The sequence below is a fragment of the Amblyomma maculatum genome, chromosome 1, assembly GCF_055883805.1.
Source record: "Amblyomma maculatum isolate TAMU_Amacu chromosome 1, ASM5588380v1, whole genome shotgun sequence".
Taxonomy (NCBI): Eukaryota; Metazoa; Arthropoda; class Arachnida; order Ixodida; family Ixodidae; genus Amblyomma; species Amblyomma maculatum.
Genome location: NC_139344.1, coordinates 311078495 through 311222673, shown reverse-complemented (window position 1 = coordinate 311222673; position 144179 = coordinate 311078495). Strand labels below are relative to the sequence as shown.

Sequence of the window (144179 nt, the reverse complement as noted above, 5' to 3'; positions counted from 1 at the left end):
GACCTTCTTTCAGAGTCATCGTTCATATCACCTCGCGCAGATCATCGTCATAAGGTACGCATTCCATACTTCTGGACAAATGCATATATTAGCTCATTTGTACTGAAGACAGCCAGCGACTGGAACCACCTGCCCACCTTGGTTGCCGATATTTTTGACACGTGCTTATTTAAAACTGAAAACTGTGTGTTTGGGTAATAAGACCTTGTTATTAAATCTGACATTGTATTTTGTGTACGTTAAACTTTTTTGGTCGTTTGCTATTGTTGTATTACATTTTTGTTTATTTTGCTGCGTTATAATCTTGTTTTTATTCCACTCTCTTCTGTAACGTCCCCCGGGGCCTTATTGTAATAAGTAAATAAATAAACATGTCCGCCCGTCAAGTCGGAGCCTTGTTTCCCAATACACTTGTTTCCAAACAGCTTGTCACTGTACAAGCAGCTAAGAAACGTCAGGTTGCCGGTGTGTTACATCTGTATGATAGACTTGGGCAACGAAAACTGAATGCAAACAGCGGCCGTCAGTGCCCGTTCGTTGGCCCGTTTGTTGGCCGAGCGATTTTCCCGGCGACAATACACCGTCCCAGCATCTACTAACCGAGGTTGATCGTTTTTAATTGGTTTTCGTGCTTGCAAACATCCCTTGAAAAATTTGAATAGTTAATGAAATACGAAGTAGGTGCGTAGCACCGCTTATCCCTGTTGTACCTTTCATGCATTACCACACACGTCTGCGATTTACACTCTCTCCAATATCTTCCCTCAGCTCGCTCAAGAGGTGGCCAGCAGTCACAAAGACAAACCGCGCCGACAGTTGAGCTTCCAAAGCACACAACGCACAAACCTAAGGCCCAAACATTCCGATCGCTGCCCCTGGTCGGTTGCGCGCGGGCGGCGGTTTCAAAGGGGAGTACCCTGAGAAGGCACCGACAGCAGCTTCCTCTCCCGCGCATTCTCCCCAGCCCGTGTTTCGCCGCGATTTATGGCCTCCGCGCCCTTTCCCCTCAAACCGAGATACAGAGCAGTTAGCGCCGAACCAAAACCACTGCGCTTACGCTGTGCTTTTTAACTGCTCTGGTTTGCTTCCTTCGCGGCACGGTCGAAGCGCGACTTTTCCGAGAATCGGCCTGAACCGAACAGACGTCCGAAGAGCGGCCGCCTAAGCAACCGTCATAAATAAACTCGCGTCAAGCTACCCTTTACCTTGGCCGCCCCTTGAGAATCTCCCCCGCGACAGTGGACCCGCGGTGAACACTTCGTTTCTGGGAGAAGCCCGCAAACTTAACTCCCCCTTGAAATGGGAATTCTTCGGCGACGAAGGTGATCTATGCTAGCCCGCTGTCAGCTCGCTGCTAGCCTTGCGTGAACTTGAGCGTCCCAGCGGTCGTGTCTCCGCCGACTGTCGATTTATGGACTTCCGGCTTTCCTGTGCCTTCGTAACCGTTGTACTTGAGCACGTAGAGCACAGCGAACCTGCGTCGAAGTGTCAGATGTCCCGGCTTCATCCATTGCGACGCGAAGCAAACACACACACGCTTGGGCAACGCTGCCCAGCGACGGCCGCCACGTCCGCAACTGACACACCCCTCTCTCTCTATCTTATTCTCTAACTGGGTGCATCATGCGGTCGCTCCGCGTGATGCGGTCGTCACCACTTGCCCTTCCTCCTCTTCAAGTTCACGGAGAGATGAATGGACAGAGAGGGAGAGAGCGGCTTCTACTACAGCTCTGCGGCCGCTGCACTTCCTCAATGTTGAGCCGCGAGACGCGCGCGTAGCCACCTTCTCTTTCTCCACTTCAAGTTCACGAAGAGAGAGAGAGAGAGTGAGCGGCTTCGGACAGACATCGGCGAAATCCGTGATTGCGGCTTGCTACGCACTAAAAAAGCTCCCCTTTATCGCTTCGTCTCTCGCGGTATGGCGTCTAGCAAGCAGTCCGGCTAGGCGCCGTAATTGGTACCAGCTGTGGTGGGGCCGCTGTGGCTCCCCTCTTTTGTGTGCCGGAGTCGCCCGTGGCTGCAAAGGAGCGCCGCCGAAGATGTTTTTTCGTTGTGACAAGGAGGATTCTTGCAAAAGTTTCCGTTTCGTGGGCGACAAATACGTACTTCCGGACAGTTCGTGTTGAAGCAGAACACGCTTCGCCAGACAGAGTCAACCAAATGTGTGAACCGGGCTTAATGCACACGCTTGGAGCTTTCTGTTCATGCATTCCGAGTGCATGGACGAACTTTTGCAAAGGGAAATGAACATCGAACCATTAGGGACACGGCTTGACTTTATTCTTACCCGTAAGCTCAATGTTTTCATCTACAATTACTCCCTCTCGGCGTGCGTACATGGCAAGCACGAAATCAGGCGCAATAGATTATACTTGCACGCAGCATAAATGTTTGTCTTCCCGGTATTTCTTGGCTTCGGCTGAAAAGTAGTATGGAGTGAAAAAAAACAACACAATGTAGTTGATTTCCGTATCGGAAAGCATCCACCATGCGCTGCTCACCAGCCAGAGTGAGGCGAGAACAAATCCAGAGTGAAAGAAGGGCAACTTGGTACATTTGCTTGCGTCTCTTCTGCCGACGCAAGTGGCCTGCGATGGACGCGTGCCAGACAACTGAACCTCCTGCCAGAGAGGCAGGGGGGGATCGTGCCGCTGCACAGCGGGCGTCCGGTAAACCGGTCTACGCGAAGGCGTACGGTCCCCCTACGGGGCGGCGGCTAAACAGGCGGCAAACAACGTCCTGCGGTCGACGGCCGCCGAGGTGCTGCGCTCGACCCTGGCGGGGAAGTGTGCCTTGGCGGATCGAGGCCAGCAACGAGCGGAGACGAGCCTCTCCTTGATCTCAAAAGGGGTTGTGCACCTGGCGAACTGCTTTCCGCATCGGGGGCCGCGACAACATAGCGCTGTCAATAATCGACCAAAACGACTTTCGAGATGAGCCGAAATAAAGCGCCGATGAGGTCTCATACGCAAGTACTATGCTCGTTAAAAATAATTCCAACACAAATAATTACATGCATGAGCGTCTACGACATTTCCTCCGCACTGCACCCAAATGCAGGACTATGGCTGCAAATACCGAATGTTCCGCGCACCTGTCACTCAGGGCAGGGCCGCCGAACACAATGGCCGCCCAAACTCTGTGAGGAGAAACTCGCCGATTTTCGCGGTCCAGCACGCTTTCCATTAGTGAAGCCCATAAGGCAGCATCGATACGCGCATGCGCGTCACTACGAGACCGTGTGGTATCTCGTAAGACCACAGGAAATTTATTTCATGTTCTGTATAGCGTTGAATTCTATGGCTGCTGAGGTCTTGCGACAAACACGCGGTTTGTAATGGAGCCACTTTGCGCGGAGAAAGTGTTTACATTATTTAGGAGGCAATTTTTCCAAGTTCCGTACTTTTTTCAATGAACCTGATTAAGCACTCAGATCAGCAGTGTCCGAAAAAAACGAAGTGATGCTCTTTTGAGTGTACTGCTGCAAAACTCTCTGCACGAAGTGTCGAATAAGAGTGCACGATAACGGCCACAACTTTCCAACAAGCTAGTCCTGCACAGCATCTTCTGCACTGTAATGAATCTCCACTCAGTGTCGCTATCTATTCTCTTTCTCGCTGTGTGGACGCTCGTAGAAGATTAATAACTCACGGCTGAATTCAAAAGTTACGTCGATTTTCTACACTGAAAATAACCGTTGCTGTGCAGTCCACCGCGAGCTCTGACAGAATCGGTATCGACCCTGGCACTTTGCCAGCGAAATCGGCCGCTCGTGGCCGCACTATGTTTCTTTTCTATAGTTCAAGAATTGAACAGAAGACGGCATTACACCTTCTTGACGCGGGTAACTTCCGTTTGTCATCAGTGTACATTTAGGGTGATAACTGAAACTGCCCTTTGAGAACGATGTAGTCCGAGCGGATTGAAGAAAAAAAAAAGTGCGAAAGAAGGTGTAGGATTGATTGATTGATTGATTGAAACACGTGTTTATTCAAGGCCCTGAGTCACTGTGCAATTTTGTTTATCCTGAAAAACGCATAAAAACACACGGACAACAGCAAAAGATGGACACACGAGCGCTTGCTTCCAACTGATTTTATTTCATGCGAGAAGCAGAATATTTGTACTCTTGAGATCACATGCGCATGCAAAGCTAAAAACTCAGAGTGTTACGACCAAGCATCCGCATTTGCGCGCTCTATTGTTCGCCTGTGGGCAGGGAAAAGTATTGTGAATATGTGGTGATGGTCCAATGGCTCTAAGTGAGCCTGTTTCCAGGAATCCTGTTTTGTAAGCCTGTTTTGCTTTGTGGACACTCTGCAAATGCCAAATTGACCCTGTCAAGAGAACGTCTGGAAAAACACAAAGAAACGTCCCCCTGCGGGAAATAGCAGGAAGTGCTTTCTTTTGTTCACCCTTCCAGTCGAGAAGGGCTATCGTCCAGTGAGGAATGTCTACTTTTCAAAGGAGACGACAGAGTGACATGTCCGCTGACGTGCAGGACAAGAAAGGAGCATGACGCATACAGCCATTAAGTGATTTCCCAGGAATGCAGGAAAGATTTGCAATTGTCGAAAACGGACAATGCTGGGAGCGGATGCGGTGCCACGTGCACTCGGGTTTCTGAGAAGTAAAACCCCTTGTCAGAACCAGCCTGTGGTTTCTTTGCTGAAGAATAGAAATGTACCTCCTCTCCTCGCCGTTCCCAAGCTTTTCCCGCCAACAAGTGATCACGCCCAACGAATGAATGCCGGACCAGTCAGTGCTTCAGACCATCAGTGCAGTGATGTGTTCGATTGGATGCCGATACCTGAGGGGCGTGCCCTGGATTTGGTTGGTCAGCATCTTCAGAGAGGGGCTGGACATAGGGGGTTTTAAGGACGCTGCAGAGCACGAAATGTCGCTCTGAGCCCTGGGTAAACGGCTCATCCAGTCGCTTCTCGCTATGAACTCTTAACGCTTGCCATTTTGCTGATGTACCCTTCTTTTTCGTGTAAATATTGTAAATAAGTTTTCTCAAAGTGCCATTAAACCTGCTTGTACATATTTCACCAACTTCGAAGATTCAATCCTACTTCAACCCCGAGTCTCTGCACGCTACCAAGTGAAGGCCGGGTCGACATAGCCCCAGCGTCGCGACAACTGGTGGCAGCGGCGGGATAAAGCCCCAACACTGGTGATCAGCGGTAGGATCTGAATCTACAAGCCCCAACACTGGTGTCCAGCGTTGGGATCTGAATCTACAAGCCACAACATCTGATGACTGGAGGTGGGATCTGGATCTACAAGATACAACATCTGGTGATTCGAGGTGGATCAGAATCTACAAGCCACATCTTGTGATCGGAGGTGGCATCTCAAGCAACAAGCAGGCGCAACAATCGGCCAACAAGAGGGCAGCTCGGAACATCGATCGCATGTGTGGGTGAGTGCTTGGCTTTCTTCTGATGTGGACCAGGTTCTAGAACAGGGTTAGAATTTAGAACTGGTAAAAAGTGTTGAAACGCCTTTAGGTTTGGTAGTTTGCACTGTTGTTTTGGAAGTAGCCGACACTCGGAGCGATCATGGACCTACAAAAGCTGCAGAAACCGGAACTGTTGCAATTGTGTGAGGAATTGGGAATTGATACAAGTGGTTTGGCACGAAAACCCTTGATTATAAAGGCAATCACTGATCTGGGAACCGATGATGAGGAGCTCAGTGAAGCATGGAACCTCATCGGTCAAAAAAAGGAGCAGCTCAGACAGCAGAAAGAGCGGGAAAAAGAGGAAAAGAGGCGTGAGCGTGAACTTGAGAGGGAAAAAGAGGAAAGGGAGCGCGAACGTGAGTGGGAAAAAGAGGAAAAGAAGCGTGAAAGAGAAGAAAAAAAGCTGGACCAAGAAATTGAGCTCCGGAAATTAGAACTAGAGTTGAGCAAGAGGTCGGGCAATTGTCCCCAGCTAGCGGTACCTCTTCTCAACAAGGAGGCAGATTTCAAGATGTCAAAGTACATGCAGCCATATGTGATATCAGGGGATATCGGTCTGTATCTGGCTAACTTTGAGCGAACCTGCGAAAAACTGTCCTTCCAGCGAGACACTTGGTCTCAGAGATTATTGACGGTTCTGCCCTGCGAGGCAGCGGAGGTTGTCGCGCGGCTGAGCAAGGAGGACGCGGACAACTACGAGAAGGTCAAGGCTTGCCTTCTGAGAAAGTATAGGCTTAGCGCCGAGGCGTTCAGACAACGTTTTCGGAACGCTACTAAGTCCAGGGACGAGAGTTACCCTGAATTCCTGTACAATCTAAGAGTTAATTTGGGCGAGTGGCTAAAGAGCACTGATTCCTACAGTGATAGGGACGCTGTAGTCGAGCGAATTCTTTTGGAGCAGTTTTATAACTGCCTCCCAGAAAAGGAAAGAAATTGGTTACAGGACCGAGGCGAAATTAAGTCGGCAACTGAAGCTGCCGAACTCATTGAGGAGTACGCTTCGCGTCGACAATTCAGCAACCCAGCAGTGGATAGGCCCCGCAATCCCAAGTTCAGTGTGAATAACCGTCAGAAAAGGCACTTTGCTAGATTTGCAAACGAAGAAAGGAAGGCTTCTTCAGGCAAACGCCCTAGAAAGGACGGCAGTGAGAAAAGTGGGGAAGTGACCAACGCGCAGAACACAAAGAAAAAGCTTGAGGCTAGGAAGCCGCTCACATGCTTTAGGTGTAATGAGCAGGGTCACATTGCCGTCAACTGCCGGAAAGAAAAGATTGCTTTCTCGTATGTCAGTGACTGCGATGAAAATATGCAGCTTTTAGAACCCTACCTGCATGACCTAGTAGTCAACGGGAAGCCTTGCAAGGTACTGCGCGATTCGGCCGCAACGATGGATGTTGTCCATCCGGCGTATGTGTCGCCTTCCGACTATACAGGACAGTGTGCATGGATCCGCCAGGTAGCGGAGGAACAGAGTGTGTGCTTGCCAATCGCGAACGTGGTCATCGAGGGCCCTTTCGGCAAGTTGACAACCGAGGCTGCCGTTTTAGGAAAGCTTCCTAAGTGCTATCCGTATTTGTTTTCCAACAAATCGGACATGATACTGCGAAAGAGGGGCATCCTGTTCGGAGACAGAGTTGTGCGAGCCTTAACACGTTCAAAGGCGCGAGAACTAGCTACACTGCTCATACCAGAAAATTCCACAGCGGAGGAAACGGCAGTTAAAACAGTGGTCGATGTGGAAGATAACGGGTCAGAAAACTTTGAGAGCGAGGCATCTCGGATAAGTCAACTTGAAAGTGAGCTTGGTGAGACGCGGAATGAGGAAGTTCTTGAGATTAACCTCTTGCCGCCAGTGTCTAGTAATCTCACGAGACTTCTAAGTGGAACCCGAGAGGACTTAGCTATGGAGCAAGCCAATGATCCCAAGAATAAGCTCGAAGTACAGTGGGAAGGACCTGCTAAAGTCGTTGCAGAGCTTTCTAACACTAACTACGCAGTGAAAATTCCCGGTAGGCGTAAAGAAGTGCGCATTTATCATTGCAATCTTATGAAGCCTTATGTGCAGAGGGAAGCCGTGGTAAATCTAACGTTAAACCTTCCCGAGGAGATGGGGGACAACTTGATTTGCCTCAGCGGAAAAGGAAGCAACGCTCAGGAGCTTCTCAAAAAGACGGAGCAGAGAGGAGAACTAAAGAAATCCCAGCTGTCCGATCTGGGCGAAATAATAACAGAGTTTGAGTCCTGCTTCGTGGACAGGCCAGGCAGGACTGATTTGACTGAGCACGATATTGAGCTGACTTCAGACGTGCCAGTGCGATCAAGGTGCTACCGATTCTCTCCAAGGCAAAGAGAAATTCTGGATAGGGAAGTAACTCGCATGCTGGAATTGGGAGTAATAAAACCCTCGGAAAGCGATTATGCTTCGCCTATGATCTTAGTAGAAGCTCCAGGTAAAGACCCTAGGCCTGTGGTAGACTACCGAAAGCTAAATTCTCTCACCAGGGATCAAGTGTATCCTATTCCGAATATTGAGGAGAGAGTAGAACAGGTCAGTAGAGCGGCATATGTGACTACGCTGGACCTTACTCGAGGATACTGGCAAGTACCGCTCACTGAACGCGCCAGCAGATACGCGGCTTTCGTCACTCCGACGGGCAGCTACCAGCCAACAATGATGAGTTTCGGGCTCAAAAATGCTCCATTTTGTTTTTCCCGACTCATGGATAGGGTTTTAAATGGGTGTGAAACATTCGCGGTGCCTTATTTAGATGACATTGCGGTTTTTTCCGACTCATGGGCGGACCATATGGTACATCTAAGAGCTGTACTGAGCCTTTTGCGTCAAGCTGGACTAACCGTAAAGGCCGAGAAATGTTGCCTGGCAAGGGCGACCGTGGACTACTTGGGTCACAATGTAGGTCAAGGTTTCAGGAAACCCAGCGAGATTAAGATTTCTGCGGTAGCAGACTACCCGCGGCCGAGCACGAAGACGGAAATTCGAGCATTCCTGGGTCTGACTGGGTACTACAATCACTACATCCCTAACTATTCAGCTTTGGCTAGCCCTCTGACCGACGCTCTCCGCAAGACAGAACCGACAAATGTAGTCTGGGACGAACAAAAGGAAGCCTCCTTCGTAAACCTGAAGGCTGTGCTGATTAGCCGTCCGGTATTGCGAGCTCCAGACTATGGCCGAGAATTCACGGTCCAGTGTGATGCCAGTGATCGAGGGTTAGGTGCTGTTCTCTGCCAGAGAGATGACGACGGTAATGAGCACCCCGTGCTCTACCTGAGCAGAAAACTGAGTTCTAGAGAGAGGGCTTATTGCGCGTCAGAGAAAGAGTGCGCTTGCATTGTATGGGCCATTCAAAAATTGCAGTGCTATCTTGGAGGGGCCAAATTCACCGTAGAGACGGACCATTGTCCCCTGGCTTGGCTGCAAACTGCGACATCGAAGAACAGTCGCCTTCTTAGGTGGAGCTTGATTTTACAGCAGTACAATTTTGAAATAAGATACAAAAAGGGGGAAGTTAAATGGGAATGCGGACGCGCTTAGCCGCTCTTTCTAAGCGGTCCGAGATGTTCCTCACCATGTATCCAAATTGATAATCAGGTTTTTTTTTTTTTTTTTTCGTGCGCTTGTATATGTGTGGCTATGTAAAGCAGCACGTTTGGTTTTCTAGGAATACGTGGGTCCTGAACGTCTTGAGAGTGGGCTTTTCTCGAACAACAATGGCAGTTTTCTTTTAACCTGGTCTCTTCAGACGGGAGCCGAGTGCTTGCTTCGACATGTGGTTGAGTTTCAGACAGCTCGAGCAATTTGGCCTACAACAATCAAGACAACGCGACAAGCAACAGCGAGCTTCAAGCGTTCACGTGCAGGCCATTAAGTCGTCTCTTCATGCACCAGCTGGGACTGCTGCCCTCCGAGACTCTTCTGGCGGGGGAGGAGGCTGTTACGACCAAGCATCCGCATTTGCGCGCTCTATTGTTCGCCTGTGGGCAGGGAAAAGTATTGTGAATATGTGGTGATGGTCCAATGGCTCTAAGTGAGCCTGTTTCCAGGAATCCTGTTTTGTAAGCCTGTTTTGCTTTGTGGACACTCTGCAAATGCCAAATTGACCCTGTCAAGAGAACGTCTGGAAAAACACAAAGAAACGTCCCCCTGCGGGAAATAGCAGGAAGTGCTTTCTTTTGTTCACCCTTCCAGTCGAGAAGGGCTATCGTCCAGTGAGGAATGTCTACTTTTCAAAGGAGACGACAGAGTGACATGTCCGCTGACGTGCAGGACAAGAAAGGAGCATGACGCATACAGCCATTAAGTGATTTCCCAGGAATGCAGGAAAGATTTGCAATTGTCGAAAACGGACAATGCTGGGAGCGGATGCGGCGCCACGTGCACTCGGGTTTCTGAGAAGTAAAACCCCTTGTCAGAACCAGCCTGTGGTTTCTTTGCTGAAGAATAGAAATGTACCTCCTCTCCTCGCCGTTCCCAAGCTTTTCCCGCCAACAAGTGATCACGCCCAACGAATGAATGCCGGACCAGTCAGTGCTTCAGACCATCAGTGCAGTGATGTGTTCGATTGGATGCCGATACCTGAGGGGCGTGCCCTGGATTTGGTTGGTCAGCATCTTCAGAGAGGGGCTGGACATAGGGGGTTTTAAGGACGCTGCAGAGCACGAAATGTCGCTCTGAGCCCTGGGTAAACGGCTCATCCAGTCGCTTCTCGCTATGAACTCTTAACGCTTGCCATTTTGCTGATGTACCCTTCTTTTTCGTGTAAATATTGTAAATAAGTTTTCTCAAAGTGCCATTAAACCTGCTTGTACATATTTCACCAACTTCGAAGATTCAATCCTACTTCAACCCCGAGTCTCTGCACGCTACCAAGTGAAGGCCGGGTCGACATAGCCCCAGCGTCGCGACAAGAGTGAAAAGGAAAAATATCAAACTGCACATGTAAAATATGAAAGATATGCAATCTCTTTCTCAGACAACATAATCTGGACCACTTATACAATCATCGCCAGTTCGCGCTATCTCTAACGTCTCAGCAATTTGGCACGTTATTTTACATTTGCTTCTATAAAGAACTTCACATTGAGGAAAGGACGACAATCCTTCTTGGTTTTGCACTTGAGACCATGAATGCTCATGTGCCCCCTTTTTTTGTTGCCCACAACGTAATTATGCTCCCATAATCTCTCATTTAGGCAGCTACCAGTTTGGCCTATATAATATTTACCACAAGTCAATGGCACCTTGCACACAACCCCTTCTATGCATTTTACAAACGGTTTTTGATGCTTAATTATTCGTGCAACCAGACTTCATCCGGTTTTCTGAAGTGCTCTGCTTACTTAGCGCACTCAGCTTACATGGGGCAGAGAACAAAACATTGACATTCACTCGGTTACCAATTTTTCTAAGGTTGTGCGGTAACCTGTGCTTATAGGGAATGACTGCATATTTTCTTTTATCTTGTGTCTCTTCCGGCTCTAGCTGTGACTTAGTTTTCCCTTTGTTCATTTTGACGAGTCCTTCTGCTACTGACACCAGCATGTGCAGTGGGTAACCAGCATCTTGCAACTGTTTTGACTGTAACAACATGTGGGCATGACTTTTTCAAGCAATTTACAAAACCTAAACGAGCTATGTTACGTTTAATGAGCTTAGAGTGCGCAGAGCTGAAAGGTACAAGCACTTTTCCATCCCTGGGATGATAAATCCAGCAAGTATTATCTTCTAAAAAAGTTAACACGATATCGAGAAAACGTATGCTATTGTTATCAGGGAGCTGATGTGTGACAACAACGGAGATAAGCAGTCCGAAAAACAATCTAAAACACTTCCAACGGCGTCATCGAGGGTGATTACAGATGTGTCTAAAAATAAAAAATGTGTGTGTGTGTGTGTGTGTGTGTGTGTGTGTGTGTGTGTGTGTGTGTGTGTGTGTGTGTGTGTGTGTGTGTGTGTGTGTGTGTGTGTGTGTGTGTGTGTGTGTGTGTGTGTGTGTGTGTGTGTGTGTGTGTGTGTGTGTGTGTGTGTGTGCGTGCGTGCGTGCGTGCGTGCGTGCGTGTGCGTGTGTGAAGGCTTCTCCGGGTTCTCGAAAAGTGTCTGGTTGTGCCTGTGAGTCCAGTGAGTGCATTGTTCGGCTGATTGGTATTTTGCTGGGATTCACTCAACGTATACCACGCCGCGGCATGTGACGCCGAGTGCAATTAGTTGCGCTCAGCCTTGCTGCGCTTCAAAATGGGCAAGAAGTGCTTTGTACCGAATTGCAAGTCGGGGTATCGGACTTGTACGGAGCGTGTGTCGCTTTTCAAGGCTCCGCGTGAACCCAAACGTTTAGAAAAGTGGCGATGGGCGATTCCGAGAGCAGATAGAGTTTTGCAGCCTACCGAACACGTGTGCGCAAAGCCCTTCCCGAATGAAATGATCTCTGCAACATATCACGCGGAATACAAGGGGAACGTCCTTCTCCACGCACAAAAAAAAAAAAAAAAAAAAAAAAAAAAAAAAGCGGTGCTCTCACCCGACGCTGTGCCTAGCATTTTCCCGAACTGCCCAGGATACTTGACTGTGCAGCAAAAAAAAACGAGAAAACCTCCGCGGAAACGGCAGGCTCTGCCGCCGACTTCTCACAAGCCTAAGAAGCAAGGACAGCCAGAAGCGTCGAATGCTTCTGAAGAGCTATACCTGGCCGTTGAAAATACACCAAGTTTATTGCTGGTTGACACAACGAGTTCAAAACATTCTGATGCCGAATCGCGCCTTGTAAGAGGCCACGCTTGGATTTCAACAGCGTCGCGCCCCCTCCACGTGAAGAGGAGGATACCTTTCAATCGATACTGACACATTGAGTGGCACATGCACTGCCGACGCACCTAGTCATACAGCTGAAAAGGTAATTTCCTGTTTTAAATTCAGGTGGCATTCCTCCAGCCGCCTCATCTAAGCTCACTAGGCGCAACAAATCATGATATTGTTCTACAATAACTACTGAGCGGAAATTATCGTAAATACGATGAGATCCTTCCCTTCAGTATATTTATTTGATTATAATTATTTAGACAGGATTTCATCGGACATCTAATAGCACAGTGTGCTAGTAATCGCATAAGCTTTGCTCACTATTAGGTGGCATCCAGAAATTGAACATTTATTTATTTAATTTCAGCTCCGTTCAGGCTTTAAAGAAGAGGTTGGTAACAGGAAAATTTTAGATTAATAAGAAATAATAGAATAGCAAGAAACATATAACACCGACTTGTTTAAGAGAAGTAATGACATAATATAGGTGACGTAAACGAAACTTTGGCTTAGTTGGGACGGCAGAAACATTCCTGATTCTATCATATCTTTTCATTCAGCAACAAGTTTCTTCCTCATCTGAAAAAACTACGCAGCAAGAGAGAACTCATGGACCAACGCAAGAGCAGCGACCCACCGAGTCCCTGTTCCTCCAGGACGGAGGACAGCAAATGACAATTTCCGCTCTGTCATGCTGTGCATCCAGCCTTAAACTCCCAAGTGAAGCCTGGGCAGTCCAAGTTTCTGACAGATTTGGAGTGAAATCTGTTGTTTTCAGTGAGCTAGAATTGCCGAAAGAGAGTAACCAGGCACCTTTTCATAGAAAAGTACTAGAAGTAACCACATCATATAATGACTCCTTGTCAGTGAAATGTTTTGTTTATGACCGTATTGTTAACGTACAGACCATAAGTTCTGGTTTGCCCATGAATTCCCTAGCTGATATAGAGTGTGCAGTGCGGGTCTTTCATGAAATGCATGTGTGTGCAGGTGGCCCAGTGGTGAAATGTACAATAATATACGCCCCGAGTGCGCATATATTGACAAATGTGGAACCTGGCGGCACAACAGTTGCCTACTAGTGACATTGAGTACAAGTTGCAATGCATGTGCTAAGTTAAAAGATGTACTTCGTATTCATGCTGCACGAAAGAAAAAGAATTCTCAACTGAAACACATTCGCATTCCGGCCAGTCCATCGAAAAAAACACGCATTGAAATGTTGCGGCGCGCCAGGATTGCCTGCTACAAGTCAAAAGTGCGGCTTCAAAAACAAAAACATAATCTTGAACAAGAATTGGCTAACTGCAAATCAAAACTACTAGAAATCAGTAATGAAACACTCGAACGCCTTTCCAGAGAAGCAAACCTTCCTGAAGCTCAAAAGCTGGTGTTGAAAGATTGTGTAGCTGCAGGCAAAGCTCGCTCAAAAAACGGTAGAAGATACTCAGATGACTGGATCTTGCTCTGCCTTCTCCTCCATATTAGGTCACCTGCAGGATACAGATTCTTGATGGGGAGTGAAATTCTCGCTTTGCCTTCAGTACGAACAATACACCGCTACATCTCATTGGTGGGCTTTAAAACAGGCTTTGATAGTAAGTTCTTCATAGCCTTAAAAAGGAAACTTGAAAAGAAAGATGACTTCAAGCGGCACGGTATTATCATCTTTGATGAGATGCAAGTCCGTAAAAGCAAGGCTGTCAACTCAAAGACAATGACCTACGTCGGTCTGGCATCAGAGCCGGAAAACAGTAGCGAGCTTGAGCTTGCAGACCATGCTCTTGTTTTTATGTTCTGCCCTTTTGGTGAAAGTTATGCTCAGCCAATAGGTGTTTTTGCAGCAAAAGGTGCCACGAGCGGTACTATTCTTGCACAGTTGCTCCTTCAGGCAATTTTACTTATGGAGGAAGCTGGAGCGAAAATTCATGGGTTAGTTTGTGATGGAGCTTCGACAAACAGGACTATGTGGCGAACACTGGGTATAAGTGGGTCACTAGAAGCCTGCCAGAACTCCTTCACACATCCAAGCGACCCCACACGAAAAGTTTTTGCATTTTCTGATGCTCCACACTTCTTTAAATGCATCAGAAACCGTCTTTTGCAACAAAGGTACCTGAAAAAGGAGGGACGTTGGATTAGGTGGGAGGACTATGCAGCAGTTTATAAAGAAGACCAAGCGAAAGTTGGAGCTCTGAAGGTGTGTCCAAAAATAACACATTCCCACATTTATCTAAGCAACTGTGAAAAGATGCGGGTAAAGCTTGCCACGCAAGTGTTCAGTCACTCGATGGCAGCAGGTATTGAATTTTACAGAAACCGTGGTGTGCGCAGTCTGGGAGACACTGAAGCCACGCAAGAATTCACATTGTTTCTTAATCTTTTCGATGCCTTGAACCGGCGGTTTCCTCATGAAGGTGTCACAAAGCAGGACTCTGACCTAGGCATTCTGTCACGTGGGGTAGAATGGTTGGATAACTGGGAAAAAGAGCTGCAGAGTGGAAATATCGCGAAAGATATGTTCCTGACAAAAAGCACCTCTGAAGGGCTCCGAGTTACCTTGAGATCAACTAAAGAGCTTTGTGAGGTTCTTTTGCATCAGTACGAGTTCAGATACGTTCTTACAAATAAAATGAACCAAGATCCGATCGAAAGATTCTTTGGCAAGATATGGAAGCCAGAATGACCATCCTTCAATGCCAACATTTTTGCAACTGTACAATACAATGTCCATTTACAGCCTTCTGAGGCCTCCCGGGAATTGCTGCGTGGTCGATGAGAAGCCATTACTAGACGCATCAGACTTCAGAGCCCTGATCGAACTAGGCAAGCAACTCTTCGCCTGGCTTCATTGATTAGCTAAAAGAAAAGCTTGATAAACTGATTCTTGTTGAGGACTGGGAATGTGAGGATGTTATCACAGTAAACGGAAAGGATACAGCGCAAGTCGTTGACTGCATTCTTTACTATGTGGTTGGATTCTTGAGCCGAAAGTTGATGAAAGCCACAACGTGCGATTGTTGCCGGTCTGCTTTTACCATTCCGGAAAACAGCTCTGCTGAAGCATCCCTGACCAACACAAAGAGCAGGGGTGGACTGTTGCACCCCAACGTGAATCTCTTTGAGCTGTTGAGAGCAGCTGAGGAGCACTTTGCAAAAAATGCCGACAGTCAGTCTGTATACTGGGAAACAGTGGAGCATGTGCTTGACACAAAGACCTTGACTTTTCCATGTGCTCAGCACAAAGAAGAGGTCATCGCACAAATTCTGCACTATTTCTTAACAATGAGAATGAGGCAGCACTGCAAAGCTGCAACCATGAACTTGAAAAAACAAGCTCAAGAGAAAAAAAAGCTTGCAAAACTTTGTTCATCCTGAATCCTGTTGCCAAGTTTACAGAATGTACTAGTTTTTGTTAGATTTTTTGTGAATGTATGTTTTAAACAGTTGTTGCCATGTAATGTATAGTTTTGTGACAGAATAAAGTATATGTTCAGCCCCCCTTTCAGCATACCATTCCTAATATTCTACACAAATGTAAGAGCACTGTACACACCACCAGACCTACTTCAGGTCGGACATTTTTTTTTTTCTGATATAAGAGCGCGCATTGTTCTCTTGAAATGACAGAGTAGGATAGAAAAATTATGCCCATTCATGAGCAACTAGCACAAGATATATTGCTTTGAGAGTTGCGATGGATTTAACCGTGTGACATGCCCTTCATCAAGCTGTACTGCACACGGCTTGCTGTACTGGCGCAAAGTATAACCGCCATCGCCTTAACACTGAGCAGAAGTCTGCGTAGGGGTCGCGTGTCGAGAGAAATTTGTAACCAAGTACATGTGTAAGCTAGAGGTGCAATGGTTCAAAGTGCTTTGAGGACGTTTATTTTGTAAAGAGGAAGATGAGCAGCGGCGGCAGCCGCACCGCCAGCGCACAGCGCGAGATCACTGGGTTGACGACCGAAGCTCGGAACGGCATTTTGGCTAGCTGTCCTTAGGCTATTTCCCGAAAATCCTGCTACAATTTATTTATTTTTGCTTTAATTAGCTAACATTGGCGGGCGCAACTAGAAAATACGATTGATATACTGGCTTCAAGGTATGCTAGCTATCAGAGCCATTACAAAAACTCCGTCGAGAAATCAGTTGCCCATTCATTTAAATAATCAGTCTTGTTACTGCAGAATTCGGTGTATTCATGCCTGTGCATACTTTTCTATATATACCCCGATATCGAGAGCGACAAACGAGCAACGCTTAGCATCGATAACCTACGCAGCGCGAATCCGAGAGCCTCTAAAACCCCTTGATACTTTGAAAGTTACGCCAACGATTGAACTTTGCCGCCGCCGCGCTACCTCCTCGCCTCCTCCTCGCCCCTTGCGCGCCCCTTCGCTGAAGGCCGGCTCTCCACCCGATTTCCTGAGCGACGATTGGTCTCCCTGCCGTTGCCCTTAAAAACCGAGGCGCGTCTGGCGTTTTCCTTGTGTTTTCTTTTTCCTTCGCGCCATTTTTCTCCTAGTCTCGGCGAGCGAATATTGCGCGCTGTGCTTTTATTGCAGCGTGCAAGCTCTATGCCGTGCTGTTGCGCGTACAACTGCAGCAAGCGGCCTGAAGATGGTTATGTGGCATTCATGATATCTCAAGGCAAGCGTGACGGCTTGCGCACGAGTCAATGGATTCACAAGATTAGGCGAAAGAAGTTTATTCCTAGAAAGAACAGAGTTGTTTGCGACGTAAGGTGCCTTTCTCACTCCCCGTAATAACACGTCACCTGAAGCTGCGTTTTTTACTCCTGCTTGCTCCTCAATATTTTTGCGGCGGCAACATGTTCACTGTATAAAAATAAGGTTGTCCTCTGCAGCATGCTGAATATTCTGCGAGGCTCCAAGGCTGCATCATTTGACACGCTGTCGACTTCTGTACAGTTAGAAATAGGGCACTATAATCTGCTTTTTGCTGTCAGAGATAACTGGAAAATTACAGTCTCTCGATTGCATTTGTCGCGATTATGCTAGGATCCCTGGCCTCCTTCAATAAAAATAAAAATTCTGGCTTGTAGAGGAGCTAGCCTTTCCAGCTGGTACTTGTAGTGTGCGTCGGTTACTCGGGAGCAATGAATGCTGGCCCTGAAAAACTTTTTGGCAAGTAAACCCGGTAATCTGCACTAGTTAGGTCGTACGGCATTTTTTTTTCAATTCTTGAATGTGTTTTGCCATGCTTCGACGCACGCATGGGTTAAAAACTATGCGTTCGTTTTATCAGGGATACGGCCAATGTGCAGGAGGCGTTCACACGATCACACATGCTTCACTTTAATCATGACTACTAAGCGTTGGCAGGTTACCTTCGCTTTGAAAGCTCGAGCTCTAAAACCGCGATTCCGCGTATTCATTTACTGCGAGAAAGGTTTTCCCATCGATGTCTAATCAGCCGGAAACATTGCATCAATTTTCTGTATTTACGAAACTTAAACAATCAATAATGATTATAGTTATGATGTAAAAATAGGGGAACATTTTACGAGCAACAATTCTTAGCACTGTAACATATTACTCATTTCAATTGTATGCAAGAAGATTTTTTTTCACCTAGCCTGAGTGATTAATTCATCGCTCTATGTTCTAGCTACATTTCACTGAAGACCAGTTTGCGCCGCCAATATTACACGAACTCGAAAAAAAAAGGCACAATGCAGTTCCATCAATTTTTTCTCACCGACCTGTCTTGAAGTAAAGGAAGCTTCCTCGACAGAGACATGAACCTTGCGTTGATAGTAGTCAGTTATTTCTGTGGCTTGCTCTTTTCCCACCTCCATTAATGAGAAAACAAGAAAGCATAAGAATTAAAAGTCAATGTATAGTTGTCTCGTCAGATATTATGAGATAATAGAGATATGACTGACAACGTAAGTCAATGAAAATTGAAGTATATCAATGGGTCATGCGACGGCATCAGATTAAATAGTGATGGTTATGAATAGTGATAGGTAATGATGGTGACTGTTACGAATAATAATAGTAAATGATAGTAATAGGCCCGGATAGTGAGGTGATAGTGTTCGTTGCGGGTAGTGACAGTTACGATAGGCCACTGGCATTAGTAGATATAGCGATAGATAGGATAGCGATAGTTAATGAATTGGCAGTTATATGCTTTCTCATTTCCGCACGTTGAAGACCTATGTGCACCCTGTAATTTTTTTATTTGATTGCTGCGTTCAATGAAATCACGCGCTTTTACATAGCGCATGAGGCCACAGCATGCTTGCCCCAGAACTTTAGTGTGTCGGCAATAAGGCCCACCACTTCTCCCAGTGTACCCTGCTGTCTTTTAACCACACGCGAAGTCAGTGAGTGGCCGCGTACTCAAAAAAATTATTTAATTCCTCCATCAGCATCATATCAAGACTGCCGTGGCAAACCTGTTCCTTGCCTCGAAGCGGCAACGAACAGCTCAAAATTTAGTTTTATACAAAATTAACTAATTAACGCAGATTATCGCGGATCGCTAACTAGCACAGTGCCATTACATTTGGCCTAAGCTTTCCAACGGTATACGGTTCGCTGTTGCAGCTAAAATTTAGATTTTAATTGCAATTTACTAAATATCAATCAATTTGACCCAGTAATTGATCAAAATACATGTACAATTAACCAATAATCCAATCTAATGGTTGATCACGTGACATATACTATGCTTAAAGAGATAGCTTGACAGTAGCGAAATAGACTAAGTCCTGCTTTGACCTTCTCTGATCTTGATGTTCAAAGCACCAGCCTGGATCGTTTTCCGAAGTTTTACCAAGGTGACAGATTTCACGCTCTAAAAAAACAAACACAAAGTCAGAGGCAGTACTAGATTAGGTGCACAAAGTAAAACCTTATCATGTGACTTAAAAAGTGTCTGCAGCACAGAACTCGCCTGAAAGCTTTGTATATCAGTATTCCCCATTCAAACAGTTCTAAGAAGAAACCAATGAATTCATGAACTTTACTTTCGGCATTCTCAATGCTTTTCTAGCAATTTTTCAAAAATTCTGTGCACTCCTGGAGAGCAGACCTGGCCCAAAAGCTCCCGCTTCACTCACTGCTGCGGCCGGCCGGCGGGCGCCAAGGAGAAAAAGCGTGTCGTGCGCAGCGCTCGCCGCCGCCGCGCGAGGAGAATCGAGGAGGAAAGCGCGGCGCGGAGGAGAGCGCCAACATGTGAAGTTTGCCGCCCGCCTCCTCTCCTGCGCTCTCCTTCGTCGTTCGACCCTCTCATTGGCCGAGCGCCGTCACGTGCGCGCGCGCGCTTTTTTTTTTTTTTTGCTGGGCGTGCAGCTTCCTCCTTTCCAGCGGGGCGGGCGGCGCGCGCGCGGCACATATCGCCGTGTGTTTTGCTGACACGCGGACTGCTACTAAATCATTCCCGCTGGCTATTTAATTTTTTTTTTCAAGCATGTTGCGCTCTTTGGCCGGCGGCTGATAGAAGCACGGTGGTGAAGGCGAGTTCAACCAACGCAGACGTCGCGTACAAATGGTGTCACGCACTGACAGTTGAAAACGGAACCGCTTCAGCGCAAAATATAAAAAAAAAACTGCTACCACGCTTCTCAAGTTTCACGGTAGCTTACAATTCAGTCCAACCTGCAAAGAAACCACGCAGACTGCAGCTTCCGCAGCCTAGTTAATTTTTTTTCAAGCATGTTGAGCACTTTTGTCAACGGCTGACGGACTCAAGGAGGTGAAGGCGAGTTAAATGACGCCAAAATCGTGTACGTATGGTGACACACCATGGCAGCTGAACACGGCACCGTCTCAACGCCAAATATAAAAAAAAATAACTGCTACCTCCCTCCCCATGTTTACCGGTAGCTCACAAGTCAATCAAAGCGGCAAATACTCCACACAGACTGCAGCTTCCGCCGCCTATAGTTAATTTGATCTGCAGCTGAAGTTGAAAATACATGGAAGACAGCTGCTGCCACACTTCTCAAGTTTACCGGCAGCTCGCAATCCAGTCAACGCTGCAAAGAAACCATACACAGACTGTTCCAAAATTGTTCCTGTCCGCCGCCTAGTTACAAATTTTATCAAGCATGCCGCTGAGTGGCCAAATGTGACGAACTACGGACACACGGAGATGACGGCGAGTTGAACCAACGCCGAAATCGCGTATATGTGGTGTATGACACTCACAGCTGAAACTATTCTGGCGGGAAATCCCTGTCAACATTCGGTAATTATGTTTCAGCAGTGAGTAATATTTTAACCTGAACACATTGCGACAAAATGCAAGGCTCTGGTGAGACCCGGCGCACGGCCGCCTCGATCGGCGCGCGCGCGGCGCTGATCGAGACGGCTGTGAAGGGCGCCTGCTCCGGAGAGCGCGCGCTAGTCGCGCACCCCGTAGGTGGAGCCACGGTCGAAATGCGAGAGGAGGAGCTGCGCCGCCGGAGGAGGAGAGAGGAGATGGCGCTACTTTTAGTTTATTGAGGGGTTTTAAGAGCCTCCACCTACTAGCGCCACCTGTCGCCGGGAAACGGAAACAGCATGACGGCACGTCGGCTGCAGTGTCATCACCTAAATTATACATCGTCCCGAGTAAACTGAGTGCGCTAAGTAAGCAGAGCACTTCAGAAAACAGGATCAAGTCTGGTTGCACGATCAAGCATCAAAAACCGTTTGTAAAATGCATAGAAGGGGTTGTGTAGAAAGCTAGGTGCCATTGACTTGAGGTAAATATTGATACATGGCAGAAGGCTAGTTCAGGAAACCACAACAGATGATGACAGACGTAAGTGTTCTGGCAAGCACCAACCGTCGCTTCAGCTTCGTCGTCTCTCACTCTGTTGTCCATCGTCGTCTTCTTCAGTATCATATACGTAACAATATTATATAGGCCAATCTGAGAGGCCTAAATGAGAGATTAGGTGAGCATAATTACGTGGCGGACTGGCGATGATTGTGCAAGTGGTCCGTCGATTATTTTGTCTGTGAAAGAGATGGCATACCGTTCATCTTTTACATGTGCAGCCCGATAATATTTTTCCTTTTAATTCTGAGTTTTTAACTTTGGATGCGCATGTGACCTTAAGAGTACGAATATTATTCTTCTCGCATGAAATAAAATAAGTTGGAAGTAAGCACTCGTGGGTCCGTCTTTTGCTGTTGTCCGTGTTTTTATGCGCTTTTCAGGATCAACATGTCTAACCAACTCGCCCAAACGCAGCCTATAACGCACTTTTGCTTCAGGCATCTGGCCTTACCACAGTCACGGAGGCCGAGGCGGGTGCTGGTTCGTTTCTCTTCGACAGCTGCCGTAAAGCTTGGCTCTGGGGCCTGAGTCAACAAACTCTCCGAGCTTTGCCCAGAGCATAGCGACGGCCGCGTTGTTGAGAGTCAACGTAAGGACACAGTCATGTTGAGATGGGCAAAGCGGCTCACTTTTGTGAGCTGCTCAGAACGGCTCAGCTCACTGAAATGAGCCGGCTTATTTGAACGGCTCACCGGCTCACTAAAATCTGGGCTACTCAGGAGCGAGCAGGTGTCTATTGGAGAGTGAGAGAGAGATAAAGCCTTCTCCCTCTCTCTCGTTCACTGACCCGCGGCCGTTCGACCTCCCGAACCATTCCATTGCAGCCGGGTGGCAAGGTGCGACTTCCGCGCTTCTCCTAGCGGTGCGACGAAGAAACTGCTCTCCCGCCCTTCCTAGTAAGAGTCACAACCACTCTTTCGCTAGAGCACTACACCCTCCTCTCCTTCAGATGTAACCGCTCTTATTAAAGAACGGATGAGACGTAGTTTAGTAAAAGTGAGAGGTAGCTCTTTTGAACCTTTGAAGAACCGGTTCTCCTCGTTCAGTGAGCAGTGCCGAACCTTTCTTCAGAGCCAGATCTTGCAAAGCATGGTACCTTATGTTATGCATAACGACTCTCACTGATTGTGCATCGTGTGCTGGTGCAACCGTTCAAAGGTATCAGTGAAAATACATATAACACCGCTATTAATCAATGCATTTATGTTTCTTCAAACTGTGCTATGCATAAGTAAAAGGGGGGAGGGGCGTAAAATATTGGCGGAAGGGAGGAGGGGGCGTCGCGCCCTCCAGCCTACCCGAGGTCGGCGCCTCTGCTTACGAGAGTATACTATTAGCAGGTCATTACGCGTGTTCGGGCGTTCCACGTGCATGCCGCCTCTTCTGTCATGAACATGACTACTCCATTCAAGCTGAAAAGAATCCCCGTCCTCAATGAAACTGTTGAAATAATTGTGTCGCTATTTTATCTCCCTTCGGGTGACTACAAAATCCCAGTAAACAGCAATATCTGTTTTTTGTTTTTAGATGCGATTCTTTTCAAGTCCACTACACTTACCAGAGGTGCACCCATTACCCAAGAAAAGATTTCGTTCATTTCTTTTCCTATCGTTTCACGCTGAGAATTATCCCTAATAAATACTTGGTTCCATTAATCTCTAAAAATAGCCCAAAATAGTATGTGGACAAACTATTAACAAATATGATGGTAATACTATAGACAGATATAGATATCGAATTTTAAATATAAAGAAAGCAGATTAACTGATTCGAGGTCCCTCCTATATTTCCAGAAACAGTGAACTCAGGGGGACGCTGAAGTCTAATGTATATGAATCGTTTCTTTTAAATGCAGTGTGCAGTTTGTATCGTAGCTCGAGTCCGCGTTAGTCCTTTTTCTTTTTCCTAAATTGCGCTTTTTGGCCCTGCCCTTCCCCCCCCCCCCTTTTTTTTTTGCCTTCTCTGATTCGTTTTTCGTATATTCTGATAACTTTTTTATTCAACGCCGCGGCAGTTTTTCTCAAGACTCACGGCTCTTAGCACCCCCCCCCCCCCCCAGCTTCTATTGTTTCATTTCTACCTGGCCAAAACGAAGGTACTGACCACTATATGATTACGGCACTGCAAAAGATCAAGCAGGCGGCAGCAGGACGTGAGAAAAACCTCAAGGTACTGGAGATCAGACGACTGGAACAGAGGAAGACCATCAAGCATACATCCACCACCAACGAGGTACCGAGGAAAATCAAATGCCTGGGTGCCATCATGAACTGTTACATGTACCAGAAAAAGTATAACGTATGCTACAAGTGCGGAGAACTGGGACACCGCTCCAACGTATGCGAGAGCAAGGAGGAGAAGTGCAGGGGCTGCGGCATCCCCAACCCAACCAAGGGACACGATTGCAACCCCACCTGCAAGCTGTGCGGTAAGCCGCTCCCCACCAGCGACAAAACCTGCAAGGAGATCCTCAGAACCCCATACATCGTTAAGAAACGAAAATGGGAAAAGCTTCAAGCAACAGGAGGAGGAGGAGAAGAAACTACTAGAACATCGCAGCAGGCGGGTTGAGAGTAAGACGGCAACGAGCAGGGAGCGACTCCGGTCCACATCCTTCTTGAAGCTACCGCTGCAGGCCACCATCACCCCGCCCAAGAAGCAAGGGGCACCACCCACCAAAAATATAGGCTTGGAAGCGGGGAATTCCCATGACTTAGACATAGTGAGGGAGCTCAAAGAGCAAATGAAACAACAACACGAAATGACGAAACAGCAACAGGCACAATGGAAGCTTTATCAGGAGCAAACACAAGCTCAGATGCAGAAGCTCTGTAATCACGTTATCGAGCTGCAAAGGGAGAACAATGAGCTTAAAGCTCAACTCAGACAACCGGAAGAGCATCAGGAGGCCATGGACGATAAGTCGTCCGAAACCGAGCCAGAGGTGCCTGCACCGCAAAGAAAAAGCGAGTTAAAAATACCGATTCGGGTTTTGAGAAGGCCGAGGGCAGGGTAGACAAACTTGAGGAAGACATGCAGCAACTCAAAAAAGTAATACAATGGGCGGCCATTGCTACCTAGCGTAACGCGGTGAGGATATAGGCCAACTCTCAGCTTAGCTCAGCCAACTAGTCATTCCAATGGGAACTAGAATGGCCTAACTGGCAGATCAGCAAAAACAAATCCTTCTGCGGTTGAATCATGGCCAGAATCAACGCTAGGACAAGCCCAATATGGCATTGGAACTGTAGAGGCTTCACACAAACAAAAAAAGAAAGGTTCTCCAAGCCTATCTTGCGAGATGCGATGGTCCCGATATCATTGCGCTGCAAGAGTATGGGAAAAACGCTAAACTGAGCGAATACAAAACCTACCCAGGCAAATCGCCAAACACTCAGACTGCTACCCTGGTAAAGAGAAATATCACCGTCATGCAGCATGAGCTATGGTGCACGTAGATTGACTACGTGTTAACGTAGATTATACCGCAGAGGCGGAAAGAATGTAGCCTGCTCGTCCTGAACGTCCTCTCCTAAACTAAGGAAAGGCTTACAAGGGCAGCAGTGTTTCGTAATAGTAGTGGATTTTAATGCGCCACACCAAGCATGGGGATACACTCACTCCCAGATAAAGGGGGGGGGGGGTAATTATGGGATGCCATGATACAGTGCTATTTAACACTCCTTAATGATCCACTCGTACCAACCAGGGAGGGGAACAGCGTGTCACATGATACCTCATCCGACCTGGCCATGATCGAAGCGGATGTTGAGGCTACATTGCTGTCACTTCCTAGGCTTGAACGTGAGTCGAGAAACCCAGAGAGGTGCACATCTCAAAAACCAACATTTAATCCAATCATAAACAATAAAAGAATCAAAAGTAAGGGCGTTACAATTCAACAATACTCATGCACATGCGTAGTAATTCCACACGCAGGTGGGCTTTAGCAAATGAAAAACAATTCTAAACAGTGTCACTCGAAGTTGTTTCGCTGGGGCCTCCGATGCATAGTCGAAAGGGCGACTCGACGATCCGAAGCGCAGGTCGCGATACGTCGGCCCAGGAGGACAACCTCTTGCGTCTTTCCCGCATCAGTTCCAAAGCTCGAGTCCCTTTGTCTATCCCCGCAGCCGCGCGGCACAAGCGTCGTCGCCCATAACGTCCTCTTCGCCTCGAGGTGCATTACGCCCATCTATCTTCAAGGCCGCGGGCCCCTTGACTTGCGTGAACACGTGGTCCCCGAAACCGCGGAGACACGGCGTCTGGTTCTCGTGTGTTTCCGCCGTCTCAATGGTTATTGCTTCCGAGCAGACGCGCGCACCTTTATGCCGTCTGCCCCGCTCCGTTCCCACGGACGGTTGCGTCTGCTTCGCTGCTTCGAACGCTGCGTGCCGACAGTTTTTTGGTTCAGTTCGGGATGGTTCCTGATTTGTCTGCCTTCAGCGGCGCTTTTTACTCACACGTGACAAAACACCCACACACTTAAACAGTTTTCCCTCGCGGAAACCTGCTCACTGGCGTAACAAGCACGAACACGCATGTACACAACTCACACAAAACTGCACTGTGCACACAAAACAAATAACCGAAAAGGGCATGCATGCTGTTAAGTTTGGGTCGCGTGCGCCTGGGTAGCGTACCGCTGCCAGCAGTTATTACGTGCGGCCCGCTCTTGCGCGCCCCTCGGTAGCGTTGGCCTGGCGGCTCCGTGGACGGCGGACGGCATCAAAGGTGCCAGCAAAGACGAGCCGTCTTCCAACGAAACAACAACCTTTACTACAACATCGTGAAAGAACGGGCAGAGAAGCTGACCCGGAGAGATTACAGACACTCTCACACAGCTGGTGTCTAGCGTCGTGCCAACGGCGCGTCAAAGTAGTTTCTTAACTCAGCGGAGTCGGCCGCTGCTTTTTATAGGTTTTCCCGTTCACAGGGAAAGGGTAAACCCTCACAGGAAATGGAGCGCCCAACGTGTCTGGGCAAGATGGGATGACTCAATCGCAAGTGGTCCGAACGCATCTCCTCCACCTCCTGCAGACGGGCGAGGGCGGCGCACTCTCCCACGAGCTCCAGGCTTGGCCGGCGTTTGCACACACACGCACGCACACACATTTGGCGCGTGGCAGGATCACGTTGAGACTCGCCCGCGGGAGGAAGCGTTGCGCAGCCGATGAACGGCGCCGAAATGGCCGATCCGCTCGCGGTTCTGCCTGTTGCTATGCGGTGGCCGCGGCAGCTGTCCCACTTCTCGGTGGAGAAACGTAACAGACTGCCCCGCCTGGGAAGGGAGATCCCGAAGGGCAGGGGACTGCATCCGCTGTCCGGAGGGATCGGGATGTTGCTGCTAGCCGGGGTCATCCGACTCTGTTTCTCTTGAGCCAAACAGCCTGAAGAAGTCCTTGGCAAGTCCGGTTTCCAAGGCACTCTGCAACTTGTCTTCAGGAGAGATTTCTGACAACCCACAACGTCACAACCACGCTAAAAACTCAACCGTTCAGCCAGCAAGCACGGCACAAACTTCACCAAGTTTTGCCAGACTATTTCCCTCTTATGCCCCCATCTATATTAAAGGGCAGCTCAGCAGCACTTGGAACGCGTCCACAAATTTGAAAATTGCGCTTTCAAAAAAGTCACTTCAAACAAAGATAATACAATGCAATCTGTTCAAAATCCTATGTCAGGAAGAAAAACACCAAGAAGTGAAAACTGGGGCTTCTTCTCACGTTATGGGCTCCGACTTAAGCCATCGGCGTTACCGTTGAGATCACCCTTTTCACTAAAGCTTCGGCTGTCCGTTTCACGGAACAACCGTACCTTCCTGTTTCTGTGCAAAGAAACACATGAGCATAAGTCGCTCACTTCCCTAAACAACCTATCCCTCTCCTTACGTGTGGCGCACCAATCACGCATTTTCTTTGCACGGGCGCATTTGTGCCTTTGGGATCGTCGCTTTCTCTTTCGCGATAGCTTCAACTTTCTCGCTTCTTTCTCGCGCCTGCCTTTCCGTTTTTTTTCTACGGCAGCACTGAAACACATGCTTTGTGCTTTCTTTTCGCAATCTTTGGAGTTTGCTCTCCTTACGATGGCAGCATTCTTTCTCGCGCCTGCCCTTTCGCGTTTTTCGTCGGCAGCGCTGGAATACTAGCCTTCTGCTTTCTTTTTGCAACCGTTTGAGCTTGCTCTCCTTACGACGGCAGCAATCTTTCTCGTGCCTGCCCTTCCGTGTTTTTCGGTGGCAGCACTTGAATACTCCAGTCCTACTTTCTTTCGGCGCGAGCTCTGGCAAGCTAGCGGTAACCGGAGCTAGTAGGACACCGGTGTCATCGAATTGGTCAAAACAGTCAAAGCGCGGTGCCGCGTCTGCATCGAGGCCAGCAGCGCATGAATCACCTTCAGACAAGTCCGAACAACAACTGCTCACGCCAGTCGCGTCAATCCCCCTTCTAGGCATTTGCTCTGGCGGCTCGCCACTCAGTGCGTCGCCTCGCTCAGAGCTAACCGGGGCACGATCAAGCTCCTTCGACAGCTGGGGCGCTTCGGATTGCGCGAGGGTCATATGTGTCACGTACGCGTTCTCACTGGGGTTGCTTTCGCGAATACAACCTATCATGGTATTGGGGCTCGAACGATTCTGACTCTGCTCTGGTCGCTCGCTGTCGCCTTCGCAAGTCTCGCTCTCTACAGCGGACGCCCACTCCTCGTCGGTCTGCCCTGGCTGATCACAACTCGCGGGCTGCGCAGCTTCCCTGATTGGCAATTCGCTTTTCTGCGCGCCCTGCTCTACAACACAGTCGATTTCGGAGACTGAAAGTTTCTCCTCTCCTAGCTCGTTTCCAGCTCCGTCGCGCTCTACACAAGCTTCTGCTTTCGACTCGAGAGACGGTTCAGTTATTGCCAGTTCCCCACTCTCATTTGATGGAACTGTATCTCCTGCAGCTACTTGGGTCGGCATGCAGTTCACCTCGCTTAACGGCGTCACTTCGGACTTCTCGCCGATTAAGCCTGTGCTAACCGTCTCAGCTAGTGGCTCCATAGAGTTTCTTACTCTTACCTAGAGGGAAAGCTGTGCTGCCGTCTATGGGAGTTTACATGGAGTTTCCAGATGGCCAGTTCAGCCACCATGGGCGCTCAAAGCATCATGGGCCGGAGAGCTACCGAGTGCAGAACTAAAACTTTTGGCTAAAAGTAATGCAAAGATAAACGTTGTTCTACCGTAAATAATGTCCTAAGATTGAATATTGTGACTATAAATTGCAAAAAGAGAAACTAAATGCCAGTGTGAGATTTATCCAATATAAGCGCGGGCCCTTTCTCCTATTGGCTTAGTTTTGAGCAGCACAAATACCAATATTCCGCAGTTAATAGGCACACTTTGAAACAAAAAAAAATGTTATGAAAATATTTATCGTTGTGCAATCACTTAAGGAAGTTTTTAGTGGCATTTCGGGAAACAAAAACCATTTATTGGCGACGTCTGCTTTTGCGCCTTCGCTACTATGGCTTTCGCGGTCTATGTACGCACCTTCAGATGATGATGATAACAAAAAAGAAACATTGCAGTAACGCCACTCCACGTACCCGAGAAAAACCGACTGTCCCGCAACAAGTAGCACACCGGCCCATGATTCTTAGCGCGCCCATGGTGGCTGAAGTGCAGCGCCCTCAACTTTCCCTCTAGTTAGTGTAAGGAACTCTATGAGTGGCTCGACCAAGGTAACAGGATACTCTTCTGTTCCAGGCTCGGTCGGCTCGCTACTGCGGTCACACTGCTCGGCCGCTTCCCCAAGCTGTTTCTCACACTCCGGAACTTCCGCACTGTCTAGCCATTCGCTTACAGCGGCTTTCAACTGATAGGCCAAATCAAAGTATGCCTCGTTACAATGTTTCTCGCTCTCATATCTCTTCCGAAGATCCTGAGGCGTTATCTGATATCGTATCAGCAATGACTCTTTTAGTTCATCATGATTTTTCAAGCGGTCGCCAACCAATCGCTTGATTTCTTCCGCCGCTTCAGCGGAGAGAAGAGCTACCAACTTCTGCGCCCAACTATCTCGCTCGAAGCGTTTACTTCTGCAGACATTCTCAAAGTCTGCCAAATAATCTGCCATATCCTCGGCGATGAGGAACGGTGGTAGGCCATCTCGCGGTATTGAACCGTTACACCGCATGGCATTGTTAATGGCATTGCAAAGCTTTTCCGCGCTCATTCCATGTGCTGACACCTCCAGCTGTATCAGTTTCATTACGCGGGCAGACTGCTTTTCTCTCTCCTCGCGACGTTCCCTACGTTCACGTTCCTCTTCCTCGTGACGTTCGTCAATGATCTCGAGGCATTCCGAAAGCTCGTCATCTTCAGCTTCCAACGCAAGAATAGCCTTTAACACTTCTGGTTTTTTGAGTCTGCCTGACAAATTCAGACCCAATTCCTCCGCAAGCTCCAGCAATTTCGGTTTGCGCAACGACTTCAAATCCAAATTCATGGCTGTTCCGAGTGCTGCCTTCTCTACTGCCCACTATTGCCTTGCTGCAATTAACCCAGCAACAACGACAACACAATTACCAGCTCTGTTCTCTACTTAACAAAAGCCTGGCAAAACTCAGTAGAAGAAAGTCCCGCACTCACCAAACCTCGCAGCCAAGAATCCAACGCAGTCGTTCCGCTGCAGGCTACCAGTCATCACACAGGGCTCGTTGCACTGCTCCCGACTTTCCGCTTAGCTGCTTGTTTCACGGGTCACGCCTCGGACATCTCCGCTCTTCCCACCAGATGTTGCACCTCGGTCAGGCCTGGCTCGATTCACCGACCACGGTCACTGCTTGGTCGTCCTCGTCTCTCCGCTGTTCACCAGTTGTTGGACGACGGTATCGTCTGCCTCGTCCCTCCAACCACGGTTACGGCTTGGTCGCCCCACCGATGCCTACCAGTTGTTAAGTTTGGGTCGCGTGCGCCTGGGTAGCGTACCGCTGCCAGCAGTTATTACGTGCGGCGCGCGGCCCCTCGGTAGCGTTGGCCTGGCGGCTCCGTGGACGGCGGACGGCATCAACGGTTCCAGCAGAGACGAGGCGTCTTCCAACGAAACAACCTCTACTACAACATCGTGAAAGAACGGGCAGAGAAGCTGACCCGGAGAGATTACAGACTCTCACACAGCTGGTGTCTAGCGTCGTGCCAACGGCGCGTCAAAGTAGTTTCTTAACTCAGCGAAGTCGGCCGCTGCTTTTTATAGGTTTTCCCGTTCACAGGGAAAGGGTAAACCCTCACAGGAAATGGAGCGCCCAACGTGTCTGGGCAAGATGGGATGACTCAATCGCAAGTGGTCCGAACGCATCTCCTCCACCTCCTGCAGACGGGCGAGGGCGGCGCACTCTCCCACGAGCTCCAGGCTTGGCCGGCGTTTGCACACACACGCACGCACACATTTGGCGCGTGGCAGGATCACGTTGAGACTCGCCCGCGGGAGGAAGCGTTGCGCGGCCGATGAACGGCGCCGAAATGGCCGATCCGCTCGCGGTTCTGCCTGTTGCTATGCGGTGGCCGCGTCAGCTGTCCCACTTCTCGGTGGAGAAACGTAACAATGCACACAAGGATATATGCTTTTCGCGAAAATATGATGTTGTAAGTATACAGAAATGAATTTCGCTTTAGTTCAACCTGCTAAGGAAGTCCGCTCCTACGTTTTCTTTCTCTTTTATGTATTCGATGTGGAACTCGTACTCCTGGAGAGTCAGACTCCACCTCATTAGTCTACCATTTGAGCATTTTTTTTTTTGTCAGACACTGCAGGGGCAGGTGGTCTGTCTGCACCTTAAAATGTGTTCCGTATAAATACAAATGAAACTTCTTTACTGCCCACAGGAGTGCTAAACACTCCTTCTCCACCGTAGAGTAATTGTTTTCGCATTGGCTAGGCTTCTTGCTCGCATACGCTACAGGGTGAAGAACGCGCGCGCCGCCTTCCTCATGCATTAGTACCGCGCCTAGAGCTGCGTCTGATGCATCTGTGCGTAGAACAAATTCCTTGTTCACGTTAGGAGCTGGCAAAACTGGCGGTTTAGCCAAGCTTTCTTTCAACTTACTGAACGCTTCCTCGTGTCGGTCAGTCCAGTTTAAAACATTTGGTGCCCCTTTCTTCGTCATCTCTACCAGTGGCAAAGCTTTGTCCGCGTACTGTGGGATGAAATTGCTGTAAAATCCTGTTAGTCCCAAAAAACGACTGCACTTGCTTTTTGGTACTGGGCCTCGGGGCTGCCTGTATCTTTTCCAGAATATCTGGTTTCATTGCTATCCGACCGATTCCTACCTTCCGTCCAAGAAAAGAAACCGATTCGAACCCGACCTCCCACTTCGCGGGCTTCACAGTCAGGTTTGCCTGATGCAGTCTTTCAAACAGGACTTCAAGCGCATTGAGGTGTTCTTCCCACGTATCCGTGGCGACCAGAATGTCATCTATGTAATGGTGCACGTGCTGAAGGCCTCCCAGAACCTCTCTCATTTGTTTTGTGAACGTGGCTGCAGCCGTCTTCAGACCGAACGGCATGAATCGAAACTGGAATAGCCCGTTCTTCTAATCTGCCAATAACCCTTCGCGAGGTTGACCTTCGAGAAAGATTGCTTTTGTGCGACAGTGCGACAGTGACATCGATTCTCGGAATTGGCTCGCTGTCAGAAATCAAAACGCCATTGAGCCTCCTGAAGTCGACACACAGTCGATTCGAGCCATCTGTTTTCTTGACGACCACGAGGGGCGAGTTGTAGGCAGAATCCGTGCGCTCAATTATGCCCAGTGCGAGCATTTCCTCCACTTCTCTCTCGACTGTCCTGTCTGCAACCAGTGGCAAAGGGTATTGCTTGACATGTATGGGTTATTCGGTAGTCAGGCACAGCTTGTACTTAAGAACCTTCGTCTTTCCGGGCAGGTCTGAGAAAACAACATCGTACCGCTCCAGAAGGCGCTGGACTTGTGCCCTCTTTTCCGCGTCCAGAGCTGGGCGTATCGTTGCGTCCTTTAGTCCCGATGTCTTTCTGGTATTATAGGTGGGCACTTCCCCCTCATCCGGCTCGTCATTGATGACCATGCAGGCGATCGTCTGGTCAGGATTTGCGCTTCTCTCCTCATACCGTTTTAGCATATTTATGTGGAAGATTTTTTTGTTTCCATTCACGAGCAGCTCGTAGTCTACTTCATTCTTCTTCCCTGTTACTGGAAACGGACCTTTCCACTTGTTCCTTTTGTCGGGGACAAAAACGGACAAAAACCAGATCCGAAGAAGACGGCTGTTTCGTTCCCCTGATCGCCGGCCAAGCGGCCACTCGCGGGTGTGTGTATTTGTGCGCGCTTGTGTGTATATGTGTATGTGTATGCGCCGCAGTGCTTTTTCGGAAATGGCACGGCTGCTCCTTGTCACTGCCGGCCAGTCGACCAGCGGCTCGTCGCCCCTCAAAGCGTCCCTCCCGCTTCACTGGCGCCGTCGAAGACACAATTCCGCCTTTTGCGAGAGTTTTCTGCGCATGCGCGAAGTCGTAGCGGCGACCGATGGAAACACATTGGACGGTGGCCGTCACAGGCTTGGCAAAGCGATGCCAACCACATCTGCCGCGTACGGTTGCCACTCTCTAAGCGTGCCAAGATGCAAGACGCGGTTTTTCAGGTTTCCTTCGCCGAGCCGCGGCCAACAACGACGTGGAGCTTCAATTAGGGCCACCAAGCGTCAAGGTGTGAATGGCCGACCTTAGCAACCGACTGCGTACTCTCGACTGTGCGGAAAACACTTCTTTACAGGTATCTATGCATCTAAAGGAAATGTGCATGATGAAAAGTACCTACAGGAGTTTGCACCAAGCCTGTAACCCACCAGTGATAGCCGCAATGAGCATATGTTCAACGCGTCTGATGGCGATGTATTTTGTCGTTTGTTTTCTTTATGTGCGAAGGGGCCGGGTAGCGCAGATATCACAGCTGGCTGTGTGCGCTAGACCGTAATATTTAGTATGTCTTATCACGACTGCTGCCTGACTAAAAAGAAAAAATTGGGCGTTTCTTGTGATGCACCGCCGTTCGCGAGCCGAGTGGTTGAGCTGGTCATGAGGCTCGCGAATGGCAGTGCATTAAAACGCCGTATTTTTTTTTTCTTGTTAGTGTGGTGGCAGTCACAATAAAACATGCTAAATATTACGGCCTAGCGCACACAGCCGCCTGTGATATCTAAGCTATCTAGCCCTTTCGCACATAAAGAAAAGAAAGGACAAAATGCCTCGCCTTCAGGCCCCGGCGCAACTAAAGCAATCACGCACCGAAGAAATCCTCATTGCAGCTATCACTGGTGCGCTACAGCCTGGGTAAAAACTCCAGTAGGTACTTTTCATCATGCATATTTCGTTTAGATACATACATACCTGTAGTATCTGTGTTTTTGCCGCTCGGAGCATATGACGCACTTGACACTCTTGCACGACGCACAGTATTTTTTTTAATTAAAGGCTCGCCTTCGTGCATGCCAAAGCATCCGGATTTTGTTCCTTTGGTGTACGCAATCAGATGCACTTCGTTAGGGAGCTTGATAATCGTCTTCGTCCAACCGTTTGCAACGGCAAGGAAACCACCCGGCACAAATGAGTCTCCTGGAGGGTTCATGCTTGTTCACTTGCAGAGTGGATCGCTCTGGACGTAGAACAGGGTTGGTTCCGGACCGAGATACGCATCCGATATGTAGGAGATGCACATGTGTCACCAAGTTGTTGATTCCGCAGAAATCGCGGTGGAGGCAGAAATGAACATTGTGGATCCTTTCACAACAGAGTGACCATTCTCTGCGCACCGAGAACCTTTTCATCACCGCGACCACATCCGTTCTGACTCCTGAGGGCAGAAACCGGCTACAGCGCTGAATCATCCGTTGCCAGAAAAATGCAGCGCGTTTTCTGCAGGTGTGCATTCCGCCCGGGACAATGCCCTTTTCAGGGGGTGTGTATATGTGCCTCTCTGCCGAGCTTCGTAGATGAAATCCTATAGGGAACCCAAGCTCAAGTTTCTCCGCGCGATGGCAGCGCCGCATTCCTGGCATGGTGGCGAAATGTGAAACGATGGGACGTCGCCGGAGCAGACGCTCCGCTAGCTTCCTAGGCACGTGCGGCGATCGAGTTGCGCCTGGCGGTTATTTGGCGATACAAAAACGCTTCCGCTGATGCGAAACGGAGGTACTATAAGTAGCATTGTGTCATGGGTAGCCACAATAGTAGGCGAAGCGCCAGAAGACGAGGCTCACGTGTGGAACTTTGCAGATTTCATTGGAAGCGTTTCCACAAGACCTGTTTTCCAACCGCATGACAGCATTCTGAGAAGTCTCGCGTTCTTTGTGGAAACGAAAAGGGTGAATTTTCCCCTTCTCCATAAACTCTGAAATGTTCGACAGTTGACAAAGACGTCTTAGAGAGGCATCAAAAGAGTACAATGGTTTAACACCATGCATACGAAGTGAAGGGGGTGGAGGATTATCCTGCTCTTCGCTCCGCGCGTCTTGCTTTGCCGATTTTCTGTGCTCTTTCCCTGCTTTGCGAGTGCTCTGAAAGCAACCAAATCAACAGATATCCAGCGTGCGACGTCCGCGATCGACAATGATGTGTGAATGTGGACCAAGAAAATATCTAGGAACGAGCCTTTTTTTTTGTGTGTGTGTGTGTGTGTGTGGGCATGCTTGGCTAAGCCGCTTTTACAGATTTCCGCAAATTGGCCAATAAATGAACCAACATTATTATTATTCATAACAAAAATATGTTGGAAGTGCAATACAAAAGCGATCCTAGTTATGGCTCGATTGACACTACTCGCACGGAGCACCCTATTCGCTTCACAGGTTTCGTAAATGCAAACAAAATATAAATGAAGCACAACCATTTAGTAAGAACCGAAATAAAGCACGATTGTAGTACAAGCTTGGATTTCACCTTCCTTTCGAGCCAGCGAGCCGGTTATGTCGCGTGCAGCGCGCAGAGCACGCATGTGCTTTTGAGACTGCTAGCGTTCGTGCCTTTGACGAAACATCTCCTTCTCTACTGCGAGATTTGCTTTAGTAACGTCGTAATAATAAAAACAAAACCGTATATAGATCTCATGCTACAGGCCAAAACGATGATCAACAATTATAAGCGAGCAGCTTTATTTCAGAGTACTGATAATACTTCCGCAGTTTTTAAACATATTATAACGTAGCGTGTGCAACAGCAGCCGCTAGGCAGTTGCTCATCGAGAGTCTCGTGCGCGGACTCGAAGAAGTGGCCCCGCGGCGTTCGATGAGGAGAAGCTGAAGTCGGCTGCTGTCACTCGGTGCTCTGGACCTGCTCTTCTGTGCCTGCTAGGTCAACCCCCTATTAAAACCAACCTTCTGGTTACGGGCCTAAACGGCTACTTGACAATATACGACAATATAGTTATATAGCTGACTTACCTCGAGATAAACTTCCTACGTTTTCGCTAACGTGGGAAACGAATTCACAATCAATATTTCCTCATCGCTGTCTGTCGTCTGCTCTACAGTGCAGACGTGAATAAAAATTTTCTCGCTTATAATTACGTTTGCTCCATGGAAATACGCGGCAGGTTGTCCAATCATCAAGAGGGAATGCAGGCGGCATGTCGCGATGCGCCTGCGGGGGCGCGTCAGGGCGCGTGCTCGTTCTAGAGAAAGCGCGCGGCGCACGTCGCGAAGGCAGGGAGCCGAGCCGGCGGCGTCCCAGTGTGTGTTTTTCTGCCACAGATGGCGTTGCCCATCAGGAGCCGCAGCGCCGCCCAACGATGCTTTGGGAGCCTTGTAGATGACGCGAGGAGGAAGCGACGACCATTGCACCATGCCGGCGCCGCGGTGACCGCATTGTGCTCGGTAACTCAAGACACATATGCGCCGCTCGAAGTCACAGGAGACGCTTTGCCCTTTGAGATCCCCCTCTCTCTCTCTGCCCCCGCGCTCTCCTGTCTGCCGAAAACCTGCACACTGAGAGCGTCTCATAGTATATGCGTACGTGCGGTATGAGTGGATTGTGTTACGTTTCTCCACCGGCAAGTGGGACAGCTGACGCGGCCACCGCATAGCAACAGGCAGAACCGCGAGCGGATCGGCCATTTCGACGCCGTTCATCGGCCGCGCAACGTTTCCTCCCGCCGACAAGTCTCAACGTGATCCTGCCACGCGCCAAATGTGTGTGCGTGCGTGTGTGTGCAAAAGCTGGCCAAGCCTGGAGCTCGAGGGAGAGTGCGTCGCCTTCTCCTGTCTGCAGGAGGTGGAGGAGATCAGGTCGGACCACCTGCGATTGAGTCATCGCCTTGTCTGAACTTGAAGGGCTCTCTCCCTTTCCCTGTGAACTGGCATGCCTATATAAAGCAGCGGCAGATCGACTCCGCTGCGATAGAGACTACTTTGACGCGCCGTTGGCACTCTCACACAGCTGGTGTCTATAGACACCAGCTGTGTGAGAGTGTCTGTAATCTCTCCGGGTCAGCTTCACTGCCCGTTTCTTCATGATGTTGCAGTAAAGGTTGTTTCGTTAGAAGACGCCTCGTCTTTGCTGGAACCGTTGATGCCGTCCGCCGTCCACGAAGCCGCCAGGCCAACGCTACCGAGGGGCCGCGCGCCGCACGTAATAACTGCTGGCAGTGGTACGCTACCCAGGCACCCGCGACCCCAAACGTAACAATTGTGAAAACGCTCTACATTCCCCCATACTGCGTGAACATGATATGCTGCAATCACTGTCACTACTTTCCGCACCGAGGCCAAAAAAAGGGGGAAAGCTTTCGCTTTCTACCTGCGTTGGCGGGGCCATTTCGTATGGTGCGCTTTCGCGTCGTCTGCTACACTGCCGTCTAATGTGTTTCTGGCCCGCTCCCGCATGATGGCGCCACATCGTCGCGCAAAAGGACCCCACGTGTCGTGTCGGCAGAAGAGGTTCCTGGAAGCCCGGCGGGCACAGCGATGGGCTGAGCCGCGTCCATGGCACCGATAGAAGCTTTCAGGCCTGGACATGTGTACGCGCTGGCGGACTAACAAGACGCGGACGCCCGCCTGCCCTGAAATTCGAGCTTACGAGGAGGCTGCGGGCCAGCACCGGGGACGCGAGGAGGATTCCTCTATTATCGACACTGCCGAACGAGCGCCGCGACTGCCAGGCTACGGGACCCCCGCAAGCGGGGGGGCCCTCTAAAGAAACAAGGGAAGGCTGAAGGGAAACGCGGCCAACCGTGCTCGCAGTAGCTTGCAAGACGCCGAAGGAAACGGTCGTCAGTTTGAATATCTGTACAGTTTCTTACATGTAGCCATTAAATCAGTTTGTTAAGTTTCACCGGAGTATTATTCTGTGACCAAATTATCTCAACACAGACGCGACGACCACAGCGATTAAGACAGACAAAAAGTTTGGTGCCGAAACCCGGGACTGGATCTGCCGTGGATTTGTGAGCTGAACGCTTTCTTTCACTGCTCACCTCAACGCATCCACGCCAGGGACGTCTCGGCAACGATTGGTCACAACTACCGATTCCATCGATCCGGTGAGCTTATTTATTGGCTAACTAATTCAGAAGAAAATGGAACGCCTTTTAAAGAAACGGAAGGTTTTGCGCTCGCAAGTTACAAGGGTTATCAACGAATTCAACGAGCAGCAAACGTCACTAACAACTACTGAAGCTACGTTGCTGCATGCTAGACTCAGCAAGCTGGAGCAACAACTTGATATACTGTCAATACGGAAATTGAACCATTGGTACCGGAAGATGACGCAGAAAACGCCAACGAGCAAGTATTTGAATACCAAGACCGGATCATAACCTGCCTCGCTGGACTAAAGCTCCAAGTGGATAGTGGTCCGTTATCAACGTAGGCTGCCGTGGAATCGGCGGGTAGTGGCATCATCAGTCAAACGGCCACGCCAGCCACTCAAACGACCACGCCAGCCACCCAAACGGCCACATCTGGGAAGACAAGAGTGAAGCTGCCGAAGATCGACCTAATGAAATTCACAGGACGAAGCTCTGACTGGCAACCCTTTTGGGAAGTGTTCGAGCAGGTAGTACATAAAAGCGAATATTTGTCTGACATAGACAGATTTCACTACCTGCGAGCATCAGTCACGGGCGACGCGGCCGCGGCACTCGCTGGTCTTCCATTAACCTCAAAGTGTTACAACGACACCATCCAGCTGCTCAAGAAACGGTTTCGCAACGAGGAGCTTCTGGTTCAGGAACATCTCAAGAGGTTGATCGACTTGAAGCCCGCGCGCTCATCAGAAGATAACCGTGGTCTTCGCCGTCTCTACGACGCCTTGGCGGCACACATCAAAGGCCTCGAGACGCTCGGACAAAAGATGGAGTCCTACAGCTCGATGCTACTTCTGATCGTGCAAAGAGCGATGCCACGTGACATCCTGTCGGACTTCAGCCGAAAGTGCGTTGCGGACACAGACAGCCTTGCCTGCTCCCTCTCCGATGCGTCGTCACACGCAACGAACGAAAGCGGCCAAGGTACGGTTTCTTCCCTTTTAAAGCTACTCTCCTTTCTGAGAGTAGAAGTCGAAAGTCGGGAGAATTTGAATGCACTACAAAGCATGGACCTTAAGCAAAAACCTAGAGAAGGCCTTAAAAAAAATTTGAAGCTGCATGGGAAAATGCATGACGGGCATGTCCGATCGGCTGCGATGCTACATCAAAACGCTACCCCGTTGACCTGCTTTTTCTGCGGTTCCAACGAGCACAAAACGCCGAGCTGTGACGCCGCAGAAACTTTGGAAGAAAAGAAACGACTTTTGCGGTCGTCCGGCCGATGTTTCAAGTGCACGAAATCTGGACATCAGGCACGAGCATGCCGCGTAAGCCTGCAGTGCAACAAATGTCGCAGGAAGCATGCCAGCACGATGTCCGACCCTTCGTACACCGGTAACAGGCCACCTGAACCGAACCGCACCGTAACGAAAGCGCAAGTAAGCCTCGAAGCTACAACAACGGGAAACGGCTCTACTCTCAAAAGAACCGTTTTTCTGCAGATCGCAACTGCATTATGTGGTGGAGAGACTTGCAAGGCTCAGGTACGAGTTCTGTTCGACGGAGGAAGTCAGCGCTCTTACATCACTGCTGACACCTCGCGGAAACTGGTATGCACGCTTCTCGGGCATGAGAGGTTGACCGTCGGTGTGTTCGGAGGCCAGCAAGACGAACGCGAGTTCCGAAGTGTAAAGGTTACACTAAAGACTAATCGCGGAGACAAGCGGGAACTTGAAGTACTGGAAACAGATACCATCTGCGATCAACCTATTCCCTCACCACCAGAGAGAATAATGAAACGACTAAGGTACCTTGGTTACGAACCGGCCGACTTCGCAAACGACAACGGGGCAGAATGTGTTGATCTGCTTATCGAACCTGACCACATATGGGACCTCACCCCAGGTAGATCGGTCAAATTAGGAAACCGACTGAGAGCAGTGGAAACATCAGCGGGCTGGACTGTTCAAGGGCCCATTGAGGACGATGCCGAGCAGACCCACTGCTTCCAAACCGTGGCACACTCTTAGAAAAAAGGTTAGTAAGAAGCTAGGAAATGCAGCAGTTACTAACTTCGAATAGGTTTTACTACCTTTTTACTAACCTTGAACTAACTCGCAACTTTTTGAGGTAGTAACGGCTCCCATTACTAACAAGTGAGTTTCTGCTAGTAGTTTTGACGAGTTAAATGTTAGAATCCCTGGGCAGCTTTACTATAGTATCTTGCTAGCGTAACTTTACCAATATTTTCAGAAATTCATGCTTTGGCTGTTCTTGCCAGTCATACATTAAAACTTATTCCGGAATTAACGAGATACATTACTTTCAATCATTTAATGGCGTTCGTTTTTTTTTTTTTTTTTTTTTTTTGAAGTCTATGTTTTTGTGCACTCTTCAAGCTAAAGAAAAAACATTACAGAATTTGAATTTTCTTGCCCCATGCGAGCTCCTGACAGCGTAATGCGGTGACGAAAAGTCAGAGCGATACTTAGCTCTTTCAGGAAAAGCCTGCAGTATAGTGAACTGGGACGCTTTGTGGGAACGACCTGCAGTCAGTCACGGACAAACGCTCAAGTGCGGATGGCGTCATTTTAGAAGCAACACATTTTTTAAGAAAATTGAAAATAATTTGTATTCAATTTGCATAGCACAAGGTTTTTGCGTCTACTGCTGTTGTTTTGTTCATTTTAACATTGTGCTTTTCCACCAGTGCAACCGAAATGCACAACGACCCGAAATCAATACCTTTCCACCTCGCATGTAGTTGCCTGCAATCAACATTTATTCCATTTTCTCTATGTATGGTCCAAGCATCAACAACCTGTAAGCAAACACACACACGCACGCGCGCACACGCGCACGCACACACACACACACACACACACACACACACACACACACACACACACACACACACACACACACACACACACACACACACACACACACACACACACACACACACACACACACACACACACACACACAAAAAGGTGTGCCGGGAGGAATGCGCGTGGGCTAGACGGCTGGCAGGGGATGTACCGTCGACATTTGATCTAGGCATCCAAACGTGCCGGCGCTGCAGGTGGCCGAAGTACGGCGGACGGTAGACGCCGAAATATGAAACGGTTTCACGCGCGGCTATAAGAAGAACAGTGGGGCGATGGCTAATACTAGGGCATATTCTCCTCTCACTTTACGCATGCTTTCCGCTGTGCGAAACTGCGCGCTGTGGACTGGAGCGTCGTCGTTGTGCTGGTGGAATGGTGGTTGTCGAGTCTCAAACTTTCGTAAATGACTGCGTGTCCTGGTCCACATATCAAAGTTCATGAGCACCATCGGAAAGTCCACACATCAAGCACCACGTAAATGTTGCTCTTGCAGACATCGACTCCAGGATCCCATCGTTTTTGACAGCAGCGCCGCCGCTCGTTTGCCGCGCATTGGGCCAGCATTGACTTGTCATACTGGCTTATTTTCATTCGTTCTGCTTCGAGGTGTTCGCCGTCTGCCACCGATACTGATTTTGGCGGGATGAGTGACGCCGAAGCGCTGTATTCGTCGCCCATGTCTAGTGATTTGGAAAGACCGAAAGAGAGTTATTCAAGCCAGCGGGCAGCATCGGCAGGAAGATCTGATAAATGCTTTGCTGGATGGCGATTTAGGGATGGTGCAGAAAACGTGCGCTTCGAGCACGGTGTAAGAATAAGAATAATCGAGGTAAGTTGCCCGTTTTCATCTTCATTGCTTGGAATGCAAAGACCTGCGTATTGCAAAAGTAATTATTTATCGCCATTGTTAGTAAATTGTTGCCGAGTGTTTCCTGATCCTGACAAGAAGTAAATGCCGTAGAAATAATGCCAACTCTGTTGAAGTGAAATTGAAGAGAGTAAGCTCTAGAGGCATTTGCTACAAACATTATGCTAAACGAAAACGACATGTTTTCAGTTGACATTAGCACACGTTCTGTTGTCGCCTTTCTTTGTCCTGTGAAAATTCTGTTTTTGTTGAGCATAAACACCGCTGAAAGTAAAACGAACCTAACACAGTAAAAATTATGCCTCGTGCGAAGGAAGCGATGTGTCCTTTTTTTTTATTTTTTGAAATAAGGTTTGCACAAGTCTAATATCCCTGTCACACGGCCGACTCGGAACTACCTTGAACTTCCTTGGTCTAAAGGAGCGCAAGGGAGTCGCAGGGAGTTTCGCCTTAAAGGAGTTGTCCCCGTGTCACACGGCTTGCAACGAGCTTCTCAGAGCAGCCAACAGGGGGCCATTAGGCGCTGTTTATTTTGCACAAAGATATAAAAAATAATGTCCAAAACAAACTGAAATATTTTTTATACTACTATTTTCCTCGCAAAATGCAATTAGCTTTAGTCATATCAATATAAAAGAACACACATTTGCTGAAAACAACGACCATGCTCTAAACATAGCCATTTTTTCCGCTCTGCTGGACACCATGCGCGGCGTTGTGCAATACGTGGTGCAGTCGCGACAATTAAACGCAACTAACCGAGTTAGAATACAGTTTTATGCAATAAAAACTAATATATTTAGGAGCAAAAATTACATTATTGAAGAAATATGTTATTTAATGACTCGGAAGCAAAGCACATTGGAAACGAGAATACTCCCTTCGCCCATCAATGGAGATCGTCGATCTCCTTTGCTTCAAAACTCCATTTAACTTCCTTCAATAATGGACTGCCGTGTGACACGGCACGTATCTCCCTCGAGGTAATGGCTACCTTGGTTGAAGGGAGTTGAAAGGAGTTCAGCCGTGTCCGTGTGACAGAGGTATAACTAAATCATGTTTTTTTCGCATGTGATTACATCGCAGTTCCATCGTGTTTTTGTAGTAATTTGTAGGTTTGTAGTAAACCCAAACCTTGTGGACATTTTTGTTATTTTTTGGCACCCGCAGTCCTAGAATTTTTTGTAGCAAACTGTAGGTTTGTAGTAAATTCAAACTTTTGCTGACATTTTTGTTATTTGTCGGGAACATATAACTTGGTCACAAACTTACTCAAGAGTTTTTAAGCTGAGTTTTTCTGCTTTGTTTTGTATACAGTTATTTTCTCCGTGTGGATCTGCTCGAGCTACGCGCGTCTTTAGAAATATGTTTCTGTAATCTGTACGCAGTCCAAAAAATTCCTACAGCCTTGTCACAAACTGGAAATGATTTAGTCAAGTGAAACCAATTGCTGGGCTAGTTGGTGCATTTCACAGAAAAGGAAATATTCACAGCGCTAGCAAGTATGCACTCATAGACACACATAGAATAGACGCCGACTCCTACTTTTTTTTTTTTTTTCGAAACGACAGCAAAATGAAACGTATGTTTTTTTTGTTGTTTTTTTTTTTAAGAAGTTTGGAGTCAGCGCCTGTCCTGTGTGTGTCTATTTGTGAGTGTGAATTTTTTGGTGCTGTGAACCTTCCCTTTTCTGGAAATGATTGTATAAAATATCCATCCCAAAATTTTTATCTGTGTGTTTATATCTATCTTTTTGGAAGAAACTTCGTTTTGGTGAAAGGCACTTACTAGCTTAGCATCTGGTGTTACTTGACTAAATCATTTCCAGTTTGCGACAAGGTTGTAGGAAGTTTTTGAACTGCACACAGATCTTTTCTTTTTCTTTTTTTAAGAAGTTTCATTTTGGTGTCCTTTCGAAACAGAAGATGGATTCAGCGCCTTTCTTTTGTGTGTGTATTTGTGAATGTCTATTTGTTAGCGCTGTGAATCTCTCCTTTTCTGAAAATTATTCTATAAAATATCCATCCCAAAATGTATATCTGCGTATCTATATTTATTTTTTAAAATTTCATTTTGTGAAATGAACCAACTAGCCTAGCAATTGTTTTTACATGACTAAATTATTTCCAGTTCACGACAAGGTGGAGCAATTTTTTGAAGTGCATATAGAATTCTTTTTGTTTTCAAAGAAGTTTCATTGTGGTGTTTCGAAAAAAAAAAAAAAGATATTCAGTGCCTGTCCTATGTGTGTGTATTTGTCAGCGCTGTAAATATTTTCTTTTCTGGAAATGATTGTATAAAATACCCATCCCAAAAATTTTTATCTGTGTGTGGTATCATAATTCTATGAATGTCGTTTTGTGTTTAGCAAAAACAAAACAGCCTGTAAATCTGAAAGCACTGGAATATATGAAATAAAGGTAATCATTTTCAATGGAATTTAGGTGTGTTCAATAAACAGCGGACTTCATTATTTGAAAGAAAAAAAAATCAATTTCATAAGTTCTAAGTCCTTATTGCTTCCTTTTATTGTCATTGAAGAAGTGGTTTTAAAATATGTCAATTGTGTAATACTTGCAGATCACTTTGCTACTGAATGGTGGAACTTTTGCCTCTGCATGGTTGTGAAAAAATTGAAAGCCACATTTCCGGGTGAGGCCAGTAAGTATAAATTTGTTATAAATTCATTTATGAAGTTCTAATTTCATTACTTTCAATGTTGCATTTTAGGACATCTACCCAGCATTGGAGCGCGTCCGGATGAACCCTGATGACGCCGACGCAATATATGCTGGATTTGAAGATATCAAGGTCGAATGCTGGACGTCATCGTGGGGCTCACGCATGCCATTGAGAGCTACTGGATATTTAATGTCAGGCATTCAACGCGCAACGAAAACGTTTGCGCAGTGCTAGAGCATTTATGCAGCCTAAGAAGCTCATCGCCACTATGCCCATTAGCTCTCAGGGCGATTTCTGCCATTGAAAAGGACATAGCCACACTGTCTTTAAATACGAATAAAGTGAGTATTTGTTGTCCGGAAATTTTGTCATCATTGCTTGAAGACTGGTGCGAACAAGGTAAAATTAGTTAGCATCTTGTTTGTAGATCAGCTCAATGTTGCACCGAACTTGAAGCCGATTACAATTGACCACATATTACGAATGATACAATTATTTTTATTTACCAAATCTTTATTAAGGTATTTAATATTTTCAGAAATAATTTACCTATCGATGCATATATTGGCTCCATACACGTAGCAATTGATACCAGGTTTCTGCCGCAGTAAGCACTAGGACCTATGTAGTGAGAACCTCTAGGCCATGTAGTATTTTATACTAAAGAAAAGGTTGCACATTATACTACCTTTTCAATGGTAACCCATAATAAGAACTAGGTATATGTTGTAATAAGCACTACGTCCTATGTAGTACGAATCTCTAGGTGCGGTAGTATTGCGTACTACCTAGAAGGTAGTATATTCCACTATCCACCAATGGCAAACTATAATGCACGAAGGTGTTGGTGTTCACTAACCTACTACTAACTGGCGCTAGTACTGCTTACTAACTTCCTGGGGTAGTAAATTTCACTAGCTGTATTTTTACTACCTCGAGTTACTAAGAAGGTAGTGATCTATGGGACAAGTAAAAGGTTAGTAGTTACTTAGTGAATTCACCAACCTTTTTTTTAAGAGTGCACTACGAACATCTGTAATCGAGAGGCAGACGACAGATATTCTGACCAAATTCTAGGATTTGGAATCAATTGTAAAGGAGGTCGAGGAGGACGACAAAATGTGTCAAGCTTTAGAGTTCTTTGAGGACAACATCAAGCGAGTCGGTAACCGCTATGAGTTTGCGTTGCATTGGAAATCCGAGATTTCGCTCAAGGATAACCGAGAAATCGCATGCTCTGAAGCGCCTCAACCAATTAGCGAGCCGACTCAAAAGGGCTCCTGACCTTCTCGAAGAATACGATGCGGTGATCAGGCAGTACGGTATTCTGGACATGGCAGAACGCGTAGAAGAAAAGGCCGACCGCAACCACTGCGTTTACCACATGCCTCATCAAGCAGTGCTCCGTGACTCCAGAAAATTGAGAGCTGTGTTTGACGCTTCTTCCCACGCCAAAAACAGAGTCTTAATGACAACCTTGAAACAGGACCAAACTTAACGGCAGACCTCGTCGGGCTTTTGCTCAATTTTCGCAAGTATCGAGTTGCGCTTGTCGCGGACATTGAGCAGGCCTTTCTGCAAATTGGAGTGCAAGAGCAATACAGAGACGCTCTGCGATTTTTTTGGTTCCGAGAGACTCATCAGGCCGGTACTTCGTTGCCTCCCATTGAAACGTGTCGCATGAAGCGAGTACCGTTTGGAACCACCGCAAGTCCGTTTCTGCTCTCCGCTACCCTTCAGCACCACTTCAAGGCTTGCGAGGAAGTTTCCCCACACTGCCAGCCAGCTGCAGCAAAGCCTTTATGTAGACGACCTACTAACCGGCGCAGATGACGAAGAGGGGGCTCTGAAGCTCTACAACAAAGCCAACGCGATCTTCCACTCCGCCTCGATGAAGTTGCACAAGTGGTCGTCGAATAACGAAAGGCTACGCCGACTATTTAGGCAAGACGGCAGCGAAAATAAGTCTCTAGGATTCCTCTCTGGGGTGCTGAAGGTGCTGGGACTGACCTGGGACCCCATTACCGATCGCCTGACCTTTGCGCCATGTGTCGCAAGCTCCAACACAATGGAGACAGACACCGAACGTTCCATGCTGCAAACTACCGCACGGATCCATGACCCACTGGGATGGCTGTCACCCTTTATCGTACGGGCTAAGATCCTGTTTAAGCAGCTGTGGCGCCAGAACGTCGAATGGGACGATGCCCTACCAAACGACATAGCTGAAGGCTGGAAAACCTGGTACTGTGAATTGAAACATCTTCCCGAGATACAGGTACCACGGTACTACGAAGCGTACTTCAGCGGGCCGGCTACAAAAACGCACCTGCACATCTTTGCAGACGCCAGTCCCGCGGCCTATGGGGCGGTCGCCTACCTCACCATTACTTCGGAAGACGGCCTAACTTCAATGATTGTAATGAGCAAATCGAGGATGGCTCCACTTAAAGAACTCACGCTAGCAAGGCTAGAGCTAATAGCATGTTTGCTTGCAGCTCGATTGTGCAGCTACATAGTAAAGACGCTCGGGAAGCACCCTGATTGCGTTACTCTTTGAACTGATTCCGCGATCGCTCTCCATTGGATTCGAGGTGACGCTGAACGCTGACAGCAGTTTGTGCGAAATCGCGTCCGTGAGATACAGCAAAGCACCGGATGCTATGAATGGAGGCACTGCACGGGGAAAGGGAACCCTGCGGATCTCCTGACGCGTGCGGCGTCACAGTTTCCCGCCTTGCGGCTAGTGAGATGTGGTGGACGGGACCCAAGTGGCTCTGCGCACAGGAAAGCGAGTGGCCAAATGGACTGGTGCAAGCAACCTTCGCAGACAAGGAATTAGAGAGCATGGCAGCCAACCAAGGCACTGCCGGCCATGGCGTCTCAGGTGACCGCGCCTGCATTAATGAACGTTAGCAGCTACAGCTCTTTCACAAGACTGGTCAGAGTCACGGCTTGGGTGCTTCGTTTCATCTTTAAGGCAAGACGACGAAGCGATGAAGCCGGACCCATCACCCCCGAAGAGCTAGATCGGGCCGAACTATTTTGGATCCGTAATGAGCAGAGAGAAGGCTTTTCCAAGGAGCTGCACAGCGTTCGAAATCAGAAAGCGGTGCCCAACGACTCTCCGCTCAGAAATGCTTCTCTTGTGGTGGATGGAAATGGAATTCTGAGGATTGACGGACGGCTACAACGTAGCCACCTGAGCTATGACTCCAAACATCCCGTCGCCATACCAAAGGGAAGCCACCTAGCGAAGATGCTTGCCCACTACTGCCACCTCAAAGTGTTGCACGGAGGGATACGCCACACGCTTACGCAGCTCAGAGAAAGATATCACGTGATCGGAGGGAGGCAGCTGGTGAAAATAATAGTAAAGGAATGCGTAACATGCCAGCGGTTCAACGCACAGCCGGCAAATGAAGTGACAGCTCCGCTACCAACAGACCGCATAACAGAAGCCCAACCCTTTCAGGTGACCGGCGTCGACTTTACGGGACCACTTGTCGTCAAAGGGCTCTCGCCTACGAAGTCCTATGTAGCGCTGTTTACCTGCGCGGTCACTCGAGCCATTCATCTGGAGCTGGTTACCGACATGTCGACAGGCTCGTTTTTGCTCGCGTTTCGGCGATTCGCTGCCAGACGAGTGCTTCCGAGCACCATCTACAGTGATAATGCCCTCACATTCAAGAAGGTCAACAGGGATTTGGGCTGCCTCTGGGATGTCATGCGAGGTGACCCGGTACAAGATCACCTTATAAACTCGCGTGTTCAATGGAAATTTATTGTGGAACGCGGACCATGGTGGGGCGGCTTCTACGAGCGTCCTGTCGGACTAACGAAGCAAGCTTTAAAGGAGAAACGCGCTACTTGACGTTCGAGGAAATGTCAACTACGCTGCTGAAGTGGAAGCGGTGCTGAACTCCCGACCACTTACTCATGTTTACACAGAGCCGAACGAACCTGACCTGAACCGCTCTGTCCCGCTATGTTTCTTACTGGAAGACGACTGACCTCTCTTCCGGAGTTGCAAAGAAAGGAAATCTCTGCCCTATCCTGTAACCACCTGCGACAAATGATTTCAACTCGCAACAAAACATTGCAAGGGTTCTGGAGACCTGGTTCAGTGAGTACTTAAAGGAGCTACAGCTGACCCATTCCAAGGGAGCTCAACGGGGAAAGCAAGTTAAAATTGGAGACGTGGCCCTCCTGAAAGAAGCCCTACAGCCGCGGCAAATGTGGAAGAATCGAAAGGGCATTCACGGGAAGAGACAACCGAACAAGAGCTTTTGAAGTCCGACTGCCAGGGGGGACCAGACTTCGCCCCAATTCAGTTGCTCTACCCTCTGGAACTCTCCGACTAACAAATGACTTCGTCATTTCGAGGGGGGGGGGGGGGGCAAAAACGGACAAAACACAGATCCGAAGGAGACGGCTGTTTCGTTCCCCTGATCGCCGGCCGAGCGGCCACTCGTGTGTGTGTGTGTGTGTGTGTGTGTGTGTGTGTGTGTGTGTGTGTGTGTGTGTGTGTGTGTGTGTGTGTGTGTGTGTGTGTGTGTGTGTGTGTGTGTGTGTGTGTGTGTGTGTGTGTGTGTGTGTGTGTGTGTGTGTGTGTGTGTGTGTGTGTGTGTGTGTGTGTGTGTGTGTGTGTGTGTGTGTGTGTGTGTGTGTGTGTGTGTGTGTGTGTGTGTGTGTGTGTGTGTGTGTGTGTGTGTGTGTGTGTGTGTACGCGCCGCAGTGCTTTTTCGGAAATAGCACGGCTGCTCCTTGCCACTGCCGGCCATTCGACCAGCGGCTCGTCGCCCCTCAAAGCGTTCCTCCCGCTTCACTGGCGCCGTCGAAGACACAGGGCCATAATTCTCATCAAGCTCGGCGGGCCTACCCCACGTGTCGTGTCGGCAGAAGAGGTTCCTGGAAGCCCGGCGGGCACAGCGATGGGCTGAGCCGCGTCCATGGCACCGATAGATTTCAGGCCTGGACATGTGTACGCGCTAGCGGACTAACAAGACGCGGACGCCCGCCTGCCCTGAAATTCGAGCTTACGAGGGGGCTGCGGGCCAGCACCGGCGACGCGAGGAGGACTTCTCTATTATCGACACTGCCGAACGAGCGCCGCGACTGCCAGGCTACAGGACCCCCGCAAGCGGGGGGCCCCTCTAAAGAAAGAAACAAGGGAAGGCTGAAGAGAGAAACGCTGCCAACCGTGCTCGCAGTAGCTTGCAAGACGCCGAAGGAAACGGTCGTCAGTTTGAATATCTGTACAGTTTCTTCCATGTAGCCATTAAATCAGTTTGTTGAGTTTCACCGGAGTTTTATTCTGTGACCAAATTATCTCAACGCAGACGCGACGACCACAGCGATTAAGACAGACACCTTTCACTTTGCAGCAGGATTAGAGCTCTCTCTCCCAGTTTCAGCTTTCGACTCACCGCCTTTCGGTTATAAAATGCCTTATACTTCTCCTTCGCCGCGTTAAGATTGTGATGAGCGATTCTGCAAGTTTCGTCCAGCCTCTCTCTACGTTCTAGAACGTACGTATACGTGGTCTTCTGTTCTGTTTCCAATTCCTCATTCGACCAGAGCTCTCGGAGGATGGCCAGTGGTCCTCGGGCGGCTCTACCATATAGCATTTCAAACGGTGAGAAGCCCAAACTTGACTGCGGGACCTCTCGATATGCAAATAGCAGTGCCGGAAGGTATCGATCCCAGTCAGCAGGTTTATCTTGGCACATTTTTCGCATCATGTGCTTGATTGTTCCGTTGGAGCGTTCCACCAGGCCATTACACATCGGGTGGTAGGGGGTCGTAAGCAGCTGCTTAATAACAGGAGTCGGCTGACCTCCTTCATAAGGTCTAATGTGAAATTGGAGCCCCAGTCTGTGAGCATTTCCCTCGGCACTCCATACCGTGAAAACATCTCGAGTAGTGCTCCTGCCACCTCTGTGTCAATAGTTTTGAGCGCAACGTCATCCGGTTATCTCGTTGCCCTGTCAACAAGGGTGATGATGTAGCGATTTCTTCTTCTCGAGCAAGGAGTAATAGGTCCGATGATATCGACTGCTACCCTCTGAAATGGCATTTCGATGGTAGGCATAGTTCCAAGCGGCGCTTTTCCGACTCTTCCTTTCGGCACCGTTCTTTGGCATATGTCGCAAGATCTGACATACCGCTTCACGTCACTCTGGATTCCGGGCCAATAGAATTCCTCCGTTATTTTGTTTACTGTGTTCTTAGCACCTTGGTGTCCAGCCATAATTGAGTCGTGGCCTAGACACATGACGGATAGTCTCAATTTTGATGTCATTAGCTCTAGGACTTCTCTTCCCGAGCTGAAAGTACATTTTCGGTACAGGAGCCCATCACGTATAAGAAACTGAAATGTCGTCCTGGACTTCTTCCTTTTCAGCACTTCCCCAACTTTCCGGAAACAGTCTGCCAGCGACGTGTCGTCTCTTAGCTCCTGCGCTACTTTCTTGGGAGTTACCTTCAGCAGTTCCGCCGCGGGGACCTGAAGTTTCGGCATCTTCCCTTGCGCTGCTTTTGCTGCCCTAGTCTGTACGGCCGATGATATCATGGGTGTTTCGACTTCTCCTTCAGCAGGCTCCGAGTTTCGACCGCGTTCGTTTGATATCCCATTAAAAGGAGTCTTCACAACGGTTTCTTCATCTTTTTCTTCCTTTTCTGGGTAATGTTCCATACGGGGGGGTCCTGTCGGAGTCAGGATCGTCTACCTTTCTTACGCCCATGATATTTCCCAACACCAAGTCATATAGCGGTGCATCCAAGCACTTTGCTATGACCAGCCCCGAATAATACGGTGTAGAAATGCAAATCCTTGCTTCGGGGAGGTGGCGAACTGTGCTATCCACCAGCAGAACTGATGCGAGTTGACCCGCAAGCTCCTCATCTTTAACGAGGCTCCTTCTTACTAGGACAGTGTTTGTTCCACTGTCCCTCAATACGCTGACGCGCTGTCCGTGAATTTCACCGTCAACCACTGGCATCGACAGCTCGTTAAAAGTTGCGTGCCTGGCTGTTTCATCTTCCGATCTCTGCACGGTCTGTAGTGCACTGAGCTTGCTCAGCGGGACTGTCCGGGATGAACTATACACGCAGCCTTCTCTTGCGTCTGCAATCTGCAAGCTTCGGTTCTGTGACCTCTCCTGTTGTATTGTTGGCAGAATGCCTGCGTCTGGTTTCTATTTCTTCCCTGCCTACAGTCCGCGGCACGATGTCCGACACGATTGCACAAGAAACACCTCGGAGGATACCTAAATGTGCCACTTGGATTTCTCGCTTTCCCGCGTCCGCATCCGACGTTCCCGGTGCATCCTCCTTAATTTTTCCCAGGTTTCTTTGGCCTTGGGCTTCCATAAACTGATCTGCATATTCTGTGAATTCTTCTACTGTCTTTAACTTCCGCTCTTTCAGAAATACAGCCAACTTCGGGTGACAGCAAGACGAAAACTGCTCTGCCACCATCAAATCTCTCACCTCTTCGTAGGTTTTTTCAACCTCTGCTATTTCTAGCCATCGCTAAGTAGTTCAGCAACCACGATGCGAACTGTTTTGCGGTTTCCGCGTCATTTGGCTTACTGCTTCAAAACCGTTCTCGGAACCCTTCTACGGTTAAGCGGAACCTCTGCAGAAGTGTCTTCACCTTCTCATAGTCAGTCGACTCTGATGCGGGCATCCTCCCAAAAACCGTTAATGCTTCGCCCACCAAACAAAGGCTCAGGGCTGTTAGCCATTCGCTCCTATTCTAACCTTGCCCTGTTGTGATTCTCTCAAATTGATGCAAATACGCATCCAAATCATGCCGCTTATCATCAAAAGGTGCCATCAGCTTTTTCGGAGAGACCGCTGTTGGGCGTGTCGCTCCAACACCTGATAAAATTCCTGTCGCCTCTGAAGCAGCTTCAACATTCATGTTAGCAAGGCGTAACTTGAATTCTAGCACTTCTTTTTCCTGTGCCATTCCTTTTTCTTCTAACTCTGCTTGCTGGCGAGCCCTGTCGCCTTCTAACTCTGCCATCCGCTTAACTCTCTTCTGCTTCACATGCTTGCTCGCGAGCCCTGTCGCTCTCTTCAAGCGCCTTCTTGTGCACAACTCCTTTTCCTCTTTCTGCCTCGTTTTCTCTTCCTCATAAAAAGCCATCGTTTTTTAGGTTCGTGAACCCGAGCTTTTCGGCCCTCAACATGAGCTTTTGGAGGTCCATCTCTCTGATTTCAGCACGGACACAAGTGTGTTGACATAACGTTCAGACGAAATGACTAAAAAGCATCCTGGCAGGCTCGCCAATATATTTTGTCACTTCCTAGTCTTGAACGTGAGTCGAGAAACCTAGAGAGGTGTACATCTCAGAAACCAACATTTAATCCAGTAATAAACAATAAAAGAATCAAAAGTAAGGGCGTTACAATTCAACAATACTCATGCACATGCGCAGTAATTCCGCACGCAGGTGGGCTTTAGCAAATGAAAAACAATTCTAATTTAGAGTCTTTATAGAGTCCTTAGTAGTAGCTAATCAGTGAAAATAGAATGAGCGTTTCAATTGGTACTTGTCTTAACGGTGCTGGAGAGGTGTCACTCGAAGTTGTTTCGCTGGGGCCTCCGATGCATAGTCGAAAGGGCGACTCGACGATCCGAAGCACAGGTCGCGATACGTCGGCCCAGGAGGACAACCTCTTGCGTCTTTCCCGCATCAGTTCCAAAGTTCGTCTCTTTATCCCCGTGGCAGCAGCGCGGCGCAGGCGTCGTCGCCCATAACGTCCTCTTCGCCTCGAGGTGCATTGCGCCCATCTATCATCAAGGCCGCGGGCCCCTTGCCTTGCGTGAACACGTGGTCCCCGAAACCGCGGAGACACGGCGTCTGGTTTTCGCGTGTTTCCGCCGTCTCAATGGTTATTGCTTCCGAGCAGACGCGCGCACTTTATGCCGCCTGCCCCGCTCCGTTCCCACGGACGGTTGCGTCCGCTTCGAACGCTGCGTCTTGGTTCAGTTCGGGATGGTTCCTGATTTGTCTGCCTTAAGCGGCGCTTTTCACTCACGCGTGACAATGGCACAACACGAGAGAGAACCTAGGCAGTGATCACAGAATTGTAGATATCGTTGTTCAAAACGGGGTCAAAATCAAACGTGAGAGGAAAATCCTCGAATCCATCAATTGGCAGTCCTTCCGCAACAGAGGGGTTTTTGGTGAGATCAGCGACATAGCTGAATGAACCAATGGCATCAAGCAGACGTGCAAAGAGGCTGAAGAGGAAATAGAATTAGATGATGAGCAAAACTTGAGACAACAGTGGAAAAGGAAAAAAAAAAAGAGGCAGGAACCGAGCTTGCCCCAAAAAAGGGGCAACCGCTACCTGAGAAGGAGAATAGCAGCTCTCAACAAGGAAATTGAGAGCTATGCCTAACACTAAATTTCCAACTTGTCGGAACTGCGTCCCACTCGCCGCTCGAGCCACCCCGGCAGCTCAATACAAGGTTTCTGTGTCGCCGCGGCAGAAATCGCCAGCGTTTTCGCTCGCATGTGGATGGCGCGCGTCACTCCGTTTCGGTCGTCTCATCCACAGCTCATTTCTTGGCAGCCTGCCATGATGCTGCGCAGCGATAACGTCAATAACGTCGCGGCGTGTTTATCTTTTGATAGCTCCTGCGGCGGTGGGGAGCGAACTTCGCAGACTGCACGTGATGGCTTGATTGCACAAGCCTGGTTCGATTTATCACGCCGCGCTTGGGAGTCCACTGCCACAAAATCATTGGAAAGCGTGATAGAGTAGCTGCAAATGCTATTTGAAGCGAGAAATACTAAAAGCCGGTGTCATGATCGCAGCTGACTGCGTGCTTTCGTTGATTCATACATGCAAGAATAAACGACTCCCGCCAAAAAAAAAAAAAAAAAATGCGCTGCGCGTACAGCACCAACGATGACTCTCGCAAAAAAAAAATAATAAAACAAAAGGGCTGAGCTGGCTTGGCGCATGCGTAGAGCGTGCTACTGCGAACGAAGGCCGGGAAAGAGGGAGACATCTCGGCAAAAGAATGGGCACATCCTTGCGCTTCGCTCTACCGCGCTTTTCCCCTCTCGTTCCCACCGGTTCATTCACGCACATGGCTTGCAAACGTCACGTGCTGGCGCGCGGGACACGATAACCGCAGATGCGCACGCCTTTGGGGAATGGGCGCAGCACTGCCCTAGCCAAACTATCTCCTCTCATTCCTCGCGCGTGGCTTGAAAACGTCACGCGGCAAACGGCAGAGGGTGATGCGATCGTCTTTGGGAAAGGCACACTTTCCAGTGCGTGGTGCGGAGTTCGATATATGACGCGGCTTTCCTATACTTTTACATGGGATTTTCAAGGGGATATTCCGCGAGATCGATATAACTAAAATCCGATATATCCGGCTTCGACAAAACATTTTTGTTGGGGAAGCCTATTATATGTATATACAATGCAATCACTATTTACTGTAGCTTATACGCGATGCGCAAAACGCCGACAACGCCACCTATCGCCAAAGCCGCAAAGCGTAGGCGGGCTCGGTCGGGGCGCTGTTCGTGTCAGCGTCTATGCGCGCGCGTCGTGTTTTCGTCTTTGGTCGCGGTTTAATAGATATAACGCCGCTGTCAACCTTTAGCAATGTCCGGGAAGAATTGCTGCGTAGTTGGTTTTTCGAACACACAATAAACCTTACCAGGAACTTGTTGGTATAAGTTTCAGTGATGCTTCACGAGAACGACCGGGGCCGTGAATCGCGGCTGTTCGAAGCAGAAAGCAATCAATCGCACCCAAATGACATTTGTTCAGGTTAATGTCATTTTTTCGACGCGCTGCTACACGACCAAAGCTAATGAAATTTCCAAATTATGGCAATTGTGATTGATATGCAAATATTGTAGTGCCTTCAATATGTTGCGAAGGGGAAGGCGCTGTAAAGGAAAGCAGCCTTTAAATTGACATTCATGTCTTGCATACCTTGTAACCAACCTTTTGATTAGGGCTATCAATTACGAAGTTAGCGGCTGTGTCGGCGGCGTTTGTTTACGAAAGGGTACGGAAGGTGCGCACGTCTGCGCTCGACAGTGAAACGCGTACGAGTTTCAACAACGTACACTTTCCGCACTAAAGCAAGTGGACGCTCTGGAACGCATGGACGCTCTGGAATCGCACTACGCTTCACTTTCCACTCTCCATTCCGAAATAGACGCCCTGAAAACTCTGAACTCTGAACTTACCTGCAAAATTGACAAGCTGGAAGCACGTATGGACGATGCCGAAAATCGCTCTCGTCGCAACAACCTCATATTTTACAACATACCCGACACTAACCCCGCTGAAACATATGCAGACTCGGAAGAAACAGTCATTCGCCATTGCTCCACCCAACTAGATTTTGCCATCGAACCTAATCTAATCGAGCGTGCTCACCGCCTTGGACGCCACTCCACTGATCGTAAAAGGCCGATTATCGTGAAATTCACCTCATCCAAAACCAAAGAAAACATCCTTTCCTTAGGCACCAAACTAAAAGGCACTGACTACAGTATTGGCGAAGATTTTTCCCTTCCTGTACGTAACGCTCGCAAACATCTTGTAGCCTTTGCCAGATCGGTAACCGACAAGTTCTCCTTGCGCTTCAAAACTTTACACATTGGTCCCAAACGATACACGTTCGATGAATCCTCACAAACCGTAAAAGAGGTAAAATAGCAACCACCTCATCACCAATCGACAGGCTGTTCTAAACATGCACACCAAGCACTTTCATTGTCAGCGATCTTTACTAACATCCGAAGTTTGATTTCAAAGCGCGACATTATTTCCAATATCGTCACATCATCCTCCAGCAACCTACTAATCTTGACAGAAACGTGGCTGAGTAGTGACGTTTCTGATAGTGAAGTCCTTGCCGACTTGCCCAAATTCCGTCTTTTCCGTAAAGATCGTCCAGATAGAAGGGGAGGGGGGGTACTTATTGCAACTGCACAGGAGCTATCATGCACGGCCATTCACCTTTCATCGGATATTGAAATATTATGGGTCTTGTGTCATGCCTCACCAAAGTCAGTTGTAATAGGCGTTTGCTACAGGCCTCCTAGCAGCCCAGACTTTCCTCAAAAACTTAATCACGCATTAAATGAAATTAAAACCAAGCACCCTAACACATGCACTATCCTATTCGGAGATTTTAATTTTCCCAGTATCGACTGGCATAATCTAACCGCTACAGGTAACAGGGATGCTAATGATTTTCTTGACGTTTGTCTTAATTTTAATCTCGTTCAACTAATATCCGAACCAACCCGTGTAACGGATGACTGCGCTAACATTCTCGACCTAATATTAACGGATAGCCCTGAATACGTTCATTCTATCACCTATCTACCAGGTATCAGCGATCACCAAGTCATACATGCCGGCTTCACGATTAAACCATTTTCACGCGCAACATGTAAGCGAACAATCCGACTTTACGATAAAGGGAACTATATTGCTATAAATAATGAACTTCGTGCATTTTTACCAGGCTTCCAATTTAACTTTCATCAAAGATCCGTCCACGAAAACTGGTTCATGTTTAAGAAGAAAATTGAAGATTTGGTCGACAGGTTTATTCCCAACATAAATATACGAACTAACCCTCAAAACCCTTGGTTCACAAACACACTCAAACGTCTTCAAAATAAAAAGAAGCGCCTTTTCCGTTCGGCCAAGTCACGCCCTAGTCAAAACGCTTGGAACAAATATTACGCAGCTGAAAAAACGTATTTATTAAACATTCGAGAAGCTAAACGCACGTTTTTCCATACCGATCTGCCCAAAATGTTGACTACTAACCCCCGAAGGTTCTGGCAAGTCATTAACCCCCATCACACACGCACTATTTCCCTCACCGACGCATCAGGTGCTACCATCTGTGAAACTGAATGCGCCAATATGTTCAACACAGCCTTTTCATCCATATTTACCAATGAAACAGATCCGATATTTCCTTCAAACCCGGTTATTATCCAGGATACCATGCCATCCCTTACATTTTCTTCAACAGGAATTTTGTCACTAATAGAAAACATTAAACTTTCATCCTCGGCTGGAATTGACAATATCAGTGCCAAAATACTGATTAACACCAAAGATATATGTTCATCCCTGTTGTGCTTGTTATTCACTCAGTCACTCCTCACAGGTCAACTGCCCAAAGAATGGAAACATGGGAAGGTTGTTCCAGTCTACAAATCAGGTAACAAGAACTCACCGCTAAATTACCGTCCCATCTCGCTAACTAGTATCCCTTGCAAAATCATGGAACATGTCATCTATACCCACATCATGGCATTTCTTGATTCCAACGATTTTTTCCATCCTGCTCAGCACGGTTTTCGCCGAGGTTACTCCTGCGAGACCCAACTTTCTACATTCATTCATGATCTGCATGCTAACCTTGATTCTAACCTACAAACTGATGTGATATTTTTAGATTTCGCTAAAGCTTTTGATAAAGTACCTCATAAACGCCTACTGATAAAACTTTCCCGATTAAATTTACACCCCGATATATTGAAGTGGATTGATGAGTTCTTAACTAATCGTTTTCAGTTTGTCTCCGTTAACAATGTGAACTCTAACTCACTCTTAGTAACGTCAGGCGTCCCCCAGGGGTCTGTGCTTGGCCCGCTACTCTTTCTAATATACATTAATGATCTGCCCTCGAACGTAACATCTAACATACGTATGTTTGCTGACGACTGTGTACTGTATCGTGCTATTCTCACCACCGCTGACCAATCTTCTCTTCAAAACGATCTTAATGCTGTTCAAGACTGGTGTAACGAGTGGCTAATGGAACTTAACCCACGTAAGTGTAATCTTTTGTCTATTAACCGTCGCCGTAACCCTCTTGTTTTTCCTTACGTAATCTCTGAAGTTCCCGTACAGCTAGTTCCATCATATAAGTATTTAGGCATAACAATTTGTAGCGATCTTTCTTGGAGTATGCATGTTACTAACATAATATCGTCAGCTAACAGGACGTTAGGTTTCTTAAAGCGCCATCTTCATCATGCTCCCGAACACGTAAAGTTATTAGCCTACAAATCATTCGTCAGGTCCAAACTAGAATTTGCATCGCCCATTTGGAATCCTCATCAAGCTTACCTCATTAGTGCCCTCGAATCTGTTCAAAATCGCGCCGCTCGTTTTATTCATTCATCGTATTCTTATGAAATCAGCGTTTCCTCCTTAAAAACAGCATCCGGATTATCCCCCTTATCGCTCCGTCGTCGCATTGCCAGCCTATCTTTATTTCACAAACTTTTCCACAGTCCTATGCGCATCGCACCTTATATTCTTCCCCCCACACGCATATCTCATCGCACCAGCCATCAGCTACAAGTTGCCCGTCCACGTTCACGTACCGTCGCGTTTTCAAATTCCTTTTTTCCTCGAACAGCTGCAGACTGGAACGGCCTTCCGGACAACATTGCTCTCATCACTTGCACACCACAGTTCATCGATAGTGTCAAAACTTTCCTGTTATTGTGATTATGTATTTTTGCTCTTGCCACCCCTTATGTAATACCCCTTTTTAGGGGCCTTTAAGGTAATAAAATGAAATGAAAAAAAAATGAAAAAGAGCAACACGTAAAATAGGCAGTATCTAGTGTACTGTCCGACAGCGATTTTATAGAAACTTCGAGTATCGCCCTACGGCGCAGCATACTACAACCCAGTTGACTCCCGTACGTTTTCGCCGAATCGTTCGCTTGGCGTATTAAGGCCCATCAAAAATGCTCGAGCTTAGCCTCATCAAAAAAGAATATCGGAAATTCGTAACGCCTGGTTCATCGGATGCCGCGAGCTTACTGCCCGCGAAGGCGGCCAACGACGGTGCTCTGGCCGTGTGCAAGGCCCTAGTCGTCGCTAGGCTAAACGCCTAAATGGTTTCGCATAAAAGCCGTAGCTGGACGTGCTTTGGAAATAGTAAATTTCCTATTCATAAACTGCCTTACTATCTGTTCAATTGTCTTACAGTGCACGGAAGGTGTAACTTCGGCGACGCCTTAGCAGCGGAGCTAGAGAACGAAACAGGGATGAGCTGCGTCAAACCGGCGGCAGCTGCTAAAAGCAGAAAGTTGCTTGTATTGCTTTTGTCACTTCTTCCAAAATCTCGTTACAAAACAGCGCTCCTCAGTAACGATAATTTTTTAGATTCCTTCCTCAAAATAAGCGCGTGATATTTAAGATGGACAGAGCATGCTTTTCTGAAGGTGACGAAAGAAATCCGTCGTGTCGGCGACTTGGCGCCAACGGACCGTGGCAGCAGAAGCGACCTGTTCCGCCTGCGCTGAGTTGGCTACGGGTTGGCTGGCAGCGATGAGTGCCAGTTTTTTTGTTTTTTTTATTTACGATGCTATTTGGCATATTCCACATAGATGACTAGCTGCAAACTTATAGGAGCACAGTAGTATTTAATGCAGATGGCACTTTTGTCGTTTATTTTAGGTGTATCCTCTCACCGAGTGTCTGGTGTCGACATAACGCCTTTCCTCGTTGATCGCAATCGGATGAGTACCTCAAACTCGTATACCTAATGTCGTTTTCACCAAATGTCATTATATTTTCCCATGTAGTAGCAAACAAATATCATTTTCAACGAGCGTCATTCGATGGAAAATACATTAAATTTGCCGTGTAGCAGGGCTGAGTGACAACTGTTTTCAGTGTTTTCTGCTTGTCATTGCCCTTTCCGTGAACACTTCTTGTTTAAACTTGGTCGCGTCCGCTAGCCGGAAAGATACAATATGCATTAGATTTGTGAATCGCTTAGCCAGACGATCTTTAGCGTCCATTGACATCGCACAGCACGCGCGGTTGCATTTTGCGTTTCGCCTCCACCTTAACGAGGGCATCACGGTCGACTTCGGTCCGAATAACTCGATCCTCCTCAGTAGCCTGAGCCACTTCGGCAGGTTATTGAACAGATATTTGCTGATGTGCGTTTTGAAACTTGCCATGCAATTACGTTAAGACTAGAGCCAGTGTTCCTGTTGTCTGGCAAGATTACGAAAACATAACATGTCGCTGCACTTGCTATTCAGACTAAGGGCTCTAGAGCTTGTTATAAAGCACCTTGTAATTCTGCAGTTGGGCGCGAGGGTGACACAAATGAAATGAAGATTATACTACAATAATAATATAGGATATAAAATTTAAATCTAATATGCTCTTGGCTAACCTGTGATGATGCAGCTTTTCAGATATTGCTTCTTCTGATATCTCAATCCCCCATGAAATTATCTACCCGCTCTGCCTTTTTGACGACGGAATACGTGCAAATCATGCCGTACAGGCAGTGGTAAAGCGCAAGCATGAAAAATCTGAACTCTTATTACAGGAGCCCAATATGCGCTATTTTTCTGATGCTGAGAATGCTGGTTTGCAAGCTCGCTGGCTTTTCCTGCGGTCGCACCGGTACGAAACCGCTCGCAGTTTCGACGACGCTGCCTAGTTTATTGTAGCAATATATTGCATATAAACAAGCAAGCGTGTACCATTAAGCAAAGAAAGAACATTGGTTCATAGGTCAAGGAATGGACGAATTATGAGCTCCACTTCGTACGCAACCTTGTTGACGCTCGTCTGCAGCAGACACTGATGCATACGGAGGCGATGTAGTTCCAGACGGCCGTGATATCGAACACATGTACACTATTATAAAGTGCGATCCCCTTGCGCACACTGTCACCGCGGAAGTGCCCGCGCGAGAAGCGCACAAACGGCAGATCGCACGCGCGCACCACTTGCACGCTTGCCGCACAAGGCCCGCCTCGGGTTCCGACGGCCGCCGCTACGCGGCTTTCAGTGGCGCCCCTATAGGCGCTGCGCATGGCGTATATCACAGTTGTAAAGTCCCCTATAACCAGCATTGTGTTAGTTACCTTAGCTGTGTAACAAATGTGCGTGCTGTAAGCCTTTGCATAAAATCATCATCATCATCAGCCTGACTATACCCACTGCAGGGCAAAGGCCTCTCCCATATTTCTCCACTTAACCCGGTTCTGTGCTAGCTGCATCCACTTGACCCCTGCGAACTTTTCATCCGCCCACCTAACTTTCTGCCGCCCCCTGCTACGCTTTCCTTCCCTTGGAATCAAATTTGTTACCCTAAGCGACCATCGGTTATCCTCTCTTCGCACTACATGTCCTGCCCGTGTCCATTTCTTCTTAATTTCCACTAGAATGTCGGTAACTTGAGTTATTTCTCTGACCCACACTGCACGCTTTCTATCTCTTAATGTTACCCCTACCATTTTTCGTTCCATAGTCCTCTTTAGCCTCCACGTTTCAGTGCCATAGGTGAGTACAGGTAAGATGCAACTGTTATATACTTTCCTCTTTAGCGATACTGGTAAGCAGCCAGTGATAATCTGCGAGTGCTTGCCAAATGCACTCCATGCCAATCTTACTATTTCCTTTTCATGGTCCTGATCTGCGGTTACTACCTGTCCTAAGTAGACATATTCGCCTACTACTTCCAGTACTTCGCTACCTAATGTAAACTGCTGTTCCTTCCCGAGGCTGTTGAACATTACCTTAGTCTTCTGCATATTGATTTTCAAGCCTACCTTTCTACTTTTCCTGTCTAGGTCATCAATCATTATCTGCAGTCAATTCCCCGAGTTGCTTAGCAAGGTAATGTCATCAGCAAATCGCAGATTACTGAGGTATTCTCCATCTACCCTTATCCCTAACTGCTCCCATTCTAAGTCTCTGAATACTTCCTCTAAGCAAGCTGTGAATAGTACTGGGGAGATTGTGTCTCCTTGCCTAACACCTTTCTTTATGGGAATTTTGCTACTTCCTTTATGCAGAACTATGGTTGCTGTGCAGCCACTATATATATCTTCCAGCACTTTCACGTACGGGTCGTCTACCCCTGATTTCGCAATGCCTGCATCACCGCCGATGTTTCAACTGAGTCAAATGCTTTTTCGTAATCAATGAATGCTATGTATAGGGGCTGGTTATATTCCGAGCATTTTTCTATCACCTGATTGATGGTATGGATATGATCGATAGTAGAGTACAGTTTCCGAAACCCTGCTTGATCCTTTGCTTGATTGAAGTCCAAGGTTGTCCCGATTCTATTAGCGATTACCTTAGTAAATACCTTATACGTAACAGACAGTAAGCTGATTGGTCTGTAATCATCTAAATAAATCATCTTCATTGTCTGCAAACCCTAACTCAATAAAGACGCATGCAAGGACGACACACAAGTGCGTTTCCGGCCACTGTTGCCTCCTACAGCACAATGCAGCCCCGTTCAGTGAACAACATGCACAAAGCACCGTGTGCTACAAATAAACACCGACACCACAAAACATATCACATATAGCCAAGATGCACCTCATCATCAGTGCTGCTTTTTTGCAACAAGACAGCAAATATTTAGAGCTGACTAGAAAGTATGCATGTATCATGCTTGGCCGTACCCCATCAGCAATGTCGAAGACGCAAAAATATTCTAATCTTTCAATTTTTGCTGTCACAATACTCAATCTTTAGATAATAAAATTTGAAGAAATCTCATGCCAGGCATTCAAAAATTTCTAGCTAGTTGCATAAACAAATGGCAATCACATTTCAAAGCACCTTAAACATTATTTTTACAAAAAGAAAGTGACATTTTTGTACAATAGAAATAAGACTACACAGATGTCCCAGCAGCCAAAGCACAGCTATATACCATATTTTTGTGATTCTTAGCACACCTCGCAAAACAATTTCGGAAGTTCGCATGAAAATTTAAGCACCTCCTTTTTGCAAGGAAGAGAGTCGAGCGGAAGCTGTTGGAGACCTGAGGTGGTGCAGTGTCTGCAGCATAACCTCCAGCTTCCTCTATAGCTGCGTTCTGTCAGTATACGACAGTTGGCAGCACAGGACCCCAAAAGCCGGCCGAAAGCAACTTCGATTACTCTAAGTGTTGTAACGTGGACCTAAAATTAGAGACCATTCAGTAGATCTTGGTAGGTTCCGCATGCATCACAGGCTCACATTGCTTTGTTTGGTATCAGCTTTTTGGCATCCGTAACGGAAATCAAAATGAGTTTGAAGAGGCTTGTTACAAATTGAAGTAGAAGTAAACTGCAATGGCATTTACGGAAGACGTTTGCCAAGTTGCTGTTTGCTGAATAAATTATTTCTAACGCTCGCCTCAACAAATATTGATGTGAGAAAAGAAGGGGAGGGGCATTTTTTCAGATCTAAGCACCCCCCCCCCTTTCGACACCGTGATCGTAAAAAAGAGGGTGTTTAGAACAGAGCAAATATGATAATTTTGTTCACAGGTCACTGATATACTCACCTTTCTGAATACATACAAGTACAGCTGCTTAAAGTGAATGTGTTTGCAAAATACTCCTTGTGTCAGTGATGTCAGTAAACCGCATGAACAAATTCGGTGAAAAGGTGGCCACCAATCACTTTGCCTGTGTGTGACATAAATACTGCAGACACAACTCGCACAGTGCCCTTGCATTTGGACCACAGTGGGAAAGGAGGAAGACTGTGCAAGAAGCCAAGTGGCATTCCAAGAAATGCACATTACACCGCATGAATCTTTTGTCAGGCATGACAACTGCAAAAATGTTTGTGTCACCACTGCTGCATGACCAATGATTGGCATCACTTGTTGTGCCCCATCAAAAAGGACTTCTTGTGTCTTTTCACCACGGCCAGTTAATAGGAGCTGGCAGTCACACCTACTAAGCAGAGCAACACAAACTCCCAACGGTGGGGAGCGGGAGGGTCCTCCAAGCAGCAATACTTTGGACACTATGAGCACCCAAGCATTATCCATGGTGTACTGTTTTATCTAGGCAATTAACACAGTGAAAATATATAACCAAAGTATGAAAAACCAATCCAAAATTACAACCTGGGCATTTCTACAAAGAAGAAATTACTAAGAATGCCCTTTGCTGAGCATTTTGCTGAGAAGTAAACAATAAAAATGGCCTCCCAAACAGGAAACTGTCGTCACCGTGACCCGCTACCGCGGGCTGACGGTGCACACTGATTGGTGCAGTTGCGGAAGGTTAGTGTGTACATCCAGCATGTGACGCCATCTGGTGCCAATGAGGCAATCTGGACATGTGCAGTGGAATGCGTGCGTGACGGATCACGGTAACAGATTGCGCTATGCTAAAACTGTGCATATAAGGTATGTACACTGAAAAGAAAATGCCTGAAAAAGCTAACCACCCAGCATAACTAACATACAGTGCAACAAACTAGGCACATTAACATGAATGGCCAGAATCATGGTCACATTTTCTAGGTGCCACAGGCTGACCTACAGGACACCCATCCTGACAACAAGCTTTGCTGGCCAGCTCTGGCAGAGGAACTCAACTTGCACTTTATAATGTTTATTTGGCCTCTGGGAAAGTGGTGCATTTCTGCCTCTTGATTGACACAGAAACATGCTGCCCAGGCATAAAGAAAATGCACACAGCCCATTGTCGCAAAATATGGCCAAGAACGAAATCTCTACTGCGGACATTCATTTTTCAGTGCAGGACACTAAAGGAATACAAATAAAAAGTACAAATGACTGGCCCTTTTCTTTCGATGCACTCTGCCATTTTCTATGCTGCAAAGAAAACTCTATCTGCAGCTTATGCTTCAGCCGAAGACAGAGTGCATGAGATGTTAAAAGCACAAGTCAGTTATTCCTTAGATGTCATCCGGCATATTAGACCTTAATTGCACCAGTTTTCTTTATAGCGTAGCGCTACTAGCTGCAGTCATGTGTGAACTCAAAGCAAAGTGCTAATCAGGACGTGAAGCGGCCGCACAGCTGCAGCCAACGAAAGAGTGATGCATATCCTAGCTGCAGCTATCACCAGGTGGTATGGTACAAAGCGCGTTACTCTGGGCTAAGTAGTTGTGTGTTGCTTGAACACCCTCAAATTCAGCCTTTCGCCCCTCATGTCGAGTCACCCCTCAACCTTCACAGACAGTAGATCTGAGCGTGCAGTGCTCCCTAGACCTCAGCTCCATGCCACTCACTGCATCTGAAAGCAGCTTGTGCTCACCTCCGTGCGTTAAAGGGTGCTCCTTGCCTTCAAGTGCACTTCCTTAGCGTGCAGTGCTCCCTAGACCTCAGCTCCGTGCCACTCACTGCATTTGAAAGCAGCTTGTGCTCACCTCCGTGCGTTAAAGGGTGCTCCTTGCCTTCAAGTGCACTTCCTTGCTCTTCGATTACTTTTCTTTGCCTGGGGACATTCTTTCACTGCTCTAGATGTAATCATACCGACAAAAAAATTGCAGAGGTAAGAAGTGCTAGCGCAGCTACTTCACATTTGATTAACTATGAAAAACAGCTAAAACTTTTGTCTTGTGAAAACCATTTTTCTTTGCAGTTTGGTATTACAGATGACTCACTTTATGGTCAGTTTTGCTTGGAAACCCAAGTAATGAGGTATGACCATATATAGGCATACATGCACAACCAGCCAACAAAGGAGCCAGCTGCACTGCCTGACGCTGCAAGACAACACCAATCATTAATGCAACACCATCTGTACTCCAGTGTTAAGCCTAGAAGCCCGAAGCGGCTGCCAGCATGTCCATGGCTGACAGTTCGGCTGTGCCAGCCACAGAGGGCTGCTGCTCACTCCCAGGTTGCACAGAGGACAGCTGCTGCACAGCTGTTGCATGTGAAGTGGGCGTAGAAAGGGGAGCCTCGTTCTGCATGAGAAAGAAAGCATGCTCAGCATGCGCACAAGATGAGAGAGAAGGACGAAACATGCGGCCATCACACAGAGACATGACAGAGAGGATGGTTGACAGGAAACTATTCTTGCAATGACCAAGCAAACAATAACTGCAAATCTGTGAGTCCCATGACATAATGCGGAACTGAACAGGGCTTGAAACAACAGAAAGGCAACGCCTTGGAAAAGCTCAGCTGCAAGAGAGAAAAACTAAAGCAACTGACAGTTTAAATGTGGTTGCTGTGGCCCCGAGATCTCCTCTGGAGCAGGCCTTGTGGTGAGAAAGAAAGTTAATTTTGAGGAGCTTCCTTAGAATTCCTGAAATTTCAATGTTGAAAAAAAAAAAAAAAAAAACCAGAGCAAAAATGAATATTTAAGTTCCTGTGCAGAGATTCCTCCTGAACGTAGTTGCCTCAAAGCACACGGCTGCAGCAGAATACAAAACGAAGACATCACAGCGGATTAGAAATTCTATGAAAATAAAAATGTGATGACTTTACTACCACATGCCAGCAGCATTAGTGCCCTAATTTTGTTTAGCAGCCTCTGCAAGGTGCTTGCAGTCATTGCATTTCTCCAGGTTGAGCCAGAACTGATCAGCTGTTTCCAAGTCAACGAAGTCATTGAGCAGATCAATCCCCCTACATTCCAGCACTAAAATACCGCCTGGACCAACACTTTTCTACAACCAGCAACTGCCATGTGCAAAGTTCACATTTAACATGCGGTGTCTCCAACATGTGATTCCAAAAATATTTAGCCAATAATGATCACAGATAGTCAAGCCAACTTTACATGGAAAAGCCAAAAGCAATAGCTGAAATGAGGCAGTAGAAGTACAAAGCTCGAAAAGTATTCGCAAGTTGCATAAACGCTGGTACCACTGTTCGGCCGCGGCGGGAAACGATCGAATGGTGGAGGCAACAAGGAACAGCAAGTGGAGGGGCTCCCATGTGTGTCTGGCAGGCCCTTGGACTCTCAACTGATGCAATAACGAAAAAGCATCCAAGCGATTGTACAGTGTGCCACAGTTCACAAACAGATTGCTAGTTTCCTGACGAAAAATGCAATGGGTTTTAGTAAAGCTCTGGACTGGAAAGACCATAACAGGAGGATTGAAGGTGCAACATGAATTTCGTCGACTATTTCTCCTGAAGCCATAGAGATAACAAACCTATTTGCTTTAGTGCCTTCCTACAAATATGAGCATTTCTGCCAGTGCAATTTAACTTTTTGTGAGAGGTGCCCGATGTTTGTGATCTTCACACATGATGCACCATTAAACCAATGCAAGGTGTGCACATATAGAAACGATCGAGTTGACAGCGCTCATCCTGGCTGCAGCAACAAATTTACGCTTGACAATACAGGCGCGAGCAGCAAATAACAGCACCCAGCAGAAAAAGGTGATGGCGCACAAGACCACCTTGAAGCAAGGTCGAACAGTGGGAGCACGAACCCAAGGAAGAGGTATGTCATAAAGAACAAAAATTCAACCTCATCCCTGTTTCTTTCAACATTTTCTGTTAAGCTAGTTGGTATTGCATTCTTGGTTCCAGAAGTGCACAAAGACAAGGGCTGAAAGAAGGAGACAAGACCACACACTGTCGTAAGGTAGGGTGGCAATTTAACGGTAGTACTCAAAAAATTTCTTAGCCCTGGTGTAATAAAAGATGTCTTAACGAAATTTAGCACTAATGGTACATGAAAGTGGCAGTTACAAAAATGCTTAAATTTTGCCAATACATCTGTACCTTTTCACAGAAAGGGCAGTAAAATTAAATTGAAAGCAGTATACAAAAGGCACCTGTTTCCTATGCAATGCCAGCAAACCCAGTTAATTCTTTCGGGAATGCCCAGTAGGAGATCGGTCACATACACTGTATATGCCCAATGGTTTTCGTTGCGCTGCCAAAAGCAAATTACCGTGTCATGGGATATGCAGCCACATTTAGACAGATAATTATGAAACCTAGTTTCAGTTTTGGCATAGTTCACTTTTTTGGCCAAGTGGCGACATAGAAGAAAGTTATTTGGAGCTGAGTGGTCTCAAATGCTAACAAAGATAACGTCGAGGCTGCGTCAGGATGCGCAATGAATTATTCGGCACCGCGATCCCACTGCATCTACCATAGATTTATTGATGGCAGCAGCAGCAGAGTCACGACTTTGCAAGCTCTGACTTTAGCTCGGATAAAAAGTTGCCTGGAACTTCCAAACTGAACTTCAATTAGGGTTCCTATGAAAACATTACTCTTGTGCATTTGCATGTCCTCACTCTGCGTACTCATTGCTTTATTTCCACTCGCTACGCTGTCAGCATCTTATGCCTAGGTTTTAGCAATAACATGAGTTTAGGCAACTGAGCTGACTCCACCAAAACATCAACTACTGTGAAGCTCTTTCAACCGTATCAGGTGTGGTTTGAGTGCCTAGCTTTCAGAGAAGAGTCTTAGTGCAGATTTTCAACTCTGATGGCAAACTAGATGGCAAATGTGTGCCAGCTATGAACAAAATAAGCTTACCAAGATGAAAAAGATTATTATCAGTATCTGTTTACTATTGTTCTAATAAGACCGGCATGCCTTCAAAATGGACTTCTCCACACAGCATAGGCATCTGTTTCTTGGCAATTCTACTACACTACATTTTCTAATTCCAGTTGGGAGAATAGATACGCGAAACTCCCAGTGATCACTGTGGAAATTTGACGGGCCAAATATTACTGTAGTGTGCTAATCTTCATCGTTGTAGCCACTGGCATGCACCGCGTGCTGGCGCATCTGAGGATGAAGAAGTTGGCCACTCGCTTGGCCACCCCTACAATTGGTAGAGGTGCGGAGCAAGTTCCCATCCATCCTGGAACTCCGCATATTGTCCGCTGCATCCACCATGCCAGATGAGACCACCTCGACCCAAGCATAGTCCTATGTTCTGGAGTCCTACGGCAGCGCGACCCATGCCTCTCCAGTGGCACGACCAACCACAACGTCAACGACTGGTTGTCAGCATATGAGCGCGTCAGCAGCTACAACAAATGGGATGACACTATCAAGCTGAGTAATGTAATCTTTACCTAACTGACATGGCGAATCTCACAACCATGAGGTTAACCTGCCATCTTGGTCTGCATTTAAGAAGAATTTTGCAGAAAAGTTTGGCCGTCCTGCAGTTCAGAAGCTCCAGGCAGAACAATGCTTGCGTGAGCGCACTCAGACCTTCACCAGTTATCAAAATACTTTGTTGGGCGAGTTGGTACACATTCATTATTAATTTAAACAGCGCAAGCAAGAAGACAAAGGACAAGATAAAAGGAAGCCACAGTACAAGCGCTGACTCACAACTATGCCTAAGCCTTTACTCCAAGGCCCAGATAAAAACAAACGACGAAAACAAACAATCACGTGAAACAACCCCTGGGTTCACCTGCTGCACAAAAAGTCACTAAAAAAAAACATCTCTTAGCTTGAAAGAGCAAGAGAAGTCTTGCTGAAACACTTATTGTCCGTTGAAATAAAATATAATTCAACTATCTCTCTCGTCATCTTTTCTTGTGGCGATACAAAATCCTAACCTGGTCAAACATAGGAGTGCTCTTCTTCTCCTTCTTCGAATTGTTTCACAAGAATGGCAATGTGAGACCAGAAATGTTTTGTCCTTGCCACTTTCCAAATTGTTCCGGTGTTCCAGTAGTCTCTTGTTAATACATCACCCTGTTTGTCCTATATAACAGGCTCCACAAAAAAGTGGAAGCCTGTACACAACACCAGTCTTGCATCCAACAAATGGGTCTCTATGTTTCACCCCACATTCTTGCTTCTTCGATTCTCTTTCCCTTTGAATAGCTGGGCAAATCCTCTTCATCTTGAGAGAGGCTTTCATTATTACAGCGCAAAGACGGACGGAGCTGTTGTGTCCTCCTCTTGTTCCGTTCGTCTTTGCGCTGTAATAATGAATGTATGTAACCAACTCGCCCAAAATGTTGTATTATTGAGAGAGGCGGTCAATGCAACGTCAACACCATACCTCTTGCCTACATTTTTGAGGCCATGTGAAATTCTGTGCACATACGGTACCCCCGCAACCTTCCTCTTTTTCTCACTCATGCTGGGCAGGGATTTCTGTCTGTGCGTTCCTTTAAGGCTCTTCAGTACCCAGCAACTGGCCTCATTAATAACCGACTCCCGATAACCGGCCTTTGCAATTCTTGCCAATTGTCTTTCAAAACTTCTGCCCATGCCATGGTAGCAAGATTTCTTCAACGCATTTAACAAGCATGTGTTGATCATCCCATTCTTCACTAATTTGGAATGCCCCGAATTAGAGCTTAGCAAGGGCTTCACCAATCTTGGGTTGTATTCCCAACAAGCATGATCCTCACCAAACTGGCAGTGGACTACGCTCGTCCCAAGCACGGCGTGATAAATCGAGCCAGGCTTATCAAGCCATCACGGGCACTCTGCCAAATTCGCTTCCCGCCACCACAGCAGCTATCAAAAGTATAGTCAAAAGATAAACACACCATGACGTTATCGCTGTGCAGCACCTTCGTGCGCTGCCAATAAATGAGCTGTGGATTCGACCGCCGAAACAGAGGGATGCGCCACCGACCAAAGGATGTTTCACATGCAAGCGAGAACGCTCGCGATTTCTGCCGTGGTGATGCAAAAACTTTTTTTGAGCTGTTGCGACGGCGAGAACGACGCAGTTACAACAAGGACATTTTTCGCTCTGTCGCTGCCGCTCGTCACTGAGTTTGCTCAATCGCTTGAATGTGAACTGGCCTTAACGCTTTTTTTTTATTATTATTATTTTCAGGGGCAAAAGTGGAGTGTGGGTTCATTATGCGAGTGGACTGATTACGCGACAAATTTGCCACGATCGCAAGCATTGCCTCAAGCCAATTTCTGTATATTGAATTATCGAACTATTTAGTGATTCTTTCGAGTTTGATATATCTGGGTTTGAATGTAAACTTGCCAATAATATTGCATGTGCAAAGAGCCGTGAGTTTTCTCTCTGTTACCTGGATTGCTGAATCAGCATTTATATGTATGCTGTTCACGATTTTTTTTCCTTTGGCCATGACTGTATTTCATGAGTAATTTTTTAGTTTACTACTGTGTTTACATTTGATGTAACCAACCCTTTCCTATCTTAGTACTGAATAGGAGTGACAGTATTTTAAATTAATGATCATATTGCTTAACCCTTTCGCTGTCACGAACGCACCGGTACTTTTTCGTGCTTTCCCTCCACAGTGTCACCGACGTAGCGGTACGTTCTTTATCGTGCGTTTGAAACTTCGTGCCTGAGCGCGAAGCTAGCGCACTTTAGGTAGCCTACATGTTTCACCGCGGCGCTCGGCTTAGGGTGGCGACATCTCCTGCCAGGGTTGCCGATTTTGGCCAAAAAAGGGCCGTCAAGCTTGGTGGGCCGCCATTTTGGTCCCCAGCTTAGGAGTGGCACACTTTGTATATGTAGAACCCGGGTGAGCTGAAAGGAGACATTGGCCAAATTAACTGATAAGGAACATTACGTGGATTTTTGTGGGGATCACAGCTTGGTTATTAAACCAAAATGACATTCCTCAGTAGAAAATATTGTTAGCCGACGCATTGTTTCAATGTGTATCATTACTTGGTTGATGAGCGTCTTGTACCTAATATGTAGATAAAGTGTCCACAGCCACTGTGCAGTTGTTTTATTCTAACTACAATACCACAACTGCTACATAAATTGAAAGCTTATGTAGAGTATAATAGCAATAAAATTATTGTAATTAGTTAATTGTGAATAAAAATGAACTTCGAGCTGCAATATCAAGTAACTATTGTTGGATACCTTGCGTCGACTATAATTGCGCTTGACTATTTGCAATTATTTACTTGGCATTCGTTAACAGTGATTAAAAATTGAACTTCTGACTATAGCATCAAGTCATATATCATTGGATAGCTTATACAGAGCATGTTTGTTCGCACTACACAATTGCTGGTTTAGTTAAGAACTGTTAACTAGTTAACTGAGATTAACATTTGAACTCTCCTTTAGTTATTTTAGTTAATCACCGTTAATTAGGTAATCTTGATTATCACTTGAACTTTACGCCAAGTCATATATCCGAGGATAGCTTTTATCTAGCACGATTGCAATACACTGATTGCCGGTATTTGTTAATTGCCATTATTTATCTATGATTAAAAGTTTAACTTCAGGCAATAGCAGCAAGTGATATATCATTTGACAGCTTATACAGGGCACGTTTGCACTACACTAACTGCCGGTTTAGTCAAGAACTGTTAACTAGTTAATGGTGAATAACATTTGAACTTTAATGTTAGTTAATGACCGTTAATTAGATAATTTTCATTAACGCCAAGTCATATATCACAGGATAGCTTGTATCTAGCACGATTGCAATACACTAATTGCTGGAATTTGTTAATAGCCATTTTTAATTAACTATGATTAAAAGAATCACTATAGACCTTTTTAGTTTCGATGCCTGGGTGCAGCCATCTTAGTTCGCTGGTGGCGCCCCGTACGAGCCCAACTGGGAACATCCGCTCTGGCTCCTCTTGACGTCATCTTGGGCTGTGGTGTGCGTGTTGATGCTGCGATGCGGCAGTGTAAAAGTGCTGTTTCACGGTGCTCGTGAAAGCTATCCGACACCTTGGTGCTATTTGTGATTTGTTTGAGCGTGCCAGCAAACCGTATACCATCCGTTTGACATAGCGGCAGCTGTTGGAAACAACACTAGCAGCCGGGGTGACTGTGAAGGACTGCGCTCCACTTCGGCAGTGAGGATGTATCTGTTACATCTTTCACGATGCATGTATTTTCGATTATATTTTATAATCGCAATGGTAAATGTACACACAAATACAGCGAATGAACCGTACGGGCAGCTACCGAACGCGGAAGGAAGATACTACGAAAGATGCTTTCCAGTTATTGTTGCATTGATTTAACAAGAAGCGCGAGCCATTTCGATGTAGGAATGAGCTGTCCTGCTTCAACAATGTATACTTTCAAGTTAAGCCACGGTTCAACACCAGCACGTAAATGAAGTAATGTCTAAAGTACAATACGTCGACATTTTTATAAAGCCTTGGTGTTCGCCCTGCGGCGCAACAACATCGTATACCCCCGTCCCGTACCAGCATCGTTTGCACGACGTATTGTTGAGCAAAATGTCGAAAAGCGTGCGCTCTCAGCTGCACCATGAAAGAAGACAAATTTGCAGCACATAGAGCAGCGCTTACGAAAGCGGCGCCGCCCACTGGCGCGGCGGACTACGGCACTCTCGTCGAGCGCTACTCCCTAGTCGTCGCTAGGCCTAAATTGTTTCGCATCGAAGGCACATACGACGACGCTATGTAATTGTTCAGCGCTAGAGTAAATGGTCTCTCATGGAACTGCCTTACTGCCAATCCCATAGTATCAGTAAAAGAAAGATGTAAATTTCGGTGACGCCTTAGCAGCGGAGCCAGCGTGTAGACAATGAGCCGTGGGCCGCACCAGCGGCAATGTGTTGCGTAACTTATTTGTATTGCAATTATAAATAACACGGTATAGGTCAGAAATCCGCAAGAAAGACTTTTTTTTTTTGCTGTTGGCTTATTGCTTAAGTGAAGAACAGATTTTAGCAGGCTCTTGTGTTGGCAGAAGAGATTCCCCGCATCGTTGGCGCGGAGGGCTTGCAGGAGGCACGGCCTGTCCAGCGTGCGTGGCTACTACGGAGGAGAAAGTGAAATGGGCATCATATTCATGAGTCTGTCATTGGTACTAAGTCTATCTGGCTTACACAAAACACTCATAGGCGAATTAAATAAGGACAGACTGGAAAGCGGTGAAGCAGAAACATATCACAGCCGAACTCAGACTGTCGATGCATGCTTCCTGCATTCGCTTTCGGCAATCATATATAGGTATATATATATATATATCCATATATATATATCATTACTGAGTGCGTGGTAGAAGTAGGCGGTAGGATAGTGAGAGAGGATACCGGTAAGCTGTCTAAGGAGACGAAAGATTTGATTAAGAAACGCCAGAGTATGAAAGCTTCCAATCCAACAGACCGGATCGAATTGGCCGAGATATCAAAGCTAATCAATAAGCGCAAGGTGGCTGATATAAGGAAGTATAACATGGAGAAAATTGAGCATGCTGTAAAGAACGGGGGAAGCCTTAAAGCGGTAAAAAAGAAATTGGGCATAGGCAAAAACCAGATGTATGCGATAAGGGACAAGGCGGGCAAAGTTATCACGAATATGGATAAGATAGTCAAAGTAGCCGAGTTTTTTTTTAAGTAGGTTATGAGATGAAGGATGAATAAATGATTAAATGAATGGAAAAAGGTTGGCTGATTATATGAAGTCCAGAAGTGAGCGATGATGAGGTCCCTGCATCCAAGTGACGTATGAGGCAGGATTGGTTGCTGAAAGGCCAGCTATGTTCAGGTGCCGGATTCGTGTTGGCTTGAGTGCTTGAGTGAGGAGTTCCATACAGATCTCTACAATAGCCAGAGTAGTCAGGACTGTAATGAGATGAGCGGTAGGGAAAAACAGTCAGACGTTCCACCAGTGACGAAGGACGAGGTCAAGAAAGCATTAGAAATTATGAAAAGGGGGAAATCAGCTGGAGAGGATCAGATAACTACAGATTTGCTGAAGGACGGGGGGGATATCATGCTAGAAAAACTGGCCACCCTGTATACGCAGTGCCTGGTGTCATCGACGGTACCGGAAGCATGGAAGAATGCAAACATTATCCTCATTCACAAGAAAGGGGACTCTAAGGACCTTAAAGAATACAGACCAATCAGCTTACTGTCTGTTACGTATAAGGTATTTACTAAGGCAATCGGTAATAGAATCAGGACAACCTTAGACTTCAATCAAGCAAAGGATCAAGCAGGGTTTCGGAAACTGTACTCTACTATCGATCATATCCATACCATCAATCAGGTGATAGAAAAATGCTCGGAATATAACCAGCCCTTATACATAGCATTCATTGATTACGAAAAAGCATTTGACTCAGTTGAAACCTCGGCGGTCATGCAGGCATTGCGAAATCAGGGGGTAGACGAGCCGTACGTGAAAGTGCTGGAAGATATATATAGAGGCTGCACAGCAACCATAGTTCTGCATAAAGGAAGCAACAAAATTCCCATAAAGAAAGGTGTTAGGCGAGGAGACACAATCTCCCCAGTACTATTCACAGCTTGCTCAGAGGAAGTATTCAGAGACTTGGAATGGGAGCAGTTAGGGATAAGGGTAGATGGAGAATACCTCAGTAATCTGCGAATTGCTGATGACATTGCCTTGCTAAGCAACTCGGGGGATGAACTGCAAATAATGATTGATGACCTAGACAGGAAAAGTAGAAAGGTAGGCTTGAAAATCAATATGCAGAAAACTAAGGTAATGTTCAACAGCCTCGGGAAGGAACAGCAGTTTACATTAGGTAGCGAAGTACTGGAAGTAGTAGGCGAATATGTCTACTTAGGACAGGTAGTAACCGCAGATCCGGACCATGAAAAAGAAATAACAAGAAGAATAAGATTGGGATGGAGCGCATTCGGCAAGCACTCGCAGATTATGACTAGCAGCTTACCGGTATCGCTAAAGAGGAAAGTATATAACAGTTGCATCTTACCTGTACTCACCTATGGCGCTGAAACGTGGAGGCTAACCAAGAGAGTTCTACTTAAGTTGAGGACAACCCAGAGGGCTATGGAACGAAAAATGGTAGGGGTAACATTAAGAGATAGGAAACGTGCAGAGTGGGTCAGAGAAATAACTCAAGTTACCGACATTCTAGTGGAAATTAAGAAGAAGAAATGGACATGGGCAGGACATGTAGTGCGAAGAGAGGATAACTGATGGTCGCTTAGGGTAACAAACTGGATTCCAAGGGAAGGAAAGCGTAGCAGGGGGCAGCAGAAAGTTAGGTGGGCGGATGAGATTAAGAAGTTCGCAGGGGTCAAATGGATGCAGCTAGCACAGAACCGGCTTAAGTGGAGAAATATGGGAGAGGCCTTCGCCCTGCAGTGGGTATAGTCAGGCTGATGATGATGATGATATTACTCATTTCAATTGTATGCAAGATTTTATTTTTCATCTAGCCTGAGTGATTAACTCATCACTCTATGTTCTAGCTACATTTTACTGAAGACCAGTTTGAGCCGCGAATATTACACGAACTCGAAAAAAAAAAAAGCAGAGGCCCAACGCAGTTCCGTCAATCTTCTCTCACCGACCTGTCCTGAAGCAAAGGAAGCCTCTTCGACAGAGACATGAACCTCGCGCTGATAGTAGTCATTTCTGTGGCTTGCTCTTTCCCCACTTCCATTTATGAGAAAACAAGAAAGTATAAGAAATAAATGTTAATGTATAGTTGTCCGATATTATGAGATAATTGAGATATGACTGACAATGTAAGTCAATGAAAGTTGAGGTATAGAAACGGGTTATGGGACAGCATCAGATTAAATAGTGATGGTTATGAATAGTGATAGCTAATGATGGTGACTGTTACGAATATTAATAATAAATAGTAATAGGCCCAGATAGTGAGGTGATAGCATTTGTTACAGATAGTGACAGTTATGATAGGTCACTTGACGGCATTAGTAGATTTAGTGATAGATAGGATAGCGATAGTTAATGATTTGGCAGTTTTATGCTTTTGCATTTCCGCACGTAGGAGGCTTGTGTGCTACCTGCTTTTTTTTTTTTTTTATTGTTGCGTTCAATAAAATTACGCTCTCTTACATAGCGCATGAGACAGCATGCTTGCCCCAGAAATGCAATGTGTCGGCAATAGGGCCCACCACTTCTCCCAGTGTACCCTGCTGTCTCTTAACCACACGCGAAGTCAGTAAGTGCCCGCATACTCATACAATTATTTAATTCCTCCATCAGCATCATATCGAGACTGCCGTGGCAAACTTGTTCCTTGCCCCGAAGCGGCAAGCAACAGCTCAGTGTTTGGTTTTATACAAAATTAAAGCAGATTAATGCGGGTCGCTAACTAGCACAGTGCCATTACACTTGGTCTAAGCTTTCCAATGGTATACGGTTCGATGCTGCAGCTAAAATTTTGGTTTTATTTGCAATTTACTAAATATCAATTAATTTGGTCCAGTAATTGATGAAAATACATGTACAATGAACCAATAATCCAAACTCATGGTTGGTCACGTGACATATACTATGCTTAGGCAGATAGCTTCACAGTAGCGAAATAAGTCCTGCTTTGACCTTCTCTGATCTTGAAGTTCAAAGCACCAACCTGGATCGTTTTCCGAAATTTTACCGCGGTGACCAGATTTCCCGCTTTAAAGAAACAGAGAAAGTCAGAAACAGTACTAGATTAGGTGCACAAAGTAAAATATCTTATCATGTGACTTTAAAAGTGTCTGCAGCACAGAACTCGCCTGAAAGCTTTATCAGTATTTCCCATTCAAAACGTTCTAAGAAGAAACCAATCTCTTCATGAACGTTACTTTCGGCATTCTCAATGCTTTTCTCGCAATTTTTAAAAACTTTCGTGCTCTCCTGGAGCGAAGACCTGGCCCAAAAGCTCGCGCTTCACTCACTGCTGCGGCCGGCCGGCGGACGCCAAGGAGAAAAAGCGTGTCGTGCGCAGCGCTCTCCGCCGCCGCGCAAGGAGAATCGAGGAGGAAAGCGCGGCGCGGAGGAGTGTCGCTACTTTCAAATTATCAAGAGACTTTAGTAGACACGACTCAGTAGCTGCTTTCGCTCTCTCTTGCCGCGCCCTTGCTTGAGGCTAGCAGCAGCAAAGGAGGTTGCTTTAGCCTCTTTCCACCTTCCTCCGTCATCATGATTTCCCAACGTGCCATTTTTCTCCGTTGTGGGCCACCGGATATGCGCCCTCCGTGCATGCAGTTACTTTCGAATGGCTGTCCGCGCGAGACCGATTGCGAACTGGAGCGATGGCTCTTTTCATTATAAATACGAGCCAGGCTCGGAATTGGACTCTCAACAAGTATCGAAAAACTTTTTCGTATATTATATATCCTTATTTATGTAATTTATAATCAGGCTGATGATGATGTTAATTAACAATACCTGCAGAACACTGAAATGTGCATATTCCGATGACTATGTTATTTGTATAGCAATCATAATCAAAAATAAATCACTATGCTCGTTCCCTGAACCCAAGCCGACATTGGGGGTGGGTCATGGCCAGAAACATCCGACAGCAAAAGGGTTAAATAGTACATATGAAAAAATCAAGAGGAAAGAAAAAATTCATAAAATATTATTCTCAGCATAGAAGAGCACAATTAAAGCATAGGCAGAAGCAAAGAAATTTATGGCATGACATTTTATTTAAAGCTATCGTGCTCAATGCATATTCAAGTGCTATGAATTACATGCCTTTTAAATAAGGTTCTTATCAGCAGTTAGCTTTTAAGGCAAGTTCTTTGCTTAATCAGAAACTAAGAGATTTCAATTGGCAGCTATGCCACCGACACCTGCGTAAGGGCAGAAAAAGCAAAACTACATATCCTTGTGCAAGAATATTCTAACGAAGAACACAAGAAAAGTACACGGGACAGCCTGTGTACTTAGTTTTTTTTGTTAGATTGGCACCAACTAGCCCAAATGGTTACCATGTTAAAGCAATGGGCTTGTTTATTGTGCATATATATGTGTTCGAATACCCGAAGATTCCAAAAGCAGTTCGCTTTTCTCGCAGCATAAGGACCTTTTTATTTGGTGGAGGGAAGGCAAGGTGAAGGCAATCAAACAAAGACTATGTTTAAACAGAGGGCAGAGCGCAGAACAGTCTGAAGGTCCTTCTCCAGGGGCTCTTATGAGGCATCAAATGTCCACTTGTTAGTGGTAACACAAACCCGAGATGATAGAGAGCCCTCTCTGCTAGGTCCGAGTGTGCTCACAGATAGCTGAAAAACCTCAAGCTAGTGGCGTTACATACTTTAGTAGGCGTGTGCTCATGAAAACGAGACATTTGTCATACGTTGCAGCGCTCCATATGATCTGCACTCTAGTAGATGGCAGTGCTTTGTTCTGCGTTTTGTTTTCAATTCTTTTTCGCCCTTGTAGTTGAACGACGCCAGGTGTGCACGTCCAAAGTTACTGGTACAAACCACTGAGTGGTGATGATTAAACTTGGTCTACAAATGAACTTTCTCTCATTTGGCGCAAATTACTGCTAGTGCCATTTCAAGCCCCCAGGTTTGCAATTTCAAGCACGGCCCGGGCAGGGCCAAACCGCAATTTTTAGGCCCGGCCCGGGCTTTCGGGCCGGCCCGAGCCCATGCAATACTCTACTACAGAGCTTCACGTCTTCCTTCAACCTTCCTCACTCAGCTCTGGGTCGCATGTCTGTCATAGCGCTCACAATCAATAGCGGTACAAATGCAACTTTGCGCTAGCGTCTCTATCGCATGCCGGCCTCTGATCGCCAAGTCATTGCTGATAACGTAAACGATATGCGTCGCTGAGGTGTCATGCAGCCATCAAACAGCCCATGGGCTTCTCCGGTTGCTTTATCACTAAGAAAGATGGTTCCATCCGGTTTTGTGTCGATTATGCATGCTAAACAAGGCCATGCGCAAAGACGTCTATTCTCTGCCATGAATCGGCGACACTCTGGACTGCTTGCAGGGAGCCAAGTATTTCTCCTTTTTGGATTTGCGCCCTGGCTACTGGCAGGTGTCGATGGCTGACGCTGACCGCTCGAAAACTACCTTTATAGCACTGGACGGATTATACAAGTTCAACGTCATGCCCTTTGGTCTTTGCAATGCCCCAGCTGCTTTCAAGCGCCTGATGGACATTGTTCTCTGTGGACCCAAGTGGCAGACCTGTCTTTGTTATCTGGATGATATCGCAGTTTTTTCCTCACCGATGCTGGGCTTCAGTTTAATTTGATGAAAATAGCCATGGCTCAGTTCTGCTTAAACCTGGATGGTAGCGGAAGTTCCTTCTGCCTGCTACATTATTCCCCTATCACACCCTATCAGTGTAGAGTGCTACATTATTAGGGACACTTAAGCTTAGCCTTTAAGGGTATGACGCGAGGGCGTAAGCTACATATAAAGTCCCGTTTTAACTAAGCAATATGGACCTGCCTGCGTGCCCCAGGGGTAACGTGAATGCAAAGGATTCTGGCAGGCCGATTCTGATATTACTCTCCCATATGAAAAGAGAGGCCCGAGTTGGCAGCTCCGGCCCGTGGCATAGGGGTAATGTGAATTCAAATGTCATAGCAGGCTATTCTAAGCAAAGCAGCAAGGGGGCTAGTTGGTTTAACATTTCAAAAATTCTTGACACAAGAAAGCAGGAAACGCGCTTGTCCTGTGTACATGGTTCCTGCGTTCTTGTGTGTCTGTGTATAGCATAGCGTAAAAATTCTTGGAAAGGCTATTCTAATGTCACCCTCCTACAAGAAATGAGAAGCCCGAGTTGGCGCTCTTTCAGGCACCCATTGACACTGACGCTGAAGACTCGATTTAGCTGGCGTAGTGAAGCTTCCACTTCAAAAGTGTCACTTCGCTGCCTGAAAACTTACAATTTTATGCCATGTAGTTCCCAAGGACAGCATTCTTCCCAAACCTATCAAACTTCGACTTCGTACAGATGCTAAGAGTTCGCGAAGCTAACCTCCCTGAAGCAGCTCCGCAGCTTTATCAGCCTCTGCTCCTACTTTCGATGTTTCATCTTGAATTTCGCCTCTATCATCGCCCCTCTGATCCAGCTGCTTGCGACAGCTCCGACCTTTCCACCTGGACTCCAGCATGCGATAACGCCTTTGACACTTTACAGCGCCTTTTGGTTTTGCCTCCCATTCTCCGTCACTTTGATCCGACTGCACCTAGGGAGATTCACACTGACGCCAGCCGTATTGGGCTAGATGCCGTCCTCACCCAACGAAAACCTGATTTCAGCGAGTATGTGGTGGCATACACCAGCCGAACCTTGATGACAGTGGAGTCAAATTATTCTGTATTATTCTGTAACAGAAAGAGAATGTTTGTGCCGTTAGAAAATTTCATCTCTATGTGTATGGCCGACCATTTTATAAGGTGACCAATCACCATGCTTTGTGCTGGCTGGCCTCTCTGAAAGACCCATCCAACCGCCTTGCTCGCTAGGCTCTACGTCTCCAGGAGTATGACATTCATGCCATTTATCGATCAGGCCTAAAACACACACACGGACGCTCTTCCCCGCTCGTCATTGCCTGGCGCTTCGTCTTACCACGTCTGTGCCTATGATTTGTCGTTAATTGCCACTGTCGACATGGCCACCGAACCCGTCGATCACTGCACCTTTGGACTATCTTTCAAGTCCCACTCCTAGTCATTCATCCAGAGCACTTGTTCGCCAAGCCCACCACTTCTCCATTCGTGACAGCCTGCTCTATCGCCACAATTATTTGCTTAACGGACGGAAATGGCTCCTAGTCATCCCACGTCATCTTCGCGCCGATATTTGTGCTGCTTTCCGTGCTGACCCACAGTGCGCTCATGGTGACATATTAAAAACTTAAATGCGCCTCCATCTGCGGTTTTACCGGTGTGAAATGTATCACTTTGTATGGCACTTCATGCACTCTTGCCAATCTGGTATACACCGAAAAACTCCTCCTCACAAGTTCCCTACTTCATTGCCGCTGTTACCCTATCCTGCCCGTCCGTTTGACCTCATTGGCATAGATCTCTATAGCCCTCTTCCTACTACTACTGCTGGCAACCATTAGATTATTATGACAGTAGATCATATAACTTGCTACGCTGAAACATCACCGTTACCCTCTGCCTCTGCACGAGACATTGCTTTCTCCTCAAGAACCTGATTCTTCACCATGGGGCCCCCCGACACTCTTGAGGCCCTACTAAAAGAATGCCGCATCATTCAACGCACCACTACTTCTTACCACCCTCAGACGAATGGCCTGACAGACCATTTCAACTGTACTCTCAGTGACATGATGGCCATGTCACAACCCCCGGCCTTTCAAAGAATCTCTTGGCTCGGTATCACGGTCCTTACCAGGTACTTCAACAAACATCTGCCGTCAATTATATAGCTGAGCCTGTTACACCCTCTGCGGACTTGCGTCACCGTGGACGCGAAACAGTCCATGTGAACCGACTAAAGCCCCACTACAATCCGTCTCTCCTTTTGGGCCCATAAGTCGCCAGGATGGCTCTTTATCTGGGTGGAAACTGTAGTGTGCTAATCTTCATCGTTGTAGCCACTGGCATGCACCACGTGCTGGTGTCCCCGAGGATGAAAAAGTCGACCGCTTGCTTGGTGGCTGTCTACACCTGATGCTCTGCTGCAAGTTCATCCTGAGCAGCTAGATCCATCCGGGATTCTTGAATAATTGCACTCCTACACAACTAATAAACAAGACAATGTAGCATTTTTTTATATCCTCAACTATTTTAATTTCAGTGTTATATTTTGATATTAAAGCATTTTTTTTTTTACTTTCCTCGGGTTTCTTCGGAAAGTTCTCAAAGTGAGATTTTTTTAATTTCAAGGTAAACAAAATTTTGCATGCATCTGAAACTCCATTTAAATAAATACATTGTGGCATACTGTACAGCAGAATCATGCAAATACATCATTTGCAAGACTCTTCCAAGACTCTTGCGAGCCTCCTGCCTGAAAGACTAAACATAAAAGACGGAAAATTGCACGTGCATAAACCATATCTTCAAAAGTAGAAAAGGCATTATGCCCCTTTTTGTATTTTGATAAATTCTTTGTTTCCATTCCCTAATTTTATATGCATAATTTTTCAACATTATGCAAAATGTTTTTTTTCCCGAAAACTCTGAACAGATTTTTTTTTTTTTTCAAAGCTTAAGTAAATATACATTCAATTCCGGATATATATCAAGCACGAAGGGGATTGTGAAAACCATAGTTTAATATATAACACATGCTAAAAAATGAGCGCTTCTGTAGCACAGAAACGTCATTACGGTATACCCAAGCTAGAGGCACACATCCAGCCCGCCACTAGACTCGGGGCATTGTAACCCACTTGCCAAGCACCATGTCGCACCAGGTGCCAAAAAGAAGAGCACACCCCGCATGCCGCTCTGTAAACGCGAACATGTGCTCTAAATATTTGGTAGAGTCATATCGCAGCATCGAAGCTCATAATGCTTGCACCTAGCGTCTAGCACCGCGTAGTGCATGTTGACATCAAGACTGCTGCAGACAGTAATCTGGGAAACACCACAGCTCACTATAAGAGCTGCAATTTTGTTACTGGAAACTATCAATGCTATAACTCAGTTTTAAAAACAGGGTGCAGTTCTTAGTTTCCTTTAGCAGTGAAGCAGGCCATGCAAGAACTGCCGCAAGCCTCCAGTTGACTGGCTGTCCTACCCGCACGACAACTGGTGCACTGAACTCTGGCTTTCCTGTAGTATGACAGCAGAGTCGCGTTTTTCAAGTGAACTGTACGTTCACTTTGGGTGCACTCCGATACCCCTTAGTAGACGTCTACTTAAATGTCTAGCCAGACGGCCGCCAATAATGAATGAATTCCAATTCCCGCGAAGCCGTCAACATCGATTAACAGAACAGAAGTACGGCAGACAGCACATGGATTTTCACAGCTGAGCTATGGTGGCTCCACAGCCGAACGAATCATGCGCTTCGTGACTGCCGGATCATGCATATCCACTACCTTTCAAACGTGAGTAGTTCTGTTAATGCATATGCGAACTGGTGGCTTTGCGGCTTTGGCGGATTTGTGGCCACGAATTGCTGACGCTAAGCTGTGCCATTCCTGTTCTAGCGTTCCAAGCTCGTTCGTGCCCCCTGCCCTTCCTGCTGGATCAACCGTAATCGGCAGTTCATCGCAGGGAGTACATCGTCGCCTGCATCTTATCAGGCATCTACAGCGTGCTGACAAACACTGCGATGCAGCCCGTGTCGTCACTCTGGGAAACAGCGCCACCGTGCACTACTTAAAGGATCACCTGCCACTGTGTTCTTGGGATTTGCAGCCAACTGTGCCATTCCTGTTCTAGGTAGTATTTTATTTTTTTTACTTCATTCACCTGTGGCTGCTTATCCCCGTTCTGAGCGTTTTATGCGATTTCCGTGAACAAGATGGGTATCGACGTCTGCACCTACCGGTTGCGAATTGGCACATTTTTTGCGTGCCGAGGGACGGGAAATAGCAATGCCGATTGTTTTGGCCCAATTCCGGGATTCATTCGTGTTCCTTGCCCTAGACTATCTCTTATATGCTTGTCGTCATGCTTTGCTCTCCTTCTGCTATGCTCAGGCGATATTGAATCAAATCCTGGCCCTAAGATTGATGACGTTCTCGTGCTAGTGAAGGAATGCCATGATGAGACTACTTCTGCCCTAGCTGACATTAAAAAGGATATCGTGGACATTAAATCAAGTATTAGTTCCTTGGAACAAAGCATTGGTAGCATGTCTGATGTGAAAAGCAATGTCGGTGCTGTCAATGAATCGCTACAACAGGTGAAGTCCGGTATATCAAAAACGAATGAAGAAATCGTGGATGTTGTGGACGATATCAACAACCGAATGCGAAGAAACAATCTCCTAATCAAAGGTCTCCCAGAAAAAGAAAATGAGGACTATGAGGAATCAGAAAAAATTGTGAGGGAATTCTTCTCCGCTCATCTTCAGATAAATGCTGGCGACATTGAGCGCGCCCATCGAGTAGGGCAGCGCCGAGACAACGTTCAACGCCCCTTGATTGTTAAATTTCTAAACTTTAAATCAAAGGCTGAGGCACCACGTAGCACTTACAAACTTAAAGACCTCGATACTCCTAAGGTTTGGCTGGAGAAGGATTTCTCCCCCAGGGTACAATATGCCCGAAAGATGCTGCGTGACTACGCTAAAGCGAGCCGTTACAAGAAGGAGCGCTTCAGTGTTCGATTCAACAAGCTTCACCTACGCGGCTGTATCTACGAGTACAATTCATCCACAGGCAGAGCAGAGCTGATCACACGTACGACTCCCTCCGAGCACTGACTGCCTTCTTCGCGTCAACCTCAAGCCACTCATGTATCAGCAATTTCGATTCTTCTAGCTAACTTCCGCAGCATTCTTCCAAAGGTTGATGTTTTAGAATCCTTTTTGCACACATACTCTGCTGACATAATTATCGGCACAGAAACGTGGTTACCTGACGAAGTTTCCAACAGCGAGCTTGCGCTTCCAAGTTCTTTGGTGCTCTTCCGCAAAGACAAAGATAACTACCAAGCTGGTGGAGTTATGATCGCAGTAAAAGATGATTACCAACCTTCTCTTGTGCAGATTGACACACCTCTCGAGTTGATTTGGGTATCTGCTTGCTTTCAGCACATCAAATGCATTTTTGGGGTTTGCTATCGTCCCCCTGATAGCAGATCTGATTTTTCTGAACTCCTGAACGACGCTCTCGAACACATTACAACAAAGTTTCCAAAGTGTATTATTGTCTTAGGTGACGATTTCAATTATCCTTCTATCAATTGATTATCTTCTTCTATCTGTTCTCAGAATAATCGCTCTGAATGCGTTTGCTTTTTCCATTTGCTTCAGCTGCATCACCTTTCACAGCTGGTTCAGCAACCCACGCGCGGCAGTCATATCTTAGACTTACTCTTAACTAATCATCCCGAACAAGCTACAACGCGCGTCCTGGAGGAGATTAGCGACCATAGGCTGGTTCACTGCTCCTTAATGATGCCTCGGACTAACAAAATAAAAGAAAAGAATGCGCGACTACGCTCATGCAGATATGCAGAAAAATAATCATATATTTTCTAGTTTTTCCCCCTGGTTTGCAGACACCCTTGAAATGCGATCCGCGAACGAGAATTGGCGCCCATTGCGTGATAAGCTCAAAGAAATTGAATCTACTTGTATTCCACAATTCACAATCAGAGCAGGATCCAATGACCCCTGGTTCACAGCCCATGTGAAGAGAAGCCTGAATAGAAAAAAGAGGGCTTATAAGAAAGCTAGTCGAACCAATTCACCGCTTGACTGGGAAAGATACCATAACCTTTCGAATTTACCTACAGCTGCAATCTTGGAAGCTAAGGAAAACTATTTTAGCTGGACTCTCCCCAATATGCTTAAAACCAACCCTAAAAAATTCTGGCGCTCAGTTAATCCCAAACCCGACCAGACTGCGCCTATCCTAACGGACGAAAATGGTTGTGCCTATTCCTCTCCATTTATCGTTGAAATGTTTAGTGAACTTTTTCGTCAAGTGTTCACAAACGAGATGCCACTTACCAGTTCCCATGTACTCACTCCTTCGTGTACAGTTTAAGTTCCCCCTAATTGTAATATCTGAAAACGGTGTAGCGAAGGCGATTGACAGACTTCCGCTTTCCACCAGTCCTGGCCCCGATGGCATCACCTCCAAACTTCTCAAGCTAACATGCCATAAATCAGCATTTCTTTTGTCGCTATTATTTCAGCAGTCACTTGACTCAGGATGCGTCTCGGATGACTGGAAGATCGCTCACATCATTCCTATACATAAGCGGGAGCTCGTTCTGAACCTACCAGCTACAGACCCATTTCCCTGACAACAATATGCTCCAAACTCACATTATGAACCATTTAAACTTAAATAATCTGCTTCTAGAAAACCAGCATGGTTTCCAGTAACAAAAGGTCACGTCAAACGCAGTTATTTGAATTAGTTACTGACCTACATCATGCGCTACATATGTCCCTTGACACAGACGCAATTTTTGTCAATTTTTCAAAAGCCTTTGATCGTGTTCCGCACAAACGTTTACTGTTAAAAAATAAAAATCTGCAGCTTGATGATAACATGGCCAGATGGATCGCTGAATTCTTGACTAATCGTTTCCAATCAGTTAAGATAAATGATTGCATCTCTAACCCTGCACGTGTAAAATCAGGTGTCCCACAAGAGACAGTTCTCGGGCCTTTGCTCTTTTTAATTTATACAAATGACATAGCAAGTAACATCAACTCATCAATTCGCCTTTTTGCAGACGACTGCGTAATCTATAAAAGAATATCTAACGCGGAAGATGCACATACGCTCCAGTCTGATCTAAACAGGCTAACTGAATGGTGCCGTACTTGGCAAATGAAAATTAATGAAGAAAAAACTAAACATATAAGATTTTCGTCTGTTCCAGGACCGTTACTTAGCGTGTACACAATCAATGGTAAAACTGTTGAATCTGTTCCTTCTAGAAAATATCTGGGTGTTCATTTGCATTTTAATCTCTCTGGGAATGCTCATATAGACCTCATCACCGGCAAAGCTTTTAGAAAACTTGACATGCTAAGGCGCCGTTTACACCTCGCAAGTTCTAACACAAGACATCAAGCTTACACTACACTGATAAGGCCAACCTTAGAATATGCTTCCGTCATATGGCATCCTCACCAGGACTCCCTTTCTAATCTTCTTGAATCCATCCAGAATAAAGCAGCAAGATTCATTACATCATCCTACTCAAGATTTCAGAGCGTATCATCAATTAAAGTTTTAAACCTACCATCGCTCGCTTTCAGAAGGAAGTTTGCGCGATTATCATTTCTTCACACATTATACTATAGCAATTCGGAATTTGCTCGCTCCCATCTTCTTCCTGCTCCTCACGTCTCATCCCGGCTTGACCATGCGAACAAAATCCTCCCAATTTTCGCACGAACAAAAAAATACCAATATTCACCACTCACTCTAGCAATTAAATGAATAGAATCAGTTGGTGTCAAATATCGCTGTTTTGACTGATTTATCAGAGTTTCAAGCAGCATTGCTAGCTTCTTCAGACGCATCGTAGTCAATTTGCGCGTTTTTGTCGTTTCCTATATAGCGTTTCCTTTCCTTGATTCTTTCGGTGTCATCTGTGTTTCAGAGTCAGTGAGATCTCAAATGTTTTATCTTTTTTCTGGTTTTGGTTTCTGTATTCATGGTCAGCTTTGTAATGTCTGTCATGCGCGATGTGCATGTTTTTCCCTTTGCTGAAATCGCTGCACATTTTTATCTTTTTACAGTTCTCTTATTATGTTGAAATGTTGCTTGCCCGACTGTTTTTTCCTAGTTTTGTATAAAGATTACTATGACTAGTTATATACTTCCCTCACATACCACCATAATATCATCTGTTATCCTGTTTTTGTTCTACCATGATTTGCTTCCACATCCCCCCTTATGTAATGCCCTATTGGGCCTTTAGGGTATTTCAAATAAATAAATAATTAAGCAGCCTTCATAGTCTTGAGATTCCTAGCACTGCATATTCCCGAGTCGCACAAGAGAAACGTGCATTGTTGTTGGGAAAGGTAGAGGCTGTAGGTCTGTGTACAATATGACTGGCTTATATTTTGATGATGATGGTTTCCTGAGCCTTGGTTATATAGACAAACTCATCGATTTCTGGATACCTCGCCGCATGTCACGACCGCTGGTGTACGGCACGCAGATGTTTTTCTCTCATTTGCAGTAGTAGCCGTAGCAAGCTCTTCCGTACGTCTAACATCATAAAAACCTCGCGTGACGATGCTGGCCTGTTTCACATTAATTTTAGCCTGCATATTGTTGAAATTTGAGGCAGACAACAGGTGTAACGGTACGAATCTGGTTTTCTTTTGCTGTAGTGGCGATACACATCGTCTTTCGTCGATAACATTTTAAAGTTTACAGTGTTTTGTATCTTTTGTGTTTGCAGGACTGTGTGGAGGAGCATATCCAAGAAGAATGTACATACACTTCAGCATCAGTAATAACGTCGGTAACGTTGTCTTCCGAGAGCGGGCCCAATGCGTGAGCAATACAGCCTGCTACAAATAGGGCCCTAACACAGGTAGACTGACTGCGAGTCGATTTATACTGCGACGATGAAACATGCAGTATTGCAGCTGAAAAAAATCTCCGACGTGTTAAAAACGTGTTTTTCACCTGCATAATTACAAAGTTTTAAAAAAGCAACATTATAACAGTTATCCAAAAGTTTTAGTTCCCTTTTTATGCCGCGAGGTGGCATGAGGCATAGACACATAGATGTTGCAAAATGCGAATGTGTAGACTATGACGTCTATGAAGCAGTCTTCTTCCAAGGGAACTTCCAATCGTAGTTACGCCTGCTTCAGCAAGCACAGGCATCACTGTTCCATTCAATTGAGGTTAAGGGAGTCTGTGTGGGTCGTACACTGTACACAGACGCGATCATTTGTCCAAATTAATCAAAGCAAGCCCGCTCATGTCCGAATTAACGAGCGTCTGACACCATTAATTAACATGGGCATCGGCTGTGACCGCGTTGATAGTTAGAATAATCCGAATTTCCCAATTAACACATTTCAAATTTAAAGAGATTTCACTATACAAAAACACAGCCCTCTGAATCATCTGCTTCTTACATAGTCCCAAAACAGTTAATCCGGAGCCCTCCACTGACTACAGTACCCCTCACAGCATGCATCACTTCGGGACGTTAAAGAGAATGTGTTTTTTTTCTCAAAAACAGCTTAAAACGCCATTCTAAAATTAGCAGTACCAAAATGAACATTCATGCTGCAGAAGTGGACAGGATATCGAACATGCTTCTGGTGCCTTGCATCATACTTTTTACTACTGCTGCTGCCTTTTTATTTTATTTTCCAGATGTAAAAATACAGCACAAAGAAGGACAAGGACAAAATGAAGATATATGGGACACACGAGCGCTGTCCTTCTTTGCGCTATATATTTCCATCGTGAATAACCAACACGCTCAGACTGCTACGGTACTGATATTCTTTTTCAGGCCACGGGACCACCGTCTTCACAGAAATTCATGCCCAAGGAAACACTCCTATCCCTCGCTTTTCTTCTCCAGAAGCAAAAGCGTATATAAACTTCGCCAGTGATGGCTGCACTGCCCAGAACAAGACATCACATCACATCATTTTATTACCTTAAAGACCCCCAGTTTGTCACCTTGTTGAAACGTTGCCTTGGCTTGTGAACTGAGGCTCCCCATAAACCCTTGTTCAGTTCTCTTTCATACTGCGCAGCCATCTTGCCTCTTTATAACCTAGAAGTGGAACTAGATTTATAAGCTTACAGGACAAACTATTTTAAAGCACAGATCCTGGGCACCCGTTCCTGGCTTGAGTGGTGTCAGTGTAACCAATGGACAGCTATAAGGTGGCACTGGCCAATGTGACGCAAAACATTTCGCTCAGCCCCCTCACAACATAGCAGTCTTGGTGGTGAATGACAGCATAGGGATCCTGAGAGACCCCACTGTCGAGCCCTGCGCTTAAAAGTGAAGCTTAAGTGTCTCAAAAAATTTTGGTGCACACTGAGAACTTGGTACACACTACACTTGGTGCAGTAAAGCAAAAAGAGTGAGAAAAGCAGAACAAGTGAATCCAAATCACCACTCTCACATGTTCAAAAAATGCAGTGCTAACACAAAGAGTACATATCGTAAATTGTCAGTCATATTTTTTTCTGAATTTTCGCTTGGTTTTTACTGAGTGAATCTACTCAGCAAAAAATACAGGAAACTCCGCACAGTTTTTTTCCCTCAAAGCCTTATACCTTATAATTCTACTTCCACTTATATAGTATAAGTTTTCCAGTTAGCACTGCTACTTTCAGCACCCATTCCCGAGGAAAAGGTAAAAACCCGTAGAAAGCAAAAACAAAAGTGTAAAAAATTACATAATAATGTGTTCAGCAAATTTTAAATCTTTGTGTGACCACTACTTATGTAGCTTTGATTATACCACTGCTACAGAATATTTATTATTACTACTACTGCAGGCTCACGTCACCTTAATTTAAGCTTTCTTATATCAGTACAGCAATGCAAGGCCAGTCCCCATATAGTTTGACAATGGCCCTACCGTTTTGGCGGACGACTGAGCAGCTCCACCATTCTCATTTTTGGAGTGCAGCTTGATATGCTGCAAGGTAAAAGAGAAACAGGTTATCACTTTCAGCTAACGTTAGCCACAAAGAGTTGATCAACAATAGAAATGACAAATGCACTTATTTTTCGTGCTGTTTAACGTTCCCTGATGTGTAACAAATGGGCTCAGACAAAGTTATTAATTAAGAATACTGCCTTTTAAAGGATCCAATGACCAAAATGGGGATTTATGCACTACTTGCTAGACAGGGGACAGGTGAAGGACAACGCACTAAGCAAGCACCTTGTGTAGTGTGTTGCACCGTGCACTTGTGTAGTGTTTTGTCTTCACCTGTCCCCCGCCTAGCAAGTAGTGCATAAATCCCCATTATGATCAACCGACTGGCCCTTGTGTTAGCATTGTTGCTAGTGAAAAAGTTTTTTTTTGTTTCTAGGGCATGCATGATTTAGGAGCATAAACAAAACAAGAAGCCATGCCAGCTGTCTGCACAAAATGATTACACCTTCACAACAGTCCTCAGCAGCTGCGCCATTGCTCATGAAATGTCTCCTTCCAAGCATTTTTTGTGGATCAAAGATGTCCTCCCGCCATCAGAAGCCCAGTCTACCACCATTCAGAAACCGTGTGAATGACACCGCCGCCATGCACCATGGCTGCGCGCAGGCTGGTTTCCTTTCAACAGCACCACCACCGGCTGTGGCTGGCAAACAATTACGGTCTCACTTGTCCACAGTTCGCCCATTTGTCCAAGCTTTGTGCCCTAAAGCTATGTTCACACAGGTGCTAGAATCCCTCTTTAAAGGAGGGCGACTGCGTTCAAGTTATGCTCTTGAGAGGCTGCTGGGCGTCGCAGCATCCAGCTTTTCGCCGCAGCCTCTGGACAGGGGACATCTCAGCCTGCTGGCACGAAAAATCCCCAAGACAGAAAAAAAACAAGCCACAGGGTCCGAGCAGATAAACAGACCTTGCTTGCGAAAGCTCAGGCAGCGGCATCAGCTAACAGAGTCCCGGACTGAGGACCCGACCAACCCCATCTCATAACTCGTTTTCCCAAATAAATGCTTTATACTACTACTACAGTGTGGCACTGAATAAGCATTCTAAATCTGTCATTGTGACTGTGAGCCAGCAGCAGCAAGAAGAGTGGCCTAGCCCCACCCACCAAGAGAGCACAGTGCTGTTCTGAAAGCAGGGATTTCGTGGTTTTTCTCGCACAGACTATCCACACACTGGCCTCTCAGTTTCCCCCTGTCAAAAGACACAACAGTGCATGGTAAGACCCTTAGATGCATCCAATGCTTGACCCTGCAAATGTTCCACTGGCTTTTTGCATGCAGCCTTTCTTTTTACTGCCACGCTGCACCAGGTGCGGGTGAATCACCACATATGCATTACAGTCGTGCCCCATTAATATGACCCCCGTTAATATGGACGACCCGAATTATGGACAGTTTTTCTGGGGACGAAACCTTTTCAATGTATTTATGCCTCGTTAATATGGAAACTCGCTGTCCGGACAATGGACAGGGGAAGAATGCACGCGCCCCACTTGGGCCCATGTATTTTTGTCTCGTTAATATGAACAGTGCTTGGAAAAAAGCAGAGTAGTCCGAATGCAAGTTAAAGAAGGGCGCGACGCCCGCGAACCTACGCGACAGCCGATACGGCGGGATGCCTGAACGAGTCCTGTGGGGTTGGAAAGAACCAAAGCAGGCGTGTCGCCGTTCTAAGGAAGGGGGAGGGGGGGGGGGGGGGGGGGGAGCGCAAGAGCGGAGAGGAATGTACACAGCAAACCGAGGGTCAGCGTAAGAAAGACCCCGAAAGGGGGGAACCAGGAGAGTTCTGGGTGCAGCAAAAGTGTCGCCGCAGTCGGGAAAACAGCAACATGTGGTTGCAATAAATTCTGCTGAACGTGAACAGAGAGGCTGGTAAAAGCGTAAGAAAGAAATGACAGCTAGAGTAGCGGTGGGAACTGAATTTTTCTTTCCCAAAACGCAATGTGTGTTCCATGAAGCCGTTAACGCTTTTCGGTGAGAGTTAAGACACACTCGCAAAGTAGAGCGACAAAAGAAAGGCGACGTACGAACACGCAACCGGGACCGGGCGTCCCGTCCTGGACGCGCTTCCCTCTCATGCTTCTGGTTTTCGTCCCTGTTGCACTGCCGAACTGCCAAACTTTGCACACTAGGCGGCCCGTATGTCGGCTTCGCTTTTAGTCAATGATGCGGCCTTGACAAGGTCTGAGCTCTTCGTAGTCGGCTAGCCGTCGTTCTAAACTGTACTTCAGCTTGTAGTGTTTGTTTTATGGGAACGCATAAAAACGGCGCAAAGAAGATGGAATGTTCGATAGCTTTCTGCATAGCAGCTTGCCAACTTGACTCCCTCGCTTTCTTACAGAAACAGTACAAGGCAAAAAAAGTAAGAATCAGAAGAATGGAAAGGCATAAAGGTTAACTAGGCAAAAAAGTGCATAGCATCAGGAGCCTGTAGCACTCAACTTGAGTCTGGCTTTTGGCATGGCGGGAGTTAACCACAAAAGAACAGAGCTGAACGTAGGCGCAAAGAAATCTGTGAATACAAGCGGCAAAAGCCATCTCAGTCAATCCAAGCTGCGAGGGACTATTATCGACAGCTCAGCTGTTTCGTCGCCTCAGGAGAATCTCAAGCAGCTACTTAGCGGCTACTTTGCTCAGTGAAGAGGCCATTTTGGAAGTGGCGGTGAGTAGAGAATCAGACGCTGATTCATCGGCCAGTGAGGAGTTCGTGCTCGAAAGTTCGACCAACACAAAGCCCAACATCACGGGTGTCATGGTAAGCGAGTCGCTTCAGACTGCACTACAATTTTTCGAAGAAAACAATGACAAGGATAATGCACTCAAAATTGCCGGTGTTCTGTGAAATTTTGAGTCCGGTGCACACCGTTATGTACAAAAGCAGTCGTTAATTACAATGCTCTTTTCTCAATAAAATTCTTTTTGTTTTTATTCATGACTCGTTATTATGGACGACTCACTTTATGGACAGTTTTGGTCGCAAACGAAAGTGTCCATATTAATGAGGCACGACTGTATTCATAAACGCACGGGTGATAAGCAGTCATGTTGAGGACCAACCTTGTAGCATGCCGACATCTCGGCAAATGTCTTGTCGCAGTATTTGCACTCAAAAGGCTTAATGCCATAGTGCCGGTTGTTGTGCTCGTTGAGCGACTGCTGCCGGGTGAACTTCTTCCCACACAGGGTGCACACGAAGGGGCGCTCGCCCGTATGCGTTCGTTCATGGCGCAGCAAGTCAGCTGAAAGAAATCCCGCCTTCTGTAAAGTGCACTTGAGTTGTCTAACTAAAACTGTGCCATAAAGCTCTCAATTGAAGCCTCGAAGACTTGCATCACCAGGAAAAGAGGGATGAATACATACTATGCAGAGCAATGAAAATGCCCTCACCCTTGGTGAGGAAGCGGGAGGGGCAGATGGTGCAAGAGTAACGGCGCAGGCCCTGATGCCGCTGCATATGCAGGCGCAGTTGGGAGCGCTGGCGAAAGGCCTTGCCGCAGTGCTCGCACAGGTGGGCCTTGTAGCCCAGGTGCACGGCCATGTGTGTCTGCAGCACCCCCGACTGGGCAAAGCGCCGCTCGCACACCTGGCACTGGTAGGGCTTCTCGCCCGTGTGCCGCCGCATGTGCGCCACCAAGGTCTTCTTCTCGGTGAAGCACTGTGCGCACTGCTCGCACCGCCAGGGCCGCACGCCCGAGTGGGTCTTGACGTGCCGCTTGAGGTTGCCCCGCGTCGAGAAGCTGGCACTGCACTCCCCACACGCATACGGCTTCTCCCCCGAGTGGGACCGCTGGTGCACTGCATGTATGCTCTACTCCTGCACTCCTTGTTCCAAGCACCATTACCAAGGCTATTGAGACGCATTAGCCAAACGCTATAAATAAAGTCTTAATATCGCTTAGATTCATGGACCGGAATGAAGGCTGACATATGTCAATACGTACGAACATCTTCCAAGAGAGAAGGCCTCAAGGTGGAAAGCCACCTGGCTTACTCCAGCCCATCATAAACACGAACCCTGGGAGATCCTGGCTTGCAATTTGATGGGGCCACTGCTGCGCAGCAATAAGGGGTATAAATATGTGCTCGTAGTTACGCGCCAATCTAGCGCTTACCCGCTGTGGAAAAGCACTGCAGGGGAGATCATGGCAAAGGTGTCAGAGGTGTTTTGTAGTTTTGGCTTTCTCGAGCGATTGCTAATTGATAACGTCACATATTTCACGTCTGAAGTTTTTCGTGATGTGTGTGCGGCAATGGGTGTACGGCAGGAGAAACCCACATGCTCCCATCCCCAGTCCGATGTGAGCGAGCGCCAAAATTGGGACATCAAGCTGCTCCTGGGCGCATAGGCGTGGTCGCATAATGATTGGGATGAACACTTGGACACCATATCCTTCGCTCTGCGCACGAGTGTAAATCGCTTGACTAGCTTCACGCCGGCTTTTATCATGTTTAGCAGGGAGCTGAACACGCTAACGGACACGATCCTGACCCAAAGGTCAGATGATGTCCGTAAGGTTGAGACCAATGTCGACGACTATGCACAGCGATTGCGAGAGTGTTTGGCCAGTGCTATTAAGGAGGCGAGCCACAGCGGTGAGAAGGCTAGGGCAAGCCAGAAGGCCAGCTACGGCCAAGCCCACAGAGACCTTGAGTTCCAGTTTGGACGCACGGTTCTGAGGCGAAATCATGTTCTCAACGATGCATCTGCAGGATTCGCAGCCGGCCTAGAACCCTGATGGGCCGGGCCCTTTGTGATTGCAGAGAAACATTTGCGGCTGATTTATCGACTGAAAGACTCGAAGTCGGGACGAATAAAAGGACCCATTCACTTGGGAGAGCTGAAGCAATATTTCCAGAGGGAAGACGCTGTGGAAGACGAACCGCCCCACATTCAGGAGAGCACAGAGGCGGGCAATGCCAAGAGCAGTCTCTACCGGCATTGCTATAACACATGCAGCCAGTGAAATTGTTGAGGCTGCATGCATGATAGCGCACATGCAGGCCCCAAGCGCGGTTCTTGCCTGCACAGTTCGAATCCGAGCTGTTGATGTAGGAACGCCAGACGCGCGAGTTCGCGCGAACTCGCGCGACTGGCAGTTTTTCCACGATGAGAAGACGGCCCTTTCCGCGATGTTACTGTGCGCAAGGTAGGCGAAGTTGCCGAATGTCGCCCGCAAAGACACGAGAGGTCTCGTGTGAAGTGCACATTCCTGTACGCAAAGCCTGTGCTGAGCACGTTCAGACGAACCAAGCCCGCCGACTGGTCTTATTTATGACACCGGCACTCTGGGTCCACGGGCCACGAAGAGTAACGTTTTTCTTTTATCCCAGATAAAGCACCAGCTTCCCATTCTTCACAAAGATCATCATGTAATACTAATAAAACCATTGCTTTTCTTTACACTAACATCAGAAGTGTTGTATCAAGGGTTTTTGAAATATCTTCGCTGATCGACTCATGCTCCGCATCAGTAATAGCACTAACTGAAACATGGCTCACTGACTTAGTTCCTGATAACACCATTTTTGTCACTGAAATACGTTTTAGTATTTTTCGAAATGACAGACAAAATCATAGAGGAGGTAATGCACTCTTGGCGGTAAAAGACGATTTGTTGGCTGTACCTGTGATGGTTAGTTCTTTTCTTGAATGTGTATGGGTTTCTTTAAAGTGCTTTTCAATTGATGTAATCATTGATGCTATCTACCGTCCTCCTAATATGACTGTTTGCTTTTCTGCTGAATTTAATCGAATCCTATGTGAAATTTGTACGCATTTCCCTAACTCTACACTGCTCATATTTGGAGACTTCAATGTTTCTTCAATCATGTCTTGATTTTTCGCTGTCACAACTTATCACCAATCCCACACGTCGCACATCAAGCACCGCCAACATTCTTGATTTATTACTAACAAATAATCCTAATATTTGTTCAGACATAATTCATTTACACGGCATTTCTGATCACGACGCAATAACAGGACGCATTACCGGTTCCTTTAACGAAAAGAAAACTACTGTTAAACAAATCAGATGTTACAACAGAGCTAATTATGAAAGAATTAACACTGAATTAGATTATTTCGCTGTCCAGTTCAAAAATCAATATTTATTGCGCACTGTTGAGCAAAATTGGGATTTATTCAAAACTACCCTTACTAACCTTATCGACAACTTTGTGCCTCTTACGTCCATTAGATGTAGCAGCAATACACCATGGTTTAATCACAAGCTACGGCGTATGAATAACAAAAAAAGAGAATGGTAGTTTAGGCATGTGGGAAAAGTATAAGAAATGCCACAGAGAATACCAGTTATTATTAAAATCCACTCGATGTCAGTTTTTCAATCATGACTTGTCCTCTCTGTTAACCAACAACCCTCGTAAATTTTGGCGCATCATAAATCCTAGCTTTCATCCTGACATTTTGCTTTCCGACAGTAACGGCGTCATAATCAATGAATCCGATTGTGCTCAGGTTCTTAATGTTACCTTCTCATCAGTTTTTACCAACGAAGACATTAGCTCATCTCCTATTTTAAATACATTTCATGACATCTGCACGCCTGACATAGTTATTAACGAAGCAGGTATTTCAGTTTTATTAAACAATCTCAAAATTACAAGTAGCTCGGATCACCTTGGCTTTAACAATAAGATACTAAAAAATACATCCAGAAGCATCTCCGCTACTTGTCCTGTTTATTCTCGCAGTCGTTATCAAACGGACTACTTCCTAATGACTGGCGTGTAGCAAAGGTAATACCTATATTCAAATCAGGTGATCATTCCTCCCCACTTAACTATCGACCCATCTCGTTAACCAGCAACTTTTGCAAACTTCTAGAGCATATCATTCATAGCCAAGTCCTTAACTACCTCGAAGATCATAACATTATTTTCAAATATCAGCACGGTTTTCGCAAGAGTTTTTCATGTGACACTCAACTAACTGGCTTTGTTAATGACTAACAATCATCACTTAACGCAGGCTTTCAGGTCGACGCAGTTTTCCTGGATTTTTCAAAAGCATCCGATCGGGTCCCTCATCACAGATTTTTACTAAAACTAGCACAGCTTAACATCCACCCTTATGTGCTCGCCTGGATTAAGGACTTTCTTTCTTCTAGATCTCAGTATACCTCAGTTAATAATTCTAACTCTTCTTTGACTTATGTGACATCTGGTGTACCCCAAGGAAGCGTGCTTGGTCCTTTGCTTTTTCTAATCTACATTAATGATTTACCTGCCTGTGTAACATCTAGAGTTCGTCTTTTCGCAGATGACTGCGTAATTTACCGTAACATTATTATTGACAGTGACCGCCAATTCCTACAATCTGACCTGAACGCAGTAAGCTCATGGTGCTCATCCTGGTTAATGACTTTAAACGTTTCTAAAACTAAACTTATATCTTTCACCCGTCGTACCGCTCGCATTTCAACCACTTACATGCTCAATGACAATGCTGTTGAACTAACAAACACTTACAAATACCTTGGCGTGCACCTTCAGTTTGATCTAACATGGCATCACCATATCGACCTCACCCTAGCTGCTGCTAACCGTTCACTTGGTCTTCTTAAACGTACTCTCAAACATGCTCCTATACATGTTAAAAAACTTGCTTATATCACTCTAATACGCCCTAAAATTGAATATGCTGCGGCTATTTGGGACCTTGATCAAGCCTATGTTATCACCAACATCGAATCCTTGCAGGACCGTGCTGTGCGTTTTAATTTTTCAGACTACTCGCCTTTCACTAGCGTCACAGCATTAAAACGTGCTGAACTGGAAGACATCATGTCGTCGTAAATACGCTCGGTTAACACTTTTCCATAAGCTTTATCGCCATCCACTACTGCGCAGTGATTTGTTTCAGTCACCTGATGTCATTTTTCCACGACTTGATCATGCCTTCAAAGTTAAACGCACAAAGTGTCATTTATCACCTTATGCCAATTCATTCATACCTCGCACTATCATTGAATGGAATAACTTGCCATCGCACATCGCTACAGAAACTAACATAAAAAAATTCCAAGAGCTACTTCGCTGTGACGGAAATGTCTAGAATATTTGGTGTTGTTTTTCTTTCCTCTTTTGATGTTATATTTAATGGTTCTTGTTGTAATTGTTGCTAATTGCATCATGTTTTTTTTACAATTGTATCCCCCCCCCCCCCCATGTAATACCCTCCTTTGGAGGGCCTTTAGGGGTAACCTGAATAAACAAATAAATCTGCGTTCAGGCAGCGGGGAGCGGCGAAGGTGATGTTTAGTCCACCAGCCCAGTGGCTGCACAAGCATGCAGTGGTTCCTGGAACAGCTCGAATTCCAGCTCGTTCTTGGCACAGCTTGCATTCAAGCTCGAACGAATAACTCACGAACGGGAGGGCAAAGAGGTACCAGCACACTCTGACCTCTCCCACCACAGTCTGGGATTTCCTGTACTCAAGCACACCGGTTAAACCCTGGCTGGAGAAGATGAACGAAGATGAACAAGCCCTGCCTGCTGCCCTGGTTGACAATCCCCAGAGCGTCGATTCTGCCTGAAGTGAGGGGCGCAAGATTCCAGCCTTCAAACTTAGCGCCTTCACCGACTGCGGCCTGCCTCCCAGGGGCACAGCCTAGTGTCCAGCGGCAGGAGAGCCGAAGAGCCAGTCCAAAGGCACCAGAGGGTCGAAGCAACACACACTTGCACCCTGACGGATGCCTCGATTGAGGAAGGGAGGGTGTGGGAAGGCATACAACATCACCGGCCCTCACTGGCACGCCGCCAGGGCCCTTCCCGTCCTGGCCACGCCATAGCAGCGGCAGAGAAGCGAGAGGCCTCTTGTTCATGATCACGTGGGCAGCCTCCTTCCCCTCTCTCAGGTCTACTCCGGCAGCGCCGTGCGGTGGGTGTAGCGGTGGCAGACGGCAGTGAGCGAGTGAGTGAGTGAGTGAGAGTGAGTGAGTGAGTGTGCGTATGTGTGCACCGAGGAGTGAATGCGAAGTAGGCGGACGCATCCACGACACCAACGGACTCAGGTGAACTCTGCTTGTTGCATGATCGCAGGCGCGGCCGTGGAAGATTGATGGAGAGCCCCTCCAATAAATGGTTAACCCTTTGGTCCTCAGTGTTCACGCTGTTCATTAAGGCTACCAGTGTGGTCTGGGCTAGTAGAGTGGCGTTTGGCTCTGAGAGCGGAGCCGCAGCCCCGTAGAGAACCCCAAGACATTTTAAATACGTACATTTCCCGAGTTTAGCTAATGCGAATGCTGTTGCACTAAAATACTGTTGCAACTATGGCAGTTTGCTTCGAAGTTGCAAATTGTTGTTGGCTAAAAACCAGACAGCACCAGTAGGCTGCAGATTTCCCCAGAAAGCTCTTTGATCACACCATTTGAAAATCTTCGTTTAAAAAAGTGAATAGATTTAGTACACACTTTTCGGATGCTTATGCACTGTAATGCCATATGTAATTGGCCAATAAAAGCTATTTGCCATTGACGTCGATGCTTTCTGAAAAGCATTTCTTTTCTTGTTTTGCTGCTGGATCTTTTCAACTGATTTTGTTGCCAGCTGGTTGTGCATTCTTGAAAATTGCAACTTGGACACAGTTGACGGTAGGCACTACCATTATCCATAAAGACCCAAAGTTTGTCCAACTTGGACTACTCTTTTTTGGTATGTGGGTCTTATGGGAAGTCTGACAATGGAGATCTTTACATGCACTGAGATGAAATGACTGCACAAAACGTGACCAAAAATGCGAGACACAATAAAGACAAATTAGACAATTAGACAATTCAACAATCCAACATCCATTATTATTCCTATTGTGATAGCACTTGCACATTCCCCGCTTCCAGTGCCTGATAGATTTTCCCTTCATTTACATACAAGCAAGCATACATCCTTCACATACAAGCAAGCTTTGGCTGGCATTTCTTGCAGTGAGCTCCATGTGTTATCAGTGTGGCTCCATAATTTCTGTGGTGCTTGCATCTTGGCCGAAAAAAACTGCGATCAAATAGGCCACCCAGTTACCTGGACACACCATTGCCTAATGCAAGAAATGCCCGCAAACATTTGCTCAAACCAGTATATAACGATACACTTTAATACACAATGCATGTGATGCAAGATTACTGGGAATCCCTCCAGTATTGATGCAATAGGAAATCGATAACAAGTCTTTGAATTGCCTATCTCAGCTTTGTTTTAGTCATATTTTAAACGTTTGTTCATTCTTCACAAGTGCACATTAAAAGGAAACCATACAACTAATAAACTTTGTGCACGTTACCTGTATCATCGTTATCTTCCCTCCCTGCCTCGCCTCCATGCTGCCTTACTGCCTATAACTCCAATGCACTTTACACATTCAAGACGTACTACAACGAGCTACTAGACAACACATTTGTAGCTTTGATTTTGGTACACTTGATAACAGTCATGCACTGTTTTGGCTAGCCCAAACACTTCATTATAAAGCTGCCACTAAGGCAACACTTCTGCCTGAGTGACTGCAAAGCTGCATGCCAGCCCCACCTGGATGACAGCACAAGTTGCCATTCTGCGGCCATTTTTTGACTGCAAATAACCCAGCGAATGAGCACTCACCAATGAGGTTGTTTTTGGTGGAAAAACAAGCACTGCACTCGGTGCACGCAAAGGGCCTCTCGTGAGTCCACATGTGGGCTGCAAAGAGAAGGCCATCACCTCTTTCGACCATGGACCACAGAGGCAGAGCACTGCTTCTGCTCATGCATGCAGCCTTGTGTCATTCTTAGCAGTACCGCCATTGTAGGTATACAAGTGCTATCCGAGGGAAGCAAACAAAGAAAACACTTGCTTGTCAGCGAAGAATTGTTTGGCAGCTCTTTGAGGCAGACATTGCACTGCTTGGCTTTCCCTTCCCTGGTCTTCTTAGCTCGCTTCCTGGTCTGAACCACTATCACCTCCGTTGTCTCAACATTCTGGAAATCGGCCACCATGCTCCCATTACCATCCGAGGCAGAGAGGGAAAAGGAATTCAAAGTCTTTTCGCTTAAAGCCGAAGCCTCCAAAAGACCCAAGCAATAATGCAAGAGCATAGAGCAAACATAGCACACTGTACTTGGTGCCTACATTTCATACCGAGCCAGCACAATTTTAAGCACCTGCAAATTCTAAAGCACCAGTGCTAAAAGATATCAGCTACACATAACTAGTACAATGCACAGATCTGTGGGCGCCTTCTCACCTGAGCCAAGCAGGCATCTGGTGTTGAATCAGTACGTAATGGTTCAGCTGCTCCTGCAGCTCTTTTTCCACCTAAACCAGCATTTCTTTTGGTGTAACCTTTGGCAGCAGACTTTTTTCCAGAAGTACATCTTTTTCTTTGGGGCTTTGACTTGGGTACATACTCCGGGCAGGACTGCCACCCTTCTGATTCATTCTTGTGCTCTGGGAAAGACACCTTTTCCTCTATCTGGGAGTAGAACATGCAAAATGCTCATGGCAGGCGGCTAACGCCCACGCTACTTCAAGTTTAAAAATTTAAGCCTCCACACATCACTAAAATTTTGCTAAACCAGCCATGGCTCATGACAGCAGCTGTATTAATGTGGAAGTATTTCTTGTCTTGTGGGTGTGTCGGCACGAACTGACACTAAAGAAAAAATATTGTGTCCATGTAAGGAATCAACCATCATCCTTCCATTCCTCAGCAAAAGTGTGCAAACCACTACTTCAAGCCAAATGCCTAAAGAACACAATGGGAGTAAGTAGACAGATGTGTGTTACCATATGTTGACACAAAACACCACAGCTCTTGCCAGGGAGCATGTCGAATTACCCTTGATTTACAGTAAGCACAAAGAAACTAACATCATCGGCAGCAGTAAGAGAAATACATTACCGCACCTACTCAAGTGCACATTTATTTCAGGTACACCGCCAGCTGTTGACAGAATGAGCAATTGCACGTGACTGGCTGGGCCAGAGCATGCACCTAGCAGCAGTCATACCAATGGCATTAGCTTGTCACTTTCGCCACACACAACAGGATTAATTATCACTAAGCAATGCCTTACTTACATTGAGATGGATTCTCCCTTTACTAAGCCAAATTGTGGGCTGCTTTCACTAAGAAAATGGAAAATTATTTTTATTTCCATTAATTTAACAACTCCAGATGAAGTGCAGCTGTCAATTACAATTTCAAGACTGTAAGCATAGACAATGAATTAAGTGATACATATCAGTAGATCCTGCATGCAAAAGACAAAGTATTAAAAGCGAAACTATAAACAAAGGCTACACATGGGCTGTTGAGAGTTTTTTTAAGCTGGCATTAACGGATTACAACTGCTTGTAATAATTTGTATTGTTTCACAAAAAACAAAAAGTAAGTACAGCGTCTAAAGCATAGCAGCCGTAACTGACTGCAGTGACGAAATAAAGCAAACACAGCCTCCAGCTGGCAAATCCAGTCCACTGAGCTTTGTGGAAACAATGCAAACAGTGAAAATGCCTGCCATTCACCTGTAGGACACTGCTATAGTCCGGCTGGGGAAGATGTTGGGGTGTCACGTCAAAATTGGGGCTGTCTGGCCCCCGAGTGGCAATGAGCAGGACTGCAGAGTCCTTGGGCGTCACAGTCAGGCTCTCCTGCTGATCCAGGGGGCTGAAACCTGCTGCCTGGCTCACAGGAGACTCCAACTCAGCAGACAGTGCCAGCAGCTCCTGCTGGTGGCCTTCGGCAGAAGCATCGAATCCTTCTGAAACAGTCACAAAGCCTTTTTTTTTTTTTTTTTTTTTTTTTTTTTTTTTTTTTTTTTTTGCAAGCAGACTGCTCTTGCTTAGTCGTTCATTGATGTTTTGCAAGCTAACAGTGATGTCTTGACAAGCATAAAAAAAATAATCTCAAGAAAAAATTTCTTAAGAGCATCAGCTACGGCAGCTTCAAGCAGCACCATCTACTTCAAGGATTTTGCTCTACTATTGTGGATTACAGGCACCTTCACTATATCTGGTATATTTCTTCATTGTCAGTTGTGAAATTTTATAAACGTGTGCAACACAACACGACGAGTCACTTCACACCAACCGGAGCCCCCTGCGACAAACCATTTCGGCCGTAATAGCCATCTGAAGCTCCTCAGAATGCATGGTCTGGGGACAGAAAGGTCATCGGAGTGAACCGAACACATATTTTGAGCTTCATCTCATTTAGTAATGTTATCCTCCTGGAACATGCCAGGTGATTTGACTGCTTCGAACATTCCAGATCAAATGCGAATACATCGAATAAATGTGTACATCTCGAGACAAATCTTTGACACCATCCAGGACCCTACCTGACAAACAGTCTGGCCATAATGGCCACCCAAAAATCCGCCATAGTGACGGTTTTGAGGCAGAAAGGTCGTAGGTGCAACTCATGTTTTTCACTTTTTTCAATTAGCAATTTTATTCTTTAGAAGGTGCCGAATCATTTGACACCAATTTGAGTATTCTATGTCAAACGGGCAACCCCCAAATTTTCCCCAAATGCTGGTCCCGGGGTGATCCCACTTTAGTGGTACCACGTTAGGCATGAAAGAATAAATTCAGCTGCTCAAGGAACCCAAAAAGCACTCCAAGAATTTCAATGAAACAAAGTCTGAGGATGCCTGAGGTAGATGCCTGTAGCACATTCCATTGGCCAAAACCAGCATGTTATCTGTAAACTGTGCAAAGATATATGAAAGCACACACAAACAGTGGTTTGCTAACTGTTCTTACAAGCCATGCCTCAGTCACTGGATAATGACCTACAGTCTTAACAAGCAGAGTGCAGAACCCCAACTTATGCAGATGTTTTGGGACGTTCTGCCTCACCATCAGCGCTATTTTTACCTGTACGGCAAGCTCCAACGCCACCTTTGTCTGCTGCACCAGCTACAGCGACAATTTTGCCTTTGTCTCATGATCTTCAGCCATGCGGGCCCAATACACTTCGAGTCAATGAGCACCTCTGCACAGACATCTGGCGTGCTCCCAATCGAAGACCCCTATGTTTTTACTGTGGTGAGCCCAGCCATCTCTTCCGACAGTGCCCTTATCATGAACTAGGCCTGCAGGGTTTTCCCCCCCAACAGCGTATGCCTTCTTCTCAGCAGCGACTATCTCCTTCTCCTCGCTCTCTCTCTGCATCATCCCAGACTTTCTCATGTGGGGCACCTGGACGATCCCCTAGCCCCTGCTGGGAAACTAAAGACAGTGACCTGCAGGGCTGCAGGGGCAAGGTCACTGGAAGTCATCGCGATGAAGTCCCCCAACGACGTCAACTGCCACGGGCCCTACGAAAACCACGACAACATCGGAAATGCATAACCACCTGTAACTTGGCATACCTGTAGTTTTGGATGGACACAAGATAAGTGCATTGGTGGGCACCGAAGCAGACTTCTGTATTTTGAACAGCAAACTGGCAACGTTTTTTCAAAAAGTTACGACTCCATGGTCCGGCACAGCAATTCGCACCGCTAGCGGACACATAGTCACCCTGATAGGGCATTGTACGGCTCGGGTGCAAATTTGCGACATCAAATTTGTTGTTAAATGCCTTGCCTTGTACTCCGGGAGTGTTTGCGCAACTTGATACTTGGTGTCGATTTTCTGGAGAGAATAGGCAGCATAGCATCACATTTTCAACAGAGAATGCGGATCATGACTCAGCCATTCCACAGTCTTGTTCGGAGCTGAGAATTTCCGCAGACAATGTTTCAATTCTTGTCCGGACTAGTGTTTTTGTGCATGTTGCCTGCGGACGTCAACATGATGGGACAGTGCCCATCGAAGGAAATCATTTTTAGCTTACATATTGTATCTGTGCAGTGCGAACCCTCATCCACCTTTGTCGAGGACAGTCAGAGGCCATGGTCACTAATTTTTCGAATTAACACAGACACCTTTTCACGCTACGGCGATCGCCTTCGGCAACCCATTCGAAGAACTTTCAGCTTGCTCTGCATTTGAAACCGTGAGCCCTTTGCCCGGCCCCCTCGATTGCACTGATATTAGTTCAGAGCTCTCCACAGATCAGTATCAGACAGTACTGAGAACCTAGACTCAACCATTAGAAGCATGAAATGAATATTAGTGCTTTTGCATCATCCCTACAAAAGGAGATGATGCCCATATTAAGGAAAACTTTCCACTTTATGCTTAAAGTTGTTTGTTTGCATTTTTCAAATTTTGGGGGGTAAAGATTTGGCACTATTCTTCAACTTAATAATCAGAAAGAAATTGGGTTTTTCATGGAAACATTCCCAAATTTAGGCTTTTAGGTTAAATTTGCAAGCTGTAATAATTTATACATTTCTTTAATGAGAGTGCAACAATTAGGGATGTTTCAAACTGGCAAGCAGGGAAAAATATTCCGGAATTCCATGTTTCCTGGGTGGCAGAAAAGCGCCAGTCTTGGAATCATACCGGCTGGCTATTGACTCTTTCAATGCCCTTGTTAACATTACATTACTGTTTCTAAATGAGGCCTGTCCTGTTTTTGGAACTCTCTCAACATCACAGCTACTATGTTCTAAGCACAATGTCAATGCGGTGTTTGTAGCCCGTGGTAGTGCACAGTTGCGCCGTGCCAGTAGTCCATAACCATCATCAGTGGGGCTTGCTTACAGCAAGCACTGGTGAAACTTCTCGCAAAGTGAGTGTACATCGTCGTTCATGAAAATTACGAGAGATGGGTAGTCATCAAACTACAGGCTCAGTAGCCATTTCTGCAATGTATCCAGTACGGCTCTGAATTTGCATGGCATCAACAAGGTACTCGCCTTTTTCTCAGATGTTCCGTTTCAGAGTGCAGCACCGTAGTGGGGAACTTTTCATGCAAAACTCTCGACAATAAATTTTTACTAATGTGGCGCTACTCCTGGGTAACATCGACAAAACACCTCATGCCTGATGACATGTAGGATATGTCGACTGCTTCTGACCCGCATGCAAAATGCGGAGTAGTAGTTCCCATGGACAGAATTCTTCCAGAAATTAGAGGAGAATCGTTTTTTGTGCAATCTTTGAGTAGATTATTCGTGGTACGAAAATTGGGTAAAACTTGGTTTTACCAGACTACACAAAAAACCCTATATATACTCTGGGTAGCCGGATCGCTCACTAATTACAATTTGTGAAGAAATCCACAGGATGTAGTAGCAGGCATTCCTCACCTGTGTACAAGTTTTCAGATCTATATGCATGAGTTTCCAAGTAGGGTTGTGACATTTTTGCTTGTGTTTCTTGGTCATCTAGAGTGACCTTCAAGCAAAACAGATCAAGTGTAAAGTTAGCAAAACAAATCCCCACCAGCATTCTAAGCTGAGCTTGGCATCACAGGTATTTCTATCACTGCAAAGAAAGCATGCAGAGAGCAGTTTGCGGAATCCTTTGCAGAGTTGTGTTGCCATTTCAAATAACACACATGCCCACCATGATCGGAAAAATCTCACTATGTATCATAATTCAACAGTAACAAATCAATTAGTCACCTTCATGGATGGCGGGAACAGATTCCTTCACACAGCAGAACAGAAAAAAACGTCTCTACATAAGCAGTTCAACCTGACCTCGTCTGTTCCTTAGGCTGCAGTGTCATAGTAGCAACAGACTAACATCCTGCTACCTTTGAGGATGTACAGCCAGTACTGTTGTTGTAAGTTCCCAGTTTTGCCTCCTCGGGTGTCCCCAGTATGAACTTCTTTAATCACTCTTTTGGTACTTCCAAATGCCTGGGGTACAAGCCCCAGCAAAATAGTTTGTCTGCTGTTCTTTTACCTTCATCACTGATCAAAAGCCATCCTCAAATGAGACTTAGTACATCGGCATTTTTTCTGTCACTTTCAAATAATCAAATTTCTGTCACTAACACCAGTCATTCAACAACTCACCCCAAATATTTAAGAACAAGTTTAAATGCCAATTTAAAACTCTGCTTCAAAAAACTGTTGGCTTTAGCACACACTTTTCAGGTGCTTACGGGCTGTAGCATCGAAAAGCATCAGCAAATAAAATCTGTCACTATAACCTATTATTGTCTGCTATTGTCGTCACTGTCTTCTGAAAAGTGCATTTTTATCTTTTAATTATCTCTACGAATATCATGCCTAAGAATAATTGCTACTGTGTCTTCTCAACTGATTTTGTTGTCAGACGGTTGTGCATTTATCAAAAATCTCAAAGTTTGCAACTTGGACACAATTTAATGGCCACAGGCACTGCCACTATCAGTAATCACCTGAATTTTGACCAATTCAAAATGCCTTTCTTTTTTTTTTAAATACATGAACCCTGTGGACATTTTACAACTGGCATTATCAATAAATAGCTCTAAAGCCTGTTTCACATCCACACAAAAACACTAGCAATTTCTGCCAGGGTGACACAAACACCTGTTTTGAGCTGTCGCGGCGGCTTGAGCGGTCAGAATGACGCAGTTCTAACAGGCTGGAAATCTTTGCTCGGTCGCTGCTGCTTGCTGCCCAGTTCATTCAATCGCTTGCATGTGAACCAACCTTAAGGTTGAGGGTTTGATTCCGCTCGTGGCAGCTGTAGATTCTGATGGAGGCGAAACATAAGAGCACCCTTGTGCTGTGTGATGTATGCCCAAATCAATTCAGAGTCCTTTAGGACACCTCCCTCAAAACCAGGCATCAATGTTGCCACAGCTATGATGGCACTCGCTGTCGTCAAAATTTCTCCGTAAAAGAAGAAAAAAAAAATGAAACCAAATGGGAAGTTCCAATTATGTTCTAGCCCAACAGATACGACCCATTGCCCATAATGGGTCCAGCAGGGACATACCAATGGAAAACTTATGTATTTCCACTTGGGAATGGAAATCAAGGCAGAGAGACAAGCATACATCACAAACAAGAAACACTACACAGCCAGACACTAATGGCACAAGACATTTAATGAACACACTTCTCCCGCTTCTATGCTCCACTCTTGCTTGGGCCAGTGATGCTTTCCCACTGAAAGCCATTATTTAATTTTGACCGCAGTGGCAATAAGATAATGAATAAGACTTACTAGGTTAAGCTGCAGGTCGTTCTTATTACAAGAACCATTAGTTTTACCTTGTTTATCAAATAGGAAAATGTTTCTTCAGATACAGTGTGTGCACTTAAACAGGCAAATTAGATTCATTAGTTGACAATGACTGATTTGACTGAATATCTTTGTGGAATGTGACCTACCAGTTAGAACTACTGCTGTGTCTAATGGCAGTTCATTTATACTTTGCACTATTGCTATCCAGTAGGAGTCTGTTTGGAATGTCCAATCGGAACAAGAAGTCCAATTGATCCTAGCATATTCTTTTCTTGCTGAAAAGGCCAGGGGTATGCCAGCAGAGGTGCCAAAACAAATTTTTGCGACGGCGCACTATGCAGCCTACTATTACTTTGTCGTTCGATTTCGTAGCAGGTTCATACCACACTGATGTCTTCGCCGTGGATGTTGAGAGCCAATGCGTTGATGTCAGCTGCACTATCATTCACGATTTGTTGCAGTCTCTCAGAGATAACATTCCAGAACTGAACAGCTTTCAGCTTTTCTTCAGCCACCATGTCAGGAACCAAAGCTACCGATTCTTCGATCTGAAATAAAAGTCGGCGAATTCAAAGCCGCTTTTATGTAGGGCGACGTAGCTGGCATCCTCGGAAAAAACAACTTAAACATACTGAACCAGCGAAAGACACGGAAAAACTTTTCTTGTGTTTCTGTGTCTTCGCTGGTTCAGTATGTTTGATTCGCGCCATCTAGTCCAAATGGTCATGTTAAAACCACTTCACACTTGGTAACTTTTGATAGGGAAAATAGAGACGCATGTAAAATGCGGAAGTTATGGCAAAATATCAGACAGCGACAATTCATGGATAGATATCCGACTGTCGGGAAATTGGCAACGTTTGAAAAACGAATTTTTAGCGCGCGCCAATGTAAGTGCCAAGCGAAATCCCATTGCCAATGCGCTCATCGCGCGGGGCGACCAGGAGGAACTAGTCCACCATCGCATTCACGGCAGGCCATCGCGCCGTACAATATCGGTCATGCAGTTTCGGCACTAATTATTACTAAACGTACGGCAGGTTCAACGGTTTCGAGTACTACAGCACGAACGACAATTCAAAAACGGCAAGGCCGCGTTTTGACCCTGCCAATCGTATTAACTGCGATGAGAACTTATAGACGGCAGCGGCCACCTCACTGAACATTGCTACCGATCACCTCGGAAAACACGCGCGCCAACGCTCTCTCACCTTTGCTTTGAACGCAAGCAGCAACGACGATGCTCGTTGTACGGCCATACCAAGCACGTAGAGCCCACTTGGCGTGTTTCTCCACAGTTTAGGAGTGTTTTAGCAGTTTAGCCATATTCCAGTGCGACGAAGCTTCCGCCATTTTGATCCCCCTAGCGGTTTGCATGGTTTACCCTTGGCGATCGGCGTGTCGCAGCTGCAGAAGACGTGTGCGATCATTTGGTTTCTATGCGTCGTGCGAGCGTTCGTTGCGAGCACTTTTAGTCACGTTACCACTGGAACACGGCACTTGAACTACGCCCGGAATTAATTTATCCTGCTTCAGAAAGTCATGTCATCAATGGCAAAGTTCTGCCTCGCGGGCTCCGTCGCTGTGTCAGCGGGAATTGTTTTCTACGTCCACTACCGGCAAGAAGTCGAACGCACTCAGCTTCACGAAGGTGTTATCAAGGATTTGGAAAGGCAGAGGATGCGACAGATAGAAAACATCACTATCCTGCAGAAACAAAGGGCCTTGGAAAAGCAGCTGTCTCAAGAAGACTAATCACACAACCTGTACACTTTTACAGCTCATTTCCAGTGAAATGCGGTATGGTGAGCACGAAAGAGCATCAAGGACTGCAATCACAAGTGCGTAACGAACGTCTGTTTATTGTCAACAATCATCAATACAGCAAAAGGAGGTCACTCCGTTTTTTTTTTTTGTTTTTTCTTCTTCGCAGGAGCAACGGATGCACTGAGCGGATAATTTTAATTTATTAACTCCAACACAGTTGCTATTATCTTCGAATGCGCTTCACAAATAACTGCATGTGCTCAATAAATAAGTGCAGTGCATAGCATCGCTGGCTAGCACAAAATTCTCACAGTAGTAACACAAATGAAATTACCTAGCTTTTGATTGTAACAACTTGCAAGCTATGCCAGATTTTGTGCTGTGCAGCTCCTAACTCGCATGTATGTCCACAGACGAGTCACTATTATATTATAACAAGGGCACATATATACACTGATACCACGAATGCAGACAATTTATTTACACAAAAAATAGACACTTCAATGTTTACAACTGGATACAACTCAAGCACTCAAGGCTGCACTCACCGCCACACACAATTACTCCGCGACAGGAAGTAGTCCGCTGTTACAAGCTTTTCCGCTTACTTAAATAAGCTAAACATAATTCAAGCTCAGGAATTTTAATGCCTCTAGCTTGTTTGGTATGGTCTTCAAGAACTAATTTCATTTACTGTTCAGTGGAGTAATACACATGAAGCGTACCATGGCCGATAGCAACAGCTACTGTACTTTTTTTTTTTTTTTTTTTCAGTTGTATCCTACTATTGTAGCAGTACCTGGCTGCTCAAAGAGAAAAGGGATTCAGGCACTGGATTCACTGATAACTAGAAACACTCAAGTGAGAAATCCGACATGCCGCTAGACAGGCTTTTAAACATAAGGGCCATGAAACACCTTCTGTACGAGACGCATCAGCAGCTCAAGTAGAAACTTTTTTCCCACACCAAACCAGCTTCATTCCCACACCGTATAAAGTATCGCGTGGCTGGCATGCTGAGAAAAAAAGAAAACAGCATCACATCAGAAACCAACATTTTACAAAATAAAATGTACATATGAACAAAATTGGGCGTAGAGAAGGGTCATCCAATAGTCAAAAAGCACAGTTCAAACTCCTTTAGGTGAATGCAGTATGGAGTCGCAACCAAGACAAGAAACCAAAGCGACACACTAATGATGTGTATTTGATGATGTCGTACTGGTAATCCTGCAGCTAGAAGCAGAGCAAGACCGCTGAGAGTCCAAGCATTGGCCCATTAGAGAGATGCAAAGAATTCCACTCACATTTTGCACAAGGGTTGAATCTGCTAGTTATTTTAGTTTTATGCAAAGTGTGGGCAGGGCACTTCTCTGATTTGACTAATTGAGTCGGTAGTCAGCACCATTGCAAAGCTGTGCCAGTTCCACCAAAGCAGACTCCTGTGCCTGTTCCCCTCATAAGTGGTGGTGCCATGGATGCACTTTTCCAAAGCAGGCCAGGGAGGCAAACCTATGGCTCACCACACTGCACTGCTGCTGGAGCAGCGCTGGTTTCATGCAAAGCTGAAAAGGTACACAACTATCTCCCTTCTAGGCAGACAGGAATGAGAGTGGTGCACCTCCAATTCATTTAATATGCTTAAATTTCTGTGGACAACTCAACAACATGTTCAATTTTGCTGCAGACTTCTAATGAACCAAATGACACAAGCAACCCAGTTGAACATAATACTAAACACAACTGGCCGCCAAGTGCCACCTCTGTTTTGGCACAAGTGTTATAACCAAGAGCAGCGTTGTGACATTTCTCTAAACGATGGTTGATACAAGAAGTGTGTGACTGCACTGAGACCAAAAAAATAATTTCACATGCAGCAGTGACGGATGTGCCATCTGAACATCTAGCCTTCATTTGTAGGCAGTCCTGGAAGTGCACAAATCAGTTTGATGCAGAAAAAAAATTTAAAAAAAACAACAACACGCTTTAGTCTAAAAATGTTTTCTGTTAAAGAGGGCCACTATAAGTGAAATGCCATTCCTTCTGTTGCCTTGATTACGAATGAAGGGTATCGAGAAGCAACACGACTACATTCTAGAACCCTAGAACAGGAAAATTCATTTGTCGTGGTTTCAACTCGTGCACAACTCGCATCAGCGTGACTTGGTGGCGTTCTGGTTTCTTTTTGCAGCATGAGACTGTATACACCCACTGAACAAACATCTGCTGATAGTGCAGTGGACGGCTCCTTGTGCTGCATCTTTTATACACCCTCATGCTGCTGTTCACTGGCCAGCTCAGCGTGGACCAGCTACAATGACCACTGCTATCTTTTTTGTACTCAAACGAAGATCATCAATAAGTGTGATTGAAATGAATTGGGTACATCTATGCAAAGGAGTTTACAATCACACTGCACATATGCTTACCACTTATGCTGCGCTTCTCCCAGCATTTTAATGCAACAGTGTTAAAGGCCCCGTTCACCCGAAAATATGGCGTCGGCATTGTGAGCGAAATATCACGAGCATGCGCTGGCAGGCAGTAGATGGCAGTTGACATGGCCACGCACTGACTGGATGTAAGGTTGCTTGGCGTTCCGTTCGGTAGGAGGTGCCAATTAGGGTCTCTCCTTTCATATGGGAAGGCGATATCAGAATCAGCCTGCCAGGACACTTGCATATTCCATGTTACCCCCAGGGCCGTGCAGGCACATTCACACGGCTTGGGTTAAAGCGGGGCTTTATATGTGGGGTCGTAGCCTACGCTACTGCATCATGCCCTTAAAAGTGAAGCTTTAGTGTCCCCTATAATTTTCTGTAGCGAAAGCTGCACTATGCTACCCTTGAGCATTTCGCTGGAGTCTGGGTGCTTGAAAGAGTGCCAACTCGGGCCTCTCCTTTCATGTGGGAGGGTGACATTTGAATTCACGTTACCCCTACGCCACGCAAGCACATTCATATGGCTTAGTTAAAGCGAGGCTTTATATGTGGGCTGGTAGCCTACGCTATCGAGTCATACCCTTAAAGGCTGAGCTTAAGTGTGAAGAGGAGGAGAAGAGTAGTTTCCGCACTGTGCATGTACGCACCGCAGCGTGCATGCACAGGGGCACGACACCGCACAAAGGATGCCTTACTCACGCTGGTTGATGTTACAGGCCGCTGTCACCTGGGTGGCCTGCTCTGGGCTTCTAGGAACCGACCTGCAGCCGCCTACCTACCTGTGTCCTACTTTGCCGCCTACGACTCGCCTGACACCAACTTTGGAAGAAAACCGTTTCTTGGTCTGGCAACCCGGAACTGCATCACAATTCGAAGCGGTTGGAGCGCAGCTTAAAAGCCACCCACCCCCCGGCCACTTCGGGCACGACACCGCACAAAGGATGCTTTACTCACGCTGGTTGATGTTACAGGCCGCTGTCACCTGGGTGGCCTGCCCTGGGCTTCTAGGAAGCGACCTGCTGCCGCCTACCTACCTGCGTCCTACTTTGCCTCCTACGACTCGCCTGGCACCAACTTTGGAAGAAAACCGTTTCTTGGTCTGGCAACCCGGAACTGCATCACAATTCGAAGCGGCTGGAGCGCAGCTTAAAAGCCACCCACCCCCCGGTCACTTCGGCCACGACACCGCACAAAGGATGCCTTACTCACGCTGGTTGATGTTACAGGTTAGTCATCTGAATAACGCGACCTGTGTTAAGAGCAGCAATTACTGTCTTTTTGCGGTGTCGTGCCCACTAGAGATGAATGATGTGTTGAAGCGAGTGTTAGCGTCTTTGGTTTTTACCTTGCTTTGTGTGAAATTCTGCTCATGCTCGCGGGTGACGTGGAAGCAAACCCTGGTCCAATGAATAAAACTGAAGCTGAAGCATTTGCTGAGGCTCTTGAAACTATTAGTAAACTTGAGGAAGGATATAGTTCACAATTGGATGAATTCATAATTGTCAAAGAAAAACAAGTAGCAGCAATGAAGTGCAACTACTGAGTAGTAAAGTGGCGGCCTTGGAAGCGACCCTTGCCTCGCACGCTACTACGGACGATGGGATAAACGCTGCGGATTTGGTTATTGTCTCAGACCAGTTGGCAGCCATTTCGTCACGATGTGACGATACTGAAAATAGGATGCGACGTTGTAATCTGCTTTTCTTTGGGGTGGAAGACGACCCAAAAGAGGACTGGGCAACGTCTGAACAAAAAGTAATTAACCTCTGCTGGGACAAACTAGGTATCGCCACAACTGGGTAACAATTCGAAAGAGTTCACAGGCTAGGAAAATATCAGACCGAAAAGCAACGCCCTATAATAGCAAAAGTTCACGTATTTTAAAGACAAGGACCGCATTCTGTCTTGTGGTTTTAGGTTGAAATGAACAACGTTTGCCATTCGTGAGGATTTTTCACTTGCAACACGGAAGGTCAGGTCAAAGCTGATTGAATTCGCAAAAATGAATGACAAGAAAAAATTCAAGCTATCGGTAGACAAGCTGCGCATGGATTCACAAACGTACATCTACGACATCACTTCTAACACTGTCATCCCTTTGGAACAATAGCCACTATCCAGATTTGATTTTCCCAACTATCACAAGCCTAAACCAGCTGTCGTCTCCTCATTTTTGTCTATAACATACGAAGTATTCTATCGAAGCGCACTCTTGTCACATCTTTTCTTGAAGATAGCGATTCTGACATTATTGTATTCACCGAAACATGGCTCCAACCCGATATCAGTGATCATGAAGCGCTATCGGGCTCCACTTCATTCAATATATATAGGCGTGATCGACCTCAAAGGCGCGGGGGAGGCGTCCTCCTGGGAATAAGAAAAAGTTTTACATCATTCGTCATTGACACTGGATCCGATTTAGAAATAATCTGGACAGCTTGCATGATTTCGTCTTCCAAAATTTTGATAGGTAACTGCTACCGTGCACCAGATTCCGACAGTTGCTTTCCAAATAAACTTCGTGAAAGCATGATGAGGGCGCTTGAACTCTTCCAGGCCGATATCACTTATCTGTTTGGGGATTTTAACTTTCCGCAGATTGACTGGATAAAGCTATCATCTCCTTGTAATATCTCAACAAATTTCATAAACGTGAGTTTAGATTTTAACCTATTTCAAATAGTTACCAAGCCCACCCCTGGTTTCAATATATTTGACCTCATCTTTACAACAGCACCTGAAACAATTAGTAACATAAATTTTTTGGATGGATTCAGTGACCACAATTTGCTTCAGGTGACTATTAACATTCCGCTACCATTCTGTGGCACTGCGAGAAGACAAATTCGTGATTACAATAGAGCTGATTACAATGCTATCAGAACTTCAGGAATTTTCTGACAAGTTACTGCTCCCTGGTTTCTCTGACTGGTCTGTCAATGACAACTGGATGCTATTTAGAGACCGCAATGCGAAATACTCTTTCCTTCACAACGACCTCCCGAAATTGTTGACTTCCAATCCCAGAAAGTTCTGGCAGGTAATAAGTGAGCACCCAGCACATACCATCACTCTTACTATACAGTCTGGCGAAGACGCAGATGACAAAGAATGCGCTGATATTTTTAATAATGCCTTTTCATCTGTATTCACTAATGAAATTCAACCACCAACTGTGCCTTCCACCGCCAATATACAGTCCAACATGCCTGCTGTCGTGTTTTCTGAAGCTGGCATTTCCTCGCTAATCGAACACCTTAAAACTTCATCATCGGCCGGCGTCGACGAAATTAACTCCAAAATACTTCGCAATACTAACAGCATTTCTGCAATATACTTATTGTTATTGTTTTCTCAGTCGCTTTCTACAGGATGCATTCCGGATGACTGGAAAGTGGGGAAGGTCATTCCCGTCTATAAATCAGGCAAGAAAGATACTCCTTTAAATTACCGTCCCATATCATTAACGAGCATACCTTGCAAAATCATGGAACATGTCATCTATTCTCAAATCATGAACTTTCTTGACAGTAACAACTTCTTTCATCCCTCACAGCACGGGTTTCGCAAGGGTCTGTCATGTGAAACTCAAATGGCCATCTTTCTTCATGACGTTCACTCCAGCCTCGACCTAAACTTACAAACTGACGCTATTTTTCTAGACTTCGCTAAAGCATTTGACAAAGTTCCCCACAGGCGTTTACTGCTGAAACTAACCATGCTAAATCTGCATCCTAACGTCTTATTATGGATCGAAGAATTCCTTTTTAACCGCTCTCAGTTTGTTCTCGTTAATGGACACAGTTCTAACCCTCTTCCAGTAACATCAGGCGTACCCCAAGGTTCTGTATTAGCTCCCCTCCTATTCTTAATCTATATAAACGACTTACCCTCAAACCTGGTTTGCAATGTTCGTCTGTTTGCCGATGATTGCGTTATTTACCACACAATTTCCAACATCTCTGACCAATCACAGCTCCAAAACGACATTAACGCAATACGTCTGGTGCGATGACTGGCTAATGTCGCTTAATCCTAATAAATGTAAACTCGTATCTTTTCACCGCCGGCGTAACCCCCACATTTTCACTTACTCGGCTGCTAACACTCCACTAGAATCTGTATGCTCATACAAGTACTTAGGCGTCACCTTGTGCCAGGATCTCTCCTGGCGCTCACATGTAACGAACATCGTCGCGTCAGCTAACCGATCATTGGGTTTTTGAAACGCCATTTACGGCACGCCCCTCAAAGTATTAAACTTCTCGCCTACCAATCGCTCATCCGACCCAAACTAGAATACGCGTCTGCTATCTGGAGCCCGCAACAAGCATATCTCATCAATTCACTAGAATCTGTCCAAAATCGAGCCATGAGGTTCGTTCATTCTTCCTATTCGTATGACATCAGTGTATCGTCACTTAAACGGCAATCAGGTTTATCAACTCTTGCCCATCGTCGTCGCATTGCTTCTCTTAATCTGTTCCATAAGTTTTTTTACAGCTCCCTCGGCCAACCACCCTACATCACACCGCCAGCTCGCATATCTCATCGCACCGGCCATCTACTAGTAGTCTCATGCCAGCGCGCCCGCACCGTCACTTTTTCTTCATCATTCTTTCTTCGCACTGCAAAAGACTGGAATGGCCTTCCCCACGATGTTGACGCCATCACCTGCCCATCAAGTTTTGTAAACAGTTTAAATATGCACTCCATAAATACCATGTAGGCAATCATATTCAATCTATGTTTGTACTCCCACCCCTTATGTAATACCCCCCACACCGATTGCTTGGAGTAAGTATAAAAACTACCTGAAAACATACTGCTCTGTTCTTTGTGATGCTAAAGCTAAATATTTTTCACAAGACCTTCCTTCTCTGCTAAAGAATAATCCGAGAAAATTCTGCAAGATAATAGGTCAGCATAGCATGAATGATGACATTTCCATACACGACATCAAAAACATTCCTTACTCTGATGTTGACTGTCCAAAAGTATTTAACTCTTTTTTTACATCAGTATTCACTACAGAAGACAGTTCTAAAGTTTCCCACATATCTGATTTTGACTACCCGTATATGGCTCCGATTGACATTACATTAGATGGCATAGTCCATTTGATCACTAGCCTTAAGGTATCCTCTTCAAGTGGCATTGATGAGATCAATTCCAAAATATTAAAAAACACTATTTCTGTGTCTAGTACTCTCTTACTTCATATATTTCGGCAATCATTATTAACGGGCATGCTCCCTGACGATTGGAAGATAGCAAAAGTGGTACCAGTTTACAAAAGTGGCAATAAACACTCCCGCGAAAACTACCGCCCCATTTCGCTAACATGCATCTGCTGCAAGATGCTTGAGCACATTATTGCGTCTAATATTTATGGTCACCTGAAATCTAATAATTTCTTCTTTCCCAATCAACATGGCTTTAGAAAAGGCTTTTCTTGCGAGTCGCAGCTTTTCGAATTCACTACTGACCTTCATTCCAATATGAACAACAACTTACAAACTGACTGCGCCTTTCTTGACTTCTCAAAAGCATTTGATCGCGTAGCACACTGTCGTCTAATATCGAAGATTTCTGCTCATAGCTTACACTCTCTAACTTTGTCATAGATTCGCAACTTCCTTTCTAATCGCCAGCAATTCACAGTTGTTAATCATTATTCCTCTCCTCTCTCAGATGTCATGTCGGGTGTACCGCAAGGAAGTGTCCTTGGTCCGTTACTCTTCTTAATTTATATCAACGACTTACCGAACAACATTTAATCCAAAATGCGAATATTTGCTGATGACTGCATCATATATAGAGTAATAGAAAGTACTGGTGACCATAGCGCATTTCAATGCGACTTGGATATCATTAACAATTGGTGTAACACATGGCTAATGACCTTGAATGTCTCCATGTGTAACATAATCTCTTTTACTCGCAAGCCAGCTACTTCTCACTTTCCTTACACCATTAGTAACAACATATTGGCGCGGAAAAATGAATATAAATACTTAGGTGTTCACCTAACACCGAATCTCTCGTGGGCGAATCACATAATTACCATTTCAGCTAATGCTTCCCGGTCTCTAGGTTTCCTGCGCCGCAACTTACATAGCGCTCCTTCCAATGTGCGTAAACAAGCCTATTTTACATTTGTTAGATCTCAACTAGAATATGCCTCTTCCATTTGGTCTCCCCATCAAAAATACTTAGTTGATATACAGTCGTGCCTCGTTAATATGGACACTTTGGTTCCAGACCAAAACTGTCCATAAAGCGAGTCATCCATAATAACGAGTCATGAATAAAAAAAAATAGGATTTTATTTAGAAAAGAGAATTGTAATTAACGACTGCTTTTGTACATAACGGTGTGCACTGGACTCAAAATTTCACAGAACACCAGCACATTTGAGTGCATTATCCTTGTCATTGTTGTCTTCGAAAAATTTTAGTGCAGCCTGAAGCGACTCGCTTACCATGACACCCGTGATGCTGGGCTTTGTGTTGGTCGAACTTTCGAGCATGAACTCCCCACTGGGCGATGAATCAGCGTCTGATTCTCTACTCACCGCCACTTCCAGAATGTGCTCTTCACTGAGCTAAGTGGCCGCTAAGTAGCTGCTTGAGATTATCCTGAGGCGAGGAAACAGCTGAGCTGTCGATACTAGTCCCTCGCAGCTTGGATTGACAGATGGCTTTTGCCGCTTGTATTCACAGATTTCTTCGTGCCTACGTTCAGCTCTGTTCTTTTGCGTTTAACTTCCGCCATGCCAAAAGCCAGAGTTCAGGGCTACAGGCTCCTGATGCTGTGCACTTTTTTGCCTAGTTAACCTTTCTGCCTTTCCGTTCTTCTGATTCTTTCTTTTTTTGCCTTGTATTGTTTCTGTAAGGAAGCGAAGGAGTCAAGCTGGCAAGCTGCTATGCTGAGGGCAAATCGAACATCCCATCTTCTTGGCGCCGTTTTTATGTGTTCCCATAAAACAAACACTGCAAGCTGAAGTACAGTTTAGAGCGATGGCTAGCCGACTACGAAGAGCTCAGGCCTTGTCAAGGCCGCATCGTTGACTCAAAGCGGAGCCGACATACGGACCGCCTAGTGTGCAAAGTTTGGCCATTCGACAGCGCAACAAGGACGAAAACCAGGAGCATGAGAGGGAAGCGCGTCCAGGACGGGACGCCCGGTCCCGGTTGCGTGTTCGTATGTCGCCTCTTTTGTCGCTGTACTTTGTGAGCGTGTCTTAACTCTCACCGAAAAGCGTTAACGGCTTCATGGAACACACACTGCGCTTTGGGAAAGAAAACTTCAGTTCCCACCGCCACTGTAGGCACTTGTCTTTCTTCTTGTCATTTCTTTTTTGCGCTTTTACCGGCCACTCTGTTCACGTTCAGCAGAATTTATTGCAACCACATGTTGCTGTTTTCCCGACTGCGGCGGCACTTCCGCTGCACCCAGAAGCCTCCTGGTTCCCCCTTTCGGGGTCTTTCTTACGCTGGCCCTCGGTTTGCTGTGTACGCTCCTCTCCGCTCTTGCGCTCCCCCCCCCCCCCCCCCCCCCTCCCTCCTTCCTTCCTTAAAACGGCGACACGCCGGCGTTGGTTCTTTCCAACCCCACAGGACTCGTTCAGGCATCCCGCCGTATCGGCTGTCGCGTAGGTTCGCGGGCGGCGCGCCCTTCTTTAACTTGCATTCGGACTACTGTGCTTTTTTTCAAGCACTGTCCATATTAACGAGACAAAAATACATGGGCCCAAGTGGGGCGCGTGCATTCTTCCCCTGTCCATTGTCCGGACAGCGAGTTTCCATATTAACGAGGCATAAATACATTGAAAAGGTTTCGTCCCCAGAAAAACTGTCCATAATACGGGTCGTCCATATTAACAGGGGGCATATTAACGGGGCACGACTGTAATAGAATCAATCCAAAATAGGGCCAGTCGTTTCATTACACGGAATTATAGTTATCATTCAAGCGTAACACAAATAAAGCTGGAACTTTCGCTCCCGCCGTTAAGACTGCGTCGAGATATTGCCTTTCTATCTCTATTTCACAAATTAATCCATGCTACTCATTCACCGTTATAGCACCGGTGACAACCCTCTTATTCGTCAACCAGATTTCCACTCTAACTACAGTTTTACACGCATTTATGGCAGTACTCATGCCTTTAACTTTTCGGCCCTGCCATGTGTTATAGTATGCCTGTGGAATGACCTTCCAAACCACATTGCCTCTCAGCGCAATCGTGAAATTTTCCATGATCATTTAGTCAAACATTTCATCTGTTCTCATCTGTATCAGGGAGCCATGACTTTGTTTTCACTTTATTTCCCTGTCTTATCACATGTGGTTGCTACGTTGTTACTATCTTTATTTTCCCATCTGAAAGATATGCATCTGTTTTTCTGCCAGGTTACTTTATATGTATGTTTTCTTGTTAATTATTTTGTTCATGTTGGGCTTTTTCTTTTGCGTGGTTGTTATATTTGCAATGATTGCTTAATATATTTTTGCATTTAACACTGTTCATTCCTGCTGATTTTGCTGCCTTTTTAGGCACTATTATATGTATGTATACTTCTTCTTGTACCCCCCTTGCACAATGCCTCCCTGGAGGCCTGTAAGGTATTGTAAATAAATAAATAAATAAATAAATAACTGACTATGTGGAGCAAGAAAATATCTGCCGGCATTGCATGCTCACGGCGTAAAAGTGGATTCTGCCTAGTACATCAGTGAACTTTGATGCGTTCAACAGAACGCTGGTCGAGTTCGATGCATTGATCGGTTGCTCACATTGGGTTTAGCAGCATTGAACCCCTCTAATTTTTTTGCATCAGTTTGGAAATCTGCATAAAACTGGTATGCGGCCTACACACGGTACCTTTGCTCAACTCCAAAGGCAGTGCAGCAGAACTACCTCATAAAACACAGGTTTCATGGGAGCACATGGAAAGCAATTCAAACACAAGGAATGACCCACAAATAACAAACCACAGTTCTTATGTAAAACCTAACGGCTTGAAATGAATTATTTTCTCTGGGAAAAGCATCAGAAAGGTCTGTTTTCATTACAAGTCCCCAGGAGAGAAAAGTCCTCCATGGAGCAATCGAACACACGCTGTCCAGTCTGGGATATGCATCAGAGAAGCTAGCCAGGACGAACATAGAAGGAGAACAGCAGCTTTTCCAACATTACACATTCTTTTCTCACTCTTCTTACACATCAACAGAGTGGAAAGATTTTTAATGGAATGAGACAAATAGTACACCCAAAAATTGAGTTTCATAACCCATCACAGAAAGACACTTGAGCGGGTGTGAACCTATTTGCCAGCTGTCTTCATTTTTTGTCTTTATCGGCTTAATCGATACAATACCTAGAAACACTCGTACCCTATAATAAATTGTCTATATTATGTTTCTGAGCACCAAACTAAATGCAGCAATGAGAACGAATTCGACGACATCAAACTAACTTCATACTCTGTGTTTCCAAGAAACTGACAGTAGGCAATACAATGGTATATTTTAGTAGCCTGTATGCTATACTCAATACCACTGGGAAGTATGCTACTATAGGTGGCCAAATTCATCTATGAACTCAGCTGCAGTTTGGAAAAAGGTGCGCACAGTCGCCTGAAACACTTTTCAATGCATAGAAACAGCTACAGGCCCTGCAATGAGATTAGAGGAAGAAAAAAAAAACATGATGGAAAAACAGCGCTACAGACGTGGACGGAGGTGAAGAACAAACAGGACGGGCGCTGAACTCGCAACTGAAGTTTATTGAAAAAAACACAGTATATATAACCCAGCCAAGCAGCACCAAACCGCACATTAAACAAAAACTGTGTTTTTGTTTAATGTGTGGTTACTGTGTTTTTTCAATAAACTTCAGTTGCGAGTTCAGCGCCCGTCCTGTTTGTTCTTCACCTCCGTCCACGTCTGTAGCGCTGTTTTTCCATCATGTCACCATACCAACTCGCCCAGATGTTTCTTCTATCACAAAAAAAAAAAAAAAAGCTCAACTCTGCTGTACATATATGTTCCTATATGCTGTACAGTGTGGTTTCTACGTGGGCATAGGCCGTCCAAATCCCACAACATATATGTACAATGTTCCTATACAAAAACTGGATGCCCTCTATATTACACTCTCGAATAGTGCGGCTAGCAGATTATACAGACCCCTCCATATTGCCATTTGAGGCTTGCTACAGGCAATGCAACCTCCCCGCTCATGTGCATCTTGGCAAAACCATCTGCACCTAAGGCAAGCACTGCTCCCGAAGAATGTCTCTGCACTGGACAAGCTTGGCTCACCCTAATTAAATCTCACATGCAAACAATGCCTTCAGGTGCACTGCCCTAGGCCAATCCCAAGTATGTTGCTCCAAGACCTCACTGGCTGCCTTTGTTTTTTATGAGAACGAAGAAGAGGCCAGGGAATGGCAGGCTTTCTCAAGCGATGAGTAACAAGTATCCGTCCAATGCTGCCCAATGGATAAATCGCCTGAAAACAATAACGCAGGTTAAAGATCCCCAGGTGGTTGAAATTACTCCATAGCCCTCCAGTACGGCTCCTCTTTCTCTCTTTCCACTTTCACTCCCATCTTCCTCCCTTCCTCCCATTTTTTTCCTCCCTTCCCTTACAGTGCGGTTCAGGTGCCCACAGAAACAAGTGTGACAGATACGGCACCTTTCCTTTCCTGTGAACCAATTATTATTATTATTATTATTATTCTTACACCTACAAACTATTCACAGATTAAATATGGATCTATTCAGGTAAGAACGGTAATTGAGGTTTTTTTGGCTTCAATTAAAATTTCATATCTGGTGGGTAAATACCTCGATCAAAGGAATGAACCTTATACCGCTGTCACACGGACATTTCGAAGGCCCTCAAAGCGATTGTCTATTGACTCGAAGGCCTTCGAACGCTGCCGTTTTCAATGACCATTGAGTCGATAGTCAACTGAACAGCTCAGAACTCTATCAAGGTCTCGAAGGCAGTAGTTTTCAAGGAAAAGAAAATCATATGTCACTAGAGGTGGAAAATGCCTTTTTCGCCATTTCAAAAAGTTGCAAGTCTGGAGCCCTGCTGCTTGCGCACTAAAATTCCTTCATGCATTAATTCATACTCAATAGATCTATGCAACTTTTCATTTTAGGAGAGCTATTAAAGACATTTTTTCTTGTATATTAATTTTAGACAATAAAATGCAAAGCCTTTTTGGTCCCGATCGAAAGTTGTCAATTCTGGCACGATCCAATTAGTTGTTGGCACTGAAACATTTTCTCGGTATCATGCAGGCCTTGTTATTTACTCCGGCGAAAATTTGTAGCTCCAGAGTTGTCCGTTTTTTCTCTACAGTACTTCGGAATCAGCAAAATTCAAGAATTAAAAAAAAGTACAACTGTGATGCGAATATAAAGAATGACACCTTCTTCGAATTTCATTTAGATCTAATAAGGCAATCCTCAGTTCTTCATAAATATCAGGAACTAAAAATATTGCATTATGTAGAATAAAATATAGAAATAAATATAAAACTAAACATGTTATTATTCTACAAAATTGCTTAGGCTTTCTCCTAAAGAAGTAGGCATAAGAAATTCTATTTATTATTGGCTGAATTTAACTACATTTTGCATTATGCAATATCCAAAGCCTTCTCAGTGCTTATAAAGTTGTTTTCTGCTTGTTACCAGGGTTGACGATAGCTTAAAATAGAATGAATTCATTATTTCCTGCAATTTCATTGGAAAACGTAAATTACGGTTTAGCTTTAACTCCATCCTGTAATTTTTTTTATCTTAGGGTGCAGTGGTTTTCAGTCAGCTATTTATTATATTACCCTATATCTCAGTTATGATAAAAATTAACATTTTTGAAGACGATTTTCCTAACGTGCAATTATGTAAAATCATAAGCAGGATGCTCTGCAGCATGATAGTTTTGGTGGAATCATATATGTCTTTACACCTGCGGCATGAATGAGTCAGCATGGCGAGTGTTCTTTTCGACAGAGCTATCTAGGCTAGGTGAAGCGAGACAACACAAAGTGAGCCCGCCACGCACCTAAACTGGAAAACCTCGAGTGTGACATTTTGCTCAAGACTTTGCTAGTTAGCGGGATCGCTTTATGTTGCCTCGCCTTTTTTCTGGGCTAGATAGCTCCATCGACATGTATACTCGCCATCTCGGCTTACTTGTGCTGCAAGCATAACGTCATATATAACCACACCAAAACTATCATGCTGCAGAGCGTTTTGCTTATGATAGTACTTACGTAAACTTAAGGAAATTCGTCTTCAAAAACATATTGTTACGGACGAAATCAAGAAAGAAGAAGCGGGCAGTGGCCCGGACAGGAGCGCTCGCGCTAGGCCCGGCAACATTTTTATTTAAACGTCATCTCACTGTCATCGACCATCTCGCTGCCCTCTGTTCTCCTGTTTTCATCGGCTTGCCGTATCGTAACATTTGGTGGAGGTGCTGGGTACTTCATCATCACCCCCCCATCCTGGTCCGGAGCATCAGCGCCCTGCGAAAGGTTAGGAGGCACTGCATGGCTGTTCCCCAGCCTGCCGGACCCAGCAAGAACTTGCCGTTTTTCCGCCCCGTCCCCCCCGCCCCGACCACAAGACACGATGAAGGAGAGACTGACCCGAGACGCCACACATGACCACAAGACACAAAGAGAGACCCGAATGACCTAATGTGACCCCACTGACCTGATGTGCCGACCAAGGACCCTACGACCCAAGACACCGCTACACTTCAAGACATTCTCCCCTGCCTATGCCATGCGGTGCGTGCCTTGGCCTCCGTCATCGAGTCGTGGCAAAGTGTGGCCCAAGAGTGTCCTGCCAAGGTTCATCGCGAATCATCGTGCCGGCAAGCCATTCTATTCTTCCTTCTTCCTCTCCTTTTTCAAGCATCTAGACACGCCCATCATCATGCCATGGAATCATCAACATCGTGCATTTCCTCGTCCACGATCGGGACGATCGCTCGGTGGCCCGGGTTATGTTACGGACGAAATCAAGAAAGAAGAAGCGGGCAGTGGCGCAGACAGGAGCGCTCGCGCTAGGCCTGGCAACATTTTTATTTAAATGTCATCTCACTGTCATCGACCATCTCGCTGCCCTCTGTTCTCCTGTTTTCATCGGCTTGCCGTATCGTAACAATATTATTGTTAATTTTTATTGTAACAGAGGTATGAAACGATATAATTAAGAGCTGGACTAAATACCACTGCACCCCAAAATAAAGAAAAATTACAGGATAGAGTAAAAATTAAGCCCTCACTTGCGTTTTTCCATGAAATGGTAAAATTTGCCAAATTTATCTTATTTTATGTTGTCATCAACCCTGCCCTGGAGATTCAAATGAAAATTGAAGATGATGGTATTGTTTTCTACCTAATAAAAGTTGTCCATATTTTAATATTTTTGAACTTTGGCCAATGTCAAAGTAATGCCGGAAAAAAAACCCCAGAAAATTCCAGAGCGACAAATTTTTGCTAGAATAAAAAAGGAGCCTGCACAGTACTGAGAAAAGCTTTCAGTGGCAACAACTTATTGGATCATGCCAGATAGTAGGGCTAAATATTCACAATTTTCACAACAGGCTGAAGCAAAATAATGCAACATACTTTTAGTCCCTAATATCTATAAGGTACTGAGGGTGATTTTAATAAAAATCGAAGATTATATATATTTTTAATTAGAATCAAAGTTGTTCCTATTTCGCTGTTTTCGAAATTCGGCCCAATTTGATGCATTGTGGAGAAAACACCGAACGGACTAGAGCCTCAAATTTTGCCTGAAATTAAGAGCAAAGATTCCACAATAAAGAGGAATAGTTTTAATGACAACAACTTAATGCTTCATGCCGGAACTTAGGATTGAAAATTGACTCTGTCTGCAGTGTCTCGCACCTGAAGCAGTTTGCAATTCTTACGAACACAACTCCCTTAAAAGGAAAAGCTGTACAGATTTATTGAGCAAGAAATAAAGTACAACAAAATTCTAGTGCACAAGCAGCGGGGTTCCAAACTTCGCAACATTTTGAAATAGCAAAAAAGGTGCTTTGCACCTCTAAACATATACAATATTTTGTAGCAAAAGCTACACTACTGTAGCTTTTTAAGCCGTCGGCGTAGCACCGAGGCATGGTGGCACTAGGTGCCAACTTGAATCTCTCGTTTCACATGGGAAGGTTATGTCAGTGTTATATCCAGACGCCAGGCCAAGAAACAGGAAGCTTTATTATGAGGTGCATGCTCGCAGCCTCAAACCAACAACCACCGTACATGGAGAATGCGCACTGTCTTATACTTGCGTGAGCTGCCGGTGCATGCGCAGACAGACATGACGAACGCGCTAAGCCAAGACAATACATAGCGAGCGTCTTCTCGCCATATAACACGATGCTATAACAGTCAGAATCAGCCTGCCAGGAGTCTGGTATTCACATTACCCCTATAGGCCACTAAGGCACGTTCATAAAACGGGGCTTTATATGTGGGCTGGTAGCCTACGCTATCGTTTCATACCCTTAAAGGCGGAGCATAAGTGTCCCTCATATTTAGATGCAATAAACGTCTTTTCCACCACTACCTAAAACGCTGGTGAAGTTTGACGCGTTCAGCGGAACACTGGTTGTGTTCGATGCAATGCTCGGTTACCCGTAGCCAAAGCTTCGCGCTTCACACTCCGTTCAGCAGCGTTGAACCTGTGTAATTTTTTTTTCCGAGAAAACTACTGCGTAACTGGCAAAAATAAGGTTCATTTCTTTCTGTTGAGACACCTGCCCACCACATTTAAAAACTTCATTGAAAAAAAAAAAAACATGGCAGTGGCGTAACCCGCGCGGTGTCGCCGCGAGAGCCTGGGAGGTTGGGAGGGTGGCCAGTGTGCCCTTTCCTCACGGCCCTCTCTAGCGCCACGCGTAATCACACCTGTTAACTACGCGCGGCCCTTATAAAACGGCAGGGGATTCGTGTGTATCCCCACAAGCTTTCGCTTCAAAAATGGTCGGGGAACCTCGACTACCATTCTTATCTGAACACACCCATATATAATGAAACGCTCCCTGACCCACCAACTGGCATATCAGAAGGAATGCTTGCGACAACAACACAGGTTGATGTTACTCCTTGTGGAATTAATAAAAGCGAGCCTTTTCACAAATTACATAACAGCAAGATAGGATACTAACGGGACAGCAGACTAGGGAAGGAAAAATGGCAGGAGTAGCAGCTTGTGTGCTAAAATTAAGCACAAGGGTAGGGAAACAAGCGACAGAAAGTTAGCTGGAAATAAATCTGCTGCTGCAGTAGGGTGTGGCCACAATGGGTGAGAGAAGACTGCAATAAACCTAGTCCGGTCAATAATGATGGAAACATGCCAAGGTCATTTGACCGCTACACCTTGTTCTGCTACATCCATTCAATGAACACAACATTAGGTCACACAATAATTCACATTTGCACCAAATATAAGCCCCACTAAATACAAAGCAAAGCCCCCGCAAACTTCCTTTGAAATTTGCGTTTGGTTTCCTGTTTAGGAACACCACTGTACCAACAATGGCAGGTGCTGGTGGAAGCAGAGACCGGCCTGCAGCAATCTGCTGATACAAAAAAAAAAAATGAAAAGGAGAAAGTGGACGAAGCGTTGTGAGCGTCTTGCAGTGCCAGCAGGAATCATGTGAGGTGAGGGTAGGCCACTCTCGAAAATCTCCTAAAGCAAGGACTAGCCTTACACAACAAAAAATGAACCTCTTCCCACAAAGCCTGGAACTCTAGTTGTTCCAGTGCAGTGCCATTTCACCTGCAGATTCACCTCTTCCTCAGCCCCATCAGCAGAAAAGCACATACAAAGATGGTGTTTGGATGAAGGTTTTGGACAATACCAAGTTGACGGCTTAACTAAAATAATACATCCATGCTTTTGATTATGTTTTTAAACAACATCCTAAACGGCGGGAGTGTAGCGCTCCAGACGTTCCTAACTGCTCGAACACCAACGTGCAAGACAGGAAGGAGAGGCCTCTGTCAACACACAAGCATGTGCCAAGCAGTTTGAAGCAATGTTCCCGTGGGCCAAAGGCTACGGTGCTCTGTACGAGACATTCTGCAACATAGCTCAGAAATGTCTTGTGTTTTTCTTGTTCTAGTGAGCAGCACAAAGATTGCTGCCTTCCCACCACTGGCTTGTAGAGCTTGCACTAGCGTCCACAGAAAATCTATTGGGCTGAGCACCAGTACGTTATACCCACCCACTGCCAGTGCCACCTTTGAGAGATCAAAGCATAGAGAAGGCAACTTAAGAGATAAGCTGGGAAATGATAAGTGCTCAGGTGATTCAGTCCCTCGCCACAACTGCTGAGTTATCAATCGAATGTGCTCAGCCATGTGCAGCCACTTACCAACCAACCACATTCCTGTCTGGAGAGGATGGCTGTGCATCACAACAAAGGTCATTGGTGGGTCACCACAATTTCCTGCTTGCATGCCAAGGAGGTGGCAGGAGAGGAGACCGGACACTCCTGATCTGGACGTCTTGGCGGGACACAGTAGTTACCTCGTGAGAGCATCAAAGATGCGGCCCGCCTGAAAGCTGATGTCCTCGTCTTGCCTCAGGACGAGCGTCCGTGCCCTGGCCTGCAGGTGCTCCTTGGCAGGAGTGCCCCACAGGGCCGCATACAGGGTCTCGGGGGCAGCAGCCCTGTGATCGGAGGGCAGGTCCAGCAGACTGAGCTTCTTCTTGACAGCACAGCTCACAATGTTGGCCAGGTAGGTGAGCACCCGGAGAGTCACTTCTCGATTAGAGCCCTCCAGCAGCGACAACAAATTTTGGGGTGCCTGTTGAGCAACACATCAATCTCATCAACTATAGCAATTCCGTCCTCTGAAATTTTGATCGAAAGAGCACACAGGCTCGGCGGTTTCGCATCAGATAAATGCAGACCAATTATTGCCAAATTCTCATCTTTCAAGATGGAACAGAAAATACTGATCAATAGTTCCAAGTTCAAGGACAAAAAAATTACGCTTAGTGAATACTATTCTCCTGCTACTCGTCACGCTCGAAAAAAAACTGGTCGAATTTGGCAAAACCCAGCCTTTAACATTCAAGCTTCGCTTCAATAAGCTCTTCATAAAAAACAAGTGCTACGCTTACAACCACTCTGATGATTCCATCCATGAAATCCGGAGTCCTTTCCTATTACCAACCGAACGTTCTGAGGATTCTATGGATGAAACCCATAGTGCCTCTGGACCACCGATCGAAACTCTAATTGAATAGCATTGCGCGAGGGGCAGTAGAATAAAGTCCCTGGCCATTACCCCCCTTTCATTTTTATTCAGAAATATTCGTAGCTTAATACCTAAACGCAATGATCTTTGTTCTATTATCGATGCTTGCGATGCTGACATCGCATGCCTCACTGAAACTTGGCTATCGGCAAAGCTAGATAGCAGCGAGCTACTTACCTGTAAGAAGCGCTACAACATTGTCTGCATTGTCCTCAACTTAAGTAGACCCCTTTTCGTTAGCCTCCACATTGCAGCCTAATAGCTGAGTACCAGTAGGATGCAACTGTTATATACTTCCCTCTTGAGCGATACTGATAAGCTGCTAGTCATAATGTGCGAGTACAATGGTTGTCTGCATTTTAGATGATGCCCAAGTGAGAATGACGTTCTTTTATGGTTTCATTGCTTGTGGGTCCCTGCGCCACATATCTTTAGCGCCCGTGGCGCGCCGCGCATTCGACGGCCGCGCCACTATCCCAAGGCTCCCTGCGCGCTGCCGGTTTCCCTCTCCCCGCTCGTTCGGGAATAACCGGTCCCGCGCGAGGAACTATAAAAGAAGGCTCGTGCCGCCGTCTCGGCCTCTTCGTTCCTGCTTCTTCGCTCCTGGCGCTTCTCCACCGAAACGACCCGCAGCCCCCCGGACGACGACCCCGCACAGCCTTGGACGACCGCCGCGCTTACATGACATTAAAGATGTTTGTTATACGGCCCACTGTGCATTTATCGTGCGCATCCCTCGGGCAGAGGAAACGCCCATAGCTGGCACCCAACTGGGGCTGAATTAGCACCCATGTGGACGATTTCTCTGCCGACGTGGCAGCGCACGGCAACACGATGGGCCGGTCCTTTGTACGATAGGCGCGACACCATTTTGATTTTAGGGCTATCGTGTGTGCAGATGACGCGGAATGTAGTATAGTAGTGTTTGCACAGTGTTTATTTAAATTTTGTTCTGGGTTATAAATGTATTTTTTAGTATCGGGCGGTTTCTGTTTTAATTTTTTTTTTGTGCATATGTTAGTTTTATGAAGTGTTTAGCCTTTGTGAATAGCCTCCTGACGCGGGCTAGGTGGTAGTCGTGCGCGTGCAGCAGTTCTGCGGCTCTCGGCCGGCCTTAGTTGTTGAGTGCAATGCCTCCGAGAAAAGACGTGCCAGATAGGGCCGCCGCTTCGGACGCCAGTGCGTCCGGAAGTGAGGTGAGGAATGCGGTAGAGTCTGCGCAGGTTACCGATGCGGATGCCCTGATGAGGCAGATGAATGAAATGTTGTCGGTGTTCACCCATTAGCTCGGTTCGGTAGCTAGCGCCAACCAAGCCACAGCTGCGGCGACAGTCTCACGTCCGCGGATAAATGTAGAGGTTCCCTCCTTTTCCGGCTACACGGACGTGAAGTCAGTCCACGAGTTCTTGCAAGAACTCGAGGATTATCAGACGGCACTGGGTTCCCCAGACGACGTGGTGCTAGCGCAGGTAATCCCCGTGGCACTTGTTGAGAGCGCGGCGCAATGGAGACGCTGTCAGCCGGCCCTCCAGTCGATGGCAGACTTCACAGATCGCTTCCACGCCGAGTTCTTGCCGCCCGATTACGAGCGCCGGATACTTGAGGAGCTAGCGTTGCGCACACAGCACCCAGAGGAGAGCCTCCTCGAGTATGTACGCGCAATGCAGTAGCTCTACAAGAGGGCAGATCCCACGGCAACCGATCTTGAACAGGTCGCGCGCGTGATCAGGCAATGCCATCCGCGCTTCAAGCCGTATTTGCGGGGACATGGTTTTGCAAACCTCGAGGCCCTAGCACAGGAAGCGAAGGTAGTGCAGGCAGATTTACTCGCTGAATTGCGCTACCAGCCACCCCCCAGGCCAGAGGCCAAGACTCCGCGCCGCGCACCAGTGGCGCAGACGTAATGACGGTAGGGCAGAGAAGGCCAGCGGAAGACTCCGCGATTCCTCGCGCTCTTGACCCGTACGCGTTCGATCAGCGGCGTCGAGCTGGGCTCGCCAGCGACGACCGCATAGGCGTGGAGAGAGGGGAAAGACGTCCCCAACCGCTTCGTGGAATGCGGCATCCCCCGACCGCGCGGCAGGTGAACAATCGGCTTTGCTGGAATTGCAACCAGCCGGGCCACGTGGCACGAGTGTGTCAAGCAAGGCGTATGCAGGGAAACGCGGACCGCCGGCAGCGGTAATTGGTCACACCAGCCTGTCGCCGTCGGCGGGAGAATTTCGTGGAAGCCACAGCGGAAAATGGGAAATGTACGCCCACGCCGCGTAACCGGGCGACCGCACCGGCGGCGCAGAGGCTTTTGTCCCCCTCGCCTGTAGAGCGCAAGAAATGTTGTCGCGCTCAAGCCCTTTTATGCTAGTGCGATTAGCTGGTCAAAGCTACTCGGCACTCGTTGACACGGGCTCAACTCTGTCACTGGTCGGTGATGATGTGTTCGAGGCCTGCCGTAGATGTACATCCGTGTCAGGTCAGCCGAAACCCCTTTGAGCTTAGCAGCCGGGACGGCAAAAGTGGAGGGAGCGGTACGTCTGGTTCTGCGTTATGACGGCCGGAAGCGGAGGCATCGCTTCGTCTATCTGCCCGGCTTAGCCATACCAGTTATTCTGGGAAGAGATTTTCTTTCGAGCGAAGGCATTGTGCTCGACATGGGGGAGAACGGCTATCGCTACAGCCCCTTAACCCCCCTCATTCCCTTTGTTAGCGCACCCAAACAGGAATGCGTCGCCCAGCGCGCGAGCGTCCACGCTTGTGTGGCGGAAGGCTTCCCCGTGACACTGAATGGTAGCCCATTAGAAGCAATTATCGCGTCCTTCTCAGGAACCGGTAGTCAGCGCCGAAGGCTTGTGGAGACTTTACTCCCGTTTTCGGATTGCTTCACAGAGAAACCAGGCAGAACCGACTTGCTTAAGCACGAGATCAAAACGGGTGATGCGCGCCCTTTCAGATGTAACCCGCGGCCGTTAAGCGCGCATAAGAGACAGCTTCTCGGCAGCGCCCTTGACGAGATGATTAATACTGGCGCGGTGAGACCCTCACAAAGTCCCTGGGCATCCCCAGTGGTCCTAGCGCCAAAGAAAGATGGTTCGGTCAGACTGTGTGCTGATTATCGAAAGCTCAACTCACTGACGCCTACGGTTACGTACCCTTTCCAGTCGATCGAGGCTGTGATGTACGCGTTAGGGAACGCAAGGTTTTTCACAGTCCTGGATGCAAGCAGAGGGTACCTGCAGATTGAGGTGGCGGAAGGTGACATTCAGAAAACCGCATTCACCTGTCACCGCGGGCTCTTCGAATTTACTCGACTCCCGTTTGGTTTGTCTAATGCACCGAGCACGTTCATGCGATTGATGGACATCGTGCTGGGCGATGCAAGGTTCAACTACGCGATGGCGTACCTCGACGACGTCGTGATATTCTCACAGTCGTTCGAAGAGCATCTCATTCACCTGAATTCCATTCTTGAGAGAATGAGACGCGCGGGTATAACGATCAACCCAAAGAAAGTGCAGTTGGCATCAAAGAGAGTGAACCTCTTGGGATTTGTGGTTGATGATGGCACATTGAGACCGAACGATGACAAACTGCAGGCAATTCTGAACTACCCCTGCCCGACGGACGTGAAAAGCTTGCAGAGGTTTTTGGGAATGGTTGCCTTCTACAGACAATTCATCCCTAGGTGTTCAGAGCTCGCTAGGCCGTTGAACCAGCTGTTGCATAAAGGCTCGAAGTGGGTCTGGGGCAAGGAACAGAACAACACTTTTGTTGCCTTGGCTCGCGCGATAGCGAACACCGCTTGTTTGCGCCTCCCCGACCTGAACAAGCAGTTTGTCTTGCAGACAGATGCTAGTGATGCCGGTGTAGGAGCTGTTTTGTTGCGGGAACACGAGGGCAAGCTGCGCCCTGTCGCGTTCGCTAGCTGCACGCTCACATCGGCCAAGCGGAATTACTCTGTGACCGAAAAGGAATGCCTGGCGATAATGTTTGCATAGTCAAAATTCGACATGTACCTAGACGGAGCGGTTTTCACCGTGTAGACAGATCACCAGGCACTTTCGTGGTTAAAGAGGCTGAAAAACCCCGCAGGCAGACTCGCGAGATGGGCGCTGATGTTGCAACGTTACGCGTACGCCATTGAGTACCGCCATGGAAGCATGAATAAGGTGGCTGATGCTTTATCGCGCGCACCGTTGAAGGCTGGCAGAAGCGCAGAAGAGGCGCAGACCAGCACTGCTGGAAGCGGCGTCGCCGCTAGTGGAGAGGAGGAGAGGGCAGACGCGAGAGTCACGCCCTGCGTAGTTAAAGAGAGAAAGGAGGTGGACAGAGTTGCCCTGTGCTGCGAGAGAGAGAAGGCGCAGCAGCTGGTGGCGGCGACTACTCACCTGCCAAGAAGCGAAGCAGAAAGAAATCTGTCTTGGGGGAGTAGCGGTCAGCAGGGAAGAGCTAATTGAGGCCCAGAAAGCAGACGGTTTATGCCAGCGGGTGCTGACAGAGCTTGCGAGTAGTGCAGCTTGCACCGGAAACGCTGAGGGCAAGTACGACGCGTATCTGCTGGGCGATGATGGCTTACTGCTCCGCCACATCCCCCAACTTGACGAGGAAGAGGCGACTGCATCCCCCTTCCGAGTCGTGGTCCCGAGGAAGTTGCGGAAACGATTCCTCCAGTACTTCCATGACTCAGCGCTGGCGGGCCATGGCAGCGGCAGTAAGACTTATGACAAGTTATGCCGTGTCGCGACCTGGCCAGGTATGAGAAAGGATGTGCTGGGTTACGCCCGTACATGTCCTGCTTGCCAGGTAGCCAAGCCTCAGGCGGGGAAACCCGCTGGCATGATGAAGCTGGTAGTTAGCAACTATCCGAGGCAAGTGGTCACGTGCGATATCCTCGCTCCGCGCGCGGACACCAATATATCCTGGTAATAACGGACCACTATTCCAAGTGGGTTGAGGTTTTCCCCCTTAGGAAGCTTGTGTCAGAACGGATTTGGGAGAAACTGTTGGAGACATTCACTCATTATTAATATAAACAGCGCGAACACGAAGACAAAGGACAAGATAAAAGAAAGCCACAGTACAAGCGCTGTGGCTTGTACTGTGGCTTTCTTTTGCTGTGGCTTTCTTTTATCTTGTCCTTTGTCTTCGTGTTCGCGCTGTTTATATTAATAATGAATAAGTACCAACTCGCCCAACAAAGTATCTTGGTGAGACATTCACTCGTTTCGGTTTCCCTTCCGACCTCATTACAGACAATGCTTCGTATTTCACAAGCAAAGTCTTTGTTGATTCCTGTCGGGCGCTTCAAATCCGCCACAGGAAAACGAGTCCCTACCACGCTCGGAGCAACATAACTGAGAGAGTGAATCGGAATGTTAAGAGTATGCTGGTCGCGACGACCAAGCAGCACAGAGATTGGGACGCACGGCTGTTCGAACTGGCGTTCGCCACTAGAACAACCGTGAACAGGTTGGTGGGCATGACACCTGCTTACTTGAATTTTGGGAAGGAGATCGCTTTTCCGCTAGAGAACGCCCCACTTGACGCGGCGGGGCCCGCGCCCCCTCCGCTTACGCAGTATGCGGCAAAGCTCCGCGAGCGCCTTGAGGCAGCGCAGCGCGCGGCTCGTGAAAACCTCGATGTCGCGCGCATGGAGCAAGCGGATCAGTACAACAAAGGTCGTCGTCACGTCGTTTTCAACTCGGGCGACTTGGTACTGAAAAGAACGCACCCGCTTAGTAACGCAGCGCGTGGTTTCGCCGAGTCACTAGCGCACAAGTGGGTTGGACCGTTCGAAGTTACGGCACGGACTACGCCACTCACTTACCAGCTGCGGTTGTTGGCGAGCGGAGAAACCGCCGGTCCGGTGCACGTCGCAGACTTGAAAGCTTACCACCTTCGCAAGGACGATAACTGCGAGGCGGGGGAAGCTCAAGGCGATGCACCGATCTCCCCTATACTATTCTCCCGCTACTCATCACGCTCGGAAAAGAACTGGTCGAATTTGGCAAAACCCAGCCTTTAACATTCAAGCTTCGCTTCAATAAGCTCTTCATAAAAAGCAAGTGCTACGCTTACAACCACTCTGATGATTCCATCCATGAAATCCGGAGTCCTTTCCTATTACCAACCTAACGTTCTGAGGATTCTATGGATGAAACCCATAGTGCCTCTGGACCACCGATCGATACTCTAACTGAATAGCATTGCGCGAGGGGCAGTTGAATGAAGTCCCCGATACTGATAAGCTGCTAGTCATAATGTGCGAGTACAATGGTTGTCTGCATTTTAGATGATGCCCAAGTGAGAATGACGTTCTTTTATGGTTTCATTGCTTGTGGGTCCCTGCGCCACATATCTTTAGCGCCCGTGGCGCGCCGCGCATTCGACGGCCGCGCCACTATCTTAAGGCTCCCTGCGCGCTGCCGGTTTCCCTCTCCCCGCTCATTCAGGGATAACCGGTCCCGCGCGAGGAACTATAAAGGAAGGCTCGTACCGCCGTCTCGGCCTCTTCGTTCCTGCTTCTTCGCTCCTGGCGCTTCTCCACGGAAACGACCCGCAGCCCCCCGGACGACGACCCCGCACAGCCTTGGACGACCGCCGCGCTTACGTGAGATTAAAGATGTTTGTTATACGGCCCGCTGTGTATTTATCGTGCGCATCCCTCGGGCAGAGGAATCGCCCACATGCTTTATGCACACTGCCGGGAGGGCCTGCACTACCTTTTGTGCAGTGCAATGTGGTAGCAGTGGTCTACCTTAACAAAACGGCCTCCGTCAATTTGAGGATGTTTCACTGCATGGTCCACACTTTTAAGTACTGCGCTGAAGCGTGCAGTGCACTGAAACTGCAGTGAGTGAAAAGGTGTGTTTAGAAATTTTTGAAGATTCAGAATCAAATATACGAAACTTGGAATATTTGCGAACCTCTAGTTCGGTGACCTCATGAGACCTTATAGCTGTGTTGGCAGGTGCTGCTGGACTTTGAGATGGGATCCCGAGTCAGACATGCTGTTGCCCCTAGGCAAGTTAGTACGGCAGAGATTTACATCTGTTGGGTGGTCTCTCCTATAATGGGGTAGGGGGGACAGTAGAGACTGCTGCAAGTAGCAAAGTGTGCGTACATGATCCACAAAAGGAGCACCAAAAGTGCCCCCAATTTTTTCTCTTCCTTTCTCACTCGCCTTATGTACAGTTTTGATAGAGTGCCTGTAATAATCAGTCATGGCTTCACTTTTTTTCATGCTATGTGTCAGTCAAACCTGTTTTGCAACACTCAAGCCCACATCATAAGAAGCTGCATAGCCTCTGTTGATTACAGAATCGCTAAAATCAAACCTTGCATGCCATGTGCGCGCTGTTCTGCTCACCTTGGCTGCCAGCAGGTAGGGAACCATGCGGGAGTTGCAGGAGAGGTTGACGAGAAGCTTGAGCGTCTGCAGCCGCACGGCATCATCTGCCGTCTCTACTAGGATGCAGAGGTGGTGCAGGCGGCCCCGGAAGGCCTCGTGAGTCTCATCGCACAGCGCCAGGTTGGTGAGGCAGAGCAGCGACACCGTCTGCAGGTAGCAGCCCCCATCCCGGGACACGGCCGCTGACAGCAGCAGCGGGATGCACGGCTGCACAGGTTTCCCCTCTTAAATGTCTTTCCTTCTCTCCACTTTGCAGTCATGGCAGTAGCTGATTCATATTTTGTTCAGTTCATTGATTTCTTTTTGCGGTCATGTATGCTTCATTATATTCGCAAAGAATGTGGAAGGCAAGTGCAGAGAATATGTACAAAAATGGCCCTCTTTCGTGTCATGCTAGCACTTTTCAATAAGAGAGGCAAAAAGAAAGATGGCTTGCCTGCAACAGTGTCTGGTTCCTCTCGTTGACGGCCATGTTGGCGATGGCCTGTGTGGCTGCCACCTGCACTGCGAGGCAGTCGTGATCCAGTAGGCCCTTCAGCAGCGGCAGGCACCCAACGTCACACAGGTAGTCCTACAAGTGCAATGCCAGGTCAAGGCTGCTGCTGTTTCTTTCCATGACGTTAGCTCCTGCCAGCCAAAGCATACCCGCTTCTCGCACATCCATCAAATAAGAAAATAAAAATAATACCTTGGCTGCAGACCTATAACGAAAAAATATGGCTTAGATATGCGTACAAAGCACATGAAAGCAGTCACAAAGGCAAGGCAACAACGAAATATCGCATTTCTTTTTTTTTGCTGCAATTCAAACATACCAAAATTTTGAGAAATGGCCAAGAAATTACCTGTGGACACCACATGATTTGTCATAGCAAACACGTAACTGCGAATCCTAAAGTTTGTCATTATTTTACAAGTGTTAATCACAAAACGAATGCCACAGTAACAACAGAACCTCCAACAAGCAGACTTAGTCTCATGCCACAGGCATAGCTACTTGGATACTTCATTGGTGTGACAGAGCAGACCATTTGTGACACTGACTTTTCACAAGCTGCAGACCATTCAGAGAGGTTGTTTACAGTTTACTCAGACACTTTCTGAAGCATTCATAAATCCCCAGTGCAGCAGACCCACTAAAGGGTATGCCACAGAACAGAACCTGCTGTCTTCCGGGAGATGACCTTAGTGGCTTTTTGCAAAAGCTTGCCAACCACATGCATGCCTTGCCCAAAGAGCATCTTCTGTAGAGGCCCCACATGCATGTTTCCTGCCATCATACTGCGTGCAATCACTCGTACGCACAGTGATGCAGCATCTTTCACCAGGTAAGGCATGGCCTGAAGCGTCACAGGTGGTTCTGAACCAACCAACTGCATCAGCCGGCTGACAAACATAACTGTCCCCAATCCATCTGTGGGACTCAAGAAATATATCGCAAGTATTTTTAGACCCATACGAGGACTGCCCAGTTAGCAAAGCACAGCTACAGTTGTGTTACATTCTATGTGAAAGTCTGCTAATGCCCTTTCCTGCCCACATTTTCACTTTAGGATGGGGATAATCACATTTGAAGAAACTCTTACAAAATTAAATCCTCCCCTATAGTCTACTGGACAAAGTGGAGTATCGGGGCACAAGGGTCCTGAATTTCCAAAACACTGGGTGGTTTTAATGTGTAGCTCTGGCTACTCTATATCGTGCAATACAAAATATGCCGCCATCGTAAGAACATAATGGTCAATCAAGGATATGGCTAGATTACAGCAACACTCCTCAATAGCAGCCCAACTATTTCCACAAGCCGTATCTAAGCCATATTTTTTCTTTATAGGTCTGCAGCCAAGGTGGACTGGTATTGCTTTATTTGATGGATGCACGAGAAGCGGGTGTGCTAAAAAGGAAAGACAATAAGAAAGAAACACAAGCTTCCTCTCTCAACAGCCACGGCCCATTGAGGTCTGCTCTGAATTTCCAAAACAGAGAGTGGTTTTAATATGCAGCTCTGGCTGCGCTATATCGTGCAGCACAAAACATGTCACCATCGTAAGAACATATAGGTCAGTCAAGAATTTGGCTAGATTACAGCTACACTCCTCAATAGCAGCCCAACTATTTGCACAGCTGTAGAACAAACAAGTAAAATTTAAACTGTCAGTAGCCAACATTCAACTCTGTTAGCTCTCCAATCAAAAGCAGTTTGGCCCAACACCAACCAGTCTTTACTGCAGATGACGGTGTCAAAACTAGCGAGATCTTAATTCGAGAAAAATTATCCCCTCTCCTTACCAGGAGTGCGTCTATTGTTTAGCTTATAGTCGAACTGAAACTGCATATTTATAGATAAACGCATTTATGGATAAGTGCACAGCAGACCGGTACAGCAGCAGCACACTGCTGGCTATCCTCATTTCATTGGTCAGGAGACCGGCCGAGACAGTTCCAAATCCAAATACGGGAAATTTAAAAAACTTTCCTCTATAACCATATATAATGACTCTTAAGATGCGTCTAATTTCTAATGGTTCTTTACATAAGTGAACTCAAATGCACTCCCGTCAAGAATGATTATATTAGCTCTCAGGTATGTACGAATCTAGCAGTCTATGAAACCAAGCAAATATCACTATAGAGAAAGGAACTAAGTGCGCAATTATTTAGACCATAAACAACTGACAAAAAGTGAAAACTGGACAATTGCAATACTCAATAATGCAAATTTTGAGAGCAGCTGTCAAGATATTTTTATTAATGGAAATAATCTGTCGGAGGTGGGCACATATGCACATTCGTAGACCAAGCTTTTTTAGGGCTAAAAGGTGCCACCTGTGCCAACTCAGGCACTTGACAGCAAAGGCCTGCCTATCACTGCACTGACCACCACAGCTGTCCTGGGAAAGGCACCTGCTGGAATTCAAACAGGTGTCTTGGCCTCCCACTTCCATAGGTTCTACTTTCTTTACATCAGGTGCCATTTATTGTTTAAATAAAAAACAACCGAGCTGAAGTCATTTTTTCAAGAAACCGTTAGCTTTGCTACTAAAAATATAATGTGTGCACCCATGTTTGAGAAGGATAAAAAGTTTTTTTTTTTTTTTCTCATTACTCTCGCAAGCACTTAAATAAAAGCAGGCAGCATTCAAAGAATGTAATTTTTTTTCCCCTCTATTATAAGCAGTCAAGCTGCCCCTTTGATACTATCCGCAGTATTTGTTTCCCTTTTTAAAAGGAGATCATAGCTGCCATGTAGACAAACCCCAGACATTCCTAACCGGGAAAGCGCACCACAGATGACCAATGCTGAAGGACATTTGCAACCAAAAGCAATTCTCACTGAAAATGGTTCAGTGGTCTGATAGTATTCTTTGCACCACAAAGCTGTGTCTTTGGAAATGTCTTTGGAAATGTCTTGTCTTGAATATAAACTGAGTCCATGCAGCGTAATATTGATAAAGCTAGGTGAGAACACACAAATCAGCAACTGGCGAACGACTTCCCATGGCAGCGCTCTTAAATGCACGCACCTGATTAATTGTGAATGCTGCACAATTGGACATGGTTGTCAGGGTCTTGACAAGAATGTCTTCGTTGCCCGATGTGAGCAATGTCATGAGGCATTTTGCCTCGTACAGGGTCATCACGCGAGCTTTGTTGTACAGCCCATGGAGCACCTCCTGCAGGAGATCATCCGTTTCCTTCACCACTGCACTGTACAGAGACTTCTCTGCAGTGATGTGATTTGCACTCAGGTCATTGCACTGCCAGTGCTGAGAGGCACGAAATCTTCTCTTGAATGGTGAACTTGGGCCCATGTGCACATTCTCAGCCGAGCGGCTGAGATTATTGCAGCTTCCGTCGGCAACGGGGCTCAAAGCCTTGGGTGAACCCCACGGAGAATTTTGCAAGCTCCGAGGGTTGAAGATGCGCGCAAAATACTGATCGTCGAACATGCGAGCTTTGAGATTCAGTTCACGCACTTTGTTACGCACAGACTTTGGAATAAAGTGCAGTTCTGTTGGAGAGTTGGTGATGTAGTTCTCCGGAGGCATGCTCAGGTCGGTCTGACTAGAGCGGTGGCTCATGTCACGCTCTGAAATCAGAGTGGCAAAGATCACTACGACACTTGTGCACATTCTGTAAAAAGATTACGTTGTCTTTTTTGGCTAGCTAGCATGCAAAAGTGAAAACCGTCCTTTTTCAAGTCCTTTGTAACATGTTTTTCCATTACAACGCTGACTTAGCTTCCCTGTACCTCCATTAATATAGACTAACTTACTAAATAAATACACAAAAGTATTAGTGCAATGGATAACTGAACGGCCAAATCTGATGATGTCGCATAATGTGAATCTTATGCAGCTCACATTAAAAAAAAAAAAAAAAATACATATGGGACACTGTTTACTGCAGCCATTATTCACAGCTAAATTATTAAATGCAACTCACAACATACCCGATTGTTCTCCTTTGTGTTTTTTCTTCTTTTTCAATTTGACCAGTTTACGTGATGCTAAAGCCAGGACAAAAAAAAAGAAAATAATTTTACTCAACAGCTCTTAATTATGTACAAGACATGCAATATCTCTTACGACATTAACGTAAATAGATTAACGTCAACCACAAGGAATTTCATTATACTATGACAACTTTCCTTTAGTTCCCTTTTCACCGTTTCTCAGTGCGGGGTAGCAAGCCAGGGTCCACCGGCCGACCTCTCCGCCTTTCATCAAACACCTTTCTCTCTCTCAACAACAGAATCGGTGTGCTGGCACCCACATGCGACCGCCGTGTCAACAGTGCTACATATGAACAGCGGGACCTTTTCGTGATTTCAAGCATGCGTCGCATCGAAACTGAAACAGAGCATATAATGTAAGAATTCATCGGGATTGACGTCCAGCGCAGTTATCGATTACCTCCTCGCAAGGTCACTCGTTCTCTAGAGCATTAGTCCGACGAGCACAACTTCGTAGCACCTTCGTTTACATAAACGAAGAAATAAATATCTGTCACCGGTATGGCTAAAAACGACACGCAACCGCTCATTCCCACTACGCGACGGATCGTGCAGTTTTAAGACAAGCGAAAAAAGAAAACCTACTAATACTATGGAAATCTGGAATGACAATGTTCTCGATGTAAAGGTGCTACGAAGGATAACAAACACATTAATTTTCGGACACTGTCAAGAGGAACCTATTGCGCGAGAAATGTGCGAGCACAGAGCAGCTCCAAAACAATCGCGCATGCTACAACATCCACTCACCCCTGTCGTCTCGACCATTGCCCTTGAAACAAAACGCTGATTTCAGAATAGAGTAACCGACGTAAGCAAAGCCAGCAAACACAGCTGAACACAGTGCAACTCGCTTTACTGCAACATCCTCGCTAGCCATTCCCGCAGCGCGCGAAGGCAAAATAGCCGAACCAAACGCTCGGGGCTCGGGATAGCTCGGGAACCAGCTTCTACTGCTTCTACTGAGGACGGAGGCTTAACTTAACACGATGTTAGCGCCCTCTCTGTTCTGAAAGTTGCGATTAGCATGCCTTTGTACGTAATAATAATAATGAAAGAAAAACAAATGTGGAAAGTAATACTTTTACTATTTACTTTTTGTAGAAGAGAAACGCAATGTGTGCGCCATGCGTACCGAGATGGTGATTGGCCACTGTAGTGATGGTAGTGATGGTTCAGACGCCCCGCCGGGGTGGTGCAGTGGTAAGACGCCCGACCACTGTGCCGGAGCACCCGGGTTCGAACCCGACCTCGGTGGCTGCGTTTCGATGGAGGCGAAACGAAGAGGCGTCCGTGCGCTGTGCGATGTCAGCGCACGTTAAAGATCCCCAGGTGGTCGAAATTACTCCGTAGCCCTCCACTACGGCTCCTCTTTCTCTCTTTCCACTTTCACTCCTACCTTCCTCCCTTCCCTTACGGCGCGGTTGAGGTGTCCATAGAAAACAAGTGAGACAGTTACCGCGTCTTTCCCTTCCTATAAATCAATCAGATAATCAGCTGATGAAGCAGGAGCTGCCAACTGGGGCTCTCCTTTCAGAATCAGAGTCCACGTGTAGGCACATGCAAACGGCTTGATTAAAGTGGAACTTTTAAGGCGAAAGCCTTTAATGGCTCATGCTGTCGTGCACTGCGCAGCATTGCATTAGCACTGCATTGCACTGCATTAGCACTGTGCAGAGCATATTAGCCAATTTTTGGTTACATTATTCAACAAGTCACATACAGACTGCTAAACTACCCAAAGATTGGAAAAAATCCAATATCACACCAGTTCA

General features: G+C 46.4%; 3 protein-coding genes and 1 long non-coding RNA gene across 19 annotated transcripts; 2 read left to right on the top strand and 2 right to left on the bottom strand.

The window, feature by feature from the left end:
- The first annotated feature begins 40906 nt into the window (after nt 1–40906).
- LOC146207082 (uncharacterized) lies at nt 40907–44518 on the top strand. Its single transcript, XR_014705949.1, has 3 exons — nt 40907–41331; nt 43951–44031; nt 44101–44518. It is a non-coding gene; the product is annotated as an uncharacterized LOC146207082 (long non-coding RNA).
- Nucleotides 44519–63914: 19396 nt separating this feature from the next.
- Nucleotides 63915–110279, bottom strand: LOC146207081 (uncharacterized). Of its 15 annotated transcripts, XR_014705705.1 has the most exons (12): nt 110139–110279; nt 109311–109475; nt 107046–107133; nt 103363–103598; nt 102080–102307; nt 101690–101813; nt 101458–101535; nt 94228–94635; nt 93898–94079; nt 90758–90817; nt 89818–89937; nt 73500–73582 (listed from the first exon to the last, which is right to left on the bottom strand). XR_014705705.1 is itself a non-coding variant. In XM_084596724.1 (11 exons), the coding sequence occupies exons 1-11, from the start codon at nt 110184–110186 to the stop codon at nt 65668–65670; spliced, it is 1767 nt and encodes a 588-aa protein (XP_084452850.1). In that variant the 5' UTR covers nt 110187–110279; the 3' UTR covers nt 63915–65667. The 15 variants fall into 15 exon arrangements, 13 of the variants coding, with proteins under 13 accessions (XP_084452850.1, XP_084452890.1, XP_084453275.1 ...); XM_084596724.1 differs by lacking the exons at nt 73500–73582; nt 89818–89937 and adding an exon at nt 63915–65817; XM_084596764.1 differs by lacking the exons at nt 73500–73582; nt 89818–89937 and adding an exon at nt 63915–65817 and having other exon boundaries at nt 103363–103595.
- Nucleotides 110280–110469: 190 nt separating this feature from the next.
- LOC146207080 (protein PET117 homolog, mitochondrial) lies at nt 110470–111474 on the top strand. The gene has a single exon (XM_084597565.1). The coding sequence runs from the start codon at nt 110470–110472 to the stop codon at nt 110680–110682; it is 213 nt and encodes a 70-aa protein (XP_084453691.1). The 3' UTR covers nt 110683–111474.
- Nucleotides 110823–143368, bottom strand: LOC146207079 (armadillo repeat-containing protein 10-like). Of its 2 annotated transcripts, XR_014705898.1 has the most exons (7): nt 143155–143368; nt 142342–142398; nt 141413–141978; nt 138325–138459; nt 137847–138095; nt 129592–130027; nt 110823–125698 (listed from the first exon to the last, which is right to left on the bottom strand). XR_014705898.1 is itself a non-coding variant. In XM_084597441.1 (6 exons), the coding sequence occupies exons 1-6, from the start codon at nt 143282–143284 to the stop codon at nt 129743–129745; spliced, it is 1422 nt and encodes a 473-aa protein (XP_084453567.1). In that variant the 5' UTR covers nt 143285–143368; the 3' UTR covers nt 128798–129742. The 2 variants fall into 2 exon arrangements, 1 of the variants encoding a protein (XP_084453567.1); XM_084597441.1 differs by lacking the exon at nt 110823–125698 and having other exon boundaries at nt 128798–130027.
- Nucleotides 143369–144179: the final 811 nt, after the last annotated feature.

What these genes read in the sequence shown, in the direction of transcription:
- LOC146207081 (XM_084596724.1), bottom strand. Translation starts at nt 110,186, where the DNA reads ATGGCCGTACAACGAGCATCGTCGTTGCTGCTTGCGTTCAAAGCAAAG. An exon ending in ACGGCGAAGACATCAGTGTG is followed by an intron (nt 107,134 to 109,310) that starts GTATGAACCTGC and finishes TTTTGCTTGAAG; the next exon opens with GTCACTCTAGATGACCAAGA. An exon ending in AAACAATTCTTCGCTGACAA is followed by an intron (nt 101,536 to 101,689) that starts GCAAGTGTTTTC and finishes TTCTCTTTGCAG; the next exon opens with CCCACATGTGGACTCACGAG.
- LOC146207080 (XM_084597565.1), top strand. Translation starts at nt 110,470, where the DNA reads ATGTCATCAATGGCAAAGTTCTGCCTCGCGGGCTCCGTCGCTGTGTCA.
- LOC146207079 (XM_084597441.1), bottom strand. Translation starts at nt 143,284, where the DNA reads ATGGCTAGCGAGGATGTTGCAGTAAAGCGAGTTGCACTGTGTTCAGCT. An exon ending in GGAACCAGACACTGTTGCAG is followed by an intron (nt 138,096 to 138,324) that starts GCAAGCCATCTT and finishes AAACCTGTGCAG; the next exon opens with CCGTGCATCCCGCTGCTGCT. An exon ending in CCTACCTGCTGGCAGCCAAG is followed by an intron (nt 130,028 to 137,846) that starts GTGAGCAGAACA and finishes GTTGCTCAACAG; the next exon opens with GCACCCCAAAATTTGTTGTC.